The sequence below is a fragment of the Tursiops truncatus genome, chromosome 17 (genome assembly GCF_011762595.2).
Source record: "Tursiops truncatus isolate mTurTru1 chromosome 17, mTurTru1.mat.Y, whole genome shotgun sequence".
NCBI classification, from domain to species: domain Eukaryota; kingdom Metazoa; phylum Chordata; class Mammalia; order Artiodactyla; family Delphinidae; genus Tursiops; species Tursiops truncatus.
Genome location: NC_047050.1, coordinates 51,530,264 through 51,674,442, shown reverse-complemented (window position 1 = coordinate 51,674,442; position 144,179 = coordinate 51,530,264). Strand labels below are relative to the sequence as shown.

The window sequence follows — 144,179 nt, the reverse complement described above, 5'->3', positions numbered from 1 at the left end:
ACGTTGCAGCTACTGAGCCCACACGCCGCAACTACTGAGCCCACGCACCACAACTAGAGAGAAGTCCTCACACCATAACGAAGAGTCTGCAGCTGAAAATAAATATTTTTTTTAAAACTGAAGTTTTTTAAGGTATTGTACACTATTCAAGAAAAACTATGGTCTAGAATAATTTATATGCTTCTGCTATGTTCTTCCAAAGAAACTCGCAATTTCTCTACTAGAATAATTATCAACATTTTATTGCTATTGCTTAAGTTACCCAAATGTCTACCTCCCCATCTTTCAAGGGTCCCCTTCCTCTAGTATATGTGACTCATATCCACTCATGAACCAGCTCTCACTGCACCTTACATCTCTGCTTTACCTACTGCCGGAGCCATATTCAGCCTCATGCCAGTCCCCATCTTCATCCCATCTTCCTTTCTTCTCCCAAGCACTAATGATCCCCAGCAGTAGAATTGGCCAGACCAGCTCTGAAAGTTTAGGAGTAGAAGATACCACAGAAGATAAACCAGCTTCAAATTTAAAGTGGGCTTTGGAGTCTCCCAAATGCCCATCTCCATAGGGAATTCTTTACTGGCCTTGACCCTCTGCAGTCTCTCCAGTACCGTTCATCTTAGGTGCCTATCTCCCCCCTCACCATCACCCTGCCGTTTATGTGTACATCTCCCAATTCCTCTGGGGTTTTTATTCAGAACAGTAGCATTTTAACTTTACTCCTCCAACCATCCAGGTCTGTCTCTGCAGACCCAGAAAGTTATTAGCAGGCCCTGCTAAACAAAGAAGCATCTACTTTGTTGGGGGGGGGGTTTCCAGCTTTATTGAGATATAACTGACATACATATAACTGTGTTTGGTGAGAACACTTAAGATTTACTCAGTAACTTTCAAGTATGTAATGCAGTGTTGTAAACTATAGTCACCGTGCTGTATATTAGATTCTCAGAAATTTTTCATCTTATAACTGATAATTTGTACCCTTTGACCAACATCTCCCCATTTCCCCTACCCATTCATCCCTTAGCAATCACCATTCTACTCTCTGTTTCTAGGAGTTTTTTTTTTTTAAGATTCCAAACATAGGTGAGATCATACAGTATTTGTCTTTCTCTGTCTGACTTTTTATTTTACTTAGCATAATGTCCTCAAGATCCATATAAGTTGTCACAAAGAACAGGATTTCCTTCTTTCTCATGGCTGAATATTTCACTGTACAGCCAGTGAGGCCTCTGTATCTATGTGTTCCACATCTGGGAATTCAACTAACTGCAAATTTAAAATATCCAAAAAAATAATCATTCTAAAGTTCCAAAACACAAAACTCGAATTAGCTTTATGCTGGCAACTACTTACATAGCATTTACATTGTAAATGTTCCTTTCCAATCCATTCTTCAGACTGTTGCAAGATTCACACATACATACACACACACACACACACACCAGCTTGAAGTGCTTCAGTCATACCCCACTGCTGCTTGCTTGACTTGTCCATCACCTACACTCCGTCTTACCTTGTACCCTCCTACTCTCTACTGCTCTAGCCACAGTCATCTTCTTTCACTTCCCTAATGGGGTCATCGTCCCTCCTAGGACAGTTTTGCTATTCCCTCCTCTTGAAATGTTACTTCCTCTGAAAACCTTATCCAACACTCCATATTAAGATGTATCACCGTTGTACTCTCATATATGCTTTTTTTTTTTTTTTTTGCGGTACGCGGGCCTCTCACTGCTGTGGCCTCTCCCGTTGCGGAGCACAGGCTCCGGACGCGCAGGCTCAGCGGCCATGGCTCACGGGCCCAGCCGCTCCGCGACACGTGGGATCCTCCCGGACCGGGGCACGAACCCGTGTCCCCTGCATCGGCAGGCGGACTCTCAACCACTGCGCCACCAGGGAAACTTTTTTTTTTAAACAGCAATTATCACATTGTGGTCAATTAATTACTATTCACTTCTTCCTTAACAATGTAAGCATCTTGAGGTCAAGGACCCCATGGGCCTTGTTTATCAAGGTAACCTCAGCCCCTATGCTAAAAAGGCAGCCAGTATTAGCTGACTTTTGAATGAAAAAGGAATCTCTTTGCACTGTCCTCATCTGCTACTGAGAAAGAAAAGATTACTGGCATATCTCTTTCACCACTACTAGGACTAAGTAGAAAGCAAGTTAAATATTCACTTTTCTGTTGCAACAATTACTTCATTGTTGAAAGTATACGGACTCTCAATGAAATTACATTGTAGCTTGTCTAAAAAGATCTGGGGAGACCGTCTTCTGTTTTCCAGTATAAGATAGTATAAGATAGAGAAGTGCATAACGGAGAGGACACTGTGTTGTGTGGTAGCCAGAAAATGGGCTTCTAGCCTGAGCAATGTTGAGTCCTTAAAAGTGGTTTAAGGAGACGGTAAGCACTCAGGAGACAGCCGGGCTGCCTACAGTCAAATCTGGATATGCCGTTGACCACAGCAAGTTACTTAAGGTCCCTAGGCCTCAGGTTCCTCATCTGTAAAATGAGATTAAAAACAGGATCTACTTCATAGGGTAGCTGTGGAGACTGAAGGAGTTAGTATACGTAAAGCACATAGGCCAGGGTAACAGGCACGTAATGGCAAGGATTACAATTTAATGGCTTGGGGCCATTGCTGTGCTTTGGCACTGTGCCACTCACTTTGTGTACAGTAAGCGAAGCCTGTAAGTTGAGTAGACTGAAGGAGACACTTTTTATGAGCCTTTTGAGTTCCACCATTTCAATGATTCTAAGCAAACTAATTTAGGCCACAGGTGATGACAACTTGTGATTTTATTTTCATCTCTAGTTTGAAAATGAGAAAAATTGACACTCTGGGGAGTTGGATGACTTGTCCAAGGCTACACGAGAGGGCCAAGTCCCAGACCCAGAGGTTCTGAATGCAAGACGGCTTTCTTAGTTCCAATTGCACTGCCTCTCTGCTGTGTCACCTAATAATTCTGCTCCCTCGTATCTGTACTGATTTTTTCTCAAGGCCCTTCCTGTGTATTATCTCATTTGATGCTCACAACTCTTTTAGAAGAAACCTAATGGGAAGGCCATGCAGTAAATTTCCAAGAGCCTGGGCTGGCCCATAGGCTCTGTGTGATTCACTGAATGTTTTTTTGTTTGTTTGTTTTGTTTTGTTGTTGGGAAAGCCACTTAACTGCTCTGATCCTCAGTCTCCTCGATTGTAAAATAAAATAATTGGGCTAGACATTCCTTATTGTTTCTTCTGAAACATATATATATATATATATATATATCTATCTCAGTCCTCAACTACATATTATCACTTCCTTAAATCATCAGTTAAGGACGAAGCCCTTCAGAATATTGCTTCCCAGGCAATATCACCAACTACCTAATCAAACAGAACAAGAACTGACCCACTCCTATATGGATCCGTTGTAAGGTGATTCCTTTGTTAACGATGTGGACTTCAAGTCCAAACCATTCCTATTCTTTAACTCTGTACAACTAATATCGAGGCCCACACATTGTATTTGTAAAGATCAGTGGCTGATGAGAACAGCAATCTGCTGCCACATTCTAAAAATAGCCCTTGGGGGCTTCCCTGGTGGCACAGTGTTTAAGAATCCAATGCAGGGGACACGGGTTCGAGCCCTGGTCCGGGAAGATCCCACATGCCACAGAGCGACTAAGCCCGTGCGACACAACTACTGAGCCTGCGCTCTAGAGCCTGCGAGCCACAACTACTGAGGCCCGCAAGCCTAGAGGCCGTGCTCCACAAAAAGGGAGGTCACTGCAATGAGAAAGAAGCCCGTGCACCGCAACAAAGAGTAGCCCCCTCTTGACGCAACTAGAGAAAGCCCGCGTGCAGCAATGAAGACCCAACACAGCCAAAAATAAATAAGTAAATAAATTTATTTTTAAAAAAAATTAAAAAAAAAAATAAAAATAGCCCTTGGGAAAGAAAAAGCCTGCCCTGAAATTTTAAGATTTACCACAAGAGGGCAGGGCTGATTCAATCCTGGGCACCTCGTCTTTCTTTTTCTTTTCTTTTTCTCTCTTTTTTTTAAGGTGTTTAAAAGGGTACACAGATGCAGTGACGAAGATAGCATAAATTGGTAAAAAGTTTTTTTCAAAAATATCATGTTCCTTTTGCAAGAATCATGAAAATGTTCATATGCTTCAACCTGTAATTCATCTTATTGAAATGTTTCCATAAAGTCGGAGTCCTAAAGAAATAAAAAGCAATACACCAGAAAATGGTCTTTGTAACATTTCCTACACTATATTTTCAAAGTGGAAATAATCTAACTTTCTAACATTGTAGACTTAATTAATGAAATAAATGGTGTATCAAGCTAGTGGAATACACTGCAGCTCTTTTATGAATATTTAGAAGATTGGGTAGCAAGGTATTAACATACTTATGCTATATTAAGTGAAAAAGCAAAGAATATAAAATTTAATTTATTCTATATTGAAGGTATGTAAAAATCATGATTGCATATTCAGTGGGACCAGAATGAGGCATAGAAAAATGAGAATCATACTTTTTTTAGGAAGGTAGAATTATAGGTAATTTCTTATTTGCAATGTTATCGTTACAGTGTTATATATAGGATTTATTTTAATCCCTTTGTCTGTAACAGAATCAGTGTTGAATGTTCCACATTTTTACGGTTTTCTTCAAGACCTCTTCAGCTGAATTGCCAAGTATGGCAGACACTGCTACCTTCTACTCAATCTCCATTCTTCCCTCCATCTTCATTAACCAAACCCACAGTCTGGTCACAAAGAACCCTGTTAAATATGCTCACCGTCCCCAGAATCTTTGCAACTAGGAACAACCATGTATCCCAGTTCTGGAAAATAAGATGTAAGCAGAGGTCACTGCTTACATTGAGTTGAGGCTTCTGGGACAAGTCTTTAAAAAGCAACAGCCTCTGCTGGAATCCATCTTTTGTCCTTGTCCTTTGCCCCTAGCTTCCCCCAGTTCCCCCAGTTCTAGTCTAGGATGCAGATGCTACGGCAGTAGGCAGAGCAGCCATTTTGTAGCCATGAGGATGAAAGAGACATGAAAAGGATAATGAAGCAGGAAGACAGAGGGAGCCCAGGTCTCTAGTGGTGTCATGGAGCTGTCCTGCCTGTCCTGGACAATGGCCTCTGGACATGTTGTGCGAGCAAACTGAACACATGTTGTGCAAGCAAACTGAACACTGTAAGCCACTACAGTCAAGAGCACTACATGCGGCCAAGCAAAACCATAATGATATACCATGAAAGGAAACTACAGAAATATGAAGTTATCCCAGTAACGTGACGAGTACCACGATCAGCTTAAAGGACAGCAATGCACATGCAAGAAGGGTTGGAAGGGTATTTCTGGGAGACACCCCTCAAGGACCCTCTTTATAAAGTACAGCTACCAGAAGACCTTTATTTCACATTATGAACTGAGGCTGCAGAGTTAAAAATTTTTAAGATCTCAGAGAAGCTTCCTCCTTTGATTCAAATCTGGCCTGGTGCCAATTTTTCCATTTTTGGTGTAGTAGAAAAAGTGTGCCCCTTTAAAAAATCCACTCCTAGATTTATAGTTGCACAAACACTCAAGCTACATTTAAAATACTGCTCCTTACAGTATTGTTATAATAACAAAAAAGCAACATTTAAATGTCCAATAAGGGAGTAAATAAATTATGGTATTATATACCCAAGCTTTGGGATAGTATACAACTTTTTGTAAGTTCTGACCCGTAGATGCCTCTAAGGTTCATTGTTAACTTTAAAGAGCAAGCAGCCAAAATATGATCCCATTTATTGAAAACAAAAATAAATATATTAGGGCTTCCCTAGTGGCGCAGTGGTTGAGAGTCCGCCTGCCGATGCAGGGGACGCGGGTTCGTGCCCCGGTCTGGGAAGATCCCACATGCCGCGGAGCGGCTGGGCCCGTGAGCCATGGCTGCTGAGCCTGTGCGTCCGGAGCCTGTGCTCCGCAACGGGAGAGGCCACAACAGTGAGAGGCCCGCGTAAGGCAAATAAATAAATAAATAAATAAATAAATAAATAAATAAATTAGATATGTCTGTTAAAAAGCATAAAAAGAAGACTGAAATTATTCACCATCCACAGTGGTTACCTCTGAGCTCTGTTTGCATTTCTATAGTTTGATTATGTACAGTTGAGACTTGTGTGGTTCAAGTCTTTTTCCTAGATACCTTCTGCACTCCCCTCAAATGAGCCTGTTTTGATAGTGTTTTCACCCACTCTGTTAAATATAAACACATTGTATATATTTATATAAAACTTGGTTTTGAACATGATGTCCTTGAGAAACATTTTTGAAAAGGGGAAAGCATGTTTGTATCTGAAAAGCAAGTAATCTAAAAAGTGGTGTAGATTTCAATAAAAACCACTGGAGCAAATACTCTTTGCTGCTGTAGTCCTCATCCCCTAGTAGAAATTCTGACATAGAAGCTGGGTCGCAACACCATCCCTGAGCCTGAGCAGTCACCTCCCCGCATGTCCAAAGGAAGACACTGGGTTAGGTTTTTTGCAGACCACCTCTTATGTAGAAGGGGAGGTTGCTAGCTGAGGTCCTTGACACACTAGCTGAGTCTGCAGCAGCCAAGGTAATGAGATGCTGATCCATCCCCCTGAGCAGTGTGTCTCCATCAGCCTTCCCTCCCCAGTGCCTCGCTGCCTGCTTCAACAATCAAGGAAATCAACGCAAGTGTTGCACTAACCTTGCGTGTTACTTGCGTCATTAGTAATTTCTCTCGGTATTGCCTACCCTTTGAATCCCGAACCCAGGAGTTTTATAATTAACCTTGACTCAGAATAATACAGCAGTGCAAATGTCCTATGATATTACTGATTATTTAGGGATAAAGGGAGGGAAGAAGGGACAGACTCCAGTATAATATAGATGCAGGTTCAAATCCAGACTCTGCTGCTTAACGCCTATGGTCATCAGGCAACTTAATCCCTTCATTTCCGTATCTGTTAAGTGTGATATGGTGGGCTGAAAGGTGCTCCCCCCACAAAGAGATCCATGTCTTAATCCCTGGACTTAACGTTTGTTATTTATATGGCAAAATCTTTGCAGATGTGATTAAGTTAAGGATTGTGAGATGGGCTCTAAATGCAATCACATATGTCCTTATAAGAGTGGGCCGAGGGAGATTTGACACAGAAGAGGAAAGGACATTGTGACCGCAAAGGTAGAGCTTGGATGACGTATCCACAAGTCAATGAATGCCAGCGACCACCAGAAGCTAGAAGAGGAAAGGCATGGATTCTCCCTCAGAGCCTCCTGAGGGAGTATTGCTAGTTCTACTGACACTGTGATTTTGGCTCAGTGAAACTGATTTCGGGCATCTGGCCTCTAGAACTTTGAGGGAATAGATTTCTGTTTTTTCAAGCCATCAAGTTTGTGGTAATTTTTGATAGCAGCCATAGGAAACTGATACAGCCAAGGACATGACAGTTATCTTGTAGAGTGACTATGAGCATTTGTGATTACGCAAAGTTTGCTGAACAGTGATGATCACATAGTAATCAATAAACTGTATTTTTTTTTTTAATTTTTTTTTGGCGGTACGTGGCCCTCTCACCGTTGTGGCCTCTCCCGCTGCGTAGCACAGGCTCCGGACGCGCAGGCTCAGCGGCCATGGCTCATGGGTCCAGCCGATCCTCCCGGACCGGGGCACGAACCCATGTCCCCTGCATTGGCAGGCGGACTCTCAACCACTGCGCCACCAGGGAAGCCCTATTTCAATACATTTTTAAACAAATAATTTCAATTGGGTAATCTGCCCACTCCCAGCCCAGCCCTACATATACTCAGACTGTGTCTGGAGAACTATAAACCGACTGTAGCAGAATCTGCGGAAGGAGGCCAGAACTGTAAGGAAGCACAGAACACTCAGCACTCAGCCATCTTCTTCAGTTCGAATACTTTGAGGTCTCATCAGTACTGGGAAGATGATTTTCGTTTGGGTTTTGTTTGGTTTTCTTATTTGTTTGCTTAGACGTCTTGAATTGTTTCTATCTTTTCATTTTCTGTCTTCCCTTTGACAATTGTTATTCAGATGTTGGCTCTCCTGTATTAATACTCTGTTTTTTTTTTAGTTTTTCTCTTAATTTTTCAGTGTCTTTGTATTTTTGTTCTATATCCTGGAAAGTTCTTTGACTGCTTATTCCAGTCCTTCAAGTATTATATTTTTACAAACTCTTTGTTCCCCACATTCTATTCTTGTTTTGTAGGTGTGATGTCTCTTCAAATCAAAATTACTTAAAATTTTCTCTCTTACTACGAATTATCTGTTTCCTTAGAAGCCAGTTTGTCTTTTTCTTTTTTCTTCTTGATGTTTCTCTTCCATATTACTGGATCTCCTCAAAAGGCTGGCAAATTTTGGTTACCTGTTCATAGTTATGAGTGATTGCTAACTGTTGCAAGAACCTGGCTGTCTTGTGGGTAAAAGAGCATACGGATGTAAACGCTATGGAGAGGAGGTTAGGGTATGCAGGTAGGGAGCGGAAGGCAGGTCTCCCCAACCCTCCTACCCTTCAAATGCCAAGACAAAGAGGGTCCTCATCAGGAGTACCAATCCCCATCTGAGAGGCCTTATTCTTCCTAGGAATAGTACTCTGTTTCTTTGGAAAGTTCCTACCTGGTTTCAACCTGTGGGCAAATGCCAGCACTACACACGCAGTAGTGGAGGAAGAGGTGGGGGATAAACCAACAGGAGCTACTGATCACCAGTGCTTAGTAACCCAGGTCAGTCATATGATTTCTGCCCCTCCTCCCAGTACTCAGTCTGATAGGTTTATCATGAAAAAACAGATTCGGTTTCCAGTAATTCCATCCTACATACATTGAGCTGAGTTCTTCCACACCAGCCATGTGAGCCTCCCCATTTTTAGTCTCCCAGAGCTTGATTAAGATGCTTGATGTGCTGATATCCCTACTCCAGTTCTTTGTACTCCTGAGACTGTGTTACCCTTTATACTTTTCTACCATCATTTCAGTGGATTTTTGAGGAAAAGGAGAGGTAAAGCCATGTGTTCAAATGACCACCTCAGTCATAAGCCAAGGTAGGACTTATCCTATGGACAATTGGGTTTACTGAGGTAAATCAATAAGGGTAACTAAATACGTGTCTCTGGTTTAGTGTGAAGAGAAAGTTCAGGGCATGAGGCCTGAGGAGACATGCTTATTATTGTCAAAGGATTGACATACATTTGTTCATCAATTCAGAAAATATTAGTTGAGAACTCCTAAAGGCCAGTAAAGATGTTGAGTATTTTTATACAGAAAATGAAAGACAATTCTTGTTCTCTGAGAACTGCAGCTTTGTTTCCACTGCAGCCAAGTAAGTTTACAGTGACATTATGGGAAGGTATCAAGGAAGAAGTAACATTTGACTCTGGCCCATGAGGCATACACACTGTATGTTATCCTGCAAAAGAAGGGGAGGGGTTGTGAAATAGAATAGAGGATGTGTGAAACTTCAGATACTTTACTGTACCTGAGGACAAATAAATGGGAGGAGCCGGAGAAATGGTTAAAAGTTGTCAGAAGTCAAACCTCGCCGGAGTGCCACACTAAGGAGTATAAATAAAGTCCTGATGGTGATAAGATGATACCGACATAAGTCAGGAAATAATATGATCAAACTTCCATTTTAGAGTGATTACCACAATCATATTGGCGGGAATGACTTGAAGGTGGGAGAGGGGCGAGATTTGACGATGTTAAGAAACTCTTGAAGTAACCTGCCTGAATGATAACTCCAGGCACAGGTAATAGTCACCTGACACTTTTATGGTTCCAACTAGAGTAACATGTATGAAAAACACTCACTACTGTGTAGAGACAAAGCAGCCATTCAGTGATGACAGGAGTGCACAAACCTTCTATTTTGCCTCATAACAATCACACAAGGTGTTATTTGAAATGTACTACAGATGAAGAAACTGAGGTTCAGGATGTTTAAGTGACTTATCTAAGGACTCACAGCTAATACGTGGCAGTCTGTAGCCAAATCCAAATTGGTCTGTCTCCCAAATTGGGCCCTCTGAACCACTGCCCTATACTGCTGTCTCTTGAAAATTCACTTGGGATCCAGACATCCACTTGGCAGAGTTGCAGATGTAATTCAAACGCATGAGTACAAACACCTTCCAAACCCTCAATTCTGTGATTCCATTGTTCTCCCAAATAAGGCAAAACTACAGAAGCAGAGCTAATCCAGAGCGTATCTGACAGCAGGGAGTGAAAGAGGTGATGTGGGCACCGCAGGTCCCTGAGATTACTTGACTTCCATTGCCACTAACAGGTAGCATCTACCCAATTATTTAGGATAATTAACTATGAGTCTCAAAGGACTATGTCCATTCCATCTCTCTTGCCTCCCTGATAGACATGAGGATGAGTTTAGGAGAAATTACAAAATATCTCTATGAAAATGAGTTCCTCAGGCTGAGTTCCCGCTATAAATCCACCTTTTTTTTTTTTCTCTCCCATCCTCCAACACCCTGATAATGTCATCATTTTAATAAGATTTCTGAGGATAAAGATCTCTGGAGGAACTTGTATTAAGCAATTACCCCAGGGACCAGCAAACACAAGCTCATGATATTTACTTAAAATTCTCAATTCTGTGGATATGTCAAGGTCTTTATAAACAGAACTGACTTTTTCAGGGTTGGTAAATTAGTGCCGTGTCCAGAATAATGATTTCCACAAGGGAAATGGTATGCTCTTATTTTCCATCCCTGTTCATTGGTGACAGGTGCCATTTCAAGTAATTTGCAAAATAAATTCTGAAAATTGTATGGAAATCATGTCTAGAATATCTTTTCCATGAAGTAAAAAATTCTCTCTGTGTCATGAATGTTGAAAAAAGAATAGGATCTATGGAATCTATGCTCAAGATGAAAAGAAAGTATCTTCTTCTTTGATGGATTTTTGTTTCCAAGTGTTTAACAAGGCAAGAACATGAGAGAAGTACTTGTAATTTGAAAGTGGGGTGATCACGGAGATACCCAGGTGGATTCATATCACTTATAACAAACTGATTAGGGAATAACAACTGACTTTGACTAATTCTGTGGAAAAAACTTTGCTTAATGGTGAAAAGAAGAAACTAATAATAAACTAATAATAAAAAAAAAAGAGGTCTTACCCACAAATTCCATTCCTAGGTATAAATCCAAAATAATGAAAGCAGGAACTCAAACAGATAGCTGTACACCAAATGTTCATAGCAGCATTATTCACCACAGCCAAAAGGTGGAAGCAACCCAAATGTTCATCAACAGATGACTGGATTACAAAATGTGGTATATACATATACTAGAATATTATTCAGCCATAAAAAAGGAATACAATTTTGATATATGCTACAACATAGAGGGACCTTGAAAATATTATGCTTGGTGAAAATAAGCCAGACACAGAAGGATAACTATTATATGATTCCACTTACATGAGGTACCTAGAATAGACAAATTCATAAAGACAGAAAATAGAATAGAGGTTAACAGGTGCTGAGGGAGGAGGGTGGGGGGAGTTTTTATTTAATGGGTACAGGGCAGTGATGATTGTTACATACTGTAGATGTATTTCGTGCCGCTGAATTATGCACTTACAAATGGTTAAAATGATAAATATTACGTTGTGTATATTTTACCATAATATATTTTTTTTATTTTTTTTACATCTTTATTGGAGTATAATTGCTTTACAATGGTGTGTTAGTTTCTGCTTTATAACAAAGTGAATCAGTTATACATATACATATGTTCCCATATCTCTTCCCTCTTGCGTCTCCCTCCCTCCCACCGTCCCTATCCCACCCCTCTAGGCGGTCACAAAGCATCGAGCTGATCTCCCTGTGCTATGCGGCTGCTTCCCACTAGCTATCTACCTTACATTTGGTAGTGTATATATGTCCATGCCTCTCTCTCGCTTTGTCACAGCTTACCCTTCCCCCTCCCCATATCCTCAAGTCCATTCTCTAGTAGGTCTGTGTCTTTATTCCTGTCTTACTCCTAGGTTCTTCATGACATTTTTTCCCTTAAATTCCATATATATGTGTTAGCATACGGTATTTGTCTCTCTCTTTCTGACTTACTTCATTCTGTATGACAGACTCTAGGTCCATCCACCTCATTACAAATAGTTCAATTTCGTTTCTTTTTATGGCTGAGTAATATTCCATTGTATATATGTGCCACATCTTCTTTATCCATTCATTCGATGATGGACACTTAGGTTGTTTCCATCTCTGGGCTCACAATATTTTTTTAAAAAGAGATCTTACCTATCTCACCCTAAAAAGATTTAGAGCCTACATAATGTGGAGGCAGTTGCACCAGGACTGTAAATGACAACAAAGTGAGGCACTGAAGGAGTTTTCAACCTTTTTAAAATTAATGGACACTTGAAGAATCTTCTGGAAGTTATGGTACTCCTCCTGGGTGGGGGGAGGGGAAGCACCATTGTGTATAATTTGTGGGACAGGGATTGTGGTGCCCTGAAGTCTCCCCATTGGCCTCTGTGAGACAGCAGTCATGTGAGCCTCAGCAAAACTCTCGAGCCAGCTGTTGAGTATGTCAGATGACTTCCACTAAAGGAAGGGGAAGATCACTGGCTCTCCAACTTCTCTAAAGGTCTAGAGAAACTCTGGAATCACAGATGGGACAACAGAACAAAAGAAGAGCCATTAACAGTCCAAAAGCTCATTGACTCATGAGCGCAATCTCAGCCTGTGTAAACTAAGTGCCTTTCTCGTAACTTAGGATCACAAATAGTGAGTGGTAATAAAATCAGCACGAAGGATAAAGAATTAAACAGTATGACTTCATCTCATTAAAGTATAGAATCATGTTAATAATCTATTGCATTCTTCTCTGGGTCATTTTTGAGACCTGTACACAGCTGCTTTTTTTTTTTTTAAGGAAAACTTAATAACATCCTTTCTGAATAAAGAGGTTTTCTTATCTGGTTGTAATTTGAAAAGGAACAACTAAAATTATACATTTGGAGTAATGTAGGAAATAAACACCCCTTCATTACTGGCCACGAAGTTCTATTTTTATACTACTAGTTAATGCTTACTCTTCTCTCTGGAATTTCTAGGATTGGCAGCACTTTTATGCATTTAGTAGAAATTGGTACTTTATAAGCTTGGGATGAGAAGTGTAACCAATCTGAAAGTTTTAAATAAGAATTTTCTATGTGTCTGGCTCTCAACTTATTAAATGTTCAGCTTCTATGTTGACTCATTCTTAACCAATCAAATCATGAAATCATTTGAATGCAGACTATTTCTACTGCATTTCTTTTAAACATACAGAGATGAAAAGAAAAAGACAATAATAAAAAGTAAGGTGAACTGTATATTTAAACTTTTAAGATAAATAATGGACCCCTTTGAGATTTTTATGAATATAGAGTGCCACAAAGTCAAATGACACATGTAATTAAGTCTAGTCTAGCAACAGTCCTCAACCATTCCCAAATCTAAATATAATGCTGTGTTTTATTCTAAGTTCATATCCATCCTACCATATGAATCTAACAAATCTAACAAATTCAGCCTGACAGACAATTTTTTGTAAAGACATCTGTTCCCTGAGGCACAACACCCCATTTTCACTGTCCTGCTGATCTCATTTTTTTAAAAAAATCTGTGTGTAGCATTTTCCCTCCTGAATTAAGACAAAGGCCATAGGAAAGATGGGCTAAGAAACATTTTGAAAGTTTTCCATCACACTCTGTTTAGACTTCAGTCAGTGTATAGTCAACCAAGGCTTGCTTCATTTGTACTAGGATAAGAGTAACACTTTTTACTGTGACAATAACTAGAAATGAATGTGATTGTTTAAAGTTTTGTTTAAACCCTTTGTGTCTCTTTTATAAGCTATAATTGTAGTACGATCTGTAAATCTTCAGAAAATCTCTCTCTTTAAAAGCCTATGGTTGGATAATTTGGTTAAGTGGTAGAATTGAGCAGTGCTTTCCAAAAGGTAGCATGTGTACCACTACTGATATGCAAGCTGATTTTACAGAAGCAGTTAAATTTTTGTAGTAGTTATGTTTTTATTTTTATGGTTTTCTCATATCTATTGCAAGTAACACTGAATCCATGAACACATATCCAAGTAACTCTGAATGACCAGAGAGACCAGTTAGAACAATGTTGTGGAGACATAAAGGAAAAGACGTGGGTTCGAGCCCTGGTCCGGGAAGATCCCACATGCCGCGGAGCAACTAAGCCCATGTGCCACAACTACTGAGCCTGTGCTCTGGAGCCAGCGAGCCACAACTACTGGGCCCACGCACTGCAAATGCTGAAGCCCACGCACCTAGAGGCCGTGCTCCATATGAAGAAAGCCACTGCAATGAGAAGCCCGCGCACCACAACGAAGACCCAACACAGCCAAAAATTAATTAATTTTAAAAAAGCTATTAAAAGTGAGTGGCAGAGTAAAAGGAAAAATTTACCACACATGCACCACCTTCCCAGAAAGGGTTCATATCCTTAACACATAAAGAGCTCCTCAAACTCAACAGAAATATTATTTAAATTTTATTATACAATCATGAAAAATTCATGAGAACAGGTAATTCACACAATAAAAAAAAGAAAGGAATAATAATATATGAAAATACCAGAAGTTATTTACGATCATGAAAATATGACTTTAAGAAAATGAAGTACAGCTCTTTGCCCATCAGATAGTTAAAAAAAATGGTAATATTGAGAGTTGGCAAGCGTGTGCATAAAAGGACACTTTTACATAATGTTAGTGGAAGAATAAATTGATGCAAAGAACATACCCTCAGCAGGTAAATGGCTTGTCTTTAAACTTGAACTAATGTACAGTCTTTTAAAATTATATTCAGGAAAGCTATGTAAGAAGAAAGAAAATGGGATGTTGTTAGGTTCAGTGTCTAACCCATCCTGCAAAGAGTGGGTACCACATCCATGAGAAATGCTCATCTCCCTCTGCACTCACCTCCCTCCTCCACAAAGCAATAACAAAATCCACTAACTGATCTAGTATAGTGAAAGGGTCATGGAAAGCAGAGGAAGAATCTGAGATATACTGATACTTAAGGAGATAAAATTTATAGAATTTAGTGACCTGGAATGTGAGAGGTGACAAGAGAGAAGCATACATTATGACTCCAGTTATGGCAGTTGTGGGAGCGGTGTCACTCCCTCAAATCAGAAACACAAAGAATGTTCGAGAATAAAGATAATTAGTTCACCTTGCGACTTGACGGTTTGGGGGAACTAATGATACATTCAAATGAAAATACCCAATAGAGTCTGGATCTCTGGAGAAGGTCTGGGCTAGTGATATATTTTTTAGAGTCATCAGGACATGATGAAAATCATGGCTTTGGTGACATTACCAGGGAGTTTATGTCTCATGAAAAGAGAAGAACCGAAGAAGGAACTTGGGGAATATTAGGGAGTGAAGGAAGGGTAGAGGAAGGAAGCACACTGCTATGGTTTGAATGTTTTTGTCCCCCCAAATTCATACGTTGAAACCTAACTCCCAAAGGTATTAGGTGGTGAGGCCTTTGAGAAGCGATTAGGTCGTGAGAGGGAACGATTAGCCTCTTCTGCTATGGGAGGACAAACCAAGAATCTCCCTGCTATGAACGAGGACGAGGGCTCTCACCATGCTGACACCTTGATCTTGGACTTTCTAGCCTCCAGAACTATGAGAAATTTCTGTTGTTTATAAGCCGCTCCGTCTGAGATATTTTATTATAGCAGCCTATACGGACCAAAACACGCATCATGGAGGTGACCCAGGGCGGCCTCATGGACCCGCACGCAGGCTCATACTGAGGGTGTGTCCTTCTCTCAGCCAACCGGCCTGGATATGCCCACACGTCGGTTCTGCCACCGTGGTGGCCAGGTGGGAGCCTGAGCTTTTGCCTATAAACCCCTCATCACTGCTAGAAAAATAAGTGTGAATGGAGGTGAGGCAACACATCATCTTCTTTGTCTGACTTGGAGAATGTATCCTCATTTCCAGAGGAAGAGCGAGCCCTGTTCCTAAGGCAAAGTCTTGGAGCCCAGCAGCCACATGTGTTTGGGTTTTGAGTCCACAGATACCTTCTCCCCCAGACCCAGATGCAAAGAAACTGCCTAAGAATAGTCGTCTCTCTTTTCTCATATATTATTGAGCAATCTTTGCCCTTTTGCATACACACACAAAAATAATCATATTAGTCCAATTGGATTAGTTCAATGCATATCATTTGTAAACCTCCTGGGAAAAGATGGGGAATACTTTCCTTTGTTTTCAGAAAATCTGATTGAAGCAGATCATACATATGTTTACAAAGGATAAAGAGCCAGATTAATTTAAATAGGTGAAGCTACAGGGAGCATTAGTCACAGACATCATTCATTAACAAAAGCCATCTGAAAAAATTAGAATAAAAAATCATCAATGGGTAGTTGAAATCTATTAAAATACACACACTAATCTACAGTTCTTACATAGTAAATCCCAAAGTAAACTTATTTATAAAATCAAATCCTATTGTACTATCCTTTTATACTAAATCCCAGGGTAGATTTAGTTATAAAAATCAAACTCCAGTGTGAGAAAAATTATTAAATATATTAAAAATTAAGTATAAACTTAGAAAATACGGAATGGCATGAGTAACAGAAATGAAATCAAATATTCTGACCATTCCTTTATCTATTTTCTGTTCTTGAAAATAAAAACCAAATTTTTATGAATCCCATGTTCAGTATTTGCTGTTAAATTAAGTAATACCTCAAAACAAAAATGTTAGTGTTAGAACCACTGGGTCTATATATAGTCTCTTTTAATGAATTCCAGCAAAATCATAACTATGGAATCTTGAATTTGCTGGGTCTTTGGAGAGGACTCTGAAATCTTTTAGTACCAGGGATGTTTGTTGTAATGCTCTTAATTATAACTGTACTTAATATGTTTCAATTCTTCCTGAAAATTAAGATTATTCTTTATTTAGGAACATACTGAAATTCCATGCTCAATTATACAGTTTTTTTCCTCAGAATACAGATATAGAATATCTTTAACCCTGTTAAACCAAGAAAATGCAATATTGCTAAATTTCAAGAAGGGAAGACAATGGATTTCCACCCATGATGGATGACATTTAAAATCTCTGTGTCCTTTCGGCCTTCCAAATACATGCAGCTCACAACATGAAAGAAAGGAATCAGGAAAGAAATAAAGACTAAGGGAAAGAATTGAGGCAGAATGACAGGCTCATTAAAATGTGCAGAAAGCATCTCAGACTCCCTCGAGAAAGCTGTTATCATGAAATAATCATGCTGACGAACATGGAAAGAGTGGACTCCGGCAGGAGCCTTCTGTTGCCCCCAAGAAGTTGATGATTATATCCTGGAAATGTTGACCCCGGGAAAGCCTGGCTGCTTTGTTGCTTAATAGAGTTCACAGAAAATGCTTGTCTCCAAAATGAGATTTCTCCCGTTTTCACCGTGCAGCCTGAGCGTCTTGACAGCATGAGCAGGGGGCCATTTCTCCTAATCAAGGGAGGGGTGGGAACCCCCTGAGGGAGGAAATTGTAAGCAGTCAAGCTCAACTTTTGCAGGAAGAGCTCTTGCCTTCTGCTCAGTTGTCAAATGGTCATAAAAGAAGGGACAAGGGAAGCTACTAGAATTTGGTAGAAACAGGATAACAGGTCAGACTGACCCATTTTTCTTAGCAGTTATCCCATTTCTATCTCTGAGGCTATGAGAAATATTCCTTTGCTGCTTAAGCAGCCTATCTATGTAGACAGTTTAGCTTTTTAAATTGAAATCTTTGTTAGTCTTTCCATTTTCTCACTCTGTTGGCTCAAATCGTAAGAATACTTTAATCTGAAAACACAAACAAGGCTTTCTGAGTTTTTGCACTGAATGAAATGTTTTTCCTCTTGATGCAGCTGGACTGAGAGACAATGGAAAGGACAATGCGGGGGGGTGAAATGAAACAGTACAGTCCACGGGTGAGGGGGCCCTTTGGAAAACTCCAATTCTGAGATTGTAAACAGGGACAACAGTCCCGAATCCTAATGGTTTCTGGTTAAACATAATCTAATTTACATTTTTAAATGAAAAAGCAAGTAGCAAAAAAAAAAAAAAGGCATACTCTATGATTCCTTTAATATTTGCCGAACTATGTATCTGTTCATACATGTAAATGCATTTAAAAGTTCATAAAATGCTACTCTGCTATTGATAGTGACTACTTTTAGGGTGGGGTCAGCTGGAGTGGAATTAGAGGCAGTAGTGAAGACAGACTAACTCTTTAATCCTGATTATAGCTCTTCCTTGCTCGAAATATTCCCACAGTAGTGTATTCATGTATTACCTGTGAAAACTAATCAGTACTTTTTAAAAGATGGCAAAAATGTGGTTCATCCATGACAGAATCTGGGCATGGCTGTGATACAGAATATTCTCATAGACTCAAGGATTCCCCTATAACCAAGGGGATTTCTAAAATGAATATTCCCACCAGGGAGCTTCTGTCCCCAACCAAAGTTTCTCTGATGTTAAGTCAAAGATCCTTACGTGCTTAAAGACCACAGGCCTTGGATATTTGTTTATCAAAATAATCACGTTTTCTCTGGAATCTCCCCCAAATGTTCCCAAGGCGATATTACAAGAGACCTCCAAATGGTTCCTAACTCTGTAAATAACATGCCAACCCCACCGAGATATGACAATTTAGGACCAGCCTTGACGAGCTGATTGAGTTACTAACAGACTTGGTGCGATTTCCCTGTTGTAGGTATACACCCTATGTATCAGAGACCCAAGAAAAGACTAACTTGAAGTGTCATGTTTCTTTATACCAAAACTTTTACAATCTTTGCTACAGGCCCAATATGTTGAACAGTTCAGGACACATCCTGGGAACTGAGACACAGCATGCTTCCTAACATAAGGCTAAAAAGATGCCTAACGAATCTCATATAACACTTGGAAATGCGAGTTAAGAAGCCAACTGAAAATATTTGTGATTGTGGGTTTTCGGCCTGAGAATTAAGCTCCAGATTTTAATGCACCCTGGAGTCAGCAACGTCCCACCAATGTTTTTGCTTGTTACAGGCCTGCCTTACGCCAGCGTTGCAGTGTTGGGTAACAAGTGAGTCTGGAAAAGTTCATAAATAAAGCCAGGCATCCAGGGTTTTCACATTGTCCTCTCATCAAGGGGGAGGTTCATACCACGCTTCGTGCTGCTTCTAGAAAAGTGGGCCAAATTGGCCCAAATGTCTAAAACCCTTTTAGATGAATCCATTACACTAATATCTGACAATTACAAACTAAGTCTCATTTAACGTGCTTGGGTGCTCTCACTTAAAGGCAATCATTACTGAAAAGAATGAGTTGTATAAACCTGTTTCCCAGCACGTTGGTTGACAAGACTCCCCACTGGCTATAATGCAACCATCAGGCAGAGCTTTTTATATTTAATGTTGAAAAATTATCCTTCGTAAATGGCAGATTGAGGATTTTCACTGTCAATCTTGCTTTTCACTCAGCTGTATTTCCATTTCACAGAGCATCTTGGATCTAGCTGAGGGAGGTCCCTAAAAATACAGAGCAAGAATAAATCCAAAAGGAGGATGGAAGTCTGTTAAGACCCTGTCTGCTAGATCAATGACAGGAAAATCTTTTGATGAAAACTTCAAAGGGTGACTTTCAAAACCCTAAGGTGAAGTATGCCCCTGCATCCAGGTCAAGAATGTCAAGAGCAACAGGGTTTGGGAGGATTTCACCTCCAGGGGAAGAACTGTGTTTGCATTATATCAGGGGTCACATTGCAAAAATATATAGAGTTTAAAGCTGCAAGGTACTGTTATAGGTCATCTACTCTGACCCACTGTGGAAATTGCCATCCAAATGGAAATTCAAACTCCCTGCGATTACTCTTCATAATGGGTCATTCACAGCCTCCTGAAAGGTGTCTGCATTGCTGGGCAGCTGTCACCTCATATTCTTAATCATGAGCCACACAACCTGCAGCCCTTTCATTTCTACCCATTTTCCCCTCCAGACCCACAGAACCCAGCTGATTTTGAGCTATAAACCTCCTTGGCGAAAAATACAAAATCACATAATCCCCCTTAAAAACGTCTTAAATCATGGCATTGTTTTATGAGGAACAAGTTAAAAGTAATTTTAAATGACTCTTTCATTTTTATATGAGCTATTACTAAATATTCTATTAGAAAGTTTATTTTATTATCCTCATGAATACAGAGTAAACATGTAAAAATAAATTTTTATTTTTCCTTATTATCAAGCCCTATAAACTGTGTAATTTACTTTAATCATGTGAGAAAATGCATTCAGATTGTATTGTGTATATATATATATATATATATGTATATATATATATATATGGTTTGGTGAAACACTGAATCATGAACTAAAGATTAAATGTTAAATATCTGTTTCAATATCTGGGGATACAGTGATGAACAAAGTGCAGGGCCAGTCCCCACTCCCAGGGATTCTGATTCATTTGTTCAGGAATAAGGCCCTAGAGCCGGTACCTCATAAAATCCACTCAGGGGATTCAACTGCACACCATGCCGACACCACCAGTCGCTGGTAATTGTGGGGAGGCTTCACACTGAATGGACTGCAGATTTAAATTATTCACACAGAAGATATTTGCAATACCTGTATCTTACAAGGAACCCATACCCAGAATATACAAAGAACACTTACAGAAATTTTAAAGAGACAGACGTTAGAAAATGTGCAAAATCCTCCACAGGCACTTTGTAAAAGAATATCCAAACGTCCAATAAAAAGGGTCACCACTTCATTAGTCATCATAGGAATGCAAATTAAAACACATTGTAATAACACTTCATACCCATCAGAATGGCTCAAATGAAGAAGCGAGGCCATGCCAAGTCCTGTTCTAGGATGAAGAGCAAATAGAACTTTCGTCTGCTGTTGATGGGAATGTAAGGAGGTGTACTTTCTTTGGAAGACTGTTCGGCAGCAGCGGATAAACCTGACTGTATCTATACCCCACAGCTATTCCTCTTCTATGAGTACATATCTTCGGCGTAAGACATATGGAAGAATATTATTTTATTATTCTTAATAGCCAAAAACTGGAAACAACTCAAAGTCCCTCAGCAGTAGAAAGGATAAATAAACTGAAATGTATTCATACATAGGGATACTATGTAGCAGTGAGAATGAACAAACTATCACTACATCCAAAAACATGAGTGAATCTCACAAACTTAATGGTGAGGCGACGTAAGACACAAAAGGAGTATATTCTGTTATGATTCAATTTTATGAAATGCAGAAACAGGTAAAACACATCTATATGTCAGAAGTCAGACAGTGGTTACCCCTGGGGGAGAGAGTGACTGGGAGGGGGCATAAGAGGGGCTTCTGCAATGTTGGGAATTTTTTTTGGGGGGGTGCTGGTTATATGGGTTGGCTCACTTTTTGGAAATTCACACTTATGATCTTATATTTTTCTGCAGGTAGTCATACTTCAAAAACATTTTTTTAATTACTCCAAATAGTAAAAACAATAGTAATCCCTTATTATTAGACAGCATTTTATAATTTACAGGCTGTTTGCACACATGTTGTCTCATTCAATTCTCTCTTTAATTCACAGATTCACTCATTTTTTTCACCAAAACTTAGTAAAACTCCTATGTGTGAGGGACTGTGCTAGGTGATGCAGCAACACAAAGGTTACTAAGGCACGGTCAGTGGCCTCTAGGAGCTTACAGAACTGAAAATTTGAAGACGACTCTGTAGTGAAGCAGCACTAACTAGCAGCGATAATTGATGGGCTCCTACCTGCCAGGCACTGACCATTACCAGCTTCCTCTCACATTTAATACCTTCAGGAAAAGAAAGGTTCTCATATCACGTTTATTTTCTTCCTTAAACATTTAGTATTATATGAAGGAAAATATAATGAACTTTTCTAGGAAAAAAAAAAAAGGAAATTTGCTTCCAGAGTTGGTGTCTAGAAGGGCGAATGTAAAGTTGTAAAGAACAAGCATGCAGATCCGCTATGGCCAGTGATTTCACCAACTAGGTCAGAGGACCAGAGGATGAATTAAATTCACTTACAGGCACAGGAATATAATATCACTACAAATTCCATTTCCATATTTGTTTGATTTGATTATTTCACACGGCAAGAACTAAGAGGGCCTGTGTACTGGTTTAAATGTATCAACTGAAAAATCGATAGCTAGTGGGAAGCAGCCGCATAGCACAGGGAGATCAGCTCGGTGCTTTGTGATCACCTAGAGGGGTGGGATAGGGAGGGTGGGAGGGAGACGCAAGAGGGAAGAGATATGGGGACATATGTATATGTATGGCTGATTCACTTTGTTATAAAGCAGAAGCTAACACACCACTGGAGAGCAATTATACTCCAATGAAGATCTTAAAAAATAAAAAAAATAAATGTATCTACTGAAACCCAAGAATTTCAACTTTTTAAATAAAATACCAGTCTGAAACAAATATGAGGAAAGCTTTAAACCTTGACTGTGAGGATGATAAGATGGCATAAGTATTTCCAAGAAAAGTTTAATGCCTCCATTTAATAGAATGTGAGTTTTACAAAGAATCAATCTCCCATGAGTTAAGGTCCAAGAATATATGTGACCAGGCACATCAGTTATACAGCATAATAAACAGCATTTTCAAAAGCATATGAATGTGTTTTACAAGATTCATCCTGTATAACCCATGGAATTTTATAGATTCCTAATTCAGTAGCTTTAGCATGACATTAGAATGTTTCTATTTGTTCCATGGTAATATGTGATTGATTTTTAACCATGTTTAGTCTATTCTCAAAATATATATCTTTTACTGTTGGTTTAGTCCAACACCCTGAAACAGAATGGCAGCCAATAAATTTCACATGGAATTGTCTGCTGTAACTAAATCATTCACTCAACCTTTACAGTGTGATGGAGAAGAACAATAACTTACATTTGCAAAGCACTTTATTGATCTAAAGTATCTCCATGGATATTATCTCACTGAATCTCACAACTTCCTTTACTTTATAGATTTCAAAGTGGAGCTCAGCAGTGGTTCAACCATGGCCCATTTTGGCAGATATTAAATGCAGAGGGTTTGACTCCCAGTTTTGATACTTCCAAGGACAAAAGCAGCGTCCTAGGTTATTGGGGGTAGCCCACTGTTCTGAGGTTAAGAGTGATTATGTGTAACCACACATCATTTTACCCATTCATGTAATCAACATTCATCAAGTTCCAACTGTATGCAAGGCACCATCACAGAGATTATGAGAAGTTGTTTGAAAAGTTGTTACAAGATGTTTTGGAGAAACTTGTTACAGTATAAGGCAAGAGCTTATTACAAGTATTTTTTAAAATGGTCAATATAGTAAATATATAAATATCACCTCCCATGGGCCAGGCACTATGCTAGGTGCCAGAGATATATAAGAAAAAAAGAAATCCCTAATGCTAAGGGAGCTCACAGGCATTTTTTTCTCAATTCCTTAAATTAATTCCCAATCATTCTAATACTGATTTGATTTCCTGGGAAGTGTGTTAAACCTGAGAATTTGATTTATTTGGTTTAGAATGGGCTCCAGAAATCAAAATTTTTAAAGCCCCAAAATATCTCTGTTGCAGCCGGTACTGGTCTATGAACTTCACTATGAAAAACGCATTATTAACCCTGTCAAAGAGCCACACTGGTTGTATAAAATGTAGGAACCTGGTTTACTGGTTCCCAGTCTGCGAGTCTCCAAAAAAGTGAATACCTAGGGTGTTCTTCCATCCAGGCCTCCCTGATCAGTGCCAGTTTGAAATAGTCTATAAACTGAAAACATTAATCCCATAAACCTCAACAATTTGGTGATGATGATCTATATCTATACCTATATCTGTTCCTGTATCTATATCTACGTGTGTATGTGTGTATAACCATACTGTGTAAAATACGTGGATGCTTTAATATTGTTCAATACCTTTTGAATAATCTTTGTAACTATAACTGACCTACAATACAATGCCTTGGTCACACCCTTATGCTCACACATGCATAATCAACAATCTTGGGGGCTGCCCCAATCCTTTCATACCTATATCTTAGAAACTTGCTATTTTCCTACTTATATTCCCCTTAACGATGACCTTGGTAGCCTTATTTTCTTGATTTATTTTGCATAAAATTGTTAAAGACACTCATTTTTATTTGATGTGAACCTCCCCCTTTGCATGAAAACATGGCACTGTACATGAGTATCTACATTTTAGCAGACAACTGCATAGTGCAGCCATATGATGTAATGTATGAAGTTCTGTGGAAAAATCAAGTTGTAAAGTTTTAACAAAAAATACATACATTATACATATGATATGTATAATACATACATTCATTAAAAATGCAGGAAAATTTGGGACTTCCCTAGTGGAGCAGTGGTTAAGAACGCATTATTCTCTGCCAATGCGGGAACATGGGTTCGAGTCCTGGTCCGGGAAGATCCCACATGCCACAGAGCAGCTAAGCCTGTGTGCCACAACTACTGAGCCTGTGCTCTAGAGCCCACCAGCCACAACTACTGAGCCGGCGCGCCACAACTACTGAAGCCCATGTGCCTAGAGCCTGGGCTCAGCAACAAGAGAAGCCACCGCAATGAGAAGCCCGCGCACCGCAACAAAGAGTAGCCCTCGCTTGCTGCAACTAGAGAAAGCCTGTGCACAGCAAGGCCCAACACAGCAAAGAAGACCCAACACAGCAAAAAAATAAATTAATTAATTTTTTTAAAAAAGAATAACTTTTAAAAAATGCAGGAAATTTTATAATAATGATTACCTCAGAGAATGGGATAGAAGTCATTTTATTTTTCTGGGTTTTTTTGCACTTACGTATTTTCTAAATTTTCTATAATGTATTTGTGATCAGAAAAAGGTATTATTTTAAAAGATAGTATATTCAGTATTTTTCATTTTATTTTAAAAGTTATATAAGAAGAATATACACATGAATGTTATTAGTATTTATCTTTGAGAGATTATGAATGATTTTTTTTTCTTCGTGGTGTTTTTCTATATTTTTAAATTTTCTATAATATGCTTGTGCATTTTTACTGTAAAAAATAAAACAGAACTACAAGGAAAATCCAATGTTGAACTAACAGAAATTATTCTCCAAAGGTAGAACAGTAAGTCATTGTGAAACCTGGGTATTTGGGGGCATTAGAGAGCCTTTTAGGTCACAGACTTCACTCTGAATACCTGAAGTCATTCAGGCCTAATCTCTGGCCTCATTATTTCTTCCTGTAAATTAAAAGAATTTTTATCTAAGAACAAATTCCTTTGGGCAAGATATAGCAACTGCTCCCAGAGTACTAAATAAAGATTATTGTGAAAACAGTGAAAAATAAATCTTTTAAAACACACAAAAATTAAAAGATACACAAAAATAGGCTCTCAAGATAATTTTGACAAGAAAATCTAAATTGAATGATGGCTTTACACAACTTTCTTAAATACAGAATTATGTCACCTAAGTTCAACTCAGAAGTTGGGGGTATAATGCATTAATGAAAACCCGTTTCTGCAGAGAGGTCAATAGTCCCTTCTCATCACAACAGTTATTGAATGGATTTGAGGTACACATTTGGGCCTTAATAAAAGGAATAACTGTGTGGTCATGAACACCTTCATTTTAAAATGGCGGACATGACTGAACCTCAAAATGAGAAAAGATTCCCCATCCACTGTGAGAAGACACTGTTGCTATGGTGATGGTCTGCTAGCCTATAGCTGAACATCTTCAGGTGGCTTTGGTTTGTGGGGACAAGTTAAGACATGTTAGAACTACCCCACTTACACAGCAACCTGACCAAAGAAAGCCCTTTACAGTTAAGAACAAATTACCCACTTTTTTAAAAACTCCGTGGCTTGGAAGCTGTCTATGTGATGAAAACTCTCAAATGTTTATCTCCAACCTTTGAGCTTCAGACTTCCATAGCTTCCATAGCTCCATTTGGATGCCTGATTATTATTTGACATTTCACATGACCAAAACAGAGCTAATCATTTCTCCCATTCTCATCCCAACCATCACAATCACATCTTGCCCCATCCAAGTAAATTGCACCCCCATTCACTCAGTTGACCAAAAACCTTGGCATCATAACCACATTGTCTATTTTAACTTCTCTAAAACACTTATCAATGCCTGAAACGATTTGTTTGTTCATATATTTTTTTCTGACTCCATTAGAATATCAGACTTTGCACAGCAGAAATGAAAATTGTTTTGTTCACCACTATGTTTCCAGCACCTAAAACAGTGCCTGATATATAGTAGGTACTCAAAAAATAGTTATTGACTAATTCTGGCTCATCCGATGGTATCACTTTCTTATTTTAGAATTTTCAACAATATTCTTAAGAATGTGATGTGACTGTAGACTATTTATTTCCACTGAGCATTTGTTTCTTCATTTATAAGATGGAAGATATTAAATAACCTACACATTTTCCATTTAGGCTAAAACTTCCTAACTGTCATCAAAGCTTACATGAATTATAAAATATTCCTTTTCCACTAAGCTCACTATGTGATTTCCATTTAGCTCCTTTCTTGTTGTCATATACAAGAATGCATATGTAGCCATAGTTCTCAAAGCATTTTTGTTTCCATTATTTCCTTTGGCACCTCAAACTCCTGAAGCATTATACTTACTACTTCCATTTAACAGATGAAGAACTATAGACACAGAGAGGGTATACAGTTTGTTCAAACTCACCATGCATCTCCTTTCCCTAACACAATCTGTTATGAATAAAAGTTGTTGGTTTGGCTAATACTTTAAATATTTTATAGTCACAGTGTAGATATAGGAATTATAATACATAATTTTTCTTCCAAATATTTTAAATAAATATTCATCATCATATGTGTGGTTTAAGGGAGTCTAACACAGTTTTCCAATCTTCCCAAGGATTTTTTTTTTTTTTGGTATGCGAGCCTCTCACTGTTGTGGCCTCTCCCGTTGCGGAGCACAGGCTCCGGAGCGCAGGCTCAGTGGCCATGGCTCACGGGCCCAGCCGCTCCGTGGCATGCGGGATCTTCCTGGACCAGGGCACGAACCCGCATCCCCTGCATCGGCAGGTGGACTCTCAACCACTGTGTCACCAGAGAAGCCCCTTCCCAAGGATTTTGATTAGATTTTCTACAAGAAAAGACAAAGCTACTTGTCTTTTGTTTGAGTTGAGTGACATAAGTTGACCAAATCCACTCCCTGTCCATCCTTCAGTAGCATCTAATATTTCTCCCATTTGACTATTCCTTTGAATAAAGGCATTGCCTCCAGAAAGCCCCAGCAGTGAATAGGAATACAGAATAGTCAGAAAGATTTGGGTTCACATCCTCACTCCAACATTTACTACCTTTGTTATTGTAAACAAGTCATTGACCTCCTTTTCTTCATCAGTAAAGTGTGACAACTTCTTAAGGAAAATGTAATAATTAAATTAGATGATATGAATTGGTGCCTGGTACATAGTACATACTCAGCAAACATGAGTTTTTCCCCATTCTGGTAACTTAGAGGAGTAACATACCAATCTAATAAAACTTAAATAAGCTTTATGGAAATGTAAAATGGATGAGAAAAAACAAAATAGGTCTGGAATACGGTATTGAGTAAATGTTGCTGAATGAATAAATAAATTATAGACAGGTACTAGCTCTATATATTTTGATAAAAGCTGTGAAGAACTAAACTTCAAATATTCTTAGCACAAGACAATTACAGTTTAGCCCCAGAAAAGAAAAGTTGGTATTTCTTTGCAATCACTTTAACTGAATGTGTTTTCCTTTAACTCTGGGTTTCTGAAAGGACCATGTGGCTTCTGTGCATCATTTGAACCTTCCCAACTTGTGAGCTGGTTATTTAACTTTATTCTCAAGTCTAGAGAAACCATACAAGAATTTTCTCTAGTCTAATTCAAATCTAGTATCTAAGAAGAAACAAGTAGATAAGAGAGAAAGACTTTTTTAACCCAAGAACTGAGGAAGCATGACTGACACAATATCTCAAAGGCTGGACTAGTTAATCTTTTAAAGTCCCTTCTATCTCCAAGATTCTATAAACCCCCTGGTTTAACCCTTTCTTTTAAAATGAGTTCTACAGCAGTTTCTATAATTACACTGTATTTTTGTAATATGCCCAGGTAAGTTTGAATTCAGTGGCTTGTGCTTTGATATTCATCTAGAGGTATTTATTGTAACCTTAATTGCAGAAGGTCATCTTACAGAAGATGCACTGTGGAGGATTTATATTGACCATGAGTAAGAAAGTAAGCTCGTGGGGACAACTCCCCCAACCCATTGTTCCACAGCAGTCAGCACTGCAGCCACTCTGATGAAAACCATTCCTATCAGGACTTTCCCCTCTCCTCTTCCCATCTTCTGGTCCACGTGACACTTCCCACTCAGAATATCAACATCAGTGCCACACCACTCTTCCCTCTCCCCCACTTTACCACCCCATACCCAACCGATCCCACCCCACCTCGAATGCACACACACTCCCAGTGCTCTGAAGGCTTCAGAATAAAAATATGACGACATTTCCTTCCAAAAAAGGTGGGAATCCCTCCTTTAAAGGAAGCTGTAAACTTGCAAGGGCATGAGACACGTTATCATTATCTTACATTTCCATGGCACTCTAATATTAACTTTCTTTTTTTAGCTTCACAATATTCTTCTAAGAAACTAGGAGGGATTCAAAGGAAATAACTCAGGAATATGTGATGCAGAAGGCCTGGAATCCTGGATTATGGAGAGAAGGAAGAGAGAAAATCAAATTCCCTGGACACAGTCCCAAGAGACCATGAGCTGGTGAAGAAAATGCTGACGCAGACAGCAGTTCTGACAAGGAGCCAAAGGGATGGATTGATCTCTGCTACAAAAAAGTCAAGGAAGGCTTCAATTCACTGGTGACCTTGAATGCAGGTGAAGAGAGAGGCGCAGCACAAGGTACATACTAAGACCTAGTAGTGTCAAGCTTTGTCAAAAGAAGAATTTTTGTTGTGAGGGAGTTCCATTATGTTATGAATCTGCATTTTTCATGGAGGAAGGGGTTTCCAAGACTTAGAAAACACCAGAGAGAAGAAATCTTAGAGTCTAAGCCTTTACGATCAGAGAGAAGTAGAAGGGATCACAGACTACAATGCTTCATACCTTTAACATGTGCCAAATTAAGTAATGTGAGACTGATGGGTTTCAATTGTATAAACTCTGCACTGCCAAGTTCTCACACACAGAAATAGAAGTCTGTTGTAAGTTGATTGTGTGGGCTAAGCTCTCCTGAATATGGTGAGAAGGGGAGCCAGGGAAAGGGGTGGGGGTGGGGGTGGGAGTCAGGGTAAGGACGGGGATGCTATTTTCCAAAAGCAGTCTTCTGTACAGAAAGCTCCCCTTAGGGGTAAAAACGAAGATTAATCTAAGAGTAAACAACTTACATAACAAGAAACTTACCTGGAAAAGCCTTTAGCCTGAAGGTGGTGACTGCCCTTTGACCCTTAGTTATGGTTGGCCGGAAGGACGCAACCAGTTCCATCGTGAAGCTCTTTAGTAAAGCTGAATGTTCTTGATGGGGCGAACGGGGGCTCTTGGCACGTCTGAGAGAAGAGAGTACCTTCCCGCCAATCTCTTCAAAAACCTACCTTCCCAGGAAAGCAGGCAGTGGGACTAGTTTTGCATTGCGACTCACAAATTCGAACCCTTTTCTTCCCAGTGCCGAGGTTCCCCTCAGCCTTGCCTAAAGTCGATGCAAATTATATCTATATTAAAGAAGTCTAGGGTATTTTACCTTGTTTTTTTAAGCGCAATTGCTATTTGTGTCCTGAGAGTTAGAAAGTGAATGGCCACGTTTATCCCCAGGACCAGGAAATTCGGACGGAGACACTTTGTTTAGACGAGGCGCCCAAGGTCACTGGAGAAGTCGGAAAGAGCTTGTGGCTAAGTCTTCACCCTGAGTTTTGGGCAGTGTTTCCTTCGCTGCCTCACACAGGCTGCGGTCGCCAGAGAAATTTTCCCGGGGAGAAAAGACACCTCAGCTCCACGCTGCGGTTTCCAGTGGTTTGCGCCTCCTGCGCGGGGACAGGACATTGGTTAACTGGGGTGAGTGAAGACCGCGAGGCGCACTCCAGCCTCAGAGACCCGGCGGATCTGGGCGGGCATGAGAGGGAGGTCGTGCAACGCACACCTTCCCGCCCTTAGCCCGGGATCCCTCCGCTGGCTGGAGCCCGGAGCCTGTGTAGTGCGCCGCCCGCACCCCGTGTAGTGCGCCGCCCGCACCCCGAGAGGCTTCGGGAAACCGAGCCTGCAGCGCAGGCGGCTGGGGCCCTGGCGACTGGGACTGAGCCTGTGGGTCGGGAATCCCCCGGAGCAGGAGCGCGTCGCCGTGCCCCCATTACCGGCGCCGGCCCTTTGGTCCCCGCCCTTCTCCCCGCTCGGTTCGCAGCCCCGGCCGCGGCCCAGCGGCTGCAGAGGCCGAGGGGCCGCCACCCGGATCCCAGCGCTCGGGCGGCGAAGGCACCACGTGTCCGGCCCGGGCTGGCGCGGGCGGAGCGGGCCGTGCCCGGCTCCCCGAGCCCGAGCGCACACCCGCGGAGGCACCGGGCCCCATCCACACCCGACGCCAGCCCAGCCGGGCCCCGGCCTCCCGGGCGCGCGTGGATGCCTCCTCCTGGACGGCGCGATGGGGCCCTTCTGGGAGAGCAAGGGTAAGAGCAGGCGTCTGTGCGGGCTCTGCGGACAGTGCCCACGGGCGCGGGAGGGCCACTGATCCTCTGTGGTCCAGTGAGGGCCGAGATGGATGCTCCGGACCCCGGGACCGCTCCTTCCGGTGGTGGCGGCGGGGCGGGGGCGTTATCCAGGGTGCTCGGGGACACACAGAAGAAGGTTGTGGGAAATGGGGACGCTCAGCAGAGGGACGCTGAGGGGACAGTGTTCCTGTCTGGTGACTGAGATTGTCAAGCTGGACTCCTCGTTGCTGCAGGCACGGTTGACCAGGCCGTCGGTTGGGGGGGGGATGTATCCCTTTAGTAATTGTCCTTGGGAGTGAGAGTGGGGCTTGGAAATGGTGCCTTTTGATAATGAAGGTTCAGTAAAGAATTGATGGTATCCAGAAAGAAAGCTTTGGTAGATCTCTCCCACGACGTGGATGGTCCAGAGTCCCCAGAGGACACTTTTCAAGTTTCTGCTTCCTTGGGAATTTTTCACCAGATTATTTGAGGTGAGGAGGGAGGACCCATTTTTCATCAATATGTTAGAAGGGCTCAGCTGATGAGCTCAGAACATCCTCATGCTGGGTGAATTTAAAATAGGAGTGAACTGTAGAGAGGAAGATATCTGTAAGGTTGAATTGGTGCGTGGGAAGAGATTCTTAAAGCTTTAAGTGGAAGGCGCCACTTGGAGTAAACGGCTTTCCTGTTGTTTTTCTCTTGTTATCCAGTGTTGAGTAAGTAGTGACATCAAGGAAAGCAGGAAACTCCACTGCTAGGTTCCTGGCAGGTCCTCTGGTCCTGACCCCTGACCCTGGGCAGCAGAAGCAAAGAGCAGCTTCAGCGTCTGAATCTCCCTTCTCAGAAAAGGGCCAAATTGGAACCCCACAGTTCAAAATCTTCAACTTAAAGTGTCTACTGCAGCACTGCCAGCTCAGACACTTGGCTGGGCACATATTAGAGATGTTTGCTGCTTCTTCCTCCAAAGGTGTTTTTGGGGCAAGGGAAGTCAGGTAATCACAGTGCCAAGTTTTCTCCACCTGTACATTTGGGAGAACAGCAGCACTTGTCCCCTTGAGAGATGATTGAAATGATGTTTTTTACTTGCTTCAGATTTTAGAGCAGCAATATATTATCATAATGCAGCTCTTGGTTTCTTGAGTTATGTGACAATGACACTTTTAATGCAGAATACGTTTATAACACACTGCTCAATCCTGGTTGATCTCCACATATTTAAATCAAATATTATTAACTTGGTTTGCATGCAGTAGTCTTTAAAGTGGTATCATAATTGAGACCAAATAATCATATGAGCTCTTAAATGCTGGTGCCCTAAAAAAAAAAAAGTGCAAATCTTCATTTTTATAGATGAGCTACTGAGGCTGGCAGAGAGTAAGTAGCCCAAGAACATGAATTAGCCAGTGGCAAACTTAGAACCAGTCTTCTCCTAACACCCAGTCCTGTGATTTTCTCACATTTTAGTAACAGCGTGTAGCAGATAAGCATAAAAAAGTAATCTTACAATTGCCCTGATTGTCAGGGCTTAGAGATGGGGTTGAAAGGGTCTGTGACTATAAAAATGTAGCATGAGGGAGATCTTTGTCATGATGGAAAGGCTGTGTATCTTTTTTGTATGTGTGTGGTACGCGGGCCTCTCACTGTTGTGGCCTCTCCCGTTGCGGAGCACAGGCTCCGGACGCACAGGCTCAGCGGCCATGGCTCACGGGACCAGCCGCTCCGCGGCATGTGGGATCTTCCCAGACCGGGGCACGAACCTGTGTCCCCTGCATCGGCAGGCGGACTCTCAACCACTGTGCCACCAGGGAAGCCCAGGCTGTGTATCTTGATTATGATGATGGTTATATGAATCTACATATGGGATAAAGTGTCATAGAGCTATACACACACATTGCACTAATGTCAGTCTCCTACTTTTGATATTATACTATAGCTATGTAAGATATAATGATTGGGGGGACGTCTCTGTACTCTCTTTAAAACTTCCTGTGAATCTATCATTATTTCAAAATAAAAACTTTTTTCAAAAGTCATTTTGTAAGTACATCAAATTCCAAAGCATTTTTCTCCATGGGAGAAGACACTATTTCCAGAACTTCAGTTACTCTAGTATCCTTGTCAATGTTTATCATCTCTAAATACAAATTATAATACTCTTTACTTAATACTATCTTTTAAATTGGCACACATTTTTTTTTACTTAGCCTTCATCTAAGGAATAATATCCATGAAATACCAGGTTTAGAGGTTGGTTACGTCTCCAAATATGTAAAAATAAAGATGTAACTTTGAAAGAAACTTATTCACCTACAATTATCCCAACACTGGGTGTGCTGTATAATGGCAAGGCTTTGGGAGGTGCTCCAGGAAGTGGTGAGGAAGGCAAGCCCAGCTCTGCAGAACAGCTTGTGACCAGTGGTACAATGAGAGAGAGAACTAGGTCACCGCACATCCCAGTTGCCATCTGAGAAACGACCTATCATTCCTTCTAGAAAAAGACAATTTTCATTAAGCTTTTTAAATTATAAAATATTCCTAAAATTACTTCAAGTCTTTATCAGAGTGGCACATCTCAGCAGTATATTTAGCTCTGTAGAAACTAGAAGCTATATTTGGCTTTTTATTCTATAATTTATGATAATGATTATTCAAGTTGTCTCCCAGGCTTAATCACCAAGTCATCCATATGTGGGCTTTTTCTGTCTCTCTTTTCAGAGCACATTAACTCATTTTGCTTAAACTCTATGGCCTTTGGTTTGCTGTAGAGATCCCTTTGGGAAAAAAAAGGGATGAGAAAACCTTGGCATTCTCAAAGTGAATTTTTAAAAACTCTATGAAAAAAAGATAGGTAGAGAAGTATACCATACTATTAAAATAATATACCATATTATTTTAATAATACCATAACAACATTATTAAAATGCATTCCTAAAAAAATGCTTTTAAGAAACTTTAACTCATTGTGCCTCTGCTAGTTCTAAAATGAACTTTGATGACCAACAAACTTCAGTGAGAATGTTCACTCATCAGAAAGGGGAAAAAAAAAAGAAAACATTTTCCTATAACAATATGTGGCTTACAAAGGCATTCTTCAGGGCCATGAGTTTTTTTCTTTAAATAATCTATTTTCAAGCATAAAAATGACCTATCACCTTGTTTTTAACTTTGCTTCTCAAGAAACGTAGGCATGTCTCTTGGACAACTGAAAAATATCTTCCTAAACCTTCCAGCCAGCAAGATCCAGATTTGGGGGAAAAGAATATTGATTCTTTGACTGTGGCTGAATCAATACAAGGAGAAATAAACTCAGTCACAACCTAACTCCCCTAGTTGTTTCTGACCTTTTTTTTTTTAATTTAATTAAAAAATCAGATGGGATTATTTTGAATACATGGTAATTTTTTAAAATCATTTACCTTATCCCTTCACCAATATGGATAGAAAAGCCCAAAATTATACTAAAATAGGTTCTTTCATGGGTCTGTACTGGACTTCAGCATGTTTGCCACCTCGTTTTGGAATTAGTTTGCCACAGCATGATGGGATTTAAAAACAAAGGCAAGGTATTTTCCCTTCTATACTGATGTTGGAACAACCACTGCCGGTGTCAGATGCTTTCATCCTCTTTTCTAATTTGTTTAGTTTGTGGAAAGCTGATCAAAGATAAGGTAGGGCATTTGGGCTGCTGAGTTACCGAAGTATTCAAAATGTTGGTGCCTGTGGAGTGTGACCACGTATCCCAGCCCATACTAGTTGACTCTATATCCCATCTAGTTTAGCCTGTTGCCCTAGCAGAATGGCAGGTGCATGAATAAACATTTTAGAAAGAAAATTTAAGTGAATAAATAAAGGTACTAGCTAACAACACCCATTTATCACAGTGTCATGTGCTTTTCACCGAGTAACTTCATATCTTATGCTTAATACAGAGCAAACCTCCAGAATGAAGTTAGCACACAAAAATACACATTTGTAAAGTGCTCATATAACTTAATGTCCAAACAGGGCAAACATAGTATGTAAACTCCATAAGAGCAAAGATTTTTGTTCCTGTGGCACTCTCAGCACCTAGAACAGTGCTTGGCAATAGTAGGTTTTTAATAAATGTTTTCAAATAAATGAGTGAATGAAAGAAGACATGTATATACACAATAGTGTATTCACATTTATGAGAAAATATTAACATTAATTTCAAAATTCAGTTCCAGGTTATTTTCCCATATGGTCTTTTGAATTGCCAAATGGTGGTTAAGGTGAGTACTTCTAGCGTTAAGGGCTGCCCATGCCATCACTGGGAAGATCCAATTTTCCTTATATTGAGATTAAATTTGAACTCATCTAATTGTAATGTCTGTACTGCCCCCTAGGCAGAAATTCTCAGTAATGATATGTGAAACCTTGTCAGGTGCCTCACCAAGGTCCATATGCTTTGCCACGGTGTCCCAAGCTGGCAGCCTATGGGCCAGGTTCATTCTACAGATGTATTTTGTTTTGTTTTAGAATCAGGAGCATATTCATTAATAAAAAGTTGCAGTTACATTTTTAAAAATCACAATGATTCACATAAAAATCCCAGATTTCTGGCTTCCCTGGGAAAATAACATCATTTAGGTCGCTCAGCTCCTTTGTGTTAATTGTCTCGTCTAAGTAAACTTCTGCTTTTGTGACTTCTGTCCTGACCATTTCTCAGATTTACTAGTCTTTACCCTATCTGTTAAAAAAAAAAAAAATGCTATGCTTGCTAAGTTATTCTTTGAAGACCAACCTGATTTCTGAATATCATTTTTTTCTTTTTCAAGTACTCAGAAGCCATCTTTTTATTAATTTGTTTCAGAATATTGCCTAATATTTTATGTTGGTTCACCAAACACTGTTTTAGAGACTCTTCCTTATAATTTGTGAAAATCAAAACTATATACTTCATTTCTAGATTTCTGTCTCCTTAGCATCTCTCCTTATCTCCAGGTTCTTCAACAACATTAACAATCTTATAATCCTATTTGCAAAGGGTGAGATTATAAAGCCCAGGACATAAACTGTCTAATGAACTAAATGCCTTAAGAGAAGCTAGTAGCATTAATTAGCCTGAGCTTTAGTATTCTCTACAAAGTTTTATTCTATCCTTTTTAGTTTGGAGATCATTTTACTTGATAGAGAAGCAAAAGAGTAGCTACAAACTTCTGTCTTCTCTTAGCCATCCCTCCATCAATATTAAATGAACTGCAATAAGTAGTGAGTGTATACTTTTCTTTCTCCTCTCCCTTCAAGCATAATTAAAGTGAATAGTTTTCTCATCCTTAATATTTTTGAAAGTCATAGTTCAAAACTGGATTCCAGTTTTCCTGACACTAAGAACCAAAGTTTTGCTGTAGCAAGTGTTCTTGGGAGCAGAATGTTGGAGTTTTCAATTTTTCACATAATAATAACAGTATGTATTATCATAATAGTTAGCTCAGATTCTAAATTGATTAAACACCATTATTTTGTCTGATACCTGCTGATGATGTGAGGGAGAGATTACAAAATAATATCCTGAGTGACCCTCTGAATTGAATCTGTAAGATGAATACACAAAGGAAAGGAAGTGACAAGTTATCTAATTCTCTGAAACTGTGGAATAAAATATGAACTTACTCTCAGAAGTGCACATATTTTCTTATTCCCTGAAGGGAACTGCAAATCTTTAGTGACCCAACCACAGACAGTTACCTGAATTTAAAACCACAAAAATCAATTTAAGTTCAACTTACTAACACTGAGCATTTCCTTCCCAAGGGCAGAACTGACATCTTTTTTGTAGGACAGATGAAGAATGGGGTGGAAGGTAATATTAACCTGTCCTCTCCTTTCCTCCTTGGTTTAACCTGTGCCCAGGGAGACTCAATTCATAATTTCATCAATTTCACACCATTAGTATGCATTAAATTAACTTTAAAAGGTACAGTATAATAGTCTGAATGAGTAGGAGCCATTAAACCTAATGACACTTAAATGCATTTATCACAGTGATGCATGTCTTTAAAAGGGCCATTATGTTTTTCCATAAGATAGAAAGGGTTTGAAACTGTAAACTTTATATTATCCAGCTGAACCTTCTTTAGTATTTATTTTGCCCTTAAAACATATTAAAATGGAAGATGGTTACCATAAAGTTATTTCTTATATTTCAACCTAAGGGGAATGTTTCCTGTATCTCTCATAAGGCTGAGCACTCTCAATGCTTTGTCCATGGTTCTGAAACTGGCTCTACCTCAGTGACCCCACCACAGGAACAGACAGAAAGGAAAAAAAAAAAAGATTGATATTTCTTCCAGTTAACGACTTACAAGAATACAAATATTGACTTTAAAATGAATGCATTGTTCAACTTTATAATCAGCATAGCAAGAAAATTTGCACATATTATAAATTTGTGTATTTGAGTAGTGTGCAAAGTGGAGGCTACATTGGCAAATATTTGTTTTTAACCTATTTGAAGTACAGCTTGGGAATTTTTATCATTTTGCTCCTATACTTCTTTTATTCGTTAAAGTACACCAATAGCAATGATATTTAACTTTTGTAAATTTCTGTTTGTTTTTCAAAAACTTCATTTTGGATTTTCTTAAGCCCATAATAATGCTTTCTATCTGATTTTTATTAGAATAAACACTTTGGGCATTCTTCATACAATTTCAAACCACAGGAAAAAGCTATGTATCTTCAAATAATGGACCAATATTTGAATTACCTGTTATAAGTGTAAAGAACATTTATTATCAGTTACAATTTAAGTCAATGAATATTTAATACATATAGTTATAAGGATTACAGAGAATTTTGATACATGGCTCTTACCCCTGAAAAGCCTAAAACTGAATAATTATTACATGTACATGTAAAATAACACAAGCAGTATATATCATTAAAATTTAAGCTAATTGAGGGACTGGATCTGCTTGGCATTTTCACTGCTCTGTCTCTAGTATGTAACACAGTTCCTAACACAGAGTTGGCACTCAATAAATATTTGTTAAATGAATTAGAATATGAATGAATAAGTGCAAAAAGAGCTAGAATTCGTGGCACCAATCAGATGTCACTGATTTACAGTTACTTTCTTTAGAGGAGGCACGCATGCTCCAGTTATCAAGTTATAGAAACTGATATACATTCATCTATTTTTCTCAATGCATTAAATTACCAAGAGCAAAAATAATGGCTAACATCATTTTAGTATGCATTAAGTGTGAGGCATTTTTAAAGTGCTTACCTATGTCACTCCACTACAACTATTATAATTCCCTTTTTATAAATGAGGAGAGTTAAATGACTTTCTTAAGTAACCTAGTCAATAGTAATGCAGAACCAAAACTCAGAACTAAGTCTGAGCTCTTAACCATTACTTTACCAAAATCCCAACCTATTTTTGAGCATTCAAGGGCCTTTGTAAATTCCATATCATCATATAAATTCTAGATCTTTGGAAATCTTTCTCCTGACCTGTTTATGAAAGGTTTCTTACCTTCACAACCTTCCTTTTCTAGCTTGTAGTGAAGAACTCACTTTTCTCCCTCTTTACAGTGGCAAAAAGAAAGGTTATTCACAGGGTAAAGCACAAGAGCCAAGATGCAAAGGAATCCTTTGGGTTTATATGGAAGTAGAGAAAGAAATGATGCAGTTGAAAAAGAATAGTTAGGCCTCTCTACCCTCTGCTCCCAGTTGAGAATGCGTTTTTTGGGGGAGTGGGGGGCTACAGAACAGTGATAATTTTCTGGCTGTTGGTCTGTTCTCTTTTACTTCTTTTTGTAGTGAAGTAGCTGTGACATGGGGTTCAGCCAAAGTCTTGAGGAAAAATGTTCCAGGGAAAGAGACTTATTTTTTTTTCCAGCAAGACCAATATCAAACAAATTGGGAGTGTAGACCAATTCTTTTTTATACAATTATATTAAACTTATTTACCAGTTTCATTAAGAAATCTATTAGGTCATCTTCTCACACTACTTCCCAATCTCATATTTCTTGTATTTATGTTGCATTTTTGAGATCAAAACTTTCAATCCAGCATTTATTATTTAGCTGTCACCACTTATCATCACTGAAGTTTGTCCAGAAAATTCATCAACCATCTTGAACTCAACTCAAAAGTCATAGTATTGATCACATGCCATAAAAGAGTACTAGAAAAATAGATATAGTAGAGTAGTTGTATTAAACACATACAATTCTTACCATTCATAAATTTGCATTCTGATATACAGCTAAGAAACTTAAAAATGAAAAGTAAATGAAACCCAGTAATGCTAAAAACATTCCATGTCCTGGCAATACCTAAACATTCATTTTCCTCCTTGGAAAAGGCAAAACCAATCTGATTTTCCTAGCTGAAGTAATGATAAAGTTATGCAATAGATGAAGTGACTGATATATTATTGATGTGCTCATCGGTAAATATCTACAGAGACTTGAAAATTAAATATATGATGGCTTGATCACTTGCTCTAAAGAGTTTGGCCCCAGTTATTGAACTATGTAATCTGTTATCTAATTTTCACATATAAAGGGAGGAAAACAAATGTCATCAACTGTGTAGACAGTGACGAGATAACACAAGACATTTTAAAATTATTTTTAAAAAATTAAGATTAAATAGTAATCATTTGCTTTATATTCCTCTTGTATAATGAAAAACAGCATTAAAAATGATTTGATATTAAACTTCTCCTATACTTCAAAACATATGTTAACACATGAATAAATTACACTGTTAGGTTATTTTTTCTCTTCATGGCCTTAACTTTTTCATTGCAGTTTTCTTCCCATTATGCTATGCCTTGATCTAGATTTCACTGCCCTAAGGAATTTCTTTTTCTTTTTACCTCCTGCTTTTTTCTGCCAATGAAAATTTTGCACACTAGGGAGAAGAAAGAGGTGGGAAAAAAATTCAAAGACACATTCTTGACTTCCTTAATGGGCGTTCACAAGAAGTGGAAAATTTCTTTTCTCAATGTCTCTAATATATCTTTCAAAGAAGATGAGATAGCATTAATGTGACCACGAATTTCCAACTGTTCAGATTGACACAGTCACTGTGTGCTTTGTTTTACTAGTACACAAGGGAGGTCCTATCTCTGGAACTTATTTTTTTCCCCATAAGGTATTTAAGCTGGAAGCTTTGTCAGACTGCATCCGTGTTTCCAGAGCTAGCAGGAATGCAAACTGTGCTTTTAGCATTAGCATTCTAGTTAGAACAAAGGGAGGCGCCCAGAAGCACTACACACCAGTGCAGATTCCTCTGGTTTCCCCACAGAGGGTAGCCACAGCCATCTGACTCTTGAGTTCATTTAAACGTGTCTCCAAACCTTGGCTCAGATAGCTCTTTATATTTGCCTGAGCCAGTGCTTTTTGATTACTTCTCCTTCCCAATAGGTACGTTTGCTTGTGGTGATGAGGGAGGAATATTTGTTTTGCTAGGGAGTTATATTTTGGGTCAAGGATTTGTCATAAAAATATTAAGGAAGGTGTGGTTAGCTAAACCACATTTTATAAAATGTTGCTTATTTTTCCAGAGAAGCCTAGTTGTTTTAGAGTTGTAAGAAATCTGTAGAAAATTTGTTTCCAAGTGAGAATTTAAACAGTGAAGAATTTACACTGCCTGATTAATGATTCTTGCAAAGAAATTCAAAATCATGTCTTATGAAAATTAACCCTTATTTGTCACTTCGGTAGAAGATAGCTTTCTTTTTATCAAGTCATATAGAATTACTTCCTGTGTTCTTCACCGTGAGTAATTCTGATCTGGTTGACAAGGAGAGAACTGCTAACTAGAGTGGCATATAGCCATTCCTACAATTGCCAACTAGATAGCAGTTGAGTGAGTGACTGAGTTTCAGTGAGTTTCTATCCAGAGTTTATTACAGACTTGATAATTTTATACTGCAGGCTTTGCTTTAGAATGTAACTGAGAAATAATGCTCTTGATCTAGAAGCTTTTTTTTTTTTTTTGGCTGTGTTGGGTCTTTGTTGCCGTGTGCAGGCTTTCTCTAGTTGTGGTGAGCGGGGGCTACCCTTCAGTGCGATGCTCGGGCTTCTCATTGTGGTGGCTTCTCTTGTTGCAGAGCACAGGCTTTAGCGCGTGGGCTTCAGTAGTTGTGGCACGTGGGCTCAGTAGTTGTGGCTTGCAGGCTCTAGAGCGCAGCCTCAGTAGTTGTGGCGCACGGGCTTAGTTGCTCCACGGCATGTGGGATCTTCCCAAACCAGGGCTTGAACCCGTGTCCCCTGCATTGGCAGGCAGATTCTTAACCACTGCGCCACGAGGGCAGCCCTAGAAGCATTTTAATTAAGTTAATTTGAGTGTGATGTGTTAGTTGTTTTGAGATTGTACAAATTGAATGCTTCTGTAGCCTATGAGAGTTTATACATGCTGTTCTGGTTGGGAGCTGTCAGATATTAGGGTTAAAGTGTCTTTCTGCTGTTAAGTAGAAGTGCTGTATTATTTGTTGCTAAACTATGTAGTATGCAAATTTTCAAAAATAACTACCATGAATTTAATAATCTGATTTACAAGTTGATGGAGACTCTTGCAAGTGAAACTGGATTTAAATATAGCTGTTTTCCTATCGGCTCCAATACCAGTTGACATTAAGGGGATGTCAACTGAGCTCCCACGTCAGCAAGGGGGGAAGTGTTATTTCCTGCTGTCCTAAGGCAGCTTTCTCTCCAATAAGGCTTATACTGTTTTGCAGAAGTTCAGAAATCTATCCCAAAGGGATGGTGATTATTGTTACTATTCGAGTTATCTCATTGCTTGTAACATAAAGAGCTGTCATACTTGTGCTGTCCCTAATTCTTCACACCCACTTGGTACCTCAAACCTCATCTTATTTGAAGTCACGTGGGTGCAATCGCAAAGCAACTGCAAAAAAATAGTGCTTGTGTTGTGGATGGAAACTAAGAGCCATGTTTTCCAACCTTAGCTGCATATTAGAATCACATGGTGGCCCCTGGGCATTAATTTTTTTTAAGTTTCCCAGGTTATCCTAAGATTTAGTCAAGGTTGAGAACCACTGCTTTATTACCTGCATAATTTTTTAAAGTCCTTTGAAAATGGTCCCCCATCTACCCCAGACAGCAATATTGGATACTAAAGTGATTTATCTATTTTTGAGGAGTTGGGGAGGAGAGTTATCAAGTTTAACCCAACAATCTTCAGTTACAAGGCATGACAAATAAAATTCATAAGGCTGAAAATGTGTTTAGCTTTGAGAATGCAAAGTAAGATGTTTTATCTAAATGCTGGTGTTTTCAGAGTCAGATATGGAAAAGTAAAATAAAAAAGTGTTCAATTTTACTTTTCCGTGTCTCATATCTATAACTAAATATACTTAATAAATAAATTGAGTTATTCAGCAATGCTTATCACACTTCTATCCCCGAGACCCATTTCAGTCTGTAGTTTGGGAAACACCCAAACCACTTTCCTCATGTAGAACTAGTACTTTACTTATAGGGCTACTGAGAGAATTAAAGAGGTAATGACTATTAAAATGTCTAGTATGGTGCCTGACACACAGCAGATGATTAATCTAAATTAGTTTTCCCCTTCTTTTTTTAGATTATTTATTTTAACATTAAAATATCCCAGATTAACCTTCAGGCAATAGGTATGGAAAAACTATTATGTCCCATATAGTATGTTAATTCCTCTTTTTTTTTTAAGTGGATTAATTCATAGCTTTGCCTGGAATATGGTGTATATTTCTTTTAATTCATTTCAGAACAATTAAAGGAATTCAGAGTAACTAAGAAATCATGCAGAAAATGCAAGGTTTATTAATTTGCCTAAATGTTATTAAAAGCAGGAAAAGGAAATGACTAAAATGCATCCTTCTTTTGGTAATAATGGCAAATATACTGCAGAAAGCATTTACAATTATGTGAGTGCTCTCATATTTTTTTTTATTGAAAAGTTTCCAGGGATTAACCTGTATATTTTGTTTTTAAAGTGCCTTCAGTTTTCTTAGTTTTGTGAACAACCCTTATCATTTATTGAGACAAGTTCTTTAAAAGGCTTCCAACTCAAATCTTAACTCATAGGTACACCACTTGCCTCTGTCCAACCGAGTACATATTTCTAGCTCTGTTTTCCTTAATCTTCCTTAATAAAGAGGGGGAAAGAGAGAGAGGGAGAGAGAGAGAGAGAGAGAGGGATTTTTCTACAACGCATATTCTGAGATCTTGGCCAGTGTAAATGTTGGTAACAACTGGCTGCTGCCAAAGCAATCCACGAAATGCCAAACTGACACGCTCTTAGTTATACAGAAAATCTCATTCCCTCTTGGGTACCATTACACAGCTCAATTTATTAAGAAAATATTTAAGTCATTTTTAATCATACAACTTCTGAACATCAAGCTATAACTCTTAATACAGAAATTACTTTACTTTTTCTATTTCAGTTGAATTCTCGAATTCATGTATCAAAAACCAGACTCTGTATTGTGAAATTGGAGTTAGACCACTGCTACTGATACTGAGACCCCAGAACCTAAGTTGCTCGACTACAGTTTATTACATGCACAGCAACCTTGAACTGACAGACATGCTCAACATCCTTTCTCATTTTAATAACCAACTACACGAGAGCTTAATTTATTATGTCAGTAATTGTTATCCTGAGATAACAACTAACTGAATCTATCTCAGATATAGACAGAAGTGGGTACGGGAAGAGGTTACTTCTAAAATTTATTTTTGTTTCTTTGTTTTATTTTTAATATTTCACTCATGACTGAGATTAAATAGATGGTTCAGGGGAAAAATACAATCTGATATTAAGGAAAAACGTTTTCATTCCTGGGCTTCCCTGGTGGCACGGTGGTTGGGAGTCCTCCTGCCAATGCAGGGGACACGGGTTCGTGCCCCGGTCCGGGAGGATCCCACGTGCCACGGAGCGGCTGGGCCCGTGAGCCATGGCCGCTGAGCCTGCACGTCCGGAGCCTGTGCCATGCAACGGGAGAGGCCACAGCAGTGAGAGGCCCGCGTACCACAAAAAAAAAAAAAAAAAGTTTTCATTACTATTCTTAAATTACATAGTACATTTTAGCACTCAATTTATAAGTTTATTTTGACTTCATCAATGAGTTTTTCAAAAAGATTTACACTAATAGGGGAGGAACACACTATGCTCATTTTAAAAATTAAATATTAATAAAGTACCCACGGCATCTTCTGTGCATATTAACTCAGAAGCCTAAATCAGCTTCTTTATGCAAGAAACATAAATCCAGTTTATATAAGTAAATAAATAAGTGACAAGAACCCTCCCTAAATTGAATTAGAGAAGCTTTTATTTTCATATTTCAGAAAATAATATTTCTGAAACACATAAACAAAACTAGTTTGAAACTTTTCAAATGCTGTAATTACTCTTCAGTTGTTTTAGGGTAAAGTGCTATTGGAATAGCGGTCAAGTAAACCACTTTTTACCAAGGTAAAGTGGAACTTGCTACCCTCTGGAGCATTACTATAAGAATATGTCTGAGGAAGGCCATCTGCCATCTTCAGTGAGCTTCCCTCCAGCCCCCAGTGAAAGAGATTCTTTGAGGTTTAGGCTGAGTGTACTTCTCAGAGGACACATCTGAGAGAATGCTCTGTGTGTATATATTCCTTCTATCTCTAATGGTATGAATAATAAATAAGAAGCTTATGAAATATGCACTCCCATAGCTTTCCTCTCTTTTTAAGAAAACACTATGCCACACCCGTGATAAGAAGAACACCTGGGAAATTTGAAATAAAATTTGTCTTGAACTTAATATGACTTTACCATAAAGAATGGTTTTCTGCATATAAATTTGAGTTCACTTTATCAAAAGGAATTATTATGAGGAGAAAAACCAGCATCATATTTGAAGTCAGGATTTTCATACTTAATTACTATGCTATAAATTGCAAAGAGCCAGTAGCATCATCTAGGAAATTTATAATTTGGGAGGTGTTATCTCAATCAGTTCTTTTAAAAGAACCTGTAGATTCTGTTACCCCTTACAGCACAAATAGGAGAAATTCTATATTAAGATTCCTTTTGAATCTTAAAGTAAAGAAATTCTCTTTCGCTCGCTCTCTTTTTAGAGAAAAACAGAAAATAATTGCTTTATACCCCAAATTATATTATATATGGAAGAAAAGAAGGGAGGGAGGCAGAGGGAGAAAAAAAAGGAAGGAATCAGGGCTGTTTGCTATAAACTGATATCCTGGCAAAGATAAAGCAAATGTTCTTTAACTTAAAATTTTATTTAAAGATAGTCTATTTAAACACCGATGATAGAAGTGAACCACCATTTATATCTTCATTCAATAGTAGTCACAAAACCAAAACAATAATTATATAATAGGTTCATTAAAAATAGTATTATAGGAACTTCCCTGGCAGTCCAGTGGTTAAGACTCTGTGCTTCCACTGCAGGGGGCGTGGGTTCAATCCCTGGTCAGGGAACTAAGATCCCACAAGCCATATGCGGTGTGGCCAACAAATAAAAATAAATAAATAAATTAAATTAAATTTAAATTAAAATGTACACGTATAAAATTTTTAAAAAATAGTATTATAGGAAAAACGTTATAGTAAGTGTTGAGGCATTTAGAAATTAAATGAGCTAGTATACATGAAAATGATTTGTAAAACTAAAATATATAAGGTAATATCATTAAAGATGTATTTTTCTGGAGTTTTCATTTTGTAAATATGAAAAGCCTGATTTTTAAAATTTCTTTAAAGTAGAATTTTACCTTTTTAATGTTCAGTTTTGATATTTTTATTGGTATATTGATGCATACATATAGATGTCGGTAATAGCCAATAACAGAAGTTAATTTCTACATCATGAAAATTTATGTATTTATTAGAGTTCTGTTCATAATTCTGTTACTATTACTGATTTTTCTTTCATTTGGCCTAAACTCACTAATCCCCTACATTTATACTGAAAATAAATGTACCTATGATGAGCATTCATCAGCTATTAAATGATTAATTAAAGTGCTTTGACTGCATAAGCATGTATGGATTTCCCATGTTTTACATATGTAGCTAGGATCCAGGCTCAGTCAACAGAACGTACACAACGACAGTTGTAATCAAGGCATAAGCAACTTATTTAAGCTAACAAATAAATGTTCTTCATATACAAACTGTAAGATGAACGGATGTGCTCTTCTCTCTTATCAGTAATAGCCTCTGGCTGCCCTGCATTTTCTTGGACAGGTTGGGGAAGAGAACTGCGAAAAGGAAAGAATCAACCCAAAGAAGCTTTTCATTGGTAGACTCTCTAACTTGCACTCCAGAAATTCAAATATATGGTGTTTGAATAAAACCTCAAATAGTATTAAACCAGAAATGACAATGTTTTCACTTAGAATTCAACACGTTGATGTTTTATATAATAATACTGCATAAACGTAATCTACTCAATCAGATTTTATGCCAGGGCCAATAAATATCTCCAATCTCATAGATCAGTTGCTTCATAGAGTAATTAAATAAGTCAAGGAAATAAGTCCGCATTTCCACCCACTGACAAAAATTCTGCTCCTTTCATAGGCACTCAAATATTTGTCATGTGGATGAATTTCAGTCCATTTGTACCTAAAATCTAATCTAATTAAATTAAACACACATATTGACTATTTTTCACAAAATACACATAATAAAAATTAAGGGGAATTTCAAGTTATAAGTTACTGAGCTTGAGTTATCAGCACAGTCTTCTTCACTGTGACTTTTTTGAAGGACTATCCAATTTGAAAATAAAACATTTACCATTCAGTATTGCCCTGGCTCAGTCTGGGCTGGGCAATGAATTGCGTACATCTTGAGACTCTCTAAAATATATTCATTTTTGCCAGCAATGGTCCTAAAGAGCAGGATACACTTGCTATTTTAAATGATTCATGAAGTCCGTGTTTTTTGGTTTCATTTTTCTTGTTGGAAAATTGTGGAGTGACATCCCCCTCAAATCCATGCCTTACCCCCATCCTCCTAGCACATATACACACGTACAAAGGTAGTAGAATCACACTATATGCTGGGTTGAGCTTTTGAAGGAAGCATGCAAAGTAAATAACAACAACAACAATAATAATAAAGTTCAAATTATCTTGGAAAATTCTATAAAATGGCCGTAAGTTCACCATTTAGCCAGTTTCCTTCTAACATCACAACAGGACTTTTTTGGGTAAATAACAGATGGACTTCTTGGTTTATAATTAGAACCATTGTATAAAAATATTTGTGTCTTTATATACTAGAAACACACATGATTCAGTGAGATGTGAGAACTAAAGAAACAGCAAATTCACATCTCCCATTTCGCTTTAACTCCCAGGCCTAAGCTGGGAAATGCCTACCCTTAAAAATCTCTCTCTCTCTTTCTCTCTCTCTCTCTCTCAGATTGAATAGTTGACTTTGATTGATTTAAATGAGAATATGAAAAGACTTCGGAGTTTTGCCAAAAAGCCCATTAGTCTTCTTAAATAACAGGGCTCCTGGTGTCAGGCGAGCTCTCTTTTTTTTTTAATTTTTTAATTTAATTTTATTTATTTTTTTGTACAGCCCGTCCTTATTAGTCATGAATTTTATACACATCAGTGTATACATGTCAATCCCAATCTCCCAATTCATCACACCACCATCCCCACCCCTCTGCGGTTTCCCCCCTTGGTATCCATACGTTTGTTCTCTACATCTGTGTCTCAATTTCTGCCCTGCAAACCGGTTCATCTGTACCATTTTTCTAGGTTCCACATATATGCGTTAATATACAATATTTGTTTTCCTCTTTCTGATTTACTTCACTCTGTATGACAGTCTCTAGATCCATCCACGTCTCAACAAATGGCCCAGTTTCATTCCTTTTTATGGCTGAGTAATATTCCATTGTATATATGTACCACATCTTCTTTATCCATCCATCTATCGATGGGCTTTTAGGTTGCTTCCATGACCTGGCTATTGTAAATAGTGCTGCAATGAACATTGGGGTGCATGTGTCTTTTTGAATTATGGTTTTCTCTGGGCATATGCCCAGTAGTGAGATTGCTGGATCATATAGTAATTCTACTTTTAGTTTTTAAAGGAACCTCCATACTGTTCTCCATAGTGGCTGTATCAATTTGCATTCCCACCAACAGTGCAAAAGGGTTCCCTTTTCTCCACACCCTCTCCAGCATTTGTTGTTTGTAGATTTTCTGATGATGCCCATTCTAACTGGTGTGAGGTGATACCTCATTGTAGTTTTGATTTGCATTTCTCTAATAATTAGTGATGTTGAGCAGCTTTTCATGTGCCTCTTGGCCATCTGTATGTCTTCTTTGGAGAAATGTCTATTTAGGTCTTCTGCCCATTTTTGGATTGGGTTGTGTGTTTTTTTAATATTGAGCTGCATGAGCTGTTTATATATTTTGGAGATTAATCCTTTGGCCGTTGATTCGTTTGCAAATATTGTCTCCCATTCTGAGGGTTGTCTTTTCGTGTTGTTTATGGTTTCCTTTGCTGTGCAAAAGCTTTGAAGTTTCATTAAGTCCCATTTGTTTATTTTTGTTTCTATTTCCATTACTCTAGGAGGTGTATCAAAAAAGATCTTGCTGTGATTTATGTCAAAATACATCAACACTTTGAGCTTCAGTTTTCTTAATTTTCAGGTATGAGTTATAATACCCACCTCAAGCAACTGTTTAGGGTTAAATGAGAGAATTTTCATTAAGTGTACTACAGTGTTTACCAACAAATATTAGCTGTTGATATTACCAGTGATAAGAGCAATGGTTATTTAAGGCTTTTTTTCTTTTTTAAACTGTTACTTTTTTTTTAAACAAGCCACCAGAGGGTAGTAGAGAACAAATAGTTTGTATACATTGTTCCAGGTGCTGCCTCTGTGACATTACCATGTTCTTGTCCTCATAATACATTCTGTCATTTCAGAATAAACGGATAAGCTTAAAAACATGGAATAAGCTTTCACTATTCTTAAATATACAGATTTTACATATGGCAGGGAATAGGCTCTACTAAGTATAAAATGCTTTATTACTGAACTGTCTTAAAGAAGAAAAAGAAATGTAAATCTTGCTTTGAAGCATTTTATTCATACACAGTGTTTTATGTGGTTGAAAATGTTTCAGGGTCTACTTAAAACATGAATTACTGCATCTTCTTTGTGGTACTACCGAAAGTTACCAAGTTGATGGTAGTGAAGTTTTAGTCCCTTTCTTGTTTATTTAGGGAGTGCAGGTCATTACAAAAACAATTTTAATAAATACCCTGAAATATATCTAAGGGGTTTCAAGCTGCTACATCTCTTCACTCTCTATTGCATATAATGGTTGTGTATGAAAATCTACATTATCATTATGCTGTATCAGTTCTCGGTAAAAATGATGTGGGATATTTAACTTTAAATTAGAGAGCAAGTTAAAACAAGATCATTGAGATTGAAGAGGTGGGACACGAGAGATTATTGTGTAAATCTAATCTATTTTCCAAAGGTTACATGCTCTTAGGAAAAGCAGATATAGATAATAATATTAATGGATTTGTACTCTGAAACTAGAGCTCACACTAATACTTGTAAATATATAATTTTCAGACTTTGAATAGAGTAGTAGTTCTCAATCAGGGAAAACTGTGTGCCCCAGGGGACATTTGGCAATGTCTGGAGACATTTTTGATTTGTCAAGACCTGTTTGAGGACAGACGGGGGCGGGGTGGGTGATGCTACTGGAATCTAGTGAATAGAGGCTGGAGATGCTTCTCAACGTCACACAGTGAAAGAACATCCCTCCCCACCCCCCCGCCCCGACAACAAAGAATTGTCAGGCCAAGTATGTTAATAGCACTGCTGCTCAGAAACCCTGGAATAAAGCCGTGAACTTTCAAAGACTATGTTGTGTCCTTGGATATTTTCCTATTTCTATTCCTAGTCCACATTGGTGGTTTAGAGAAGAGCTCTCTACTAAGAAGCACAGCAGTTGCCTTGGCGTTCATCTTCCCTTTTTAAAACAGCAGATTTTCCAGGGCTTCCATTTAAAGAATGTGCCATATTCAGTCAGTTTCTGACGGGTATTAAATGTGCTTTGGAAACTTACAACCTCTCAGTAAAGACAATTTGTAGAAAACAAAAACAGGAGAGCAGGTGTCAAGCTTTTCCTTCCCCCCGCCCCAAATGGCTTTAGTGCAATCAAAAATGGGAAGTGTGAATAAAACTGCTTTGTGTTTTAAGTAGGAACATTTGGAAGTATTGGTATAATGCCTTCGGGACATGAAATCTTCAGTTACACGATCACTTATTTAGAAATGTGATGAAGTGTAAAGAAACTGCACCAGCAGGAGAAATCATTTAAAATTTTTAAAACTCTGAAAAATAGTTTCATAGAGCATGTATGTGGCTACAAATCAACTGGCATATGTAGCAGAGCCTTCGTGTTTAACTTTCACAAATCTACTGACTTCTCTTAACTTATTAGTAGCTGAAAGAGAGCCATAAGAGAGCTAGAAGGTAATTTATTTCCATTAATAAGCTGATTTGGAGGGAGAATGGAAATTTTCATTTTTAATCTATACTTACACCTAATTTGCCTATTTCAAATCCAGCCAAAAAATAAAACATAAATTTCAAAAACCGGTAAAGCAAATATGTCTTACCGATTTAATCTTCAAGAATTTAAAACTTTCAATCATAATTAAAGTTACTGAAAAGCTATCCAAATTGACTGCTTTATCCAGCTAATTTATGCTAGTGTATAAACCTGTCCTGTCCAATATGGTAGAACTAGCCATGTGGTTATGATGGAGCCCTTGAAATGTCACTAGGCTGAATTGAAATCTGTTATAATTGTAAAATACAAGCTGGATTTTGAAGACTTGGCCAAAAGAGAAAAATTCCATTAACAATTTTTACATTGATGACATGTTTTTTGGGTTTTTTTGGCTGGGCCACATGGGTTGCTGGATCTTGGTTCCCCCACCAGGGGTTGAACCCAGGCCCCCTCTGCAGTGAAAGCACAGAGTCTTAACCACTGGACTGCCAGGGAATTCCGACATGTTGATATGATAACGTTTTGGATATGTTGAGTTGAATAAAATATGTTTTAAAATTAAGTTAATTTGTTTCTTTTTATTTTTTAAATGTTGCTGCTAGAAGGTTTAAAAGTACATTTGTAGCTGATTATTTTTATTGGACATGGTCTAGTGCTGGCCTAGACCATTCAAGTTTTAATTAAGTAATCACTTTCATGATCAAATGAACATGTAAGAAATTAAGATAATATGAGGGGAAAATGCATAAGAATACATAGTTTGCTAACCATTCTACTATGTAGTATCATTTTCCTAGTGTTAGCGCCCATTTCTGCCCTATAGGAACCTTCTGCTTCCCGCAGACAGGTTCTTCCAAACCTTCCTTCCTACGCCTTTCCTACAGGGCTCTTTCCTGTATATCTTTCTGCTCACAATGTTCTCTTTGTCTGAGATGCCTCCCCTGCCTCATCTTCACCACAGTCTTCAAGATCTAACTCAGAAACATTCCTTCTTGGGCTTCCCTGGTGGCTCAGTGGTTGAGAGCCCGCCTGCCGATGCAGGGGACACGGGTTCGTGCCTGGGTCTGGGAAGATCCCACATGCCGCGGAGCGGCTGGGCCCGTGAGCCATGGCCGCTGAGCCTGCGAGTCCGGAGACTGTGCTCCTTCTTCATGGTGGTTTTCCCCAACTGCAAGTGGCCTCTTTCACTTCTGAACTCTTTAGCACTTAATCTGTACCAGCCTTTCTCGAAGTGTGCTTCTTCGACACTGGGACTGCCAGAGTTACGTTTTCTAAGAAAAAAAGTTCCATGGTTAAATGAATTAGGGAAATACTGACTTAAAGGAAGTCAAATTGGCCTGTTTATTGTAGGACTTCTCAGGGCCCTTAATAGCTTAATCTGTATTGGGAATTTTTAAAGAGCCACTTGGTATATAGCATTTCCCAGTCCTTTTTGACAATGGAGTATATATTTTTTTCACCAAGCATTTTATAGAACTGAGTTACTGAGTAACACACTTTGAAAAATAATGCATATAACACTAATCAGCACATATTCTATTGGGGCTTTTTTTTCCTCTTGATTCTAGCCATTATATAAATCATATGCCTTTACTTAAATTTTCAAAATTTAGTTGTTGTTTCCTAACATATACTATATGTGATTCATCGAAGCCAGAAATAATCTCAGTTAGTGCTTTGTAAAATTACCTGTTGATTTAGTTTAATATATCAAGTGATCATACCTCATTTGTATTAATTAGTCCTGTTAATGCTAAGAGCGATACTAATTGGACATTCCAGTGCACTAAACCTTATAGTTCTTACTTGGCACAATACTTGCACAATACTTCCAAATTTAAACTCTAATTAGTGCTAGAAGTGCAGGACATTCTAACCTACTGAGTGTGGAAAAGTATCGGCAACACTAAACAAAGCCAATAAATACCTCTGGTATTTCTTTGAGGTCAAAAGGGGGAAAATCTCTGGAGAATATGAGCTGGGAGTCAAATCGAAGATTAGAAAATGAGAGTAAAAAAGAGAACTTTAAGTAAAAAATGAACTAGGGAGAAGGAAAGCCAAAGATGAATAATAAAGTACCACCAGAAACATTTTAATTGTGATGTAAAAAGCACCTCCATCAGACACCAGTTTGCCATGTGTTAATGACAACTCATTTTGTTTTTCAAAAATATGCACTCAGTGGCCAAATTCAAAACCCTAATTGATTCGTTACTATTATATACACATGCATTGACTAATCAAAATTAGAATATTTAAGCCAGTCATAAGGGTTAAACAGGATACCTAAGAAATGTCACGTTAGGTGTGATCCAGAGACTATTCTATCCCATTCTATCTTTTATTGTCCCTATCTCTGCCCTTTATGTCCTTGTTTTATCCATATATATTTATGAACTTGACCTTCCCATCCCCAGATAGAATATGAATGAAGGAGACTGAGAAAAGACTCTGTTTTCTGCCTGTTTGTATTTCTAGTGCCTGGCATAATTCATTTATATTTGTGGACTCCCAGACAGTGGTGTTAAATATCATATTGAAGAAGAGAGTAGCTGTTTTCTTGATTTCCACCTAAAAAATCAAGAGTGTATCTCAGTATCCAAGTTTTCATTAATAACCCATGATAAATCTCATCCATGCCTTTTCCATATTGCATATATTGTTTTTGTAATTTACTTATTTATTTTTGGCTGCGTTGCTGCGCGTGGGCTTTCTTTATTTTCAGGGAGCGGGGGCTACTCTTTGTCGCAGTGCGCGGGCTTCTCATTGCGGTGGCTTCTCTTGTTGGAGCACGGGCTCTAGGCGCGGGGGCTTCAGTAGTTGTGGCTCGTGGGCTTAAGTTGCTCCGTGGCATGTGGGATCTTCCCGGACCAGGGCTCAAACCCGTGTCCCCTGCATTGGCAGGCGGAATCTTAACCACTGCCGCCACCATGGAAGTCCCGATATTGCATATGTTTTAATCAACTGATCAATAAGTGTATATTTACAACCTGTTTACTATGTTTGGGGCCAGGTACTTTGGGAGGGTAAAAAGAAAGTAAAATACATACTTCTTTTGCCTTCAGGATTGAGAAGGAAAGACAAACATATAATTAGACAACAAATGGAGAATTGGTGCTAAATTCTGTGAAACACATACTTCAGAAAATGGGAAATGAAAGCAGACTGGGATACAAAGGAAGTTTGCAAAGTAAAGCCAACTTTGAAGGCTATTAAAGCCAAGGGCATGGTTTACACAATGTCTGGTAGAGACCAGAGGGCCCTAGAAGATTTCTGAGGAGAGGATCTACAAGATGAATCCTATGCTAATGTGCTAATGAATCCTGTTCTAGAGTCGTATATAGATTAGATTCATATATAGATAGAGTTGGGGAGAGGCTGCCTAAGGAATACCACACCAGAGACTGTTGGCTTTAACCTAAATTGGAAGGATGAGTGTCTCTCTAGGGCAGTGGCCATGGGATTAGACCAGGAACAGCTTTTAAGAGGAGGACAGACAGGACTTGGTGACTGATGGGAAACAGGAGATTAAAAATGTGGGTGGGATGGTCCAAAATGACCCCAGGGTTTTGAGCACAGATTAAAAAGTAATAATAGCTAATGTTTTTGAACATTTGCTGTGTGCCAGACAGTGCTTTGTGTGGATTTTCCAGAGTTTCATGATGTGGTTATTGATGTAAGTACTAATGCTTCTCCCATTTTATAAATGAGGAAACAAAAATTCATTGAAAGAATGTAATTTGTCGAAAGTCATAGCTGAGCAGAAATTTTAATCCAGGCAGCCTAGATCCAAATACCATGCTCTTAACTTCTGTGCTTTTTTCTGTCTCACACCCTAAAGAAATGAGGGTGACAATGGTAAACTTGGGATGAGAAGCTAATTTGGGTTTGGGACAACAGTATTTCCAAGCAGACATCTCCAGGTGAGATTTGGAGATGAAAGACCTCAGCTTGGACAAACTGGAGATCTAAATTTTACAGTAAGGATTACAGTGAAATCAAAAGTTCTCAGGAGAAGAGCATACAGCCGAGGTACCAAAGATTGCAATTATTCCATAGGTATTACTTCTTGGAGGTAATGACTTTTTAAGCAGGCATATTGGTATTTCATGTTATATGACCCTAGACCAGTGGTCTGTCACACACCTCTATTATAACAAAACTTCTGAGCATATACCCTTGGTATGTGTAAATTATTGTTTTCACTTAGTAAGGTAGCTGATGAAGAGTTCATACTGGAGGAAGAGGCAACTGTATGATTTTCTGGTTGCTTCTCCTTGAACTACCAGCATGAACTTCAGGCTGCAGTCCTTTGGCAGAGGACTTTTAAAAGCCATTTCTCCATTCTGTTGAGTTAAAACTATTCTATATTATCCAGGCTCATGTAAAACACACTCTGTTACAATGCACTGGGCATGAAAGAAGGGCACCACGGCCTAAACCCGCATTATGGATCTCTCATTCTCACTGCATTTACATCGGTGGTACCAGACATCTGATTTAGGAGCTAAATAATGGCACTGGTTTCATTCCATATATTAAATATATTTTTATTTGCAAATAATAAATATTTGTAAATAATTTTTATTTACAAATAAATATTTGTAAATATTTTTTAATGTACAAATTGTCACTTAAGCATTTCCTTTCCACACTCAGTAGTTTAACTGTTCTCTACCCCAACCAGGGAACTTCTCTGCCCTTCAAAGACACCTGACTTTGTCTTGACTTTCTCAGGAGTCAGGAGGTGCTACCTCAATACTCACATTCCAGTATGTGCTGAGTGGACAAGTCTGAGATCACTGTGTCCGTACACTTGACGGTGTACACACTTCTGTCCAAAACCCACTCAGCTGTTCCCTTTCTGGATTTGAACCCTTGTAGATTTAGTTTCCTCATGCAATGTCCTCACCCCTGTTGTACCATTTTAGGTTTCCTTTTTTTTTTTTTTTACTTTAGCTTCAACTTTCTCCTGTTTTTCTTATGGTTCTTGGGATGTGATATGGAGAATTTCATAGCATTTACAGAGTCAGCTACTTTCGATTTGTATGTGGACGGGTCTATGTTCTCTGTATGTTTCCAGAATTTCCTTTTGTATATTTCAACAAAGGAGTTCATATCTTTCCAACCTCCACCCACTATGGAATGAGGACCTCCCTTTTATATGTCAAAAGTAAAAGTAGTATCTGAGTCAGAATATATACCCAATAAACATTTGCTTAGTGAGAAATAATTTGGAGATTAGAGTCAAATGGTAATGTCAAAAATATTTATGAATCCTTGTCAAGTGAGTAGAAAATAGTGGTAATTAATGTGTCTTATTTATATTTATTTAGGTTATTAATTAATAACCTATATTCCTATATTTTCCTGTTATTAATTCCTATATTTTCATGTTAAATCACTTTATTGCTTTCTTTAACCTTGAATTAAAGGTTTTCTTCTGTTTGAACAGATAATACTCTTACAAACAAACAAACTGGCCACTCTAGACTTGGAAATATATTCTCATTTGAGCCATAGAAAATAAACCTTAACACTGAAAAATGGTGAGTGTGAATATTAAAATATCAGACAACAGCTGGGAACCCCAATTGGATTTTTTGAGAAAAGACACGATACTAACAGAGCCAAGTACACAGTCCAGAAAGTTGGTGCTACACTCATCTTCCCAACAGATATAAATAATGAGGTAGCTGTTAAAATAACTTGTAACTTCTCACTATCATGCTGATGGAACCCATTCATTATAACTGTAAATGGGGGAAAAATATGAAAGAATTTACAGATAACTGTGGACCAACTTCCTTCCTAGCTTAACAAGAAAAATGGCTTTTACGTTTGGATCTGGAAACCAAAAATATGGTTCTGGTTTTATTTTAAATTTCAAATCAATGTGGAAAAATGTCTTTCTCTATATTTCTTATTAAATAAATGAAGCCAAATGGATACTGCCAGAAGACGGTTCAGGATTCGGTATATTTTAGAGTCATTTCATGAGAACTATTTGGCTAATTGACTAATTGGCTGCTTGATTCATAAACCTTCAGGCTGATATAGAAGCAGAACTATTTTTTTGTCCTTTTCCATGTAGCACTTATATTTTCACGTGAAAAATGTACTTAGTTCTTATCAATATAATTTTTAAAAAACTGACTTTGAGAAACAGCTTTACTAAAACACCCACCTCTGTTTCTAAAGCGAATTAATAGTAAATATATATGTTCCCTTTCTCATGCACAGAAGATCTATAAGATTTAGAAGAGAGGATAATTACTAAGTGAAAAACAGGAGTAGAAGGGAAGAGCAGAATGGCTCTTCGTGTGGGGAGGTTGAAAAATGGCAGGCAGAGGTGAAGAGCTCTTATGCATCTGGGGATGGGGCTGTGGTTGGTAAAACTTACTGTTCTCTGTGTACAAAGGAACAGATTCAAAATGGGCCACTGTGAAACACAATGCTGCCTTTGTTGACATCGTGGGCTCCTCACTGAAAAAGGACAATGTAAATAAACACATAGGCAGTGAAATGCATCAAAGAGCTATCAGTTTTTAAAGTCTCTACCCCGTTACTGGAGAACCTCAAACTGGCAATCATGACTAGAAGTCGTATGGGTGTCGGGACAAACAAAAGGCAGCACATTGTCAAGTTGTTTGTTATTGCCTACACAACGGCCAAACTGGAAATTCCCTTGGCTGATTTCCTCTCATTGCCCAAATGGAAGTCCATCATGGACTAGACTTGGGCAAGACTACTTTGCTGAAAGTACACATAAGGCTCATCCACATCATTGAGAAAGTTGTCAAGCATGATCTAATGTTCACTGTTCGGTAAACCCAGTACTTTTCCATCCTTATTAACAGGTCTGAAAACACAAGTGCTTGGTGACCATGAAATGATGTATACATTCTATGTGGGTAAGACTCCTTTGCCAAATGTTAAGTTATTGAGTTTAAAAGAGACCAAGCAGGTGAATACAAGGTTTGAAGAAAATATAATTCTTGACACAGTCTCAGAGCTTGGAGTGGAGATGTAAATAACAAGCATAATGGTTTAATGGGTATTAACTCTACTCTCCAAATGGAGAAGTCCCTGACCTGCTGAAGCAGAAAATGCCCTTCTGAGTTTCAATACCTTCATCTTAGTCACCATTTAGAGAGCTAGGAGCTTCTAACGCCTGTAAAACACTGGCTTTGTTGCCCTTTTTGCCACACTTACCTCTCTCTCTTTTAAAAAAAATTATTTATTTGTTTATTTTTGGCTGTGTTGGGTCTTCATTGCTGCATGCGGGCTTTCTCCAGTTGCTGCGAGCCAGGGCTACTCTTCGTGGTGGTGTGTGGGCTTCTCAATGCGGTGGCTTCTCTTGTTGCGGAGCACAGGTTCTAGGTGTGCAGGCTTCAGTAGTTGTGGTTCGTGGGCTCTAGAGTGCAGGCTCAGCAGTCATGGCGCACAGGCTTAGTTGCTCCGTGGCATGTGGGATCTTCCCAGACCAGGGCTCGAACTCGTGTCCCCTGCATTGGCAGACGGATTCTTAACCACTGGGCCACCAGGGAAGTCCCGCTTACCTCTCTTTATAACATATCAAACAGCTCCCATTTGTCTTCGTGAGTTAAAAACTTTAGCAGAGTGCTCGCTTCGGCAGCACATATACTAAAATTGGAACGATACAGAGAAGATTAGCGTGGCCTGTGCGCAAGGATGACACGCAAATTCATGAAGCGTTCCATATTATTGAGGCGGTATGGGGATATATGCATATGTATAGCTGACTCACTTTGTTATAAAGCAGAAACTAACACACCATTGTAAAGCAATTATACCCCAATAAAGATGTTAAAAAAAAAAAAACTTTAGCAGATTTTCTGAAAGACTGCTTAACATCACTGAAGAAAGCAGATGGAATGCACTGGTTAGAGCATAAAAACAGGGCAGACACAGCCCTCCTTCATAGCTTCCCTGTGTGAGAGCCTCTGTTTAAAAGCATAGTCACTGAGAAAATCATAAGTTCAGGCCTACAAGTGAGAATCCAGTGCTACCTGAAGATGTTAACTAGCAAAACTTGTCCTACACCTCCACTCATCATTGAGATGTTAGACCTACTCTCCAAACGGCATTGTCTTCCACTCAGTGACTTACTGGTGAATGCAGAAAGAAACCCCAAGATGTATCCTTCAGTAGGATCAGACAAAATGGGGGATAGTGTTGTGATGAAAAATTTCAGGGAAAGAGTCCTCATTTATAACAATGTTATTTAAAACTGTGTGTGTCACATTTTGGGGATATTCATAAAGAAGATGCATCCCAGTGTTTAAAATGATTGGATATAAGTATAGGCCCAACCATGAGCATGCCTTAAAAGCATATGCAGTCAAAGAACTTGAAATGTTTATTAATCCTTTCGAAGGGCTGCTGCCATACAATCATGTGGCTGCTTCCCAGCTGGCCAGAGAATGGGACTGCTCACAGGTTTCAGGTTGAAAAGCCCCGCACAGCTCCCTAGGCAAGAAGTTTGGCAGTGGTGCTGAAAAACTACAAAGACATATTCCCCAATATTTATCATATGATTTGTAGTCTGCAGTCATTTCCAGTTTCAATGGCTACAGTGGAAAGGAACGGATGAAGTAAGGTTACAGGAATAGAATGCTTGAGACAGGGCTTGAGTGTCTAATGCACATTTCTATGGAAGGCCCAGTGCCAGGAGTATGTAACTGCAGACGTGCTGTCAAACTTTTCTTATTAAAACTCACCAGAACAAACAAATTAGCCTTTGGCAAAAGACCATCAGAAAACCTCAGTTTTGAAGGAGAACCGTCTTCCTTCTGACAAAAAAGAAACAGCATTTTGTGCTCAGACCCCCTCTGCAAATCACCATTATCTCTGCCTATGTTTGTAAAGTATGGACAAGTGACTAGTCTGCAGTAAAGTGTAATAATAGAGCAAAATAAAATGAAGTGAGTACATTTCCTACCATTAAGCGTTGTTGTGTGTCCATTTAGTTTGTAATGTTTATAGAAATAGCAGCACTCTGTAGAAAAGGAATTCAAGGGATTCAACCAAGGGGGAAAAAAAGACTTGCTTGATTTTCACTTGACCGTATTTCTTAATTATAAAGAAAAAAATACAGCATATGTCATATATTAATAAGTAGCATTCTTTTGTCATGGTTATTTTTCTGTATTTTCATTCTTGCTTTCTTAAAATATAGCTTAAAGATAGAAATTGAAGTATTAATATTAAACAGATCATGTCATTATCCTGTAAGTGTTAAAATGATCATATTTTATTTTGTTATTTAAAGGTTGCCCAAAAGGATGCAGCATGGCTTAAATATTTGGGTGGAGTTCATCATTCTACCTTTATTCTCCATGGCCATATAACAGTCTAAACCCTACTTAGGACCCCGTGCAAGGGCACAAAATGAAATTAAAAATCACACCTATTACTGCTACCAAGGCAAACTATTTAAATTTCTTAGTTGAGTTCTTGGTACATAGCCAAGAAAGGCTCGGTGAATATTTGTTGAATAAATAAAATCACTTATTTATAAAACGTGTGGAATTCACAGGATAGGATTTACAGCCATAAAAGTATAACTCTGTAAGGCAATTCTTAAGTGAAATTACAGAAACTGCCTAATTATTATTTTTTTTTAATTTTGCCCCCCCCCCCGCCTAATTATTATTTGCTTTGGTTCCATTGTATCTAGTGATGAATAATTTTCTTATCTTAAAACAATATTTTTCAGATATCCGTTATTGCATAATTAAAGGCCAAAAATGAAAGCTAGAAAGTTCTTAGGTCTATGTTTATTCTCCATTTGCAATATTTCAATATAGTCCTTTTCTATGGAAATACTTCTGAATTTAGAACTCTGTGGAGAGAAATACTGACATCAGCACAGGCAGGAAAAAAATAGTAATTTATATACAAAAAAAACCCCAGTTGTTTACCATGGGAGACGTAAGCACACTGGTCTTAACAAATTCACACTTCTATATTTAGTAACTGGAGCATTAGGAAATCGGCTGCTCTCAAGTGTATTTTAAAAGCTTTTGTAATGTGGAGTTTTCTAATATTCTCTTCCCAAGTAACGATTATATTAAAATCTTGCCGAGTTTCAAAATAGATCTGCTAAAATCTTATATTTATTTGAAAAGGTTGCATTTTACTGAGTTTATTGTAACAATAAAAATATAGCAATGCAACCATATGAATATTTAAAAATACAAACACCACTGTCTTTTTAAAAAAATAAATCCTAATCTAGAATTGTTTTCTGTTTTAATAATAAAAGTCAAATAAGTGGTAGGGGAAAACAAGAGGAAAAACTATAAGAAAGAATCATGGGAGTACATTTGCAAAGAGAATTCTTTGAATTCTCACCTAAGAGAAGCGAGTTCATTAAAATAATGAAGCTAAGCCTAATATTTTATAATAAATAAGATGACATGTATTTTCTATGGCAGAAGCTTTTCAAATTATACCAGTTTGGAACTCATTATTTCACTTGATCACTAAAAAATTCTTTTGAATTGCTCTTCAATTCATATAACAAACCCCAAAGCTAACACAGCTTCTACGTTTACCATACCTTTCATATGGCTTTATCTTGCCATAATACTATACACCCATATAGTTCCAGCAGAAAGCATTTCAAGACCAGAAATCATTCTCTTCTATTTCACACTCAAGGCTGGAGTAAATTGCATGCCTCTAACAAATCAGATTTTCCAGTGAATAATCTGGAGGGCAATAGGAACAGGATGGTGGTGGTGGGAGGTAGAGGTTTGAGATTGGGAAATGTTGTAAACAGAAGGAAAACCATTGGTGAAAGTCAAAGTTAGAATGCAACGATTAGATCATGCGAGATCTTGTAAGCCATAAGTTAGCGTATGAACTTTATCTTGAGGGCGATAGTGAGCATAGAAGGGTTTCAGCTGGGGCCAGGGTAGGGGATGATCAGATTTGCACTTTAAAGACATCATTCTGGCTAGGGTTTAAAAATGTACCGAAGGGACAAGTCTGTGCGCAGGGTTAGAAATCCAGGCAGCAAGAAATGGTAGAAAAATGAGCACATTTTAAAGATAATTAAGAGGTAGAACAGGTATGAGTTAGGTTCCATTTTGCTGTAAAGGTGACAGAGAGAGGAGAGTTGACAGTGTCACCCAGCTTCCTGAGTCCGCACGAGGATGGCATTATTAACTTAAGGAACACAGGAAAAAAGATCAGCTTTTAGAGGAAGTATGATGAATTCAATTGGAATATAGTGAGTTTTGATCCCTGAGATATCCACTTGGATACGGGATAGTTATGGAATAAAGATTTATAGAATTTATGGAAGATCTGCGTATAAACAGTAATTGAAACAATTGAAAAGAAAGATATTACCCAGGGAGGGAAGGTAGGATGAAAACATAAGAAGGTCAGCGCTAGGCTGAGGAACACCAACATTTAAGAAATGGCCTAAAAGGATACTGGGTCAGTGGGAAAACACAGGAGGGCTGTGTCACAGAAGGAAATTTGGTTTCAAAAATGTGGGAGTGTTTATCTATGCCAAAGACTGATGAGAGATCAAGGTTAAGATAAAAACTAGCCATTAGATTTAACCACATGGAAGTAATTTTTACTTTGGGCAAGAGCTGTTTGGTAGAATGGTGGGTACAGGTGCATGAGTGGAGTGGGGTGGGTGAAGGGGCAGGGAATGTGAGACCCAGGAATACAGACTCTTTTTTAGAAGTTCTATGAGGAATTGGGAGAAGCAACTGGGTAGTACTAGACAGGTACAAGAGTTCAGAGAGTAACTTATTTCCTTGGGAAAGGTTTCAGCATGTTTAAATGCTGATGTGAAGTGTCTGATAGAAAAGTAGGTTAAAGTTATCCGAAAAAAGTATAATAGCTAATAATAACAGCTAACACTCACTGAATGCTCAGTATATACTAGGCACTCTTCCAAGTTCTTCATGCTTAGTAACTCCTTTGATGCTCACAGGTAGGTACTGTGATTTTTCCATTTTTCAGATAAGGAAATAGAAACCTGGGGAGTTGAAAGGACTAACTGATGGAATAACTTTGCTTAAGAGGTGGAAAAGAGTGGGATCCAAAGCCCAGATAAAGGAACTACCCTTGTACAGAAGAGGGACAACTTCCATTCTACAGGACCAGACATGGAAAGGATGGGATGGAGGAAGGTGAATTTATAGGTTTGGAGTCAGGAAACTGAGAGAATTCTCTTAATAGCTTCTATTTTGTCAGTCAGTCAGGAGAGAAGGGCATCTGCACAGCCTGAGATGAGGTGGTAGGCTGGTAGGTTTGAAATATAAAGAAGGTGTCAAATAGACCCTATAAAGAATAGGAGAGAATTTATGTAAACTAGGGAGCATAAAATGATTGCAGGCAGCCCTGAGACCCCACTGCAGTTAGAAGGCCAGTGCTAGCCATGTCATTCATTTTCAGGGCTGTGTGGTTTCCCCATGCTCAGTTTCAGGCCAGAGGAGAGGTCGTGCTTTTAAGGCTATCCAAGAAGGATCTATAAGTCTTGGTGTTTAGTCAATCATGGTGATCTAGAAGACCTCGGAGGTAAACCAGATGAGATGGGTCAGGGGTATGGGTAGGGCAGGGGAAGACTAAGGCGTATAGATCCGTTTGACAGGCACTTACTCGAACCTTCTTTAGAAGTAGAGTATAATCATATATAATCATACTTAATTAATCAGGTAGAGAGGGAATGGATGGTGCCCAAAGATAAAAAGTAAAAAAAGTAGACCTTAGTGAAGGGGTATATGGGAACTCTGTACCTTCTGCTTAGTTTTTCTGTAAACCTAAAACTGCTCCAAAAAAAAATAATAATAATAAAGTCTATTAATTTCAAAAATACACCTTGGAATATATAAGGTAGGGACTATCTGAATATGACTTTACCATATGACTGCATATGACTTATCTTGCTTGTCTACAGTGGCTTGGCAGGTCAAAAGAAGAAAGGAGCTTTGGACTATTGTCTTTTCAGACCACAAAGCACATGCACATTATCCTCTACCCACTGAATATTGATGCTATTCATTGGTGTTCAGTTCTGTGTAACCTTAAACTATGAAAGTTTTCTGAAAGTGCTGAAAGTTTCAATAAAGGCACTACTAAGGTCTGTTCTGAAAACTTTGTTGCAAACCAAAGAAACTACCTGTCAGAAGAGAAATTTACTAATGAGCCAACAGGTGGCAGTATAACATGGTGTTCTTGAATTTTTTAATAATAGAGCTAATTAACAATTAGGGCAGCAGAAGTCTCTCAAAGTGGAAATAAGGTGGAGGGGGAAGGAGGACAAGGTGAGGGAGGGGAAGGGAGCGGAAAGAAGAAGAGAGGAGAGATCAAGAGAAAGGGATTCTGAAGGAGCCAAAATTATAATAGTATCTTTTCATCCCTCAAAATTTATCTCAAAACTCACCCCTGGAAATCTCAAACTCCAGTCTAATTCGGATGCTGGCAAGTCATGACGTTAACACAATGAATAGTGTAACAGCTGATGGCCATACCCATATCTCTATTAATTAGACTGTGAGATACTTGAGGACAGGAAACACTGTTCATCTTTGAAGGCTCTCGAACCAGGGTCTAAGCCAGTGTCTGACTCAGAATAGGAAGAAAACAATATCGATGGATGAACGAATGTATGAATGAATGAATGATAGGTATCTGGCCATTTTTCATGCCATCTACTGTAACCTTTTCCATCTACCTTTGGGAAGAAAAGTTCTGTCAACTTCTTTTCTAATGAGAAATCATTTCTCACATTATATCATAAGTCATCTGGGGAAAATTTATTGTTTCCCTTTAAAGACAGTTAAAATAAAAATCTTCAGGATGAGGAGAATGGGAAACAAGCAAGCAGGTAGCAACAGTAGTGGTTGGAATGGTTTGGTCCTGAGGGAGAGAGGATATCTGTTAAGCTCCAACCATGTGCCAGACATAAATGATAGACTTTGCATGTATTCTTGTCTGATCTTAACAACAGTAGTATGAACTGATTACTGTTATTAGGCCCATTTTATATGTGAGAAAATGAGGATCAGAGAAGTTAATTTGCCCAGAGACATTAACTGGTGAGACCTGACCTTTCTTCTTTCCTTCCCTCCTCCCTTCCTTCTTTTTTTTAACTAACATGTACTTATCACCTGCTGAGTCCTAGAGGGGCTAAACAACTTTTCTAAGGTCACGCAGTCAGAAAGAGGCAAAGGAGTCAAATCTGGGCCTTCAGGACTTGAGAATCCATGTCCTTTATTAAACTACATTTTTCCACCACAGATCTCTTGGCAAACTTTGGGAACTTCATCTCACTTTCCTGCTCTCCCTTGAATTAACATCACATTATGGCAAGCCAGACGTTGGGATTTTGAATAGAAAGGGACACAGTTGTTTTTGTACCAACTTCTGAATTGAGGTCATTTCTCCAGTCTGGAATTTGCTAATTCTCCCCCACCGGCAGCTCTTCCTGAAACTTTTGGCCAGTGCAGTTGACACCAGAGACCTGGGAAGCCATCCTTGTGCTCTGAGCTTCCAGCAGCAGCCCGAGCTGTTGGTCAACGAGCTGAGAGCCTCGTATCTCAGATTGGTGCGCAATCAGAAGACAAACAGAAGGTGACTAACTTCATGGGAGAACAGTGGGTATGTGTGCTAGCCATCCAGAAACAGCCAGATGAGATGGCATCAAAGGCCTAAAATGCCATATGTTACTTCGAATCGTATTCTCATTTTAATAGTGCTATTTTGATGCACAGTAGATAAGCCTGAAAGTAAGTACACGAAAATGCTAACAGAAGGAATATGGATAATTGATGTTAGGGCAATGAGATGATGAGTAATATTTTTCTTTTAATTGCCAAAATTTTGACGATGTGGTTTTAGTACCTTTAAAAAGAAAATATTAAAGTTACCTTTTTTTAAAGCATTTTTTCTCTTTGATGAAACAGCATTCTAGAAATAACTAGAAGGGACACATGGGCAGATGAAACAACATAAGCCAGATTCCCAAATTTTGGATTTATCTTCCTACAGATTTTTCTGCTGTGGATTTGAGAGGAGCTACAACTACATAGCAAGGGCTGAGTTTAATCAGTAGGTCACAAGATTTCTGGTAATAAAGGAAAATGGTTCATAGGAATGGCCTAGGAGGTGTAAATAAAGCAGAAACGAGTCTCCTGAGCTCCACAACTGCAGAGGTAATACCTCCACCCGCCACCAGCAGGGCAGCTGCCTGGTGCTTCCAGGTTTCCCCTGGGCTTCTGTAGCTGCCATCATAGCAGTTGGTCCCTAGGGGCGCTCTGCCCCATTTTGCAATACTGCTCTTGTCCTTCCAGTAGACAATCTCAAAATCCTCCTTTCCACCCCAATCGTTTAGCAAAAATAAAGGCAGAATTATTGTTAAAAATTTGAAAACATTTTTACTAGAAAACTGAAGGGAAAAGAAGTGCAAATTCATGGAAATAAATCATATAATGGAGAACAGATTCTTTTATCCTTATGTGACTCAAATCTAGCCACAGATCTGCTTCCTGAGAACCCAGATTATAAATTTTTTTCTGAGCCTAGACTGTGGGATGCTGAATGAATCCCTCAGAGCCTCTAACCTGAGATACCTGTTCTACCCCTGCCAAGTCTGAGGAGAATCTCAGCCTTCACTCCTTATCCCTCTAGGAGGCTAGCTACCCCGCTGGGCTCAGGTAGCTTTCAGAGGCCCTGTCCTTCTCATACCGTCTGGTCCCTTGGTCTCCTGGGAAAGGAAGGTGCTTTTCTCTCAGGTCCAGAATTCAGCCTCTGGATTTAGGCCTCCCTATGTTGACCTTACAGATAACTAACTTCCTTTGCCTTTTCTGTAAGTCTGTAGATCCACACAGTTCCCTGTCTTGTCCCATCATTTGAATCATCTCATTAGATAAATGTCAAGGCTTGGTTCCTCCTACCTGGATGGAACCTTTACACTCATACTTTCCAGAGCATCTTGATTTTAATCATTCCAATCTACTGTCCCAAGAAGTAAACACCGACTTGTCCATCCATCTTTCCCCAGTTTGCTCAATACAGTCACCATACCTGTGTCTTTGGCTGATCTCTTCCCCTGTTCTCACAAATGGACAAAAGGCCACAAACAGCAGACGGCTTTGGGGAGGATTACCTCGTGTCCGGACGCTCTCCATTAGGCAAGCAGAAGACTATATCCTTACCATCCTTCAGAGACCCCAACCCCCAACCTCTACCTCCTCACCTGGACTCTCCCTTCATTCCTGTTCTTCATCTGAGAGAGATCTCTGACTGAAAGCTCATTGGCAGAGCAGAGATAGTTGACACACTCTGAACCCAACAAAGGTTTGAGCCAGCCTTGCCTCAGTTACCCACTCTCCTGTCTGCCTCCGGTACTCTCTGGACCCCCTTCTCAGGGAGTGATCCTGCAGAATTCTACCCATTACAGTTTTACAACATCAAAATCCCTTAACCATATAGTAACAACAACGACACATACAGTGAGAGGAGAGTGGATCACTCACACATGCTCTTACGGGAGAACGGGCAGCTCTCTCCCTGGCAAGAAAAATACGGGTCTCCACCCCACCACAAAAAAAAATCCCAGGATGCCCCAGAATGCAGTTTCTTTTCTTCATGACGTGTTGTAAGGCACGTCAGCTGCTCCTCGTTGCCGTGAGGATAACCCACCATCGGGTGACTGAGACAGACGGTAGCACTGGCTCGCACGGCTGATAGGATTAGGAGCCGGGGCTTTGTCAGCCCTGACTGAGTCTGCGAGAGACCCCAGCAGACGCAGGTGAGCTGAGAGGAGGCGTGGACACGGGAGACGGGGAGGTATCTTGGTTAAATGGTGCAGACCTTTTCTCTTCGGCAGTGCCTTTGTATTGTCTTTTCTGTGAAGTTTGCAGTCTGGGGGGTTCCTATCAAGAAAAACCTGTCCTTTATGACTTATCTGGTTTCAGGGATTGACAACATGTGCCTCACCGGATTTTTGTGAGGCTCAAATAAGATTACACATGTGAAAGGGCTCTGAAAATATAAAGTTGTGTGCAAACAAAAGGTATGAATCGCTTAATTACAAATTTCACATAGGCAAAGAATCAAATAATTTATCCCAAATTTGGGGCCATAATTACATAAATACATCCCTTTTCTCCCAGCCTACAATACCCTATCTCCCCTGTTCTTCCCAGGTCTGGGCAGGGATATTTATAATCTTGAAGGGTTCCAGCCTTCTGAATTATTTATTTTCTAAAAAAATCAGCATTACATTCATTTCTAGAGGAAAAACCACAAAATTACAAAACCAGAGAATATTTTAAAGCAGATAAAAGATGACTATAATATACTGTATTAGATTATATCTCTTTGATGGTATAATGCAAACGTTATAAGACACTTAATGACGTAAGAAACACTTGAATGAAATTAAAGGCAAGATAGATATTAGCATTTGTAAAACTTGGCTTTTAGAACAGCATAAAAAACAGGCTTGGGTTCCAAAAGTACAGAGCTAAAAGGCGTTTGAACACTAAATCATCAGCCTTTCCCTCAGCAGGTTGCTATGGTGACAACAGGGCTACAGCATTGCCTCTCACTGCCTGCACTTCTGCAGTAAAGGCTTTCACTTAACACATGTTGGATTTTTTTAAGGCACACACCCCATCATCAAATACAAAGAAATATTGGAGGCAGCTTTATCTGAGTCATTTTCTAAACAGAAGTTGTGTCTATGTTCTTTATCCTGTACTGATGGGCCCCATAGGGGGTTAGAAAATTCACTCATTCATGCATTCGTTCATTTGACTGTTATATATTGAGTGTCTACTGTGTCAGGACCTGTACTAGGCACTGCCTACATCCCTGGTGAAGACAGACAAATAAGCAGGGGATTCTGATAGAAGATCGTAACAGCTCTCCTGGGGTGAATTAAATACAGGTGTCCTGGAAGTATGTAAGGACTGATCTTCTTGGGGGATCAGGGGATGTTTCCTGGAAGAAGCTGTTTCTAAAATGAAACAATGTATCTTTAGGAGTTGAGGGGGATGGGTGGGTGAGGTGCAAGAAACGCTCTAGACAAAGGGACCAGAGTGTGCCACCGTCTAGAGGAAAAAGAGAGCACGGTACCTCCTGAGAACTTCAATTGCTACAGTTCAAGGGGTATCCATTTGTATGTGGAGGGGGAGTGGCAGGGGCGATGGATTGGGGGTGGGTAGGGGTGGTGAGGGAGGGAGGATCCAGAGAAGAGCAGTGTCAAGAAATGAGATGGGAGAGATACACAAAGCCAGATCATGAAAGGCATTTGTGCCACGTTAAGGAGTTTGAATATTACTTGGAGGACAACCGAGAAATCATTAATGAGTTTTAATGAAGAAGCACGGCTCGATTTGGCCTTGTGGAAAAATAGCAAAACTGGCGAGACAGGAATAAGAGGCAAGATTGGAAGCAAGACAACCTTAGTTAGACCGCTCTTGCAATAATCCAGGATATTTGCGGTTTAGGCTCTAAGTAAAGAAAATGCACTCAAACAGAGGCCAGAAGTAATCCGATTCAAGACACTATTTCTAGGGTAGGGTGGAGATCATTCACGCTTTCTGCTATGCGGGGCCACATGAGGGCGAAGAAGTCAAGAATGACTCTGAGGTTCTGACTTGGACACCTCCGTGGAGGGTGTTTTCTGCTGTTAGGCCCCCAGATTTAATTCTCAGGAGGGACCTCAGAAGTACCTTAACAGTTTGACGTTAACAGTTCGAGCCTATCTCACAGTATATGTCCTCAGGCTCATAATTTTGGAAATAATAGACTGTAGGAATCATCCTGGAACATCACTTTCCTGAAGTCCGTATCTGAGACAGCTGTAGGTATACAAGTGTGAATTAATAAGCTCTTCCCACAAAATAAAGAATCGTAAGGTTATCAACTTCACTTAACAAATCTAAGTAGATTGAAAAGACATGAACATGTATGGAATAAAACTTCTTTATGGGTATAGAGGAGGCAAACTGCTTTCACTAATCCTCTGATTTCAGGCTCTCTCTAGACTCACACTGTACATTCCTAGATTTGAAAGTTGAGGACTCAGAAAAATGCTTTTCGGAGGGCAGACAAATGAGATGGTGGAGGTTCAGATACCATTTTCAAGGATCACAGTCCTTCCGTGTAGAACACTGGGTGTAACGATCGGGCTGTTCCCCATCCACACTGCTACTTAGAATATTCTCCAATTCTGAAATAAAGGGCGTCTAAATTATTATACATGTAGAGTTGCATCATCAGATGAAACTACAGTAATAAGTGTGATAAATCAAGGCCCATGACCCAGACGAAGGATGATCCCTATTCCACTTCCTCAGCTGAACAGGTTTTTGAGCTATTTTGAACAAATCTGTCTGCCTCAAATGCTTTTTCTGTCTGTCACGTAAGAGGATTCAGCAAATATTGACCGGAAGAGCTGGACGTGATTTGACTGCCCTTTGGAAAGTTCTCTTGAATCCACTGGGTATAGCTGTTTTTTTGTTTTCCTCATCTAATCCTCCTAGCCATCCTTGACGTAGGTATTATTATTATTATCCCTCATTTAACGAGGATAAACTTGAAGTTCAGAGAGGTCAAGAACTTTAGGCACATAGGCACTTCGCTAGAAGGTAGTGGAGTGCTGCCTTGAACTGGTTTTCTGAGTTCAAGTGCGGTGTCCCCAAAGCAGCGTGCCTGGTACTCATTCCCGGGCGTCTGTGGGCCAGAGCTGGAGAAAAAGGCTTTCTCGCCCTCGGCAACCTGGCTTCCCAAGCCTGCGGGAACTGGCCTCTTCGTTCTGTCCCTGCGGTGCTGCGCTGCCACCGCCAGGCCCTTCGGATGCAAATCCCCCAAGGAGAATCGCAGCCTTTGAGATTCCGGAACCCAGATGCTGTGTCAGTCGTGCAGCTTTCGCTTGGCTGGGGTCCGGGTGGAGGGGGACCGCCCCGTCTCTCTCCTGCGAGGTAATTGTGTGGGGAGCTGTAAGTTGACTTAAAACCGAGAGGGCAGGGAGCAGCCGCGAGGCAAAAACTTTCCCTTTCTACAGTTTGGCTCTCAGTGATGTCACAGCTTTTCTGGGTTCTTCTCTGCGACGTGCACCCCCTTCGAACCCGATACCAGGTGCCAAAAAGGGGGTGTTGGGCGTCACCCTGCTGGAGATGCTCCGAGCCTCCGCAAGCCCTCTCCGGGTCGGGCTCGTCAGACAAGGAGGGGCGCGCGGAATTGGTGGGCAGGGCCCGCGGCGAAGTCGGGCGGGCGGGGCGCGCCGAGGCGCCTCCCAAGGGGCAGGCAGGTGAGGGAGGTCGGGGGAGGGGAGCGGGAGCCGCGGTGGCACCACGTGTCCGTCCGGGGCGGGGCGGCCGGGCGTGCCCTCGGGGCCCTGCGCGAGCTGCCGCAGCGGTGGCGGCGCGTCGGCCCCGCAGCAGCCGGCGGCCGCAGAGCGCGCCGGCTCAGCACAGTCTCCTCGCCCCGGTGCCCGCAGGTGCCTCTTCCTGGACGGCGGCAGCGGCGGCGGGAGGAGCCGGCGGGCGGCAGCGCGATGGGACCCCTTCGGGAGACCAAGGTAAGGAGGGCACGTCTTGCGGGCGCGGATGGCAGTGTCCGCGAGCGCCGGGGGGAGAGGAGTGGTGTGCACTGCGGGGAAGGGAGTCAGGTGAGAGCTGGAGGGGTGACGTTTAGAGTTGTGGTAAACGGGGACAAGGAGGTGGTGGGCACGATGAGAAGCCAGGGGACAGTTGCTCAGGTGATGAGACCTGGGAGATGGGCAGGTGATACTGTGTTTGGAGGGTTGGCCCGAGGATTAAAAAGACTGACTCTGAATGGTTAATCCCATCCCCTGAAATTGGAGATTTGGGATCTAGCTCTCAGTCGATGTCCTCTGTGTGTGATGTGGATAAAAAAGGACTTGATGTATTGGGGACTGAGAAATAAGGACTCCAGCATTGGTTCAGGGTCTGCCTTGTGCCGAGCGGAGTGGCTGACGGGTGATACCTGCTGGGTGACTGATGTGCAGAACAAACCCCGAGGCTGGGTGCGGCTTTCTCCCCTGGATAGGGTGGATGCCTGAGCGACCGCGGGACTTAACCCGCGGCTGGGGCTTTCCCTTCAATTCTGCACTGTGAGGGCCTCCCAGAGGTGTTTACTTTGGCAGCGACCCTTCCTGGTAAGCCGCGTGGAAATGAGCAGGAGGTCATATTTCCAAATAGTGTTCGTTACCTAATCCAAAGCCCTTTTTCAATTGCAGAGGTTGGAGTGAGCAGTGGGTTTTTTTGCGAAGAGCTCCTCCCAGGAGTCCATTTTAATATGGAAGGGTGGTGGTGACCCCGAAAAGCACTGGACAGACTGCAGGCCCGTTCTGCTTCTAGATGATGTGCAGCAGTTTGGCTAAGCATCTTTGCCTCTTTTAGCCTCAGTTTCCTCATCTGTAAATAGGGACACAAATTAGCGTCCTCCCTATGGCCTCTGTTGTAAAGATTAAACAAGATAATGGTTGGGAAAGCACTTTAAAAATTGAAAAATATCGCTAAAATGCTGCTTTTTAGGCATTTTTAAAGCCAAGGAAGGCACGGCCCTCTGCATTTAATTCTGCGTTTTGAAGGAGAGAGAGAGAAAAATCTCTTCCTATGGGTGACCTGTAAGGAAAACAAAAGCTAAACGTGATGTAAAAGGTGGAGCCATCTTACTGGGTATTGGATTTTTGTTTGCTTTTCTGTTGGCAACAAGCCTTGTGTACCAGGATATTAATGAATAATTAAAATCCTGGCCGGAAGAGAGGGGATTTGAAAGATCAGGCTGCATGATCTATCAGGAAAGACTTGTTTCAGGTATAGGGGTCTACTTTGTGAGGAGACAGGAAAACAGAAGTGAAAGTATCACAGCTAATTCAGAGAAAGCAAAATGGAAGTCTGGAGGAAATCAAGTAATAACCAGAGTGTGCTGTGAGTTATGAAGAGCCTTTGAGAGAGTGGAAAGCTTAAATGTGATAGGAAAAGCCAGAATGAGAAGGTGAGTTAGGAGCTGCCTGAGAGAACGGAATAGCCTTTCTGCTAGCGGCTGGAAGTGTGCGTGTGTGCGTGTGTGTGTGTAAGTACATCCGTGCTGGAGTGTGTGCTCTTCAGTAAATTAGAAAGCTTAGCTGAGTAGAAGAGTTCTGGAGTTCATTTTAGCTACTGAAACAAGGACTACTCTGTGAAGATTCAATATTCAGAAATGTGGCTTCTTAGAAACTGAGCTCAGAAGCAGACTGGAGTTCAGAGGGGGCAACAAATGTTCTTTTGTTTTATTTCTGATGTCCAATTTGGAGAAGGAGCAGAGAGTGCAGCATCATGAGAAGGAGATTTCCCGGAGCCGGATTCCCCGTTTGATTCTTCGGCCCCATCTGCCTCGGCAACAGCACCAAGTGTCCCCAGCGTCTGAGTCTCCCTTCTCGGAGGAAGAGAGCAGAGAGTTCAACCCCAGCAGCTCTGGGCGCTCAGCAAGGACCATTAGCAACAGCTTCTGCTCAGGTACAGCACCCGCGGGAATGAAGGCAGGAAGTGTGTACATTGCCTGGCATTTTAAATGCATCTGGAGAGGGCCCCTTAGAGTCTAGGACTGGACGTTAGTTATTAGGATGAATGATACGAGCTTGCATCTTTTTGGCTGTTTTGACCTACGAACACAGCATTTTCAAATGGTTCAGCCTAATGAAATTTCATACCTGTTTTTGTATGTTATTCTAGTTGATAATTTACTTTGTGAAATCTAACTCCTTGCTTCTATGACTGTTTGTAAAATGTATTCCTCCATTAAATCTGGAAAAAGTAGCTTACATTTTATACTAGCAATCTTTGTAAGCCTGTGTACTTCTGTTAATGGAATCCTCAAAGATAAAGCAACTCCTAATGAATGAGGTCAGGATCAAGGTGGTTTATTTCCCAGGACCAGCCTGACCTTGTATTTTAGAGGGAAAGAGCACAGGCTTTGTAACCTTACAGGCCTGGGCCGGAATCCCTGGCCTTTCTACCCTTACAAGCTGTGTGACCCTGCGCAAGTCGCTTAATCTCCTTAAGCCTCAGTTGTTACATCCATAAAATGGGATGATAATACCTACCTTGTAGAGTAGCCGAGAGGTTGAGAGAGACCACGTACCTAAGTATATTCCTAGTGCAGGTCCTGGCCTGTAGATGTGCTTAATAAATGATGTTCCTTAATACAAAGAACATATGTCAGTTTCGATACATGTTTGAGGATGTTTCCTTAGAGTTGTGAGTATATTTGGTAAAGGCATAAATCTCTTCCTGAAGGTGCCACCGTTACCTGTTGACAGAGCCTATTATACAAATTGAAGCACGTGACTTAGAAGGACTTGTATTCTTTGAAAAGTATTAGGAATTTGGGTAAAATTTAAAGGAGTGATTGTCTTATGATTCATGAAGAATGTTTCACAGAGGATAAGTTTTAGAATTTATTTAGGAAGAATGTAATTTGAAGGTTAACACATGCATGAAAAGGGACATATGAATCAAGGTGCTACGATTAATGCCCTAATTTAGCGGGACACAATACTCCATTGTATTTAGTATTGGTGATGACATTTGCAGGGATTTCAGAAGTGTAGCTTTAGATTTGTTATATACTTTCACAAAATAATTCCACCCGATGCATAAGTTGTATATTAGAAACACTGTGCCGCTTATTTTTATATTTTTTTCTCTACAAGGCTTCAGATTCTCTACTTGGTTTTGAAAAAATTCTATCGAAGTATTTTATTTTAAAACGTGTTGCTGAATCCAGTGTAAAATGGAAACCCACTGATGGTTTGCTTGACACTCTCCCAGGAAGAAAGAGAAAGGAAAACTGCTGGAGCGGATTCCAAAAACCCAGAGTCGTATTTGCAGAATGTAATGCTGTTTACTTTCACTCCCTTTTGGAGTTCAGGAATCACTCTGGTTGAATGTGGATGAACCCAGGGGCATATCATTTCACACTGACATGGCTTTGTTTACATAACTCAATTCCACATTTATTCCTGAAATTCTCTCCACATAATCATTCTCTCTCTGACTGACTTCACGGTGAGCAGTGTTACCAGCAAAAAAGAAAAAGTTGGTCAAAACAAAAGAAAAATCCCCCAATAGAGCTTAGAAAATATATTTGGCAAACAAATAAAATTGTTAATTTTGGCCATGAATCATTCTTTCCAAGACCCCTTTCCTGGATCAACCCTCCTTCCCAGGAGACCTGTCTCCCACCAAGGCCATAATGCTGTCCATGAAAATTGAAAGTAGATATTGATCCTTCTGCCATTAACTAGTTGAGAATTGAGTGGCAGAAGCACCTAATGATGGGTGTCTATAAACCTACCTTTCGATCTTGAGCCTTGAATCCTGCCTCCAGATAGGACTCCCTCTGTTCCTGGGTCTCATCTTCCTGCTTGGCTATTCCCCAAGGTTTGGGTTGATGCCTTGTCGTTCTTTGCTTTCCTTTCCTAAGAGCCCTGGTAAAGCCCCATGATGGCTTTTGAGTGCTGTGCTGACTAAAATTGACAGGAGCAAGGTCTTTGGGGGGCATGTTAATGATGCTTTAGGAGGTCAGTTGATGGATGGGAAATAAATGGGTTTAGTACTATGGGGAGTACTGAAGCTGCAGGCAATGAGGTAGAGACTGTAAAACACGTCCAACCAGCAGGGGGAAATAGCTGGTTTTAGTCCAGCCACTTCAACACTGAAGCTGCAATACATGTTGGTTATCATGGCAGTTAGATCAGAGACCAAGGTACATGCAAATCTTAAAACTACCATCCTCTGCTAGAATGAAACTCAGATAATTTAGAGATGTCTGTTGCTGCTGTAACTTCATAACCTTACTGTGATTGTTGTGCATTAGTTTGTTTTCTTTATAAATCATCACATTCATTCATGTGAAAGAGGGCATGAAGAGTTAGAGGGGTTCTTACAATCTGATAGTGAAATTAGAGACGAAGATGTTACTCAAACACAATGCAATTTAATTTGAAAATTACAGTTTTAAAACTGCAAACTGGAGTCTTTCCCTAAATCTGTATCAAAGGCTGTATTAATTGTGAAGAGCATCAAATGTCCTAAGATATTCAGTTTTTAAAAGAAGGATAATGCATTGAGTTTACATAAAGTTAACTTTACTTATTATAAAGGGCTATCCTTTATTTTGAGAGACTGGCTTTCCTATCGTTTGTATTATAACAAAAAAATCCAAACAGTGGTTGGAGTTGTACTTCAGTAAAATGAATGACAACTCTATGTTGAAATGTCCTCCACCCTCACCCTCATGCTTTTCCTTTAATTTTTACTGGTCTGTGAAATTAAAAGCCCGGGCGCTATTTTCAGAGTGACCTGTCTGTTTTTACCTGCTTTTTCCTCCCTCCCTCCACTGCCTTCTTCTCCCTTTCCTTCCCACAGGAGCCTTGAGAGGAACATTTAATGATTTGATATTCTATGTGCTAATTTGTATGTTGTCTCTATCTCATTTCAGAGGGAAGAAGCTGTATGTGACTTTTGCAATTCATTGAGGGCGTGTCCCCAGAGCTTTTCTTTTAATAGCTTCTTATTAGCAGAATTTCTCTGAAGAGATGCATATGTTTTGTGCATTTCATCAGCACGTGTCATTTTGCACTTGGACGTCATTCTCCTGTTAAAAGAGTCTATTCCTTACAACTTGTGCTGGGTCTTAGTCACTATGACCTCAGGTGGGCACAGCTAAGCTTATATTGTATTGGAGACCAGGCCCTATTTTGTGTGCATGGCAAGGAAAACATTGTACGTTCTTAATGAATGTTAACTAATGCTTTCTTAGGAAAAAAAAAAGAATACATAAGGAAGTACAGTTACTAGTAAGTTAATAGGAAAAAAAAAATAACAACCCTGCTTTCATGTCCTCTCTTTTATTTTTAGTCAGTTTTTTTTTTAACCAATATTTTGGCATCAAATCACCCTATCTTCCTTCCCTCTCACTCCCCCTCCCCATGTTTCCTGTTTTAAGTGCCCAGAGAAGTGATAAAACCCCTATTTGTGATCTGTGTTCTGGGTGTGGCCCATTGAATCTAGGCCTCTGTGCATTTTTCTCCCTGTTTTTTGTTGGTAGTGCATTGTTATGCATGTTTGTCGTTGTGCCACAACTCCAGCCTCTATTAGAAAAGCTAATGACCTGGGCAAGTCTGTCACATACAGCAGTCACCTGACGTGGTTAGCAGCATGACATACATTTCTCTTTGCTCAGATGAGGCAATAATTACCCCTTAGAACTAGAAGGCAGATGGATTGCTGGGTTTTAGGCTAGTTCTCCTTGGGGTGCCTTGTAAACATGGCAGGTGGGGGAAATGATGCATATAGTGCGCTGATGGTTTTATGGGAGACCAGTGATTTCCCTGAGTTATATCCATGTTTCTAATGTGCACGCACATACACAGTCAAGTTTATGACTTAACCCATTAAGAAACATGTACCAGGGCTTCCCTGGTGGTGCAGTGGTTGAGAGTCCGCCTGCTGATGCAGGGGACATGGGTTTGTGCCCCGGTCCGGGAAGATCCCACATGCCGCGGAGCGGCTGGGCCCGTGAGCCATGGCCGCTGAGCCTGCGCGTCCGGAGCCTGTGCTCCGCAGCGGGAGAGGCCACAGCAGTGAGAGGCCCGCGTACTACAAAAAAAAAAAAAAAAGAAAGAAACATGTACCAGATCAATCAACTGAAAGACAGAATCCAAGATTCTTCGCAGTCTAATCCTGAGTAGGGTGTTTGCAGAAAGTACTTTGGTGGTTACAGTGGCCGAGGAGGAATCCTTCTTTGAGTGCCAGTGACCTAGAGGTAATCATTGTTGCTGTTTGTGGGAAGAACAATTACGGCAAATTATAACCTGACTGGTGCCCTGCCGCGGCATGATAATGCCTCCAAAAAGTTGCCTGGCCTTGCCAAACAGAAATATTTCTGCTATGCTTTTGTCCAGTTGAGGAAACTTGGCATCTGGATAGAGTAAGCCTTTGAACATAATGATCAGAATTGAGATGAACTGATGGGAGTGAGCTGCAGTACTGAATTACACTATAAGTGAATGACTGCCAACATGCTGGGAAGAAAAAAAACAAAAACCCTAAGAATTTAGTATGAATTTAATGAGCGTGGGACCTAGGCACTGTTGCATAATATATATTTCAAGTGCTTAGCTGCCTCAGTGTCAGAGATAAGTACCCAATGAAATAGGTTACAGATGAAGGGCACACAGACAATGTTTCTTTGAGGATGTGGTAACTGCAATCAGGGGGACAAGAGCAAAATTTTTGACATTTAATTAAAAAATTACTTAGCAATGGGAACAGTAAAAGATAATCATGTTGGAATTGGACCATGCCTGAGAGCAAATCATGGTACTTAACGTGAAAATCTTTTATGTTGTACAATACTCAGGTTTATGACATTGTTTCACAATTTCCGAGAAATTTTGTTTGTCTGCTTTTGAATCCCCAGGAAAACTTGTTTAAAATGCAGATGACTTGGCACCACCCAAGCCTATTGTCTCAGGATGGGAGGGCCCAGGACTCCGTATCTTGTAGGCTTTCTGGATGACTCTTATGCCTACTGAAGTCTGAGCCTCACGCTTTGTGTTCTGTATGTGTTTGGAGATTTTTGTGTGAGGGATGGGCGGTGTATGCCCCAGTGGCATCCCAAGATGAACAAGGATCAAAGATGGCAGAAGTGGTGGCCAGCCAAGCTGTTTAAACCCATAGCATGAGGCAAGGAAAATGCTTCCACATTCCCTGGGAATTACAGCTTCTCACTCTATATTTACAATTCCTATGTCATTAGTCTTAGCAATAATATTATTTATGTCTACATAATGGGTTTAGCTTGTGTTCAAGTGGTAGAAAAGCAAAAGGGAGGAGAAAGCATTTCCTTCCTTTATTTTCCTATGGAATCCTCTCCCTGGATTTACTATCTCTAGCCATACTTTTTTTTTTTTTTTGCGGTACGCGGGCCTCTTACTGTTGTGGCCCCTCCCGTTGCGGAGCACAGGCTCCGGACACACAGGCTCAGCGGCCATGGCTCACGGGCCCAGCCGCTCCGTGGCATGTGGGATCTTCCTGGACCGGGGCACGAACCCGTGTCCCCTGCATCAGCAGGCGGACTCTCAACCACTGCGCCACCAGGAAAGCCCTAGCCATACTTTTAATTCTTTTTCATTTACTTACTTTGGTATTAGGATTATCTGGGGTACACTGAAAGCAGGTGTACTGGGTACAACATGAATGTACCCTGAACACCCAGTAGGTATACTGAGAGAGATGGAAAAAAGAGAAACTGAGGCCTGGGAGTAGCAGGACATTGAGCTTCTTGCAAATGTCCACAAAAATGTATTACCCAGTTAAGCATCTATTCAGTGCCTGCTAAGGATCAGGCTGAGGCTACAAAGATGAATAAAACACAGGGACTGGAAAAATCAATTATTTTACTGCCTTAACCCTGACACCAAAATAAATGGGATGCCACATCTTTGGATGCGTTTCCCACACAACTGACTTTATCTCACTGACTTTGTGTCTGGTCCCTCTTACCCACACCCACTCCACACATACTCCTTCCTTGTCATTTGAGTTTGTTGCTCCATTTATTATCTGCGTTGGCCTCTCACATTTCATAAGCCCAAGGGTTCAAAGAAGCAGCATTCATTAGTGTGGTGTAGTAGATAAACATGAGCCTTGGCATCAACAGACCTGAGTTAAAAGCATGAAATGAGATTAGAAAGGTGGGCAGGGCCAGGTCAGGGACGGCTTTGTTTGCTGTGTGAAAAACTTGACCCCTGAGATCCAGGGTCTATACAGGAGCTGGACCAGAAACGTAAAGAGTGAGGCCACCTGGATAGATGACAATAGAATTAGAGTCTAGAACTGGACAGTGTGTGCCCCTTCTAACAATATTCAGAATTCTTAAAATTCAGCTTTTTTTTTTTCTCTTACTATCTGGGCCAAATAGCACACATAAGTAGTTGGATACGGCACACGGGCTGCCATTTCGCAATTGCTAAACATCTTTCAGAACCAGTGAAGGGTTTTCAGCAGGGAAGGGTTGTCTGGTTTATGACTAGATTTATAATTTAGAAAAGTCTTTCTAATCACATGTTGGAGAGTGGATAGGAGGAAACAGGGAATGACAGGGAGGAACCTGCCTGTGCTGAAGGCCATTGTGGTGACAGTCTAAGTGAAAAATGATAAAGCAATATGTGTGAGGGTTGGCCCCAGAACATATGTGTCTGAATCACCAATTACAAGTGGAATGGTGTCTACATTTCCACCGGACGAACCCAAATAGAGGAGCAGGACTGGGGAGAGGGATGAGTCTGGTGACTGAGTTCGGATTAGGCTTTGCTGCATTTGAGATGAAGGTCTGGAGCTGTGAAGAGAAGTCAGAGATGCTGGTAGCTGAAGTGAAGGGACTTGGTGATACAGGTTTCCCCACTATCTTAAAGTAGAACATCCTAGGAAACCTTTTGTAAGCAGAAATGGCATAGAGTGAAGAAGCAGTCATCTTAGGACACGTCTTGCTAACGGATGCCCAAAATAAGGTAAAGCACAGACGCAACAGGCACAGTTCAAAGCTCTGGCAGCGTGATGCTGAGATGCCGAGTGTAGTTCCTGGAGGACCAGCTCTGCAGCCACACTCACTGCTCGGGCTGCACGCTACCTCTACAACAGATCGATACAAAACAGATGCTGAATGCTATTTTCGATATTTGCGTTGTTTCATAAAAGCAAACGTTCTCTTCGGATTTCTTTCGGTTATCGAAAACAATGCAAACGTAGGTCTTTCCTGAAAGTGAAAAGCAAACTTTTTTTTGTAAAGCAAACTTTCTAAATATGGGGGATGGCTGTCATTACCAAAGGGGGGAACATGGAGGAAGAAGGTTAGAGGACCCTGGCTAGAACTCTGAGATAAAACGAGAGGACGCAGAAAAAGGACACCGAGGCATCTGAGAACAGGCAATAGAGGGGGAGGAGGTGAGCCAGGAGTGACCGTGTCTCCAATCCCAAAGGACAAGTGCGTTCCCAGAAGAAAGCAGCCAACAGGTTCAGATGTCGGTTGCAGCAAGAGTAAGTAAGGTGTGTTTGTAAAAGTGCTCAAGGATGAGACCACTAGGTTATCAGGGATCTTAGGTAGAAACAGTCCCAGAAAACTGTGGGGATGGACTCCAGATTGCACCAGGCTGAGATGTGAATGGGAGGTACAAAATAGGGTGTAGACAACTTTTTTTAAAAGCTTAACAGGGGGCTTCCCTGGTGGCGCAGTGGTTGGGAGTCTGCCTGCCGATGCAGGGGACATGAGTTCGTGCCCCGGTCCGGGAGGATCCCACGTGCCACGGAGTGGCTGGGCCCGTGAGCCATGGCCGCTGAGCCTGCGCGTCCGGAGGCTGTGCTCCACAGCAGGAGAGGCCACAAAAGTGAGAGGCCCGCGTACCGCAAAAAAAAAGCTTAACAGGGATGGGAAAGAGAAAATAGAATAAAAACAAGGGTTGCATTTAAAGTAAAGATAGGGTGTTTATCAAATCAGAGACATTTTGATAAAGTTTTTAGGCTGAGGGAAAATAGACAAGAAAAAAGAGAGAGATTGAAAATAGTAGAGAAGTGATAACTTTGTAATAAGACCAAGGTAGACCAAGAAAGACACATATGGAAAAAAGAAAGGCCTGAAGTGAATATAGGTAAGTTTATTCATAGGTCAGGGTAGGTAGCTGAAGGATACATTTCACAGTCTAGGTTAGGTGCTTCTTCTTTATCCTCCCTCTATCAGACTGCGTGACCTGTTTGAAATTTTCATATTTAGCTACCTGACTCTCCAGTAGACTGTAAGCTCCATGAAGGCAGGAACACTATAGTTCCTTGCACTATACCTGACACACAGCGGTTGCTTAATGAGTATTTATTGGAATTTGGTAGAAGGTATAATTTGGAGAACAGGACAAGTGAAATATTTTCATTCATTTAATGCATTGAGAGCAGGATACTTAGTTGCTGGGGAAGTAAAACAACTAGAACGGTACCCAGTACTCAATGTAATAGGTTTATTCAGTGAAGGAAACATGCCTGTCCAGAGGAGTTCAGCGTCTCTAAATGTCAAAAAGAGTCATTTGCGTAACAGGACCATGCCTCCAGTGCTGTGGTAGCTAGAAGAGAGCTCTCTTGCTAAGAAAATCAGAAAATCCCCCACTCAAGAGTTGGTACTCGGAAGCCAGGAGAAAAACAGCAGCCCGGTTTATTTTTTATTTGTTTAGTTTTTTGTGTGTATATGTAAGTGTGAGATGTGTGTGTGAGGTGCATGCGTGTGTGTGATTGATGTGTGTGTGTGTGTGTGTGGATATGTCATGAGTGATATACATGTGTATGAATGAGTGTATATGAGTGTGTGAGGTGTGCACACGTTTTGTGTGCCTGGTGGTGGGAGAACTGGAAGGTTTGGGTATCAGCAAAGCTTTCTGGAGGAAGTGATGCCTGAGCTCTGTTTATTCCACTCTAATCAGGCTTTCCTCCTATTCCACTGAAGTGACACCTGCCAAGTTCTCAGTGCCCTCCACCAAATCTTACGGTGGCTTCTTTGTCTTCACCTCTTCATCCCCCCTGAATTCCCATCTCAGTAAATGGTACCCGCTTCATCTAGATAACAGCAGCCCAGTTTAGAGTCAAGCAGGAATTCGGCCACATACCCACGTTTCCCAGGACTCAACTTGACCCTGGCCACCACCCCGCCCCACCGCCCAGGTGGATTTTACTCTGAGAAACCCCAGGGGTGATGCATGCACTTGGGGTCCATGAGGCTGCTGGGCGTGCCTGTATTGTAAGGTGGCTTTGCTGGTGTCTGCTCACAGTAACCGCTCTAAACCTCTGCTGCTGTCGGGCTTGGACTGTGACATCTCCTGCTTTGGAGACCCAGTCCAGCCCCTCGTCTGCCAGAGCTGAGATCCTGCCCAGCTTCTCTGCGCATTGCTGGTTGTTCGTGGCGCCCGCCCTCCAGTCGCTGCCCGGGTTACACTGCTCTGGCTCCAGGAAGCCAGTCGTGTTGGGCTGACTGCTCCCACTTTTGAGGGAACCCAAACCAAACTTCCCAGTGCCCATGATGGGGGCTTGCCCAGCACTCACACCCATCCCCTAGAAACCCATCCTTCAACTTTTCCCTGCTCCGTGTGAATTTTCACAGGGCGCCTCCTCTTTCCTGGCTGGCTCCCTCTTATTCTCTCCTCTTTAGTGTGGGGGTCCCTGAAGGTAGGATTCATCTTAGACGCTGACCCAATTCTCAGAATTCTTGAGACCCTGTGGGCCTTAACCTGCCCTTCTATGTATTCTGAGGTGTTTGTGAGGATTATCTTTTCCTTAATGCTAATTATTATATGTTTTCAGCTCAAACCTAATAACCATGTGCAAACACATATGTCAGAGTGGACGTAATCACATTTATAGGGTTTATCTTGTTTTGCTTTTTGCCAAAGTGAGATCACGCTGTACTGACCTATGACCCTTTCTGTTTATTTAAGTGAATATTTACTGAACACCTGTTGTGGGCAAGGTGCTATCCTAGGAGCTGAACTAGAAGGATGAACAACCCTGACAGGACTCCTGACCTCCAGGAATGTGTATTCCAGGCAGTCCCTGTACCTGTCACTGCTTGTCAGTCCATAGAAGTGACCCCATTCGTTGTAATGACAGCTCGTATTCCACTGTTTGGAGGGCCTTCATTTATTCAGCCATTCTTCTGTGGATGGACGTTTCATCTCTGAGGCTAACTTTCAAAATTCGGAATTTCATTTTGTGAATGTCACTGGAACTAACTTGTTCCTCTCTTTTCTTTCTTTGTACCTTTTCTTTAAAGTGAAGTAAATACCGTGCTTCACATATATTCCCTAAAACAATTCCTTTTTTTCCAAATAGAAAAAAATTGACATGTAGCAGTTACACAAACTGTATAATAAGCATTGTTTTTTCCTTAATGTTCTTTAACATTTCTCCATTTTTATGCCTTACTCCGTCTTGACAAGCACTATCTTCAAATTCTCAATGTGAGAAAAAATAGAAGGAAGGGGGAAAGGATTTACATTGCTGCAAAAGAGCTCACTGTAATTCAGGTGTCCTAAGAGTGGTTTGCAGTTTCCTTCTTACAAGGTTCTCAAGAGATCAAGAGATAGCTTCTTAGTGTCTGTCTCTGTGTCTCTATTCTTTCCTTCCTACCTTCCAGCTCGCCTCCCTCCCTCTCCCCTTCTCCCTCTCTGCTATCTTTTCTCAACAAGGAACCTTAAAAAAAACACAAATCTTTATAAAGGTATGGCTTAGAGGCTGCAAATAAACTCATATTACTAAGAAGAGGGAAGATCAGAAGTATTAGTAACATCCCTGTTTTGGAAAGATCATAACCCTGTGAAAGAAAGAGCAAGAGAAATAAAAGCTTGCGAGACAGAAGAATTCCCCACCCCCCTGCTGGGGCTCACCTGTCTCCTGGCAGTGACTGAGCCACCCTGGTTCCCGATTTCAGCATCGGCTGCTCCCTCACCAAAACTCCTAGATAATGTGTCATTATACTACATTGACTATTTGGACCAAGATATTTTCCCCTGCAAATTCCTCCTGTGGTTGCTCGTACAAATCAGACAACTCGGCGCTTGGTAGAAAACCAAGTAGAGACCCTTGTCTGAGAGAAAGCACGAGTCCTGTGAAGAAATGGACCTGCCTCACCTCACTTCACTTCACGTGCTCCTTTGCTGCCGAGTGCTGCACCAGAATGACTTTTATGGGAGTACTCAAGGCTCCAAAATAGCTCAGAAATCCCGGGAATGTTTATATGGGAAATGATTATTTTGTCTCCAAGAAACCAGGGAAACGTTCATTAAATAATTTCTAATTTCTCCACTTGGTTTTTATAGACGTGGGTTGCATGTCTTCGTGGAGGGGCTTCGTTCCAATTACTTTAACAAGCTCACCTCCATCGGCACACACGTACGCTCGCGTTTACACATCCTTCAGAGAAATTAAGTTCCCTTTGACCCCTCATCACCTTGCACCTGCCATCTTATTTCCCTGCTCCTCCTTCACAAGCAAAACTCCAAAATCCGATCCCCGTAATTCGCCTTCGTCAAGCACGTGAGTGACCACGTCGGCGAATCTGACGTTCTCTCGTCTGTCCTCATTTTCCTTGATTTCCCGGCAGCGCTCAACACGGTTGAACAAGCATCTTTCTTAGGAAAGATTTTCCTCCTTGGCTCCTGAGGTCCCGCCCTCTGAGAGTCTTAGCTCCACCCCATCCCTTCCCCCCTCACAGTGTCAGGTGCCTCAGTCTTCAGCTCTCTTTTCCTGCCCTCCCCAAGGGCTCAAACCTTTAACTTCCTCACTTGTAGGATGGTGATGCTCCGCTACCCGACCTCTCCTCTGAGCTTTAGGCTCACATATCCAACTGCCTACTTGATATCTCCAGTGTCCTGGTTAATTTGTGTCTCAGATTTAACGTATCAAAACCAGAATTCTTAATTTCACCCCCCACAAACACATAAACCCATTTTTCTCCAAAATCAGTAGTGACCACCATATTCTCCATTGCTTAAGCAAAGAACCTAGAAGGTATTCTTGACCCCTTCCTACTTTTCATTGTCATATCTTTTTTTTTTTTTTTTTTTGCGGTACGCGGGCCTCTCACTGTTGTGGCCTCTCCTGCTGCGGAGCACAGGCTCCGTAGGCACAGGCTCAGCGGCCATGGCTCACGGGCCCAGCCGCTCCGCGGCATGTGGGATCTTCCTGGACCGGGGCACGAACCTGTGTCCCCTGCATCGGCAGGCGGACTCTCAACCACGGTGCCACCAGGGAAGCCCTCATTGTCATATCTTAATGCTGCCAATTATGTTTCCAAAATGTATCCCAAATCCATCTCCTTTTCTCAGTTTTTACTACTACCACCCCAAACCACTGTCATCTGTCATTTCTACTATGACAGTGGTCTCCACGTGGGTTTATTGCTTCTAAACCTTCATTCCTAAAGGGGCCACACAGCATAGGGGCTAAGAAGGAGCCTCTGGAGTTATAGCCTCTTTGGACTCATATCCGCGGCTTACTGTGGCCTCAGGGAGGTGTCTTAAGCTCTAGTGCTGGTTTTGTATGCCTGTCTTATTAGTGTCTGTCTCAAAGAGATTAAGTTAACTAAATGTGTTAAGTAAGTGCTTAGTATTCTAAACATACCTGGTACTTAGTAGGCACTCAGTAAATATTAGCAAGACATAACATCACTAATTCAGTCTGTTCTCCACAGACCAATCATGGTCATCTCCTGCTTAATGCACACGATGGCTTCCGTTGCACTGGAGATTAATGTAGGTTTCCTGCCTATAATCCTCCACATGCCTTCAGCCTCATCAGCAATTCTTCTCTGCCCTCAGCTTTCCGGGCCTCTTCTCAGTTTCCTCAATGCACCAAACTCCTTGTTCCCTCTTCCTGGACTTTTCTCTTCCCTGCCTTTTTCAGGATTGGTTCCTTCTCATTTTTTTTGGTCTCAATTCAAATTACCTCTTCAGGACCTTCCATGACAACCTGTCTAATGAAGTACCTTCCGACCTCCCACCCAGCTAGTCTCTATAGTATCACCCAGTTTGTTTCATTAACAGTACATCACAATCAAAATTTCTTCTCTGTGTGTTTTGTTACTTCTTCATTAACTGTCTCCACCACTAGAATGGGAACTCCTTGAGGACGGGGATCTTGGAGTCTTGGTCATCATTACATTTCTAATATCTTGAAGACTGTCTGGCACACAATAGGAAATCATTAATCATTTGTGGGAAGGATGGATGGATGGATGGATGAATGAGATTCCTACACTTCAACATTGGCAGTTGTGTAGTGTCACATTGTATAATACTGAATCAAAATTAGTGTGGAGACTTGTAGACTTGTGAATTCTCACTCCGAAAAGATGCTAAAATTAGGTGAAGGAATAGAAGTTCAAATTTGGCTACTGAAAGCCTAGAATGCAAATTATCTGAACGACATGCATTAAATGGTTACTGTGTTGAAGCAAAAACTGGAAACAACTAGAGTTTCTTGTCTCAAATTTTGTGGTCTGTTTATGATGGGATGGCTTCTTTCTAACAGCTTCCTTTGTCTGTTTTTAATTTGAGCATTCCCAGAATTTCTGCTGTTTCCTCTTGGAACAAACATAGGTAGGAAAACTTAGAAAACAGTTAGCTTGTGGTGCTGAGAAAAACAAGGACTTTACAGTCAGACAAACCTGAGTTTGAATCTTTGGGTCCATACCTTAGTAGCTGTGTGGCTGGATTTGTTAACCTCTCTGAGCCTCAGTTTTTCCACCTATAAAAATGAGATATTATTAAAATTATATGATAAAAATTAGTATCCTTGCCACATGATAGCTACTTAATAAATGTTACTTTTCTTACCTACCTACATCCTTTCAGAGCATCCTTTCCTACCTACCTACATCCTTTCAGAGCATGGTTAATAGTAAGAATTTCACAGGGTTCAGATTAACCATGAGTTTAAGCTATAGACATTTTATCTGTCTCCATTGGACTATCTTAAAAAATGTCAGTGTCTGGATCAGTAAGACTAGTAACACCTATAACAGTGTCTGGCACATAGTAGATACTCAGTAAATATTTGTTGAGTGGATGAATAAATAGGCTGTAAACACTTTTGTCATTCATGAGAATCAACTAGAGTTCTGTAGAGTTTAAAGTAATGTTTCCTTAAAATAGAAATGATTCTTCCTCCACATTATGCAACTGAACATTGAACAGCATCAAACCATAACTGAATGTTTCAAGACATTATGGCACAAAACCATGTTTTCTTCCGCCTGATGTTATTTTTAAGTATGTCTTTTGGAATTGTTTAGTTCAGCATTTCGGAAAACAAATGAGCTCTGAGATCTAAATTCAGAAGTGAACCAGAAGTTCTAGAGATGTTTCTTGGACTTCGAAGAAATATTTTATATGTAATCTTTAGGTTACAAGGAAGTTGAAGTAGGAACTTGGTCATCCTAATTGCCACCAAATGTGTTGGGTGGCACTGGTTGTTAGACACTTTAGTTAAATATCAGGAAATTATATGACACACACACTTTGGGCAATCCTAATATTTTAAAATGTGGATTAAAAAATATATATATGTATACAGATGTATATGTGTGTGTGTATATATATACTCACTTTGCAAAAGATTCATTGCTTTCAAAATTTTATCAGAAAAGCATTTCAAAGTAATATGGAAAGGATAAATTTCCTAAAAATTAAGAAAATAATAGTACAGTTAACATCTAACCTTACAGTGCATTTTAAAATGAATTCCAGATGGATTTGATATAATAAAAACTGAAATTATAAAAATCTAGAAGAAAGCGTAGGTAATAGTTAATTGATCTTGGAGTTAATAAGGCCATTCTAAGCATTAAAGCATTGGAAGAAATCACAAAGGAAAATATGGAGAGATTTGACAGCTAGAAATTAGAAAAGGTTGGTTGTCAAAAACATTATAAACCAAAAGCAAACGAACTTGGTGAAATGTGCCAAAGGGCCATGCCTTTCATGTATAAGGATTTCTTACAGATCAATAAGAAGTCCTTAACACCTTAATAGAAAAGTTGTCAGAGGACATGAACAATACATAGGATAAGTGTAAAAGTAAAAGGCCAGCAAACATATGAAGGACATTAAGCCTCACTGATAATTAAATACATGCAAGCTAAGACATCAGAAATACACTTTGCGTCATTAACTTGGCAAAAATGCAAACAAACTAGTATTCATTATTGGCAGGAATTGAATAAGTGGGATACTCTCATACAATATAATAGGAATATAAATTGCCTCAAATTTCTCAGAAGTCTTAGTAATCCATTTTTAGAGATATGTTCTATGAGATAATAAAAATTTTGACAAGAGATTTATCTGTAAAATGTGGTGTTAAAGCAATTTCAATGATAGTGAGAAAATTGGAAACATCCTAAAATACCCTACAAGAAGGAACTGATTTTTAGAAACACTGTGTTCCTATTTTAAATAGTTACTTATTTAAAATAATGTTTTTGCGAAATTAAATAAAACATTTTGACACTTTTAAAAACATACCCAAAGAAGAGATAATACCACAATGAACACCAATAAGCTGCTTGTGCACTTTATCCAGATTAATAGCAAGGTGCTGTCATATTTGCGACATCTATCCCTTTTTCCCTTCTCTCCTTTACTTCGCTGAAGCATTTTAAAGAATATATCCAGACATCATGTTATTTCATGTCTACCTACATACCTCAGCATGCTTTCTTAAAAAAAATGGACATTTTCTTACATAATCACAGTGCCATTTTCATTACTAACATGATTTAACAAGGAATTTAACATAATTCCTTGGTACGCTAGAGAACACTGAAACTACTAGCCCTAGTTGTCTCAAAAGTGCCCGTTTGCTTCCTCATGGTATCATTTAACCCAGAGGCCTGCAAACTTTTTCTGAAAAGGACCAGCTAGGAAATATTTTCAGCTTTGCTGGCCAGATGATCTCTGTTGTAATTATTCACCTTTGTGCTTGAAAGCCACAGTTGACACTATGTAAAGTATTGGGCTGTGTTCCAATAACATTTGATTTACAAAAGCAGGCCGCTGACAGGATTTGGCCTGCAGGCTGCAGTTTGCCAACCCCTGATTTAACCCATTACTGTTCTCCATCTATTTTATAAGGTGGACATTAGTTTTAAAGCTTGATTAGATTCAGGGACAGTTTTTTTGTGGCGAGAATGTGGAGAATCCTGTGTGCTTCATCTCACATCCCATCAGAAGGTATATAATGTCTGTTACCCCACTGTCAGCTATGCTAAGAATACTCAGTTGGTACAAATGGGTAAGGCTTGATCCCTCTACTGCAGACTCTCCACCAGCCTTTTGTCTGATGGTTTCATCCGTTACGTTTGTTGCCTAAATCAAGTATTTCATTATAAATAATTGCAAAATACAGTTGACCCTTGAACAACATGCGTTTGAAGTGTGTGGGCCCATTTATACTCAGATTTTTAAAATGGAGATATACTACAGTCCTACATGATCGGCTGTTTGTTGAATCCTTGGGTATAGAACCACATATGTGGTGGGCCACTGCTAAGTTACACGTGGGTTTTCGACTGTATGGAGGTTAGCACCTCTAACCCGCATGTTGTTCAAAGGTCAACTGTAGTAATTTTCTGCTATTCCATCTACTTTCATTAACCAGAATGCTTCTGTAAGGGAGAACTTTCCAATGTCAATGAGCGATTTAAGTTATCCTGAAATACAGTTTGTCCAGTAACATTTTCTACAATCAGGATATATATTAATTCTTTCTTTCCTTTTAATTGCCAAATTTCAATATAAAGAATTGGCCCCTGGGTCACTTCCAAAGATTTCCAGTGGGTTGGGATTTTGGGGGAGTTGAAAGGGCCTTTCTTTTTTTAGTTTTATTTTGTATTACTATGAACTCATAGACCTTTAAAGTATATCCAATGATTATCAGTCATTTGCATTTATTATTCTTTCTGATGCTCAAATTATTCCATCTTTGGCCAGTGGGGCCCCTTTGTGTTGGCTACTGTTAGTCTTAGTAGCTTCTTTCTTTCTAGCCTGACAAATTCCAGGGAGAAATTTTCGATAACAGAGTGATGAAACTATAATGTATGTTGAAATTTTAACAAAACAAAGAGCAAGCAAGCAAGTAAATCCTATGTATAAAAAATCAGTAAGAAGTACGCCAAATAGTTAAATATTTTTTCTGGGCAGTACAATTATAGGAAAATATTATCCCCCCCCCCTTTTTTTTTTCACTTCTTTGTACTTTTCTGTGCTCTACATCTTCTGCATTAAAGATTATTACTGTTATAATTTAAAAATCTGTTAAAATTTTAACAACCCAACAGATTTTCTTTAATTTAGCAAGTTTCTTTAGTCCATTTAGAATAAGATACAAATTATCTTAAAAGATACTTATACACACTTTTTTCAGAATTATAAGTAGAGTCATTTTACAATTATTAACTATATCCTGTATTCTCAAAAAGCTTGTAATGTAAAGGGAGAGGAAAGTAGATTAAAAATCATTTTTTAACAACCTCCAGACTACAAAATTATATGAGATGTCTGCTTCTCTCATCTGTCTTTATAGACATTAAAAATTTTTTCCCTTAAAACCAATTTGGAAACTAGTCAGTATTATATTTCTTACAGCACTTGAGGTGGGCCACAACTTCTGGAGGTTCCTGGATCTGTAAATATTCTTCAGTTATCCTTAATCCTGTGGGTTGACGTATTCAAAGCAAATAAACAAGAACAAATCAGCGGAAGAACTTATTCCTCAGTATAAATAAAACAGGGCATGTAAATTAGTCTCCTTCAGTGCAGATGGTGATCATTTAGACCACCTGAGATCCACCAAGGGCCATCCCGGACCCAAGTAAATGGGATTTTAAATTGTTGATCCTGGAAGGAAATCATCTCGTATGGATCCATCCCAAATGGATCACACTGTGTAAAACATGGAAAATGGTCCTATTGCGTGTGTATTTATTTTAATGAAGTTATACTTAACCATGAATAGTGAGAAAGAAATGTAAAAACTCAACTATGTTAGAGCTGGTGTGGGTGCGTGTTTAAGTGTGTTTTAAAAGAAAAACCCATTTCTCTCCAGTAGAATTGAGAGTCTCCTACACTCTCTTCCTATAAAGCCTTGGAGGAAAGCTTCCCTTATGCTAAAACCAGGCTGAAATGTTCTTACTTTTCTCCATTCCGGAAATCTGAAACAACCCACACTTTTCTGGGTAAATCATTCAGGATTTCTGCCGTTTCCTGCCCAGAAACAGTTTCTCATGGTGTCATATTAGAAGTTTTTCTCATTGATAATTTCTTTATACTAACATAACTAATAAAAGCTATAATTCTATAAGACAAATTCAACAGTCAAGGTAGCAGCAAAGAACAGAGGGCACACACAAAGCGCTTCACTGAAGCAGGTTTAATAAATAAATCTCTTTAATATGTGCTGGATCCACATGTAGTTTGGCACATAGTAAGATTAGACATGAACAAGCAAAGAACATCCACTTGGTTCCCTATTCTTAGAATCTTGGAGTAAATGTGAACTAAGAATATCTTGCAGTGCATTTTGGAAAGGAATATTATCTTCATCTGGACTGGTGGTCTGCTTCCAGCTCTGATCATGAAGTTAAAAAGGAGGAAGAGGAGGGAAGGGGCCCTAAACAAGACTTGTTGAAAAAATAACCACTTCTTCAGTGCTGCACAGAGGAAAATACCTCAGGTGCCACAGGTGACCAGATGACTCTCTGGTACTGAAGCTCTGTCGCTTTTACTCGGGGCTTACTTTGCATAACTTAAAGTGTGGTCTCTGTAGTAGGAAAATTAATGGCCCTGCCCTTTCCAAAACCAGATTCCTTTGTTAGTGTTGGTCCCATTACACAAAACAGGCACATGCCCCAAGCTTCTCTGATAACTCAGTTTTTCTTGGGTATGGATTTGCCTTAACAGACTTAGCAGCTTACAGGAACTATGTGCTGGAAGTGATATTTACCAACCCCTTTTACTTACTTATAAGCTCCATCAGTATGGGGGCTGGGTACAGTGCCTGTGGCTGGTTCAGTGCCAGGACTTGATACATATTTGTTTAATGAAAGACGATGTCTCAAATCCCTCTCGTTTCCCCCACAATGTGAAGTGCAGTACCAGACAGTTAAGAGGTGATAAATGAACACTTGTTTACTAGGTAATGATTCAAATTGCTGTACGAGGTACCTGAAGTTAAAGATTTATTTAGGTATTCATCTCCTCAGTCCTTGCCTCCAGAGTTATTGGCTGTAAATATTGATGACAGGTGAGGCATACATGCCAGGTGAAAAATTGCTACTGCGTTCCTTAAACTGCCACCATTCTGAATCACTTCAGTCCCCAATTTTTAATCAGACCCTAGTACTTAATCCTTGAAATGACTAGTACTGAAAACATGGCGTATCCACATTCCTTCTTATTAACTCTGGCAAAATGTTCGTAGAACCAAACAAAACACATTCATTTTCTGTTTACTTAAATTACAATTTCGACGGTGTTTCTCAGTACTGGAAATTGTTTAATTTTGTCCCTTTGAGTCTGAGAGTTCTCAAGAAAAATCACCTTTTAGGGTAGAGAATCTGAAGCATGGATTTTTGTTAATTTGGGCCATCTCTCTTTTAAAAGAAGTAATTTATGGAACTGACTCATAGGGAAATACTTTTAAAGACAATAGGTAATTTTGGATGATTAGACCTCAATCATTTGAGCTTCTCTGCTTTGGGATAGGAATCAGGAACCAGGCAGGCTCTCCCAAGGCCATGTGCAGACCTGTTGAACCTTATAAAAGTGCTGGAATCTGTCTGAGTAATTAGCAACTTTGCACTCAGATTTCTTTGGATTGAAGCAATGGGACATGCAAATGTAGGAGAAAGCCAGGGACAATAGCGAAATAGCTGAGCAGTAGTGGCCAAGAGGAGTCTCATCACAGTGATTCAGGGACCAAGTCTCTTCAGTTCAGGAAGAACATAGCACATTTAAAAGAGCAACAAAGACAGAAGGTATGAACCGTGCACTAAAAACCATTTACTTCCAGAAACAGACCATTGAGGTCCTATATAGACTACTATGTCCAAAAGTCAAAAAAGATACAAGAGAAATACATCATTTTACTAGTGCCAAGTTCACTTTGTTCTAGGAACTTAGATATTTCATAATAAAAATTGAAATAGAGGCCAAAAGTGAAGCAAAGGCAATTACTTTTTAGATGGATTCTAGTCATCTTAATTCAGGCAACCAGTATATTTTATTCAGAACTACTTCTGTTTCTGTCTTCATTCAAGCTATGAAGTTTTAAGATAGCCTTTGATAGATGGCAAGTTATTTTAGTTCCTTTAATATTTATAAAAGTGTAAGAGTCCTAAAAGTTATTAGTACTAAATGTCCTTATTCACTTTTTGCCCACTTAGTTACTAAAATAACTCTGACATCAAAATATTTCCATGTAATAAAGAATTATTTAGCAGTGAAGATTTACCACTAATTGATTAGTTTGAGTAGACATACTGTTAAGTAATGTTGATTGGCTTTAAATTCCCATACAGTTCTCACCACGGTATAACTGAATTAACCAACCATTATAAATATTTAATAGATATGGAAAGCATTTATAGGAGTCAGCAATGCGACTTTCCTGTTTGCTTTATAAGCATCTACACAGGTCACTTCATATCATGCATAGTAACTTATAGTAATGACCATGGTAGTAATATATATCTTGAAAGTTAAGGGAATATTTTTAATTTGAATATCATTTTTATTTTACCCATTTACCCCAAGCAGCAATATATCTGACTGCTGTATTTTGGGTTGAGTGCGTTTTATAATAAAACAGGATCACTGCCTTCTGCTTTCTTGAATTCCTAAAGCCAGCTCTCGCCTCTATCAAACTCTGTTAACCACTTGATGGGCCCGTAATCAAAAACTGGGTGTGGTCAATAATATTCAAGTAACTTTTTCCTAACCCCGACAACCCCGAAGACTTCATATGAATAATCCTGAATTGCTCTGGCAAACGTTTTTTTTACCTACCCCATCAAAAATGTATGGACGATTATGACCCGAAAGTATACTACCTCAAGGGTCAAAACAAACTAATTTAGGTTTTGACAACAAGAATGTTACAGAAATATTTGTGATGCAAAATCTTGTAAGGTTTTGCCTTAAAATATGTTTTATAATAGCTGATATTTCCTTTGTTAACACGATTGGCCAGAATATGGAAAATAAAAGGCAAGTCACCCACAGGAGTCAACCCGGGCCTCTTGAGCAGAGTACGTGTGTGAGCGCGTGTGGGCATGGCTCACTGCCTGCCCTCCCTTTGCCATCATTGATTTCCTCCCTCTTCATTAAACACTCATTGATTCTTGTCTTCCAGATGACACAGGCTGTCCTAGTAGTCAGTCAGTATCTCCCGTGAAAACGCCCTCGGATGCTGGCAGCAGCCCTGTTGGCTTTTGCCCTGGAAGTGATGAAGACTTTATCAGAAAGAAATGCACAGTTGGAATGGTTGGTGAGGGAAACATCCAGTCAGCTCGACATAAGAAGGAACCAAAGTCAGGCCTTGTAAAGCCAGGTGAGTGTACGTAAACTCTTCATGTTCTTATTGGAGCAATATGACTAGAGGGATTTCAAATGAAATTTGAAATGAAACACCTGGATATCAAGGTAGGGAACACTAATGCTGTACCTAGCACCCAGACACATCTTTTTTTTTTTTTTTTAAGTAAAGGAGGTAGAGCATAGAGTGGAATATTTTCTGTACTAGTTGTTAATAATTGAGAATGCATAGTGACATATGTGTCCGTTATAAAGACATGTAAAAAAGGGAGGAAATTTGAAGAAATGTTAACTGAATGGTCTAACAGACACTTAAACTATATAATTAAGTCTAGCATAAATTATACTAAGAAATTACTTGGTACCATTCAAAGTGTGCACAAATTGTGAAAAGAACAAGTTATCTTGATGCACATCTGTAGGGCTGGGCATACTTGCTGACCTAGTTATTTTATTTGCTTTTAAAGATTTAAATATGAATATGATGCTCTATATTCAATATATATATACATAGAATGTTCAATAATTACAAAATAGTAAAAGCTATGAGGTGAAATGGAGATTTTTATTACAGTGAATGAGATGCCATGAACATCAGAAAAGGTCAGTTCTCAGAATTTGCAATATATAAATAAATATTTTCCATCTCAGAAATATATACAGTATATGAACAAATATAGTTTTAGTGAAATTAAAGTTATAACTTGAAAATAAAAGGACCTGAGTATTGGCATTGAGAGACAACCCCTATATTGCATTATTTTCTTCAGTATCACCAGTTGTACTATACATATTAATGAGCCTGAAAAGACAGATTAATGGCTTGCATGAGCCCCATTCCTTACATTTGTCTTCTGATTTTTGTTTGGTGATATCATTATTGTGCAAGGAGCTATAGATGGCTTTATTTCAATGGAGCCAAAGGTTGGTCCTGTGTACGCTGCCATTGGAAGGTCCTGTGTCCTCTTCCATCTCTCTCTGCTTTTGTTCTTCCTGAATAATTGACATGCATAGCATATCTTAATGGATTATTCTTCGTCTTGCTTTTGGTCAACCAAAGAGAATGTTGTTTAGTCTGAGAGCAAAACTTAAACTGTATGAAGAAGAAATCCCCTGTTTCCTAATAGTTCCTGGTAAATGTTAGTCATGATGAATTTGTTAACAGTCCTTTGCTTCGGAAAAATATAAAAAAGAAAGAGTATGGTACACAATGGAGAAGACAGCATATAAAAGAGAAAGATGGACATTGTAAAAAAGGTGTTGGGTACCCCCAATATTTAAGACAGAGACAATGAATTGAAGAGTGTCCTGTAATTATAGCCAAGAAATAAACCATTACCTTGTGTACTCAAGAATCAGAACTGTCTTCCTCCCTCCCCCAGCTCAGTTCTCCTTTTATTAAATTAAGAAATAATTGATATACCATAAAATTCACCCTCTTAAAGTGTACATTTCAGTGGTATTTAGCATATTCAAAAGATCATACAGGGCTTCCCTGGTGGCGCAGTGGTTGAGTGCCTGCTGATACAGGGGACACGGGTTCGTGCCCCAGTCCAGGAAGATCCCACGTGCTGCGAAGCGGCTGGGCCCGTGAGCCATGGCCGTTGAGCCTGCGCGTCCGGAGCCTGTGCTCCACAACGGGAGAGGCCACAACGGTGAGAGGCCCTCATACCGCAAAAAAAAAAAAAGAAAAAAGATCATACAAACATCACTACTGTCCAATTTCAGGACATTTTAATCTCCCCCAAAAGAAGCCTCATACCCATTAGCAGTCACTGTCTGCTTTTCCTTTCTTCCAGCCCTTGGCAACCACCAGCCTACCCTCTGTCTGATTTGCCTGTTCTGGACATCTCATATAAAGGAATCATACAATATGTGGCCTTTTGTGTTCGGCTTCTTTCACTTAGCATAATGTTTTCAAGGTTCATGTATTAGTACTTCATTCTTTTAATGGCTCAGTAATATTCTATTGTATGGATATACCACATTTTAAAATAGACTTTTTTTTGAGCAATTTTGGGTTTACAGAAAAATTGAGCAGACAGTAACAGAGTTCTTATATCCCCCCTCACTACCACTACTTCCAGTTTCCCCTGTTATTAACCTCTTGCCTTAGTGTGGTGACAGACCACACCTTGCTTATCCATTCACAGTTGATGGACATTTGGATTGTTTCCACTTTGGGGCTATCATGAATAATGGTGCCATGGACATCCATATACAGGTTTTTGTGATGCTTTCAGTTCTCTTGGGTATATACCTAGGAATGAAATTGCTGAATCATATGACAACTCTATGTTTAACCCTTTGAGGAATTGCCAAACTGTATTCCCAAATGTCTGCACCACTTTACAAACCACCAGCAATGTATAAGGGTTTCAGTTTCTCCACATCTTTATCAACAGCTGTTATTGTCTATCTTTTTGATTATACCCCCTCTAGTGAGTGTGAAGTGGTATTTCATTGTGCTTTTGATTTACATTTCCCTGGTGGCTAAAGATGATGAGCATTTTTTTTTTTTTTTTTTTGCGGTACGCGGGCCTCTCACTGTTGTGGCCTCTCCCATTGCGGAGCACAGGCTCTGGACGCGCAGGCTCAGCGGCCATGGCTCACGGGCCCAGCCGCTCCGCGGCATGTGGGATATTCCCGGACCAGGGCATGAACCCGTGTCCCCTGCATCAGCAGGCGGACTCTCAACCACTGCGCCACCAGGGAAGCCCAATGATGAGCATCTTTTCATGTGCTTATTGGCTATTTGTATATCTTCCTTTGAGAAATGTTCTCAATTTTCTTTTAACCTGGGAGCAGTCACCAATGGAGTCTGCTTCTGTAGCATACAGGATGTGAGTTTAAGAGCAGAAGCCCTGTCATCCTCTTTTTGTATTCCTAGCACACAGGGGCCGGTGTGTATCGAGGGCACAATCAACATTGGTTGACCTCAACAGCAAAGGTAGGCTATGGGATTGAGAATATGAAATGCTGCAGGAAAGAATGTCCTCTTCATGGATTGTGAAGAAAAAGTAGATTTTTATTGTGAAGGTATTGTAGGACTTGAATGCAACCTGAAATTATTTCATTTTTGTTATTCACCACGCCTCCACCCCCTGGCCCCATTCCAAAAACATTTTATGGTGGTGACAATACAAAGAAACAGTGAAAAAAGAGACAAGTGTGGTGCAGCAAGAACCACCTAAATTTAAATGGCAGTTAAGATTATCCTTGCCCTTCCTTGTTTCAATAATCATAATAAGAATAATCATATCTTAATGAAAGATTTAAAACCCTATGTGTATGTACAGAATCCACCCTCAGCAAGTCTGGTTCCTACAGAAGATACTTGCTAAAGATCAACTATTTGTCTTGCTGAGAATGTTTAAGCCTTATGCTTTCATGAAGAACATGCAGACAAAAAGAATAAAAAGGAGAGGGGGAGGGAGGGAAGAAGGGAGGAAAGAAAACAAGAGTTGTTCTTCATGCTGTTTTGATAATGGATCATTTGAGAATAGTGAAGGCCACAGACCCATACTCCAGAAAAACACACACAAAATATCACATACTATTTCTGAGGTTTCATGGGTCTCCTTTATTAGGATTTATGACTCCTAGTTTAATGACCCTTGCCCAGAGGCAGAGCCTGAGACAGGGCCTTTGTCAACTGCTTCTGGTTTAATTGCTCAGAGGCAAACTTATCACCTAAGTAGTGCTGACCTGGTGATTTTTTGATTTATTTGCATTTTATCAAGGTCACAGGGGTCCCTAAAGGTTATTTCTTAGTTGCCTGAAATTCCTAATGTCATCACTAAAAACCATTGCTCGAGCTTTTGACTGGGCCCCAATTCTGGACAGTAAGCTCTTTGTATTTAGAACAGTCTGCACCGTGACCTATAGTTCTCTGAACTTTCAGCAGAATAAATCTGTCATTCTCATAAATAGGAGGAGAGGAAATCCTGGAACCGAGGCCCCTGGGTGACTCCAAAAATTATAAAATGCAGAGACATAATCTGTTAAACCACAAGAAGATACTGCTCTCCGGTTAAAATGTTCCACCTCCTCTGTCCCCAGGTGACCATCTCCCCTCAGCCTAAACTCATCTTCCGCTCTTGATGTGCGCTCTACTTTTTTTAAATAAATCGACTCCTTAGGACCAATACCAGTTTATTAAAATAGCAAGCAATTAGTGTCTCTTATACAGATGCTCAAGGGCCCTTTAACATTAACCTGGGCTCGTTTTATTTTAGGTCCGTTGTTCTAGATTCTGGAAACTGCTGTTCATCTCAGAAGGGAGTTATAGAAATGCCCCTTTGGTCATTCAGATAAAGAGCTAATAATATTTACTGAGTATCTAATGCAGAAGGAGAAGAGAACTGTGTCACAGGATGCCAGGAAGGGCTCTGAAAGGTGAGCTGAGCACGCCAGCACCTCTCCAGCAGGGTACTGTGGCACGCGCCCAGCACGAAAGCCCTGCTTTCCGCCAAGCAGGACTCGTGTTGGAACTTCTTGGAGGCAGTGAGCCTTCTGTCATTTTGGCTTCTATCACTTAATGCCTATGCAGATTTAATTAAAAATTACCACCAAAGAGCGGAAGAAAACACCCCTGCAGTTCAGTTGAATAATGGCTTTGCCTTTTTCATGTCAACTCAGCACACATTTAAGACTGAATCTCCAGAGTGTAATACAATGTCTGTCATCAGGTAGGTGTTCAGTAAATACTTCTCTGAGAATAGAGTGCACAAGGAATCATGTGTAGTGTGGGGGGAACATGGGAAAGATAAGCAAAGATGACCTCAACATCATCCCTGCTCTTAGGGACCTTATCGTTTAAGGCAGAAAACTACAATAAATCTGGGCTGCAGTACAGATTAAAAGGAAGGGAATGAAGGCATTCTGATTGGGAACTTTTTTTTTTAATAATTAATTTTTATTGGAGTATAGTTGATTTACAATGTTGTGTTAGTTTCCGCTGTACAGCAAAGTGAATCAGTTATACATACACATATATGCACTCTTTTTTAGATTCTTTTCCCATATAGGTCATTACAGATTATTGAGTAGAGTTCCCTGTGTTATACAGTAGGTCCTTATTAGTTATCTATTTTATATATATAGTAGTGTGTATATAAAATCCCAATACTTTTTGAGGGATCTGCGGTGCTACCATTCCTTCTCCCAGGTGCTTTTCCTATATGTAGTTCACAGTCAGTTTTCCTGATGAGATTTTTCTCACCTAGAAAGGAAAGGCCTAATTGGATTTCTGTGCTAGGACATTAAATGACATTCTTGGGCCTCCTTTAATGCTTGATTTTCTACTTGGGGAGCATCTTAACCCAAAGGAGAAAAAGACCCAGTGTTATTGTTCTACAAATGCAAGTACTAAATCCTTCCTACACAAGGCTTGTGGGAGAGCGGGGGAAGAATTACACAATTTAAACAAATATTTAGAAAATGTGAAAGGGAGAAAAAAACACCTCCCGGTTAAGGAGATAGGTCAGGAGCAAATGGTTAGGGTCACTATAATTGAAAAGAAACCCACATTTAGAAACTGAAATGTTGAAATCTGCATTTGAAAGATGTCACCTCTGCCATCAGCATTCAGACTAAGTTAGTATTCCCTTGTCATCAGACACCACCCAGGCTTTTGAAATCAGAGACCTGGCCAGATGAACTGTAATAACCTCACAACAACAACAGAGGATGGGTTACTTTAAGAAGACGCTTTCCCACATTCAGAGGCATTTGCTGGAAAACTCTGAAGGCACCAACTGGGTTAATGATTAATCAACACTGGTTCCCTTAGTAGATTGAGGCTCTTTCACACACAGCCGATAGCCTGCAGCTGTTCCCGTGCTTATCACAAGCATTGTCCCTTTCACTTCAAAGTTAGTTCTGTGAAATAAAAGAGACAGTTTACAGGATGGGGTGCTGGTGGGACATACATTCTTATAATAATTTGAGCTACAAAGAGGAGACTCACAGCTTACCCAGTTTGTTTCTTCAGAAAAAAAGTGGGGGGAGGGCAGGGCTGGGGGGACACCTTCTAACCACCAGACTCAGGAGCCCAGTGTACTAGGTTCACAGTTCCATACCACCTCTTTATAACTGTGCACTCTTCAGCTACTTGTTATCTTCCGGAAACTTGGTATTCAGCATCTGTAAAATGGGTTATTGTGACAACTAAACAGATTAAAGAATGTAAAATGCCCAGCATTGGACCTAGCACAAAGTAACTCCTTAGTAAATGTTAAGAATGGTCATTTGTTGCTCTTAAAATAGATATCAGAAATTCCTTGCGCTTTGTTTACAGGAAAACCCTTAAAACTGTCCACAGAACTTATATGTTTATTTCAAAAAAATTCTAGGAGGTCATGTCTCCCAATTCACATAACATGGGGGGAGTGTTTGCTACAGGAGGGCACTGAAAAGAGCATTAACTGACAGCTGTTGGCTTGACAATGAAGAAAGAGATGGGAAAATATGAAAAAGCAGACAAAAGACCACTGAAAAGCGTAGTGGCCTTCTAAGTGTTTCAGGCTTTAAATGTTTTGTAGCACTTAATGCAATAATTAATGTTCCAGAAACAGACTGAGTCAGTGTGATGGTGGAGTTGGCAGAAAATAATGTGTATGAGGGCAGGAAAACGTCTTGAACATTTTAGAAATGTTTTCATAGAGTGGAAAAATTATAATTTTAGTGCTAAAAGAGATTTTGGTTAAATGGAAACATGCTGCATTCTTTGGCAAGGGGCAGTACTTTTCTAATAGCTTACAGTTTCAATCAAAGTTCTTCCAGCAGCAAAGCCCAGCCTCAAATAAAGGCTTAAGTCTATTTCAGATACCGAAGATATCTGGAAGAATATATTAAATGTTGTGGGCTTGCATGACTCTGAAGCTTGATTAAAAATTGTTTTAGCTAATATTTATTGAGCCCTGACTGTCCCAGGCAAAATTCCAAGGACTTTACTCATTTAATCCCAATATCAGTGTGAGAAAGTGAAATCATTCTCCCGTATTTTACAGATGGAGAAACTGTGGCATAGAGAGGTTAATTCATGCAAGGTCACACAGTTTGTAAATGGATTTTAAACAGGGTAGTCTTGCTTCTAACTCTTAACTACTGCACTGCGTCTAAGGTCTGACTTCAAAGGAATAATTTTAATTATTCCTAATTAATAGGAGAGTGTGACAATTGAGAAAGATGTATTGATATAAGACAGGGATTTTAAAAAAGTATCTGTAGAGCCCTATAGATTAGCTGATACAGTCCATATACAGATCATGCTGGCTGTTGCTGGTAACAGAATCAGTGAACCTCAGTGTAACTTCAATGAAATACAGAAAGTTAAACACAGGAGGCTGTTTGGATGCAGGTCAGTAAAATAAACCCTGAGGATGTCAACATCAAAGAAATGTTAAGGTCTTCAGGATGTTCTGCTTAATCATGAACTAGTCCTTTCTGTACTTGTCACAATGTTTTATGTGCTGCCCTGCATGTCATTAATACTTTTCGCAAAAAAAAAAAATACTTTCGTAAACAAAGATCATTAGGCTTTGTCAACTTAAACAAGAGCTTTTGCACTGATACCGAAATCAATCTCTGAAACTTTCTTTCACTCTGAGAGAAACAACGTTCCCCCAGGATACAGCAGAGAATGTTTTATGGTGAACTATTTTATAGTCTATCCCTTCCCCCCAGCAGAGACCAGACCAGTGAAAAAAAGCTTAAATATGATGAGGAGACCTGAGTATTTATCTTTATGGCAGGATTACTTACATATTTACTCTCATGCCTCTCTCCCATCTGTGCTTTTGATGATGCACCCAATCAATGTAACGGTGCCAAATGGTCTGCTAATGGTTTTTCCCTAAGAATTAGTGAATTATAATCTTCTTCTTCCCAGAGGCCCTGCCATCCAGATCCCAGGTCTACGAGGATTTATTGCATGTACAGTGTTCTAGCTACCGGTGTGAGAGCCTGCCAGATGCTAAGTGCTCTAACGTGTTAAGAACGAAGCATTATGGGGCTCTCATACGTAGCAGACACTCCAGCAGACCACACACCCACCATTAAAGATATTTATCAACTACCAGCATAAGAGAAATAAACCTGGAAACTTCTTTTACACACAAACCTATAAACTAAGAGTTATAAATCATGCAGATACATTCTTTAGGTTGGGCTTTTTTTTTTTTTTTTTGTCCTAATTGAGAAGAGTTTATTGAAGACACTGCATACACAGGAATGGGCCTGATTAAGGAAATCCAACAAGTACGGCGATGGTAATGGCTTGGAGCCCTTCCCCCATCCTGAAGAGGCCAGAGGCCAGAGGAAGGTCGAGATACCCAGGACCCAGAGGGAGAGAATTCCCAGGCTACATGTGAGGGAACCGTGTACTTTGGTAGAGGAACAAAGCACCTGACAAGAAAGGAAGCAGAGGGATAAGTACTCCGACCTCTCTTTCTTCCTCACCAGTATAATCTGTTGTGTGGCATATGGGTGGACAGTAGGGTTATTGACAAAAGTTACGTGTTGAGCAAAAGTCGTGTAAGTTCATTTGGGTAATTCAATGAATTAAGGTCTACTACCACCTGAAGCTGTATCTGAGAGCAGCCAAGGGACAGCAGCAAGCTACGTGAATGCAGCCCATGGTTAAGTGAGGTAAGCTTCAGGAAGCTGGCTGCAATGGGCTTACATTCCAAGATGCATGGATTAGAGTGTGGCATTGCAGGAAGGTGATCACTGTGTAGGAGTCTGAAGGACGGCAACCCTCACTTCACCACGTGTAAGGTTTCTGCTAAACCTCAGTTTGAATCCTGGCTATACATTGATTGACCAGCTTTCATTCATTCACTCAACAAGTGTTTATGAAGCATTTACGCTGTGCTGACACCACTGTTCCAGGCATTCGGGATAGAGGAGTGGAAAAAAGGGAAAAGATGCCTATTCTTTTGGAGCCTGCCTTTAACAGGGGGAGATGGCTGATACACACACAAGCAGACAAACAAGATAAGTTCAGATAGTGACAAGGAAAACAGGGTAATGCTATAGACAGTCATGGGCATGGGGCAGGGAGTGTCTGGGGAGATGACAGTTGAGCTGAGAACTTAGTCATATTCCTTCACATTTGGGGAGGGTTTGGGGGGCAGTGGGCAGAGCAGTGACCTAGGAAGGGAGAAGAGTTGTCGCAGGTGAGGTTTGTGTCTTTAGAGCAATGGGAACCTCTGGCCGGTTTTAAGAGAGACGATTTAATGTATATGTTCAAGATCCTTTTGGCTGCTCTGTGGAACTCGGATTATCAAGAGATGAAACTGGAAGCAGGTACATTAATGAGAAGGCAGTGAAAATAGCAAAGTGTAGGGAAACAGTTATATGACAGAATATAAGGCCCTGCATTTTCCTAATGAGATTAAAAATGTTTTATTTTATTTGCTAACTGGAGTAAACCTTTAGAGATGGATGAAACAGTCAATATCCGATAGGTTCTTTAAATTTATTTTTTTAGTTAAACATACCAATTTATACTCTTATTAATTTAGTAACATTGATCTTGTTATTCGTAGTTAATATAAAAAATTTATTGTCTTGCTTATCGTTCGAGCTACCTTTCAACTCAGCCATCTTTTCCAGAGCAAATTATCTTCACTGCTGCCCAATTTGTTTAATATAAAGCAGTTTCGAAGGCATGTCTGGTGCTTTTATTGGGTATTGTTTTCAAGCCTACAAGCACTGTGAGGGTATGAGTTAAGTTAATGTAAAAAGACGCCCCCAAATCCAGAGGTTAAAATTAGACAGGAGTTGATCTGTCTCATAAAACAGTACATAAGTGTTTGGTTGACCGAGGCTGGTAGGCAGCTGTGTCAGGCCAGCTGTCCTATACCAGGCAGAAGGAAGGGGGAGAGGGACCGGGGGATACTCACCCAGTCATTTTAAGGTCAGAGCACAGAAGTGACACGTGTCGTTTCCAATTATATCCCAGGACATCTTAGTCACCTGGGCACCTATTATTATGGAAGAAGGGGAGAATGAGGTGGACATTGGAGGGCAAAGAGCAGGCTATCACAACATCCATGGATAGCACGGGACAGCTGGTTTTTCTGTTTTCCTGTAGATGCAATGTAAGTATCCGTCACTACCCAAAGCTATTCAGTTCCTGAGTTTAGTTAGCAAAGAATATGTTTTTCAGTCTCTACAACTTAACCATTGACTATTGCTATTTAAATTGATCTTTAAAAGGTTGGAGAAGTCATATGACAGGAATAATTACAAAATCTGGTTTTGAATTTCTTGGCCTTCTTCATTTTAAACAATCCCATCAGTTGATCTCTGAAGGCGGCCCAAACCAGCACCGACTGAGGTCAATTCAGACTGATGTATCTTTTTCAGATGACACTTTTTGTTCAAAGAAGGTAATTATAAGAGAGAGCTCTATAATAAGAGGCTTTGGAACCACTTTAATATAAGGAGGAAGGTACCTCACCTTGTATTTAGACATTGAATAGGGTGGACCAGGTCACCTGCCCAGCAGTGAGGGGAGGGGGAGTCAGTGGACAGGAGAGTTTCTTTTGTAAACATAAGGAAATGTTTTCTCTTTTTTTTTATAATATGGAGGAACAATTAATGCTTATCCTTCTCAGGTTGCTGTGAGAATCGTAAAATACGTTAAGTATATAACAGAGTACAGGCCTACCTTAGAGATACTGTGGGTTGGTTCCAGACCACTGCAGTAAGGTGAATATTGTGATAAAGTGAGTCACATGAATTTTTTGGTTTCCCGGAGTATATAAAAGTTATATTTACACTGTACTGTAGTCTAGTAAATGTGCAATAGCATTATGTCTAAAAAATATACATATCTTAATTTAAAAATACTTTATGCTATCAAATGCAAATCATCATCTGACAACTCAGGGTTACCATATGCCTTCAGTTTGTAAAAAAAACACAATGTCTGTAAAGTGCAATAAAGCAAAGCGCAATAAAATGAGATAGGCCTGTATATGCGTGGAGTAAATACTGCACAGCACTAAGAAGTAAACATGCACATCCTGTATCTTTGCAAAGATCAGAGTCCGCATCTGGTAAGAAGTTGTGTTTCTAGTTACAGTATTTGCCTGGTCTACAGTATGTGCTCAATAAATGATCGTTACCATGATTAAATGAGAAATGAAGAGAGTTTGCAAATAGCACAGCTTCAAGGCATTTGAATGTTCACTCACCATCTTGTCTGCATTGGCCCTATTTTATCATGGATGCCTTCTTAGTTAGAATTATTCTGATACAATGGAGGGCTTTGCTGGAAGCTTGATAAACGTGCTTATTACTCTAAGCAAACTCCTGTTTGGAAGCGCTATGCCAACAGTTGTCCTAGGGAGCGCTCGACTCCATTCTCCCCCATCAGAACAATGGATGTCTCCTGTTCCTGTCTCCTGGGAAGCACTGTGAAGTGCGTTGCATATTTAAATAGCTGGAATTCACGAAGTACACCAAGTATTTTCCTCAAAGCATCACATGCTTGCCATTAAATGTAGGACTGTGTGGGGTTTGGATGTAATTTCTTCCTTGATCTTTGGGATTTAATCATTGTGGAAAGACTCACAGTGTTGCTCCGTAATTGTCAAAGGATTAGCCTTGACTGTTGTGTACGCATTTACTTCTGTTTGACAATTTGATGTTTCCTTAAATGCTTTGTGTTCATTCATGAGGGCGATGGTTTCATTTGAAATGCTGCAGTCACCAGGGAGAAGCTCCTGTGCTCTTCCCTGATTGGCCAACCTCCCCTCTGCCTCCTGTTGCTATGGTGCCCAGCGGAGTAACTTCCTTGCCCTGCACAAGTAGGAGGCTCGGTCTCCATGGATACCCCACTCTGAGACTGTACTCCACGGAGAGATGAGCTGAGCTGCACACACTGTATTTCTGCACAAGACATAGCCCAGCCTGTGGTGGGAGGCTGTTTGCAGAGGCAGTGTTTGCCATGAAAGTCTACGGAGCTTACCTTCTAAGTAAGTCACATTAGTCACAGTAAGTAAATAATTATATTGGATCCCAGAGCATATGCTCTTTGTGTATATGTGTGTGTCAAGTTAGTTGTGGTAGGCTAAAAGTGTAGTCTAAAAACAAATTTTCCACTCGCCTTCCAGATATTCTGAATGCAGAATCTGGATCTAAACTTTTAAAAATACACACATATATTGTTTTAAATACCCCTTGTCATTTGTGAGTCTGCCATTCGAAGCCAAAGGGAAAAAGATTGACCATGGACGATTACATTTTAGAATGCTCTTCTAACTCTGAGCATTGCTTGCTGCATTTGTAAATGCAGAGCTTGGCCTTACCCAGCAACGTGCTGTGGGAATAGATGAGCACAGCCACAGTTAATGCTAATCGGCACTGCACAGAGTTTGCAGTGGGCCTCTGTGTAGACTGAAACTCGATGTGCTTATTTTCAAGAGAGATCTCGCTCATGTGCTCATATCTGCCAGTTCACCATGGAAATTATTCGGAGACCATCTCTCTAACCAGTTTTAATTTACTTTTCTCATGTAGCATCCAGTAGAAATTCTAAAACTCTTCATGACTGTGGAATTGGGATGTGGAAGAATTTTCTTTTTATTAACTGATTTGCTCTAATACTTCCTCTTTACTGTACATTCCAAGAGCATAAGGGTTGGGTTTGCAATGTTGTAAAACACATGAGTCATCTTAAAGCAATTTTCATTTGCTGGGCAAATGATTAATGCCTGTGGTGTTAAAATTAATTAGTGGAAACAAAAGACTGTGTGTATGGTAACACCAAGTCTAGTTCAATAACTTTAAAATTGTGTAAAATTAGATTCTCAGGCTGTCCACAGAAGGTAGCTGGCATCTAGCAGCTCTAAACAAAAAGCAGAACATGTACTGTATTGGTATAAAGAGAGATTCATTTTTAATCGCATAAAAGAGGGAGCACAGAGTATTACACTAGACTGTAAATGTCTCTTATTTTCTGTACTCATGACTGACCATTCATGCAAAGGACAACCAGTGTAATGTCATCTCTTCTAACTGTTAGTCATGGCTCAATTTTAATTGCCCCAAATGGTGAAAAGGTACCACCCTTTGAGGATGTGAACCTACTGGTGGCTCCTCTGGCTCTGACTTTGTCACTGAGGTCTAGCTTTAGGTCACTGCCTTCATATTTTATAAATATAATTTCCACCCATCAAAGGGGCAGCAGACAAATAAAGGTGCATGATGAACTCTGTAGTGATCATGGTTTTGGAGACCTGGAAACGATGTCGATGACACTTTCTCCAAAGTTTTTCACCTCATGAGTATTATAAGGCTCCATTTCCCTTTTTCAACGTGTCTGTGATCAATTCTCCTGCCCATCTCTGAAAACCAGCATTGTATGGGATTTTTTTCAACCTCAAAATATCGGAATTTCCTCTCTGTTTCCTAATCTGTATAATGGAATAATCATAGTACCTATGACACAAGGCTGCTTTGAAAATTCAATGACATCATCAGTGGCACATGACGTACACTAAACAGTCACTGCTGTTGTATTATGATTACTGTAAGCATCATCGTCATCATTTCCACAATGCCTTGTAGTTAAGGGAGGCTGTAGCGACTAACTTGAACAATTCTTTGGTTTGATGCCATTCAGCCTATCAAATTTCCTAGCAAATACTTACTAAGAACCTAACTGTGTGCTTGGTTTTCCGATGGGAATTATGACATTCAGTGTACTTGAAAATGTAGACAACAGAACAAAACGTGAAATATGCAGTAGGTTTCTCTTTTCAAATGTGTGGCTTTCTGTTTTCGTTAAATGGCTATATCTATATCTACATAATAAAATGTTTGCCAATTTGTTTTGCTGCCACTGATGGATATGTAGGATTCCACAATGGCTATAAGCTAAAAGGGGCTGGGCCATAGCCTAAGTCTAGTTAATATTTATAACTTGAATTAAAAATGTGACATTTAAAAACCTAGGTTCAAATTCTAAGCCCACTTCCTTTCCTGAAAGGATTTCCGTTCAGAGTGCAGTAAACGACATATTTTGAATGAGAGCAGTTTCATTAAGCTGAAAGTTTGGGGAATGATGGGAAAGGAAGAGATGCGAAATGATTGATTAATCTGTATAAAAATAGGTTCCGTGCTGGGATTTTTCCTTTTGCACTAATCCTGTGTGACATCTGAACCAAAAAAATATAAAACCAATGCCATATGTGCAGAGCCTGCTGGTGCTGATTTTAAAACGTATGAAGAGTTGACCCAGATAATATTTTGCAGCTTTATTTTCATTGTAATGTCATTTTCAGTTTCCATTTCTTCTTTCTGGCATGTTCTCTTCCTTCCATCTGTTTGCCCTGGAAAGAATGTGGCAAGTAGAACAAGGGCTATACCAATTTGCTTGAAGGGAAAAAAAGGGGAGGACATTTGTAGGATGCAATTTAAAATGAGGTCTCTAGAGGTTGGGAACTTGGGACTCACTGTATGTCCAAACATAGAGCTAAATATATTCTGCTAAACACGATTTCTGTTGCAATATCACTCAGATAATCAAGCTAGAATAAGCCGTCTCTTGCAATGTTTCAAGGCAAAAGTTAAATCCATAGCAATATCCCCACTGGCACGGTGACCTTTTATCTGTATGATACTGGTCCGTGACCAAAATAATGACCCACTTCCTTTTCCATTGTTACTAATCAGACAGGCACATGCTCTGACAGTGCACAATTTGTCAAGTGTTTGTTAGGTGCTTGGTGCTGCTGTCATGAGCTGGGGATCACATCCTTTTGTTGACATCTGAGGAGCATTCTGAGGTCTCAGTTGACAGTTCTATTTGCCTAGTCCTTTTGCATCTGAGGGAGTTTGTGGCAGTTTCAGAGGGAAGGATGTCCCCTTGTCTTGTGTGGCAGCACACATTATTCAGAGAAACTGGATCTTCCCGCATCTTTGGCCTCTTGGGCTCACCCCTGTGGCTGAGATATGCAGGCTCTGCAAGCCTCTGCCAGGAAGATCTCATTTCTGCCCAGGCGACTGGCAGGCCTGACTGTTCTTGAGAGGTGGAGGCTATGCCTGAACCTGATACTGGGTTACTGCCTGACATCCAATGTTTTTCCCCTTAGCGTTTGTGGAAGAAGCGAAGGATCCAAGCTGAGAAACATTAGTGCATAGAGAGCAGTGGTTCAGGATCTGCGGGCGGTGCTGTGGTCGTCTACACTGCCGAGCCCAGCTTATCAGGGACAATGAAGGGGTTTTGTCTGTGCAAAGCTGGGGCATTCTTGAGTCTTGGATAGGATTCTCCAGCTTAGCGTTTCCACCCTTCCTTTTCTCTTCAGTCTCAGCCACCACTTAACAGACCTGAACCCAGTAATGCTACTCATTTGTTTTGTTTTTTAACATCTTTATTGGAGTGTAATTGCTTTACATTGTTGTGTTAGTTGCTGCAGTATAACAAAGTGAATCAGCTATACGCATACATATGTCCCAGTATCTCCTCCCTCTTACCTCTCCCTCCCACTCTCCCTATCCCACCCCTCTAGGTGGTCACAAAGCACCGAGCTGATCTCCCTGTGCTATGCAGCTGCTTCCCACTAGCTAGCTATTTTACATTTGGTAGTGTATATATGTCTGTGCCACTCTCTCACTTCGTCCCAGCTTACCCTTCCCCCTCCCCGTGTGCTCAAGTCCATTCTCTATGTCTACGTCTTTATTCCTGTCCTGCCCCTAGGTTCTTCAGAACCTTTTTTTTTTCCTTTAGATTCCATATATATGTGTTAGCATACGGTATTTGCTTTTCTCTTTCTGACTTACTTCACTCTGTATGACAGACTCTAGGTCCATCCACCTCACTACAAATAACTCAATTTCATTTCTTTTTATGGCTGAGTAATATTCCATTGTATATATGTGCCACATCTTCTTTATCCATTCATCTGTCGATGGACACTTAGGTTGCTTCCCTGTCCTGGCTATTGTAAATAGAGCTGCAATGAACATTGTGGTACATGACTCTTGGAATTATGGTTTTCTCAGGGTATATGCCCAGTAGTGGGATTGCTGGGTCATATGGCAGTTCTATTTTTAGTTTTTTAAGGAACCTTCATACTGTTCTCCATAGTGGCTGTATCAATTTACATTCCCACCAACAGTGCAAGAGTGTTCCCTTTTCTCCACACCCTCTCCAGCATTTATTGTTTGTAGATTTTTTGATGATGGCCGTTCTGACTGGTGTGAGGCGATACCTCATTTTAGTTCTGATTTGCATTTCTGTAATGAATGATTAGTAATGTTGAGCATCCTTTCATGTGTTTGTTGGCAATCTGTATATCTTCTTTGGAGAATTGTCTGTTTAGGTCTTCTGCCCATTTTTGGATTGGGTTGTTTGTTTTTTCGATATTGAGCTGCGTGAGCTGCTTGTATATTTTGGAGATTAATCCTTTGTCAGTTGCTTCAACTCATTTGTTTTTTCAGCAACTATTGATGTGCCAGCCAGTGAGCCAGGCACCAAAATACAACAGTAAAACCAAGGGCTCCCTGTACATGTGTGATGTGATATGTTTCTGGGGGAAGTACCAGGTCCCGTGAGTACACAGAGGAGGGCCGTGGAACCCAGACTTTGGGGTTCTGAAAAGAGTCCCAGGGGAAGTCATGCTATATTGACACTTATAAAGGGTAAGACTCGGTTTTAAGTGCAAAGACACTTGGGGATCTGAATTTTACATGCCATTGCCGTTAACTTTAGTACTGTATACTTCCTTAGAGTTTTAAAAAAATTCTATTGTCATGGTTACCATGTTGTATTTATTTATTTATTTTTTTTTTTTTTTGCGGTACGCGGGCCTCTCACTGTTGTGGCCTCTCCCGTTGCGGAGCACAGGCTCCGGATGCGCAGGCTCAGCGGCCATGGCTCACGGGCCCAGCAGCTCCGCGGCATGTGGGATCTTCCCGGACCGGGGCACGAACCCGTGTCTCCTGCATCAGCAGGCAGACTCTCAACCACTGCGCCACCAGGGAAGCCCACCATGTTGTATTTAATACTTATTTTTTAGACGGCTCTTTCATCTACTAGGATGTGAGCCTCTTTAGGACATGGACCATGCTTTTTTCCGTCCTTCCTTCCCTTCCTTCCTTCCTCCCTTCCTTCCTTCCTTTCTTCCTTCTTCCACACCCCCATTTTATTTTTTATTTAAAATTTATTTATGCTGCATTATTTCTTTTAAAATATTATGTATATAATATGACGCAGATAAAGAACAGATATAACATACACGTAAGCTATGCAGTATAACAATAAAGCAAACACTGTGACCCACCTTTCACTTCAAGAATTACCACCACCGAAGCTGCCTGTGTGCTCTCCCAGATCCCATTCTCTGCCTTTCCCCAGAGGTAACTACTGTCTTCAAATGTGTGTTTTATCAATTCCTTGCATTTAAAAAATAATTTTTACCACCTTAGGTATGTGTCCCTAAAAATATGTTGGCGCACAGGGGTAAACTTTGAACATGGGGCCATTTGCCTTTGTGCCCTCCATAATTAGCACAGTGCCTAAAACTTAGTAGGTCCTTACTAGCTATTTGTGAACAGATGGATATGCCCTGCTAGAGCCTAGAAGATATTTTTGTGATGCTCTACACCAAGGAGATTTTGGAATTCAGTTTTAGTGCATTTGTTCCTTTTGAGCCTTGTTGGTTTTGTCTCTTTGGGGTGCTTATAGAAGCAGGCCACAGGAATTAGTTACATACTGTTGAATTGTTTGGGGATACTTCGAGACTACCATTTCCTACTTACCCTCCTCATTTTATCACCATGCGAACACTCTCCAGTGGTCCTAAAGAGAGTGGCCTTAATATTTTTGTAATAATCAGCTTTGCTTTTCCATTCCATTTTGGCTCTTCTTAGAACATTGTGGGGTGGGGAGGAGAGAGGTGGAGAGACTAGAGAACACCGAGTACACTTGAAATAAAAGTTGACTTGTGGGCTTCCCTGGTGGCACAGTGGTTGAGAGTCCGCTTGCCGATGCAGGGGACATGGGTTCGTGCCCCGGTCCGGGAAGATCCCAGAGGCCCGCATACCGCGGGGGAAAAAAAAAAAAAAGTTGACTTGTGTTGGGGGTGGGGTAGAGGACCTGGGCCAGCCAAGTGTTGGCCGGGGAACGTGTGCTCCGTGCCAGACGTCATTTTGAGTTGAGATCCTAGGGAAGGTTCCATTAAACAAATCCATGGCAAGGCAGAGCATAATTTGTGTGCAGGGTACAATCTGATTACGAGAGAGCTTCATTCTTTCTAAATGCTACGCAGCACACAAAAATCAGCAGAGAATGTTTTCAGAGGGACATTCAGAAACATTTCGTTCAGAAGCTGGAGAGTTTAAATAGTCTTCATTGGGTTAAACAGTGGGGTGAGGTGACCGTGGGAGCTTACTGCTGGCAGCTCAGCTGGTTCGCAGAATGCCTTGCCTCTCTGCCCAGCGAGCACCCAGCTCTGAAGGCACAGTGGGAGCGTGGCGTCTGGGTGAAGTCCCCTCCCTGGGAGGTGCCAGGCTTCGCTGGCCTTGCTTGTCCCAGGGCAAGAGTGCGGGAGCTGGTCCACCTGCCTCGCATCTGCTTTCTTCCAAGCCCGTCCCTCCCCTCGTCCAGAAATCCTCTCTGTTGTGTTGCCAGGCCTTCTTCTGGAAACATTTCCAGGTGACTTCATTTTTCCCTGCCTCGCCAGTTCTCACTTTAGTTCCTTGAACACATGTCTGAATTAAAACAAACCCCATGAGGCCTTCCATTGCTCCATTCGCTTTTGTTCTAACACTCTGTACAGATGCCAGAAATGGCCAGAATTTACCCAGCTTGTTTATTTTTATTTGATTGACATTTGTGCTTGCAAATAAAAAATATTTGCGTTAAACATGGATTACACAGTGGTAAATGTAGCATTGGTCTTGGAGCAGCTCAATCCATTCTGATTAGATTATCCTGTTTTTCACATAGTCCTCGGGCCATACAAGAGACATTTTTTCCTTGCATTTGACTGAGATAATTCCTGTTTTGCTTTTTGTCTCTTTGGTTGTACAGAAAATATACACATCGCCATTCAGTTGTTCTTTTATGTGGGTAGAACTGCAGTCAAGTGTGTAACATAAGAAGAGGTGTCTCTTAATGTTTAACTTGCTTTATGCTTTTCCCGTTTTCAATCCTTTAGTTCACCTGGGGTTTTAAATGATTTTGAACCTATGTGGTTAAGTTTGTGAACCTAAGAGCTATGTGGAGAGGGACTCTGTAGTCAGGACTCTTTCCCCCTTCCCTTACGGCCCAGTTTCTAACTGTAATAGTCACCTGCCTTGTCTTCCAGCCTGCAGTCGCTCCTCCAGATATTACTGCTGCAAGATCTCCATAAAGCACCACTCTGTTCACGTGAACACCCTGTTCAAAACTCGCCATGGCTCCCTCTTGCCTTCAGAGTAGAGGCCCTTAGCGTAGCTTTCCATTCTTCAGCTCTCTACAACTCACCCTTTTGGCTGCGTTTTCTCATCTGATCGCTGTACTCCAGCCAAAGAAGGGGTTCAGTATATTCTAAATATGCCCTGTGTTTTCCTTCCTCTGGGTTTCAGTTCATGCCACCCCCGTTCACTAAAGATCTGCTTCCTTCTGCACCCCCAGCAGTTGGTCGTGTTCCCCCGGCTGCTCAAGGCCCATCTCAGGTGGTATCTCTTCCCTGACATAGTCCCTGCCCTCTTCCACTCACCCTGTCTGAGAGTATTTCTTCCTCCTTTGTGGTACCTTAGTGCCCTCTCTCTGTATTGCACTCAGCATGTCCTCTCGTATCCTAGTTGCTTGTCTCTATAGCTTGTCTCCTCCTGAAAGGAGCCTTGAGCACTGGGATTGTACTTCTCCATGTTTTCCCCCCTTCCAGTGCCTTAGCCTGTGCACAGCTCAATACGTATTTGAAATGGACTGAATTGAATGCTATCATCTTGGTTTCCAGTTCTTAGATCTTTGTGAATTCTGATGACGAGGTCCCATGAAGAGTGGTCAAAGAAGAAAGCCAACTCTGGAGTCAGAAGGGCTAGCTCTGCTGTTACTAGCTTTGTGACTTGGGCAAGGCTCATCACCACTCAGAACCTCAGTTTCCTCTTCTACACCCTGTATGTCTTTAGAACATACGTCTTTAGATTCAAGAAAATAGCAGAGATGGAGTTCTTGATGAAGTAGGCTTTTAGTACACAACGGCTAGTAATGTTACTGTCTGACTCTGTCATCTGTTGTTTTAGTTTTCCCTTCAAGGTTTGTGTAATCTCTAGTCTGCCGTCAGCACCAGGCCGTCCATGTTTTCATTCGTGTCATTAATAAAGCATGTTAAAATAGGATAAGGGCAAGGACGGAGCCAGGTGACACGTTACTAGAGATTTCCCTTGAGGTTGGCAGACAGTCCATTAGTCAACATCCTCTGGGTCCTGAACTGTGCCGTCCTCCAGGGCATACGTCACCCTTGTTCATAAGACTTTCCTAAGTGTTGTGACTAAATGCCTACTGAATTCCAGGTAGCTGATTATGTGGCAGCCCCAAAGCATAACTCTCGTCAAGGAAGGAAGTGAGAATTGTTTTTTTCTATCTATAGGTTCTTAGTGAACTTCTGCTGGCTTCTACTTGCCTTATTAAGGGATGGGCCTTTTCTACAATTTTACTGGAGATAAACACCAAACTAAGCAGTTTATGATTTCCAGAATTTGTTTTTTCCTCTGCCTTGATAATCTGTGTACTTTTTGTCCATCTCCAACTGGCTATCTCTCTTGCTTTGTGATTTCTCAAAAACTGGTAGTATTTCCACAACTATTTCTGTAAGTTCTTTTACTACCTTTCTTCCTTCATTCAATAAATATTCTTCTGAGTCTGTTCTATACCAGGCACTGTGCTTGGTGTGAGCGATACAGTGATGAACAAGACAGAGGTCTTCCCAGACTGCATGGTTTTTGCATGCTACGTTTTGGGCTGAAAACTTGAATTTTAAGGGATTTGGGCATATAGGATGTAGGTAGAATTGGAGGGGATATTTATCCTAACTGTAAATAACACCAGGCTGTCAACCCAACCTAAAAGGAGAGAAAGAGGAAGGTAACACAGTAGAGAGCCTTTCCAGGAGCCATTGCTAAATACTGAGTATGGAGGAACTTTTGATGTTGTGAAATCTTTCAAGGCCACAGCAGCTACTGTGTGTTTAATGCTGCATTAGACACTGGGATATGCAATAATGGCCGAGTCCTCAAGGAGCTGACAGTGTGCTGGGAAATTGCAGACGGTTGCAGTACAATGAGATAAATGCTCGTTAAAATTCTGGGTGGGGTGAGAGCATAAAGGAAGGGCTTCTAATCTCTTTCCCGAAGGAGTAAAAGATCAAGGCTGACCTGAGACCTGAAGAACAGGTAGTAGTTAGCCAGTCCCAGAGGGACAGGACAATAATCCAGGTATGGGGGACTTGTACGGACACTCCATGCTATGGAGTTCGGACTTTATCTTAAAGGACACGGGCACCATTAAAGGGTTTCAACAGGGGAATCAGCTGATCAGATTTACGCTCTGGAGCAGCGTGGAAGATGGAATGCTTGGAGCCACACAGAGCAGCTGGGACACAGTGTGTGACTGTGTCATAGTTCCAGCAAGAAATGATCATGGCCTGGGGTGGAGCGTTCAGGATGCGAAGAAGCAGACGGATCACGGAGTTACTACAGACCGATTTGAGTAGGTGGCTGCAATCTATAATTAAATATTGAAAACCAGGGCCATTTGTTGTAGTGGTTCTCAAACTTCAGTGTCGTAAAAGATCACCTGGGCATTTGTAAAAATGTGTATTACAGGAATGACTTGAGGAAATGTCAGTGGTCAGATCTGGGATATGAGTCAAGAATCTATTTTCAGCAAGTATCCAGGTGACACTGATGCAGATGGGCCTCAGATCACACCACCAAAAACCCCTATCTATTCGATGTTTTAAAATGGCAATCTTTTAAGTGTATTCACAATATATTAACTTCTCATTTCAGAATGAAGACTCAATCCTATTATTTTTGTTGAAAATAGGTGAATGGCTCAGCCCCATGGGTTCATGTGCTAAAAAGAATAAAGAGCCGTCTCCTGGCTAGTGTGGCCTGTGTCCGCTAATTGTTTGCTCCCTGGTAAGGGAGGCAGAGCAGAGGGTGATAATCTTATTAAGACCCCCGCTGCAGATGGTTTGTGAATGAATTTCAAAGGTTTCAGCAAGCCCTTTACAAGAGCAGGCAAACAGGCGCTTACAGGGAAGGTAGAGTTGAAGTTTTGTGCAGGTGTGCATTCTCAGTGTTCAGGGCATATCTAGATGCATCTCCCATTGTGGTATTTCTCAAGCCTAAATGCCCACCTTCAAATCCCAGCTTCACTATATACAAGCTGTTTAACCTTGAGCAAATCACCTGTTCTCTCCTTCTGTCATCTGTAAAATGGGAATAAAACTGTACCTGTTTCATAGGCTTGATGTGAGGATTAAATGAGAATACACGTAAAGCACATTGAATAGTATGCGAACGTAATAAGCCCTTTCTGACCATTACTGAGAGAAGCCAGGTGACCTGTAATAAACTCATCACTTATATTAAGAGTTTAGTCATGTAATAAAGTCTTCACCTTCTTATTTAAGTCATGGTACAGCAAGTCCTCTACATACGAACCTTCAAGTTGTGAACTTTGAAAGATGCGAACGTGTGTTCCATCAACGTCAGGCATGAGTGACGTTGCAGCTTTCCCTCCGTCTCCTATTGCTGAGGATCCTTCAGCTCTACCATCTCCCACCTCCTCTCCCTCCTCCAGTCAGTAACTCTTCTTGCCTGTTCACTCGATGCCAGCCCCTGTATGCCAGCTGTTGTACTGTACTACTATACTTTTCAAGGTACCGTACTGTTAGATTAAAAATGTTTTCTTTATTTTTTGTTTCTTTGTTTTTTATGTATTATTTGTGTGAAAAGTATTATAAACCTGTTACAGTACAGTACTATATAGCCAATTGTGTTAGTTGGGTACCTAGGCTAACTCTGTTGGACTTACGAACAAATTGGACTTATGAACTCACTCTTGGAATGGAAATTGTTCGTATGTAGAGGACTTACTGTACTAAAAAAAAAAAAAGTATGGTGCCCATATGCAGAAATGCTTAGAGAAACTTAGTGTTTAGCAACACATACCAAACATAGGGGTAAGTAGGCCAATAATAATAATGAGGAATGTTAATGCACACTTATGGCGGTCCCCATTATGTCACTGAATCCTAACAACGGTCCCATGCGATAGGCATGGAATCCCTCTTTAGAGTGAGTAAACTGAGGGGTAGAGAGGTTAATCGATTGCCAAGGCCACACTATCACTAACTGAAAGATCAGATATTTTCTCTTGGAACCCATCAATGCTAGAATCTGCTTTTAACCACAGCTGTTAAATATGTATTGTCAGTTTCATGAAGCATGGCTAGTAACACTCGGTATTGTGCCAAGCAAAGTAAGAAACTGACACATTTTGAATGTGAAATATGTAAAAATGATTCCCAAAATGTATGCTGTGACGCGCAGCCATATTTTATTTTATTTATTTATTTTTACTATTCTTTTTAAAAATATATTTATTTATTTAATTTTTGGCTGTGTTGGGTCTTCGCTGCTGCATGCGGGTTTTCTCTAGTTGCAGCGAGCGGGGGCTACTCTTCATTGCAGTGTGTGGGCTTCTCATTGCAGTGGCTTCTCTTGTTACGGAGCATGGGCTCTAGGCACGTGAGCGTCAGTAGTTGTGGCTCGCGGGCTCTAGAGCGCAGGCTCACTAGCTGTGGTGCACGGGCTTAGTTGCTCCGCAGCATGTGGGATCTTCCCGGACCAGGGCTCGAACCCGTGTCCCCTGCATTGGCAGGCGGATTCTTAACCAGTGCACCCCCAGGGAAGTCCCCGCAGCTATATTTTAAATCACAGTCAAGCCAGCTGCTCTATTTCTCAGAGGCAGCCATTCAGGAAGCCGATATATGAGTGATCTCAGTCAGAGGGTGCGTTAGAATAGGGGTTCTTGTCAAACTTTAGTGTTGAGTTGCTGAGTCTGTAGGTCTGGGGTGGGATCTGAGAATCTGCATTTCTGATAAGTTCCCAGGTGATGCTGATGCTGTTTGGGACCACACTTTGAGAACCACTGTCTTAGAGGAATAGGAGGATGATTGGTGACTCTAGGGCAGAGGATGGTTTAAAATCTACCCTATAATTAGCAGACCTGCTCCACAGACCTAGTTATTTAAATTCACAAAGATGATTTGAAGCGACCAAACATCAGCTCTACCATGTAGAGGCTTAGATGCGAAAGAAGATGGACATCTTTGCTTTGCCTTTAACATTTCTAAACCAAACCAGTTGCTTTCTAACATAGAGACGTTTATACAGTAGCTCCCCCTTCTCTAAACAGTGGGGCCTGCTTTAAGACTCGGAAACGTCCCTCACCTGTGACTCAAACCCAGCATTTGGTCTTAGAACTAGGTACTTAACTACCTTCTGGGCTGCATTAAGCCGCCACCTGTCCCCCTTCCTCTACCCTGTGAGGGACAAGGGTTTTCTCCCTCAGTGAGGTTATATGCATGGTCCAGTAACTCTGGGTCAGCTTCTCATGTCCATGGGCTGGTCTCATTGCCAAAGCTAAGGGGCTAGGTCATGGAGTGACCTAAGCCAAATCCAATAGGACATCAGGTAATTCTTGAAATTATAGGGTTTCCAGGTCAGAAAGACGCTAGGACAAAGGGTCACCTAGGGCATGTTGGGTCCTAAAATTGGATTGGGGTAATGCAGTGTCTAGTTTTACATTTAACTCTTGATTCTCCATAACAATGAGAGGGAAAGGGATATAAAGACAAATGTGTATAAACAAATGATTCACAGAGCATTTTTTTGTCCATGGAATATATTACATAAAAGTGGATTTACTCTTTTGATTTTGTTTCTTTGGAAGACTTGAGCCTCTGGAAATGCAAGTAGATGTTTATTCAGAGTGGAAAACCTAGCTAGATGAGTAGCTGGAATTAACCCAACTCATCTTCTCGTCATCAGAAGAATTAAGACGTAAATTACGGTGTAGGTCATAGAGTGGACTATTATATAGCAGTCAAATGAATGTACTACAGCTATATGGAGAATTTTAGCAACATAATTTTGAGTGAAAATCATCCCCAGTATTATTCATATCATGATAACCTGTTTGTTAAAAAGTAAAAAATAGACAAAACAAGAAAAAAATCTGCCTTGTAGGAATACAAATAGATGTGATTGTTCTTTGTAAAAATGAAAGCAGGAAGTGGTGAACAGGCAGTAGGATGAGGAAGTAGATGTAAGTTGGTGTCGACGTTCTAGTTTTTATGATGGGGCTGGTTTCTTCATTTATTATAATATTAGGTGTGAAGAAATAAACAAAAACAAAAATAGATAAACCAGTCAGTAAGTAAAAATATAGCCTCACATGAGCTAATGATGAGTGTGTGTCAAGAGCCAAGGAATTTGGTTAATCCAGTTCTGTGCTTCTGAAACTAAGATTTAAAAATGGGTGGGGGGGCAAGTGGGAAAATAGCTCTCTGGGTTGCAGAGAAAATAATGCAACGCTGCTCCCTAGGTCCATGCTTGGGCTCCACACAGCACTATGTGACCTGACGTCTTGGCCACTTCCTCCACTCTCTTGTCTCAGTTGGTACAGCTTACATATGGAAATCACTAAGGAGGGGGGTGGGTGTCAGTAGATCATCAAAGATTGTCAGTAGAGTGACTTCAGACAAAACTAAGGTTTTAGTATCCCTGGAGTAGGAAAAACATGTATGCTTCCTTTTCTTTTATATCCACCTGTCTGAGAAAGGTCACATGTTTACATGTTTTCTCAGAGAAGCAAAGGTAGGAATTTTAGAAATTAAAAAGATCTATGTGTCCAATAAAACTTTGGGGCCTGTGTCTTAGAAGGATTTTAAACCAGCCTGCTTCTAAATTGAATTTATCACCTCATTCCCGCCATTGCTTCTCCCTCCAGTGCTGTCTCCACGTGCTGTTGCTTTCACCCCGGACGCCCATCTCTATGACTCCTCCTGCTATAGTCTTGGATTGTCGTGAATAGTTTCAAAGGCTAGCTAGTTCACTGGGCATCTCCATGGAATCTTAATCCTTCCAATAGGGAATAGTATTTTCCTTTGTTGGCCGCTTTTAGCATCTAATTTATATTCCTCCTAAGACGTTTGCCTCTTTCTGAAGACAGGGTCAGCACCTCAACTTGACATTTGCTAGGTGTGCAAAGAGCTGTGGGATGTACAGATATGAACTGATGAAATCTTGCCCTTGTGGAGATGTTGTCTCCTGAGTGCGTTATTTGTGACCCCCCAGACCCTACGAGAAGGTTCGATGATTAGCTCTCTATTGTTTAGTGTGCTTGAGGCTCTCCTGTGAAATTGGAGAGTTTAGTCAATACAGCCTGAGTCTGAGGATTTACTCGTTGATTTACAGTCTAAAGGGATGAGGAAGAATCTTTACCACACTCCTGTCAGAATCTTTTTCTGTTTGTTTATTTTCTTGCTTGTTTTGAATCCTTGCTCACCACTCACACCCCACACCAGCCTCACCTCACTCCTGGCCTCTGCTCCAAGCCCTTCCCGATTTTGGCCTTTCATGTGTTGGGAACCAGATGTGATTCAGAGAGGGAAATCGTGAGAAGAAAAATAAAAAGAATAGCAATATTTTAAAATGCTTACCGAGTGCTAGGCCCTACTTTTTACATGCTTTTACATATATTAGTTTACATAATCCTTACAACAACTCTGTAAGAAGGATACTGTTATCATTCTCCTTCCATAGAAGAAGGTGAGGCACAGAGAGGCTAAGTGCCTTTCCCAAGGTCACACAGCTAGTAACGGAGGCTACTAAACTATATTACCTCATAAAAAGTGAAGAGAAACAACTTCATGGGGATTGAAAATGTGAGAGAGAAAGAGAAAGGACAGATTATTTAGGAACCAAGGTGAAAGGATGTCAAGATATTAGAAGTGGAGCACGGCCAAGTGCTGACAAGGTCCAGTGATGTAACTCCACTGGTGGACTGTTTAAATGGAGCAAAGGGCAAGATCAGTGATGCTGCGAAAGTCAAGGGAGTGAGGCCTTGTGAGTTGCGACTTCAGTGTGGGAGGTGGGTGGTGGCCCCCCAGGAGCCTGTGAGCAGAGAGCAGACCTTGAATGGTGTGCCCTGCAGGCCGTCACATAGCCGTGACGGTGACAAGGAATAGGGGAGGCCATCAAGGCTGTTAGGTCTTGGAGTCAATTTTAAAAACTGTGCTTAAGGACAGAGTGAGGTTTAAAAAAAAAAAAAAAAAGAAAGAAATGCTGTTTTAGAACCCTCTTGCATGTCTCTGCAGCAAATTATAAATTATGTCATCTTCTTCCTAGCAAGTGGGTGATTCTGTTCCATTCATGGTCTCAAACTGCTTTCAGACAGCACTGGCTCAGCCTTACTAAGGGTGGAAAATGAGGGGACTTGGAAAAAGATCCATCCTTAACCTTCTCCCTTATACTCTGGACTTAGAGTCCCAGACACAATTCCCAGCCCTGCTCTGACTTTGTAGTGCTGGTGGCATGTCAGTCCCCAGTTCTCTCTCCCACCCCTTCACAGTCTCCATCCTCCCCTGTCAACTGTCCCCATGGTGACACCCCTGCTCCCTTGAGCGCTACTTTTCCCAGACGCGGAGGGCAGGCGCCTCACTTTGATAAACACTGGATAAACACTTCTCCTTAAACAGAAGCAGCAGGCTCACCAGCTGGCTTTTTTTTAAGTGGGAGAAATTCAGTTGAGTAAATTCGACAAATCAGAGATGAGGAAAATGTAAGAGTGAAAACTTCTTCAAGGAGGATTTGCTCTTGCTATTACCAGGCCCCCAAGATAATCAATATAGATGAAGTTCATGGCCACTGTGGATGCAGCCCTTCCCAGACCCATTTAGTGGGGGAGAGGGTTGCCCCTCAAGCCCACCTTCTAAAGGGCCTGTGCCCAATGCTTGTTCAGTGTGGGAGGCTCCGCATGCCTGTGTGGTTCCTTTGGTGCCACTCAGCCTGTCGGCCAGGGACACCTTGACCACACCAGAGGCAGCAGGTTAGGGCTGATGGGATGCCCCAGAGGACAGCTGGCTGGATTGTGCGGTGTTTCTGCTGAATGATGTTGGACACCCCCAAGTCCAAACTGTTCGATCCTTCCTCTTTAAAACAGGACTATGAGGACTTCAAACCATGGACCAACTGCTAAGTATCCTACTAGCTTTACAAACGAACATGTGTGCACTTGAGTTTGGCTGGAACTGGTACCTTCTGTATGTCCCCCCTTCCCTTCCAATCCTCTGAAAATGCCTTTAGCCCAGGAAGGTGCTTCTGGAGAGCGGTGAGGGAACAGATCACTCTGTAAGTTAAACTCTTCTCTCCTGTGTACCTTGCCCTTGAACGAATGAACTCGTGTTGGCAGCCTGGCCGCCTTAACTTCTGCTCACTCACCTTCCACTTCCCATCGAAGAAAGCTCTTGCAGTTGGCTGGACTGGAGAGAGATTCCCTGTGCTCTTTATCTTTGGAGCGCCCCTCCTCACAGTGTGTCCATGACCATCTGCTGCAAAATCATATATCGTAATTATGTAAAATGCAGATTCCTGGGTTCCCCCGACCTTCTGAAGTGGAATTTCTGTGAGTGTTGCCCAGAAATCTGCACTATTATTCAACTTCCCAGGTGACCCTTATGCATAGTAAGGTTTAGAAATCATTGCATTATTATTAATAATTATAAGATTAATATTTATGAGCATGTCAAACACTTTCCATGCATTTCACTTCCCATTCATTTCAACTTCACAACAAATCAACAAGGTAGGAATCACCCACCTAGAGCAAGGCCTGACTCATGGCACATGGCAGATGCTCAATAAATTTTTGTTAAACAATAAATTATCCTTTATATATATATATATATGTATATATACGTATATACATAAATAAGGAAACTAAGGGTTAGAGAGGTTAAAAACACTTGGCCAAGAACACATGGCTAGTGAGGGGTGTAGCCAGGCTTTGTAGAGCCTTCTCTGGGTAGAGCTTGTTGGTGTGTGAACTTGCAGGCTGGCGCCCCCTTCTGGTGATGCTGGGTTGTGCCTGGCAGCGGTGCTGGAGGACCCCAGAAGCATCCGATGGGCCTTGGGTTGAATTGATTGATCTCTTCTCTAGCGTTCCCCTCTTGGCCATCTCTGGTGAATTGACACGGTCGCTTATTTATTTATTACTAATGACAAGAGGAGGCCCAGGGAAGCTGGGCGGTCATTCGTGAAGCCAAACAGCACCCATTCTCCCTTCCTGTACTCTGCTGAGGTTGGCCAGTGCAGTCTTAATTTTCCTGGGGAGTGAGGCAGAAGGAGACTAGTTAGATCCTGAGTCCCTGAGGGAGATTAATAGGCTTTTCGCCTTGCTCTGAAACATTCACTTCCTCCTTCCCTCTTGAAGTTTCTTTACACCCTCTTTGCTTATCAATTCTTTCATCTACTTTTCTTGGTCGGCAGGTAGACTGTCTGTATTTCTGCCAAGGACAGGTGGCTGAGCCGGGCCGAGATAAAGGAGTGACCATGATGGAGCTGTCTTTGACCTTACGGCCCTCTTGTGCCTCCTCTTCCATGCTCCCTTCCTTCCTTCCTCCGGGGACTGGCCTTGTCGAGACTTGAGCAGCAAACCTGTGTGCATTAACCCAGGGGAAACTCTAGAGATATTGGGAGGCGTCCTTGGGGAGTTTGTTTCAGAACCATGGATCTTTATACATACTCTAGTATGTACACACACACACACACACACACACACACACACGGTTAAAAATAGAAACATGCCCTCCACTGAGGGAAGACCACTTTTTGTAAAGAGTGACTATAAAAATGCCTGACTTGAGAGAGATAAGGCATTTCCTATTGTGGGGCTTTTTAAGGGAAAGGTCTTCTGGACCTCAAGCCACTGTACCCGTAATTCTAGTTAGAAATAATAAAAGCTAACGTATATTGAGTGCTTGCTATGCGCCAGACACTGTTCTAATTTCTTTGTATGTTTCGCCTAATCCCCACAATCCCTTAGCAATACCCACTATTAATATCTTCATCCCTATTTTACAGATGAAGAAACTGAGGCAGGGAGAGGGTAAACAACTTGCTCAAAGCTCCAGAGAGTTAGTAGAAGAGCCATGATTCAAACCCAAGTGGCTTCACTCCGAAGCCCTCTTAATACTGCACTATGTGATGTGATTACTTTTTATTTTTTTAATTTATTTATTTTTGGCTGTGTTGGGTCTTTGTTGCTGCACATGGGCTTTCTCTAGTTGTGGCGAGCAGGGGCTACTCTTCGTTGTGGCACACAGGCTTCTCACTGCGATGGCTTCTTTTGTTGCAGAGCATGGACTCTAGGCGCACAGGCTTCAGTAGTTGTGGCGCACAGGCTTCAGTAGTTGTGACGCACAGGCTTAGTTGCTCCACGGCAAGTGGGATCTTCCCAGACCAGGGATCAAACCCGTGTCCCTGCATTGGCAGGTGGATTCTTAACCACTGCACCACCAGGGAAGTCCATGATTACTTTTATTATATAATGATTTTCCTTTAAAAATTTTAGATTTTTTTAAGGAAAAAAGAAAAAAAATCAATTGTCCATAATTGCACTGTACCCCTATTTATAATTTTTATAACAAGTGTAATATAAGCACATGGTTGGAGAAGCCAAATGGCTCAGGAAGTTATAAAATGAAGAGTCTCTTTATATCTTCACTGTCCTATTTTCAAGGGAAACCATTATTAACAAATCTCTATTTTGTCCCTCAAGAAAAATGTTCTATGCATGTAGCAAGTTATTTATTATTTAAAGAATTGTTTACACAGAAGCAAGCATGCCACACCCACTCTTATGCATCTTGTTTTTCTTGTCTAATAACAAACAGGTCTTCCGGATCTTTTCACTTCAGCACACACAGGTTCACGTCACCCCTTTTCATGATTGCAGAGTATCCTCTTAGGTTGCTGTACCACCTGACTTAACCAGTCAGTATTGAAGGACAATTTACTTGTCTTTTTGAACGCTTATGTGCAGGATAAGTTGCTAGCAGTATAGTTTTCTTTTTTATGTACATTGCACCAATTCACACTCTCGCTAAATCTTACCAGTGTTTTGCCCCAAACCCTTAACAGACCAGTGTTATCAAACTTTGATTTTCTTCTTTTGCCAATCTGATGAGAAAAATCTTTTTTTCATTTACATTTTTAATTTTATAAGTGAGATTGTATGGCTTTTCAGGTATATTGGTTGTTTATTTTTCTTTCTTTGCCATCTGCCTGTTCATGTCATTTGCCCAGTTTTCTGTGGGTTGTTTTTTTTTTTTTTTGGCTGATTTAATATGATTTTGGGTGGCCTGGGCCTGCAGCAGCTTGAGGCAGGGTTTCAGTTCCCAGCCAGTGATTGAGGTCGGGTCACAATGGTGAGAGCACCAAATCCTAGCCACTAGACCAGTGGTCGGTGACAAGGCCCTGGCCCTACGGCTTTGCAGAAAAAGAATTCCCACAAAGAAAGTAGTGAAACAAGTAAAGTATTTATTAGGAGAAAAAAGAAGTGCAGTATGTGTGGACAGACACACAGGCAGGCTCAGAGAGAGAGTCATGCCCTCATGGCAGTTTGAATCACTTTTTTTTTTTTTTTTTTTTCAGTACGCGGGCCTCTCACTGTTGTGGCCTCTCCCGTTGCGGAGCACAGGCTCAGCAGCCATGGCTCATGGGCCCAGCCGCTCCGCGGCATGTGGGGTCTTCCCGGACCGGGGCACGAACCCTGTCCACCTGCATCAGCAGGCGGACTCTTAACCACTGCGCCACCAGGGAAGCCCTACATATATGCTTTTAACTGGATGGCAGCTCCATACGGACATCAATCAGAATGAAGATAAATCTTTTCTGAAATTATGATAAAATGGAAATGGTATTTACAATTTTTCAGAAAGACATGTTCTGATATGCAAGAGAACATATATATATATATACATATATGTGTGTGTGTGTGTGTGTGTGTGTTTTTCTGAGATAAACACCTATGGGGGTTCTGGGAATAGTTTGCAAAATCTAAAACAAAAATCCTTTTTGGGCTGTGAAGCATTTTTTTTTTATATATATAACATTTCCATTTTACTTTTTTTTTTTTTTTTTTGCTGTGTTGGGTCTTCGTTTCTGTGCGAGGGCTTTCTCCAGTTGTGGCAAGCGGGGGCCACTCTTTATCGCAGTGCGCGGGCCTCCCACTATTGCGGCCTCTCTTGTTGCGGAGCACAAGCTCCAGACGCGCAGGCTCAGTAGTTGTGGCGCACGGGCTCATTCACTCCGCGGCATGTGGGATCCTCCCGGACCAGGACTCGAACCCGTGTCCCCTGCATCGGCAGGCAGACCCTCAACCACTGCGTCACCAGGGAAGCCCCTGTGAAGCATTTTTTGGATTCCTTGGCTGGGCCCGCAAAGCTCTGCAGCTAAGAGTCACTGCTACTGAACATACTTGGAGTAGCTCCTTCTGTAATTACATGTGTCCACTGCTGCAGCTGCTCCTTCATAGTGCTGCTTGCTTGCAGTGAAAATGGCTTCTCTCTCCTCCCTAGAGACCTTTAAATAAAAGATCTGTGTAGCTGTGGGGGGGGTGGGTGGGGGATAGGAGGATGAATTGATGGGGGACTGTTTTGTTTTTGTTTTAATTTGCTGCTTCTATTTGAGCTGGGGATATAGGTGGCCAACCTGAATTAATTTGATAGCTTTGTGGTGACAAAGGATAAAGGAAGGTTTGGGGCTGCTTAAAGCAGTGGTTTAGGCTGGCTTAATACAGCTTCGTAGACGTCAGGATGGCTCTGTTCTCAGAGGCCTGTGATGTTCTGATGTATGAGGAATTCACAGTCTCCTGAAAGGAGGCAAAAATAATAACGTCCTAAGAGACTGAATCACAGGCAGTGTTTTTAAAAACTACATCTAGTTATCAGTCTTTGCCCATATTCTTTTTGTTTCCATTGACCCTTCCTTCTCTAATTCCCGGCCTTACCATCACATGCACAGAATGCTTATTACCCTAAGGTTATGAATAAAAATAAAGCCTCTCGAGAGGATCCAGCAGTACCACTGAACAAAAAACGTAGCTCCCTGATGGTTGGAAAGCCCGCTGCAGGGTGTGTAATCACCAGGACATCGGCATCACAACTATCTTAAAGGTCATCAAGTGCATCCTCCCTGTTTAGTCCTGGAACCCTGCTCTGCCAACCCCAGCAGCTGGTTGGAGACAGTGTTGATGAGGATGGCTTGGATATGCATATTTTTAAATTCCCTTCAGCTTTTCAAGCACAGCTCTTCAATGGCCAAATACTGTTTCCTGTGCTTTGTTGAAGTATTCCCTGTGGCATCAGAGATTTACCAATCAGGTGTCTACACACGGGCAGATGGGGGCAAACACTTCCTTGTCCACCAAAACTGCTTTCGGCTGATGCCATCCAAAAAATCCCTATGGAATATATACTAAAAGTCTTAAAATGAGTATATACTATGGCTTAAATATTCCACTTTTAGGAATTTATTCTAAGGAAATAAACAAGGATGTAAATTTGTATGCCCAAGGATAGCCATTAAGCCCTTGTTTAAGAGCATGGACCCTGGGCTTCCCTGATGGCGCAGTGGTTAAGAATCCGCCTGCCAATGCAGGGGACACGGGTTCAAGCCCTGGTCCGGGAAGATCCCACATGCCGAGGAGCAACTAAGCCTGTGAGCTACAACTACTGAGCCTGCGCTCTAGAGCCTGCGAGCCACGACCACTGAAGCCCATGCACCTAGAGCCTGTGCTCCACAACAAGAGAAGCCACTGCAATGAGAAACCCGTGCACCGCAACGAAGAGTAGCCCCCGCTCGCCACAACTAGAGAAAGCCCGCGTGCAGCAACGAAGACCCAATACAGCCAAAAATAATTAATTAACTTAAAAAAAAGATATAATTAAAAAAAAAAAAGCATGGACCCTGGGGTCAGACGGCCTGGTTTCCCTCTTGGCTCTACTTCTTATTAGTCGTGACACCTGGTGAGCGTCACTCAACTTCTCTGCCTTAGCTGTCCCTACCTCATAGGGTCTGTCCTGTCATGAGAAATAAATGAATTAATATGTAAAAGATGCTCAGGATGGTTTCTGGCACATAGTTTTTGCTTCTAATGATGGAAAAATTGGACATAGCCTACATATTCATTGATTTAGTAAAACAAAATGTGCCATGTTTTAAAGATATTCACATATTAAAAGAAAAACAATTAGGTTACATAATAATGTATTAAGTATGAATGCTGAATAGTTACATGCCAAAAGGTTATTTTTTGGTGATGGAATTATAGACTATATTTTTCCCTCTGCATCGTTGCTATTTTCTAAATTTTCCGCAAAGGAGATGTATAGTATAATAAAAGTTGTCTTTTTAACCCTGCAGAATAATAATAACAGCTAACATTTATTGAGAGCTTACAACAGATCAGGTGTTTTTCTAAGATGGCAGATAGATATTCATTGCTTACAATAACCCTACGAGGCAGGTGCTATGATCATCAATGTCCATTTCACAGATTAAGAAATTGAGGCAGAGAGAGGTGAAGTAATGTGCCTACGTCTTCCATCTAGCAAGCAGTAGAGGTGGGATTTGAACCTGGGCTGTCTGACTCAGGGCCTATGTTTTTAGGTTAGGAACTCTCTTTGTATGATTCTAGTAACCCAAAAGAGCACTGAACTACATACAGCACCCATGGCAATCACCTAGTTGCATACACTGTTTAAAGGAAATGCATTAAGGAGTGCCTCTCACTCCCAGTGTCTTTGTTGCCAGATAATAGATAAATAAGAGGTTTTCAGACCTCCAGCCTTATTCTGAGTTTTCTTAGTAAATGGGGAGAATATATTCAGATCACACAGTAAAATTGCCTTTTCTGTGTATCCCTTAAAAAGAGTGCATTGACTTTACATGGCAATAAGCAAACTGGAAATAGTTTATATTTTTAAAAATCATAAACAGAAATAGTTAAGTAGCATATACATTTTTCACTATCATAGTACTCAAACAGTAAAGAGTCAATATATTGAGTGCCAGGAGCAATAAAGTTTAGAACAAAGTTGTCCCTTCAGTTCAGGGTACATAATTACTGCAGATCAGAGCCATCGTGAGGTAACAATGGGTTTTCAGCAATTGTCTGTTTCTGTTCTAGAATTTCCGTTTTTATGCAGGCAGTTAAATTGTAATTGATGAATTTCTGCATACCTTTTAAAGAGTGAAAATTGGGTGTTTCGGAGTAATAATTTTACATTAGAAAATAATATCTTACACCTGGTAGCTGCAACCATGGGATCTATTTTTGAAAACTGTCCACCTCTATCATTTAATAACCAGCCTGGTAATGTACTAGCAGACAAGGCTGGTTGAATTAGGCTGTCAGGACTAGTGTGTTCCTGGATAGCACTACCAATCATGAGTCCTTGAGACTGTTAAATACTACAGGTTAGCCAACACATTACTCAGAGGCAACTAATTAGGTTCAGGGAGCTTCTGGGAGTTCATTACATCATTAGACAAAAGTCTCTGAAATCCAGAAGGAATAGCCAGTCCCAGTTCTGATAAATTGCTACCTTAATCCTCCCAGAATTCTGCGGGAGTTGGGATTCACTGCTGTCATCTGCACTAAGGGATCCTTCTTGATCTATTTCCCAGAAGAGGCTGACCTTCCTGAGAGGTCCTAGAAACCAGGGAAGGGATTTTTCTCTCTCTTTGCCTTGCTGTCATTGACGTTCCCCTCCAGCAACACTAAAACACCCCATTAGTGAGAGCACCTGTCCACCAGTGGGCTGGTCTGGCTGCATCTTGTCCCTATGGCTCATCTTGACTGTGGGGGAGATGGCAGTGTATAGAGGAACCTCTCCTGCCCCCGCTTCTAACCACTGCCTTCCTGAGGACATGTTATCACAGGAGTATTATGGGATTTAGTCCTGGACAGGATTCATCACCCACAAGTCTTGGACAAGTAAATCAGCTTTGGTTTCCTCAATAGTAGAAGAGTGAGATTAATATCTGCCTTACAAAGCTGTCAAGATGAACAGATACAAAGTATAGAAAGAATTTTGAACAGGGCCTGGAACCTAGTGTGCTCTCAATAAAGACTTGCGATCATCAATAAATGAGGATTACTGATCACTGCTTGTTAGAAATGCAAGGGATTTAGATTATTCATATTTTCCTCAACTCAGAAATGTGATCTGGCTCTGGGTTTTAGACCAGAAGAGTCACAAATTGTGGCATAGGAGTTGAGAAACAAGGTCAAATAAAATTGTGTACCTATCAGATTGATTTCTCCAAAAACATCTGGAATTTCTTCTTTAAAAAAAAAATATCCTGGTTCTCTTCTTCCTGTTGTTCTGTTACCTCTTCCATGGCCCCTGCACTTCCCCAGGCAATCCATGGAATGTTTTCATTATTACTATTTCAGAACTATGTATTTTTTTTGTTAAAAGTGAATTTATATTAGTTATTCTACCACACAGCATGTTTCCAATTACACACTGAACTCTAGTCTGTGCTCAAATGTAACGTGATATTTGTAAACTAATAGACCCCTCCACTCACCCCCAAAACTATTCAAATTTCAATTTCATTCACAGCTTCTGTCACTGTCACTGTGAACTTTTTTCACTCTCTCTGGAAATGTTCAGTTCCTGCTATTTGTTAAGGTTCTGTTCTTCATAGAAAAACTGCAGCTGCAGCCAGAGAAGGTGGATAATCAGATAGTGCCGGTTGGAGCAGTTATCTGCAGCCCAGACTTTCCCCATGACAGCTTCTAGACGGTTGCTTATCTCCAGACCCTAACGTGCCAAACTCAAGTACGGCTAGACGACTACAAAGCCTAAAGATAAACTCTCTGGGAAAAACTTCTTTGGGGGTGACGAGCAGGCTTTTCATTCTGCTGAACGTTGGGGCCGGCACGTTGATGTTCCCGGGAGTGCTGGCGCACAGGGAGAGGCGGGCACTGGGGCCAGACCCGGGTCACCGCTGCTCCTCTGCAGGAAGCCGGCATCTATGAAACCTGCCTCACTGTGCTCCCAAGCTGTGCTTATGAAACGACGCCCTCATGCCTGCGCCTTCTCTCGTCTGCTTTGCGGAAAACGCTGGGAGCCTGGGAGCGCTGGAACCCGGCCACTTGCCGAGTCCGTGTGCAAACGCGGGGAGCCAGGGACGTCGGAGGGCAGGGAACTGGCCAGCGTGTTCTCGGGTTTCATTTCCTTCATGCTTCTCTCCCCCTTTGTTTTTCAGGTAGCGAAGCCGATTTTAGCTCCTCGAGCAGCACGGGCAGCATCTCGGCGCCTGAGGTCCACATGTCTGCTGCGGGAAGCAAGCGGTCCTCTTTCTCACGCAAGTAGGCCCGCCTCCTGCCCCCTGCTCTGTAATTGTTAAGACGTGTTACGCGGGCGACTGACCTGTACTTTGTTTCTCTAGAACCACCTGGATTACTGTGCGTTCCGATTTTATGCTTATTCAGTGAGTGCTTGTTGCTTGGCTGGTTTTTACAGTGATTCACAGTTGGTACTTTTCCCAGCCTCACCTACCTTGGTCACGACGTGGTTGCCCTGTGTTCCTCCGCCCGCGACGCCCTCTCGTGCAGCCCTGGCGCCTTCCCTCCCATCTCTCTCCTTCCCTCACCCACCTGTGTGCTCACCTGAGGATCAGGCTAGTCGGCTCCCACTTCCCACCCTGCCGCCCCTTCATGAATCTGTCCTCTTAGCTGCAAAGCCTCTCACTTCACCCTTTCTTTCCTCTAGCTGAGCTTCCTTTTTCGTCTTTGTGAAAGAAGCATAGTGACCTTCTGGCCACCTCCAACGTTCACGTGGGGAAGGGGTGAAGAAAGTTTGGAGTTCATAGGCCTGGGTGCCCCCTACCCACCGAAAGAGGCAGTAGAACAGAATAGCTAAGTGTGAGGGCTCTGGAGCCAGGCTACGTTGGTTTGAACGCCAGCTCCACCATCTACAGGCTGTGTGGCCCTGAGCAAGTTGCTCAACCTCTCTACGCCTCAGTTTTCTCCCCTGGAAAATAGGGCTACAGTCATACCCACCTGGTAGGGTTTATTGTTAGGGTTAAATTAGTTAATTCAGGTAAAGTGTGAGGTCATTGCTTGAAACATCAGCAGGTGTTCGCCATTGGTGCTGTTTGGACTGGGGGAGAGAAGATCTGTGAGGGAAATGGGAGCCACTGTTCACGTTTGGCAGGACAGCTATTCAGCCCCAGGATTCTCTGCTGCCGTCAGTGGCTTCATTTATTCATTCAATACGTATTTATTGAGCATCTACTGTGACGCAGTTTCTAGAGATATGGCAGTAAACAAAACTTATGAAAAACTATTTTCGTTCTAGTAGAGAAAGAAGGATAATAAATGCATATAAATAATATATATATTTTTTAATACAGGGAAAGGATATGGAGGGTAATAGGATGTTTGGTATATTCTAGATAGGCTGGTTCCTGGAGACCCTGTGATGAGGTGAGCTCTGGGCAGGGACCTGAACAAAGCGATGGAGTGAGCCACACGACACAGGGGTGACTGTCACTTGACTGTCCTGGGCCGCAGTGTCCAAATGTGTAAAAAGGAGATTGGGCCACATGATTTTTAAGGCTCCTTGCTGAAGAAAAGCTGTTTAGTTTCTAAAAGCTTGCATTTCCAGGACTGAGCAAGCAAATGTTTCCCACTTCTCTTAGGTGAGCAGAAGATATGGCTGATACTTATAAAGGGACCTGAGATCCCCAGTGCAGAGTTTTATTGTTAAAGCTGAAGCCAAACAAACTTGTAACTAAAGAGTGAAGTCCACAGTGAAGAAGCACAGTTGTTCTTCAAAATCGATAAATACCGTTTATTTTGGAAATAAAGTGCCTCTGGGATCACAGGATGTAACTATAAACATTCTCTGTACAAATCAGACGTGGCTTGCTCTGAGAATAAGCCATTTATCTCACCCATTCAAGAAATTAGCACATACCCATTGGTAGAAGGCATCAAAGAACAGAGAGGCAAAAGAAAAAAGAAACGGCCTGAAGAGCAGGCCAATTTTGTTAAGCATTTCAAAGGAATTTGTGTTTGTGGTTAAATTCCAAGGTAATGTCAGTTATACTGAGTGACTTAGAGAAAATATTCTAGTCTGGAATCCATGAATTCTCTCAGTGATGAAAAATTGATGTGTTAAACATAAAGTTGTTAAATATAGTTATGTGCAAATCAGATATATGCTTAATAGACTAATATATACATAATAGATATATGCTCAATGGGAAATTGAAATAGGCAAATGTTCTGTCCGTTATGTTCACTTTTTTATCTGACCCAGGCACAGAGCACCATCAGTAGATATCTGGTCTGGAGCACCTCAGGTGTTTCACGCAATCTGTGTGTTCTACAGGACCATGCATTGAGGCTAGCTCCTCTAGATGGGCCGGGTACCATGCAAAACTTTAAAATAACTTATGATCCTTTTAATTGGCTGGTTCCTCCTGTAGTAGATGAATTTTCTTTGTGGAGGATTAGATCCTGGGAGGAAGGCTAGCAGGAACATGTGGTGAAGGGGTGGGGGAAATGAAGGACAGAGGTAGTTGGAAGGAATGTTTTTGACAGGCAATTTTAAAAACAAAACTTAAAAGATTTACAAACCATCTCTTCTTAGAGAAGGCCAACTCTGCTGATATTTCTGAGGAGTTCTCTTCCTTAAACTAGAACCCTAGGGCTTCCCTGGTGGCACAGTGGTTAAAATCCGCCTGCCAATGCAGGGGACGTGGGTTCGAGCCCTGGTCCAGGAAGATCCCACATGCCGCGGAGCAACTAAGCCCGTGCGCCACAACTACTGAGCCTATGCTCTAGAGTCCGCGTGCCACAACTACTGAAACCTGCACACCTAGAGCCTGTGCTCTGCAACAAGAGAAGCCACCGCAATGAGAGACCCGCGCACTACGAAGAGTAGCCCCCGCTCGCTGCAACTAGAGAAAGCCCGTGCACAGCAACGAAGACCCAATGCAGCCAAAAATAAATTAATTTAAAAACAACAACAACAAAGCTAAAACTCTAATCTTAATCAGAGGCAGAGAGAAGTAAGAAGAAGAAAAAAAAAAGCTCGGGATTTGGAGTCAGATGGACCTGGGCTTGAGTTCAGCATCCATTGCTTATTAGGTGCAAGACCCAGGGCCCCGAGCCTCAGTTTCCTGTTCTGGAAAATGGGGTAATAATGGCACCTACCTCACTGATTTAAATGAACTGATAGATATGAATGCTTAACACGGTGCCCAGAACTCAGGAAAAGAGCCATTACATGCTTGTTTTAGTCAATAGTGATAAAAATAATACTAATGGGCAAGATGCTGCCACTGTTGCCGCTGATGATGGTGAATATGATCGTATTAGTTTGCTCAGGCTGTTATAACAAAATACCGTAGACTCGGGGGGGGTGTTAAACAACAGAAATGTACTTTCTCACAATTCTGGAAGCTAGAGGTCCAAGATCAAGGTATCAGCAGGACTGGCTTCTGTGGAGGCCTTGCTCCTTGGCTTGTAGATGGCTGTGTTGTCCCTGTTTCCTCACCTAGTCTTTTCTCTGTGCCTGTCTGTGTCCAAATTTCCTCTTCATATAAGGGTACTAGTCAAATTGGGATTAGGGCCCATCCTAAGGGCCTCATTTTAGCACAAATACCTTTTTTAAAGCCCCGTTTCCAAATACAGTCACATTCTTAGGTACTGGGGGTTAGGGCTTCCACCTGTGAATTTGGGGAGGACACCATTCAGCCCATAATAGTGCTGGTGAGCATGGTGATGGTGGTGGTGACGGTGACGGTGAGGGTGAGGATGTTACCTGAAGGAAAGGGCAATACCTGGAGAATAGAGAGTCACCTGGGAGCCTTCTGAGGATCCCTTCTTCACTTCTCCCTTTCTCTCACTTTCCAGTTTTGCAGGAAGATTTGCAGGAAGGGGGCGGGGCACCAGAATTCTATCTCCTCTCTGTGGGCTGCATTCTTTTTGTCCATCAGACCAAGGGATTTGGAGAGAGCTAGGAAGGTAGCGTCAGATTTGCCTGTGCACGGCCTTTACAAATATGGAATCCTGTCTTCTTCATTGCAAATGTTTTTTATTATCATCCACAATGAGTTTGCACCCACATATGTTAGCATTTGAACTAAACTAAATGTAAGGGACAGAACTGATAATTTAAAGCATGTAGTTTCTTTTTTTAAAGTTAGCTATTACAAACAGCCTAATAGCTCATTTCCTGAAATATATTTCAAGACTCAATTATACCTTAGTAATGTTTGATAGTCTGAAGAGTTTTTGCTCTTTTCTGTATAGCAGATGAGTTCTTACAAAATCCTCATCTCATTTAATTTGTATGTCACTAATCGTGCATCTTAGTGCATGCATCAAACTAAAGAAGTCAGTGGTAAATTCTTCAGGTAATAACCACATACCTAGCCAGTACCTAATATACCTGTTTACAAGACCCAAACAATATATTCCACTTGTATAAAGCTGGAGACATTTCTGTAGAGTTGAGACCTAGATTTAAATCCCAGTTGAGCTGTGAGTTCTTGAACCAGTTTTTTTTTTCCCCTGAGCTTCAGTTATTTCACATAACTGAGTACTGCCTGTACTTCACATAATATAAAAGGGAAATGATCATTGTACCAGTCTTACTGCCATAAGCCTTATTGCCATGATGGTCAAAATTAAGTGAAACAATGTTCATAGAGCACCCGCAACAAGGCTTGGGTCACAGAAGGTTCTCAGCAAAGGTTAACTCAGAATAGAACTCCCCAGGTCCACATGAGGGATAGCTCCTTACTCTTTCTCCTAACTTGTAATGGTTGACTCTCCATCTTTCTCACAGCCACATTAAGAAATAGTCAGGCCAACAGAAGTGAAGCATAGAGAGGCACATCCAAGCCAGAGTACATATTCTTTTCTGCCCCACACCCACCAAAGAACTGCTGAAGTTGGTTTGTCACAAAGCCACCAGCCCATCTGTTCCATATAAAATGTCCTCTTCTCACAAAAAAGGAGGCAGAGTCCATGTGGATGATTTCAAAAGGAAAGAACTTTTTAAGTTTAGAATCTGGTGATGTTTCATTTATATGTGATTTACTGGGTTGACTGCTAGTTCAAATTGTATTCGATTTTAAGTTAGTAATTGTGATTTTGGAGCCAAGTAGACCCACACACACACTCATACTCACATTCACTCATGTTTCTCAGTGAGATGTGTCCGTTGGATACAGTTGTAATCAAAATTGCAAAGAGGGATTGACAAAAATAAGTCCTGCTATATGAAAAGTATCTTGTTCCCTTTGGTTTCCTTGTAATGTCAGCAAGATATATTCCTGACATAGACGTGCTACCCTATTTAAAGTAATTTCAACATTCTCTAGATGCTTCCTTACACTCCGGGGTATCAAATTTAATGGAACTAGATTAACAGGGAGGTTCAAACAGTTTATCCAGAAACAGTACCCTGCAGCTGAATTGCCCTTAACAGCTTGTCCAATGTACTCAACATCCATTCTTTGATTTATTTGCACATCAACTTTGTGAGAGTTATCATATATCCCCAATATTAAGTGGCTTACTTGCCTAAGTTCCTAGTAAGTGGCAGTGCCAGGACTTCAACCCAGTTTATTCCCTTAGCAGTCATTTAGGAAGAACCTAGCATGTGCCAGGAGGTAGTGGGGATGTAAAAGCACAGGCTGTGCTTCTGCCCTCAGGATGCCCTAGTCTAGTGGAAAGACAGACAGACGTGCTGTGGTGAGGCACTGTGATAATTTCCACGGTGAAGCCTGCACAGGGTGTTGGAAAGCACCGGTGAACATTACCTACACTGGCCGAAGGAGTGAGGGGTCCAGAGAAGGCTGCTTGGAGTAGGTTACCATCAGTCTTGAAGTAGGAGGTACCCAGAGGCTCAGGGTAGGAGCAGAAGAACAATTCTAGGCAGAGAGAATAATAAAAAGATGATGGAGAGCGTGGACCATCAGGAAACTGTACATCGTCTGGAATGCAGGGGGAGGAACAGCAGAGGATGCGTTGGATGGGGTGGTGGGGTCAGACCTTGTGAGCTGTATTAAGGGGTCTGGCCTTTATTCTGGAGGCTGCGGGGAATCACTGAATGGCTTTGAGGAGGCCAGCGATACTCAAATTCCATATTGGAAAAGCCACTCTCACCACAGGGACGGCCTCCTTGCTGGAGGGGCAAGACAAGAGGCAGGGAAAAAAAGGGGGCTAACATTTTAAGCAGTTAAATGATAAAGGTTGTGCTATGTCATTGGGGATGGAAAAAAAAAGAAAAAAATAGGTGGTTAAAATTACAGACGATACATTTATGTGGGTTATATTTATCCTGTTTTTTCCTTCTTCTTTACGGGCAAACCCCTTCTCCCCCATCCTCCAAATGAAACACCCTAATTTTCTTACCCGACGTGAGCCAAATCTGAATATTTTTACACAGAAACAGGTATACTGGAACAAAAGCCACATCTTCAAAATGGCCTCTGGAACGAAACGAAACCAAATCAATATTTTACATGGTTTGTGTTCTTAGCAGGCAGCTGGGTTTAATCTATGGTCAGAAACTATTTGAAAGAATAGAAGAGGGAGAGGTTGCCTGTGCTGGTGACACAGGAGAGAAAATATCGGGCAGGTGGGAAGAAGGCGACTTATAAAGCCAAATTGCTCTAATAATTATGTTGCCCTTTTCAACCCTATAGATTGGATTTCCTCAGTGGTGACTAGCTTTTAAGAAGGAACAAAGCGTTTGCATTTGAGTATCTACAGCCCCAAGGATTCTAACATTCTTCATGCTTCTCTCCCAGTCGAGGTCCCCATGGGCGGAGCAATGGAGCTTCATCGTACAAGACTGGCAACAGCCCACCCTCCCCACGGGAGAAGGACCTTCTGTCCATGCTGTGCAGGAATCAGCTGAGTCCCGTTAACATCCATCCCAGTTATGCGCCTTCTTCCCCCAGTAGCAGCAACTCCGGCTCCTACAAGGGAAGTGACTGCAGCCCCGTCATGAGGTGAGTGCGTCTGTCTCCCAATTCATGACTCTTAGTTTGTCCTACTTGGTAAGCTTCTCTTTAAAAAAAAAATTTTTTTTAAATGATACAACTCTTGATCCCCTGCCTTATTCTGTCATACAACACTTCTCTTTCCTTTCCCACACTCAGCTAATCCTTCAAGGGCTGCTGCAGAAAGGACACGAGCCACAGTTTCATTTCTAATAAGGTTCCGCAGTCCCAGGAGTTCCTGGCTAGGCAGTAAAAATGGCACAGCGGCAGTAGGAGGGTCCTGTGCATTTCCCTCCGAACAGAGAAGAGCCATTCGTGTGTTTGCTCACTCACTCAAACATCAGATGTTTATTGAGCACCACGTTGTGCCCAGTACTGTGTCAAGCACTGGGAATAGAGCAGGAACTCTTGGCCAGGCCTAAGAGGGGCCAAGATTCCAGCAAGGGAAGTTTTGTAGAGCACTGGGCGCCTCTCTTACAAAACCTATCTGGTGAGACGACTAGCCTTTTTCCCTGCAGAAGAACGAAAGTTTCCACCAAGTCAGCACACTCACACCAGGGACTGATGTCAGAACAATCTGAATTCAACTAACAACAATCGGGACCTTTAGGCAAGTGGCACGTTGTGTGGAAGCGAGGTCACCTCGCTCCTTCCTGCCCTCCCACCTGCCCCTACTCACTGTCCTTTAACATAATAGCCTGTTACTCTGAACTGCCAGGCAGGCCGGTGGACAATTGTGCATTGTTTTATATGAGATCATCCCTAGGCCACAGAAAATCTCCCTCTCCCCTGTCCCCACCCCCTCCACAAACACCCGGCCCCCAATCTTCCCAGTTTGAACAGTCCTAAGATTGGCAGGTGGATTATTGTCCCCCTTCTGAAGTGAGGTCACACGCTGCTGGGGTTTAAGGTCCCAGCAAACGGCTGCCATTTCTTCTCAACCTGTTAGCTGTGCCTTAACTTTTCTTTTTATAGAAAAAGTAACATGTCGCTACTTCGATTGTTTCAGACGATCTGGAAGGTACATGTCCTGTGGTGAAAATCATGGTGTCAAACCCCCAAATCCAGAGCAGTACTTGACTCCTCTGCAGCAGAAAGAGGTTACAGTGAGACACCTGAAGACCAGGCTCAAGGAGTCTGAGCGCCGACTGCATGAGAGGTGAATCCACATTCCTTGCACGCTGTGGTTTAGGACATTTTCTTTTTCCATAAAATGAAATATGAACCGACACAAGAAAAGAAGACAAATGACTTCATTTAATTTTTGTCACATTTCTTAAATCAGTCTCTCAAAAGAGCTATTTTATAATCCTGCTGTTTCAGGGGTCCAGGGAACCCTCCTGGGTTGGAAGGGATCCTCTGCTTTTTCTGGGTGTGTCCAGCTTTTTTTTTTTTTTTTTTGCGGTACACGGGCCTCTCACTGTTGTGGCCTCTTCCGTTGCGGAGCACAGGCTCCGGACGCGCAGGCTCAGCGGCCATGGTTCAAGGGCCCAGCTGCTCCGCGGCACGTGGGATCTTCCCGGACTGGGGCACAAACCTGTGTCCCCTGCATCGGCAGGCGGACTCTCAACCACTGTGCCACCAGGGAAGCCCTTCAAGTCTTTGGTTTATGATTTGAGGAATCTATGGGAGGGTTTGAATAATCATGGGAGGGAGGTATGGGAAGGCAGTGAAACTGGAGAAGAGTCAAGCCTAAACTTAAAGAAGCAATACTTACAGCATCTCTTCAAATATGTCAGGATCCTGACTACCTGGTCTTCATAAACACTGAGAATATGAGGACATATATTTACACGGACTATGAAGAAATTATATGTAAGGAAGAATTTTTTGACAAATATCTGGAAATAGGGTCCTGTGAAGGATCTAAAAAAAAAATAGATTCCCTTCAGTGTAGGATGGATCCAGTGTCATCTTGCCTGAGAGGAGACAGAATGATCAACATTTCACAAAGTCCTTGCAACATGTAGCTTTTTATGATTTAAATAAACTTTTAAGAACTTATCATTGGTATATGATCAGAACTGTTTTGCACTGCTAAAGCTTATCAGTCTGCCTTCTGCCTTTGGTAGGTAATTAAAAGTGATACGGACTTTCCTTCCACAAGTTGTTTTGTGGACATAGGAAAGAGTAGACTATGGAGATAAAAGCAAGCTAAGAGACACTAATGTGTTCCAATAAAACAATTTCCAATATTAAGTAAAGGACTACCTCAGAGATGTTGCAGGTTCAGTTCCAGACCACTGCAGTAAAGCAAATATTGCAGTAAAGTGAGTCATATGCATTTTTTCACTTCTCATCACATATAAAAGTTATTTCACTACACTAGAGTCTACTAAGGGTGCAGTAGCATTATATCTAAAAACAGTGCACAAACCTTAATTTTAAAATACCTTAATTGCTAAAAAATGCTAACCAGCGTCTGACAAAGCAGGGTTGCCACAAACCTTCAATTTGTAAAAAAAAAGACACTATCTGCGAAGCACGATAAAGCAAAGTGCAGTAAAACGAGGTCTGTCTGTATCGAATTGAGGATAATTCCTGAAAAGTACTTAGTGAAATATCAGACATATGGTGGGCACCCAAAAAGAAAAAAAAAAACAAACAATAATAGCATTTTTTATTCTGATTCTAGTTACTGTTATTATTTTAGCTGTTTTACAGTTAAGGGGGCAGTTCAGGGCTAATAGAATTTCAAAACTGATTTAACCTGTATGTTTCCGGTGGGAGAGCATGGGCTGGGCTGGGCGCCAGAATTGCTTGCTGCCTGCTTCACAGTTGGCCTTTTTCTGAGCAGGGCTTGTCTCCTCTGGCTGTAGGGAGAGTGAGATCGTGGAGCTGAAGTCCCAGCTGGCCCGAATGCGGGAGGACTGGATTGAGGAAGAGTGCCACCGGGTGGAGGCCCAGCTGGCCCTCAAGGAAGCCAGGAAGGAGATCCAACAGCTCAAACAGGTCATCGAAACAATGAGGAGCAGCTTAGCCGATAAGGACAAAGGCATTCAGAAATATTTTGTGGACATAAACATTCAAAACAAGAAGCTGGAGTCTCTACTTCAGAGCATGGAGATGGCGCACAGTGGCTCTCTGAGGGACGAGCTGTGTCTCGACTTTCCGTGTGATTCCCCGGAGAAGGGCTTAGCCCTCAGCACGGCTTCTGGCCCGACGGCCGAGGCGCTGACCCCGGAGGAGCCGGGGGCCAACAGCGAGCTGCTGGGGGAACACAGCGCAGGCCACGGCACAGATGTGTTCGATGAGCTGGTGACAGCCACCACCGTGGAGGCCGGCGACCTGGAGCTGCTTCGTGCCAGCCCTGGGGCAAAGGTCCTCAAGTTGGAGGGTCAGGAAGAGGGCAGCGCGGTGGCAGAGCAGGCCGTGCAGACCGACGTGGTGCCCTACAGCCCTGCCGTCTCTGAGCTCATCCGGCATGTGCTCAAGCTCCAGGACCCCTGTCCCTCCAGCTCCACGTCCCCTGAGGATGAGTCCAGGGCCGACTCGATGGAAAGCTTCCTGGAGTCCATCTCTGCCATCGTGGTCGATTTAACTCCAAGAAATCCAAACTCCGCCATCCTTTTGTCTCCCGTGGAGACCCCGACCGCCGAGGTGGGTCCGGAGGCACGTGGGAACCGCCTCATGAGAGAGCTGGATTTTGCAGGCTCCGCGGAGGAAAGGCTGAACAGCCTGGTCCCGCTGTGCGGCGGGGGCGTCGTGGGGCGGTACTGGAGCAGCAGTTTCCTGGTGGATCTCCTGGCCGTGGCGGCCCCCGTGGTCCCCACCGTGCTGTGGGCGTTCAGTACTCAGAGGGGGGGAACGGATCCCATCTACAACATCGGGGCGTTGCTGCGGGGCTGCTGCATGGTGGCCCTGCACTCGCTCCGCCGCACCACCTGTCATATCAAACCCTAGACAGAAGATGTCACTTCCGTGTGCCAGTCTGTCCCGTGTGGCCTGATGCTAGGTGGAGAAGCAGCGGGTCGACCTGTGGCGGTCTCTGTTCTGTCGTTTTTGCTCCTCGGTATTTGATTTGCACTATATTTAGTTGAAGCCTGTTCACTGTTTAAAACGGGAGGTATCTTCGAAGGCATGGAGACCTGGTTCCAGTACATGTCCCACCAGTGTGATATAGAAAGCATGCTCACGATCTTGCCGTGTCGTCTGAGGTACCCGTACTTATCCTAGTGGTGCAGGTAGAGAAAATGCAAAGTTTGCACTTTCAAGACAGCTTCTATAAGGCTGGCATGTTATCTCCTTGCTTTGCTTTTTGCCGTTTTAAAATGTGTAATTGTTACAGCATTCCAGTGGTCTTGTGCATAGCAGGGGATTGTAACCAAAAAGAAAAATGTATTTGTGTAACTGGTTTGAAGAAGCCTTGATAGCTCTTTAGTGTCTTACTTGGGGTTGATAAGGTTTGAGTGTTTGCAGTTTTCTACTAGATGTAGCTCCAAAGTCTTAAATGGCTTGTCTGTTCTTAAACCTGTCAATTGATGAAACTATATGTAAGGTTTACATTGTATTAACTTATTTTTTGCTTATTATATATAGTGTTTTATTGAAAATCGTTTGTAACCACACACTTCAGCATGATGAAAATAAAGATTAGTGTTTCCATTTAAATAAATGTTCTATCCTATAAAATATTTCTCTCTGGGATTTTACTTTTACATATGGTAAGAAAGACTAAATGGAAAGCAGATCCTTCCATCTTTAACAGTAGGGATCTGTAAAAATGGAATTAAATGATAAAGAGGGAAAATAATTATTAAAGAAAGGTGAGGACTTCCTACTCTGTCTTTTAAAAAGTATTGTTTCTGAAGACAAGTAGCTTTGATTGTTTGTTTGCTCTGAAATTATCCATACACTTGTTAGTCCACATATTTATTCAGTAAGGATATACTGGGTATTTTCAGGAAAGTTGGGCTGATTTTGTTTTAAAGCATGCTGGGGGTTCAGAGAGGGAGAAAATGCTGCACCGTATGTGTCCTCCCCTTGGAATAATAGGGTGAGAGTGGGTGGCTGGGAAGGGATGAGACAGTATTAAATCTATTAATTTATTCCTCACACCGATCTTGTGATATGGGTATTACTCTACAGATAAGGGAGCTGAGCCTTAAAGAGGTAGATTGCTCAGGATCTCATCTTTCATCTCTAGAAGCCAAGATTTCAAGGGTCTGCAAAGCAAATGACTTTTCCACTTTACACACAAATGGAAGAGACTGGGGAATATCCTAAGTTTTCACCCAGAAACTCTTCTTCCACAGCACATATCACCTTTAAACGTACTGTATTGTCACTTACTATGTCTTGCTTATTGCCCGTCTCCCCCACTAAAATACTAGGTCTCTGAGGGCAGAGATCTGTGTTCTGTTTCGTTCACAGAAAAATGTCAAGCACTTAGAACAGTAGGTGGCATATTGTAGGGGTTC

The 144,179-nt window shown here is 40.9% G+C and overlaps 1 protein-coding gene and 1 non-coding gene across 11 annotated transcripts; both read left to right on the top strand.

Moving 5' to 3' along the window:
* The first annotated feature begins 58,046 nt into the window (after positions 1-58,046).
* Positions 58,047-58,153, top strand: LOC117308764 (U6 spliceosomal RNA). The gene has a single exon (XR_004522945.1). It is a non-coding gene; the product is annotated as a U6 spliceosomal RNA (small nuclear RNA).
* Positions 58,154-70,393: 12,240 nt separating this feature from the next.
* On the top strand, positions 70,394-143,391 carry SYBU (syntabulin). Of its 10 annotated transcripts, none has more exons than XM_073794672.1 (10): positions 70,394-70,411; positions 70,930-71,010; positions 72,751-72,952; positions 94,445-94,642; positions 97,517-97,576; positions 131,995-132,097; positions 132,178-132,219; positions 138,565-138,768; positions 139,769-139,918; positions 141,579-143,391. In XM_073794672.1, exons 2-10 carry the CDS (start codon positions 70,987-70,989, stop codon positions 142,660-142,662), a joined length of 2,067 nt encoding a protein of 688 aa, XP_073650773.1. In that variant the 5' UTR covers positions 70,394-70,411; positions 70,930-70,986; the 3' UTR covers positions 142,663-143,391. The 10 variants fall into 10 exon arrangements, with proteins under 10 accessions (XP_073650773.1, XP_073650767.1, XP_073650770.1 ...); XM_073794666.1 differs by lacking the exon at positions 70,394-70,411 and adding an exon at positions 70,550-70,568; XM_073794669.1 differs by lacking the exons at positions 70,394-70,411; positions 97,517-97,576 and adding an exon at positions 70,550-70,568.
* The last annotated feature ends 788 nt before the right edge of the window (positions 143,392-144,179 follow it).

Bases quoted from the DNA above. Each gene is read 5' to 3' on its own strand.
- SYBU (XM_073794672.1), top strand. From the start codon at position 70,987: ATGGGACCCCTTCGGGAGACCAAG. The intron at 94,643-97,516 runs GTGAGTGTACGT...TTGTATTCCTAG, and splicing joins GTCAGGCCTTGTAAAGCCAG to CACACAGGGGCCGGTGTGTA. The intron at 139,919-141,578 runs GTGAATCCACAT...CTCTGGCTGTAG, and splicing joins GAGCGCCGACTGCATGAGAG to GGAGAGTGAGATCGTGGAGC.